At 42.1% G+C, this 144,179-nt stretch overlaps 9 protein-coding genes and 1 long non-coding RNA gene across 15 annotated transcripts in view; 4 read left to right on the plus strand and 6 right to left on the minus strand.

The window, feature by feature from the left end:
- Positions 1 to 6,783: 6,783 nt before the first annotated feature.
- LOC307242349 (adenosine kinase-like) lies at positions 6,784 to 25,651 on the minus strand. Its single transcript, XM_080016778.1, has 11 exons — positions 25,508 to 25,651; positions 23,367 to 23,441; positions 21,858 to 21,911; positions 18,862 to 18,940; positions 17,753 to 17,925; positions 12,569 to 12,677; positions 10,865 to 11,035; positions 10,722 to 10,757; positions 10,504 to 10,618; positions 10,309 to 10,395; positions 6,784 to 10,195 (listed from the first exon to the last, which is right to left on the minus strand). The coding sequence occupies exons 1-11, from the start codon at positions 25,597 to 25,599 to the stop codon at positions 10,071 to 10,073; spliced, it is 1,116 nt and encodes a 371-aa protein (XP_079872904.1). The 5' UTR covers positions 25,600 to 25,651; the 3' UTR covers positions 6,784 to 10,070.
- A 1,406-nt stretch (positions 25,652 to 27,057) lies between these two features.
- ap3m1 (adaptor related protein complex 3 subunit mu 1) lies at positions 27,058 to 33,040 on the plus strand. The gene is made up of 9 exons (XM_080016653.1): positions 27,058 to 27,079; positions 27,484 to 27,774; positions 28,176 to 28,347; positions 28,905 to 29,042; positions 29,177 to 29,262; positions 29,355 to 29,488; positions 30,649 to 30,856; positions 31,609 to 31,753; positions 31,987 to 33,040. The coding sequence occupies exons 2-9, from the start codon at positions 27,502 to 27,504 to the stop codon at positions 32,085 to 32,087; spliced, it is 1,257 nt and encodes a 418-aa protein (XP_079872779.1). The 5' UTR covers positions 27,058 to 27,079; positions 27,484 to 27,501; the 3' UTR covers positions 32,088 to 33,040.
- A 145-nt stretch (positions 33,041 to 33,185) lies between these two features.
- LOC307242266 (vinculin-like) lies at positions 33,186 to 65,781 on the minus strand. Its single transcript, XM_080016652.1, has 22 exons — positions 65,475 to 65,781; positions 59,769 to 59,839; positions 57,300 to 57,450; positions 55,262 to 55,370; positions 54,620 to 54,742; positions 53,405 to 53,565; positions 49,795 to 49,885; positions 49,559 to 49,706; positions 48,423 to 48,576; positions 47,834 to 48,009; positions 46,339 to 46,529; positions 44,961 to 45,160; positions 43,985 to 44,113; positions 43,557 to 43,706; positions 42,819 to 42,927; positions 41,982 to 42,284; positions 41,216 to 41,340; positions 39,786 to 39,971; positions 38,795 to 38,962; positions 35,656 to 35,859; positions 35,457 to 35,561; positions 33,186 to 35,133 (listed from the first exon to the last, which is right to left on the minus strand). Exons 1-22 carry the CDS (start codon positions 65,640 to 65,642, stop codon positions 34,987 to 34,989), a joined length of 3,369 nt encoding a protein of 1,122 aa, XP_079872778.1. The 5' UTR covers positions 65,643 to 65,781; the 3' UTR covers positions 33,186 to 34,986.
- A 12,088-nt stretch (positions 65,782 to 77,869) lies between these two features.
- LOC307242468 (urokinase-type plasminogen activator-like) lies at positions 77,870 to 81,238 on the minus strand (the record flags this gene model as incomplete). Its single annotated transcript, XM_080016963.1, has 7 exons — positions 77,870 to 78,064; positions 78,582 to 78,730; positions 79,527 to 79,667; positions 80,133 to 80,284; positions 80,385 to 80,565; positions 80,687 to 80,728; positions 81,058 to 81,238. The coding sequence occupies 7 exons, from the start codon at positions 81,236 to 81,238 to the stop codon at positions 77,870 to 77,872; spliced, it is 1,041 nt and encodes a 346-aa protein (XP_079873089.1).
- Positions 81,239 to 81,339: 101 nt separating this feature from the next.
- Positions 81,340 to 82,420, minus strand: LOC307241830. Its single transcript, XR_013844571.1, has 3 exons — positions 82,315 to 82,420; positions 81,490 to 81,594; positions 81,340 to 81,397 (listed from the first exon to the last, which is right to left on the minus strand). It is a non-coding gene; the product is annotated as an uncharacterized lncRNA (long non-coding RNA).
- A 4,908-nt stretch (positions 82,421 to 87,328) lies between these two features.
- On the plus strand, positions 87,329 to 96,754 carry LOC307242377 (inhibitor of nuclear factor kappa-B kinase subunit alpha-like). 2 transcript variants are annotated; one of them, XM_080016827.1, is made up of 22 exons: positions 87,329 to 87,453; positions 87,822 to 87,947; positions 88,257 to 88,351; positions 88,440 to 88,557; positions 88,708 to 88,777; positions 88,861 to 88,949; positions 89,137 to 89,226; positions 89,321 to 89,445; positions 90,031 to 90,138; positions 90,312 to 90,447; positions 91,337 to 91,537; positions 91,656 to 91,758; positions 91,988 to 92,111; positions 92,230 to 92,381; positions 92,494 to 92,555; positions 92,676 to 92,785; positions 92,870 to 92,919; positions 93,052 to 93,160; positions 93,910 to 94,057; positions 94,173 to 94,225; positions 94,306 to 94,405; positions 95,384 to 96,754. In XM_080016827.1, exons 2-22 carry the CDS (start codon positions 87,843 to 87,845, stop codon positions 95,438 to 95,440), a joined length of 2,205 nt encoding a protein of 734 aa, XP_079872953.1. In that variant the 5' UTR covers positions 87,329 to 87,453; positions 87,822 to 87,842; the 3' UTR covers positions 95,441 to 96,754. The 2 variants fall into 2 exon arrangements, with proteins under 2 accessions (XP_079872953.1, XP_079872952.1); XM_080016826.1 differs by lacking the exon at positions 95,384 to 96,754 and adding an exon at positions 95,141 to 95,324.
- Positions 96,755 to 97,484: 730 nt separating this feature from the next.
- On the plus strand, positions 97,485 to 119,801 carry erlin1 (ER lipid raft associated 1). Of its 5 annotated transcripts, none has more exons than XM_080017076.1 (12): positions 97,485 to 97,545; positions 98,678 to 98,811; positions 98,909 to 98,990; positions 100,617 to 100,663; positions 100,752 to 100,813; positions 107,974 to 108,099; positions 109,873 to 109,946; positions 113,944 to 114,002; positions 114,111 to 114,202; positions 115,894 to 115,983; positions 116,860 to 116,939; positions 117,019 to 119,801. In XM_080017076.1, exons 2-12 carry the CDS (start codon positions 98,699 to 98,701, stop codon positions 117,181 to 117,183), a joined length of 990 nt encoding a protein of 329 aa, XP_079873202.1. In that variant the 5' UTR covers positions 97,485 to 97,545; positions 98,678 to 98,698; the 3' UTR covers positions 117,184 to 119,801. The 5 variants fall into 5 exon arrangements, with proteins under 5 accessions (XP_079873202.1, XP_079873203.1, XP_079873205.1 ...); XM_080017077.1 differs by having other exon boundaries at positions 97,492 to 97,545; positions 98,683 to 98,811; XM_080017079.1 differs by having other exon boundaries at positions 97,530 to 97,631.
- Positions 119,802 to 123,774: 3,973 nt separating this feature from the next.
- Positions 123,775 to 130,437, minus strand: spef1 (sperm flagellar 1; the record flags this gene model as incomplete). Its single annotated transcript, XM_080016964.1, has 7 exons — positions 123,775 to 123,897; positions 125,466 to 125,571; positions 125,649 to 125,736; positions 127,570 to 127,615; positions 127,889 to 128,036; positions 130,085 to 130,196; positions 130,329 to 130,437. The coding sequence occupies 7 exons, from the start codon at positions 130,435 to 130,437 to the stop codon at positions 123,775 to 123,777; spliced, it is 732 nt and encodes a 243-aa protein (XP_079873090.1).
- Positions 130,438 to 135,073: 4,636 nt separating this feature from the next.
- Positions 135,074 to 144,034, minus strand: adam8a (ADAM metallopeptidase domain 8a; the record flags this gene model as incomplete). Its single annotated transcript, XM_080016966.1, has 17 exons — positions 135,074 to 135,186; positions 135,346 to 135,430; positions 135,508 to 135,588; positions 135,689 to 135,869; positions 135,968 to 136,046; positions 136,487 to 136,682; positions 136,997 to 137,086; positions 137,289 to 137,466; positions 137,558 to 137,700; positions 137,816 to 137,897; positions 137,998 to 138,167; positions 138,572 to 138,640; positions 138,764 to 138,841; positions 139,630 to 139,855; positions 140,962 to 141,038; positions 142,443 to 142,516; positions 143,956 to 144,034. The coding sequence occupies 17 exons, from the start codon at positions 144,032 to 144,034 to the stop codon at positions 135,074 to 135,076; spliced, it is 2,001 nt and encodes a 666-aa protein (XP_079873092.1).
- Positions 144,035 to 144,163: 129 nt separating this feature from the next.
- znf511 (zinc finger protein 511) overlaps positions 144,164 to 144,179 on the plus strand; it is a 4,456-nt gene continuing 4,440 nt past the window's right edge. The window contains exon 1 of the mRNA XM_080017098.1: positions 144,164 to 144,179. This exon is cut by the window's right edge and continues 115 nt beyond it. The gene's annotated coding sequence lies outside the window, so the exon portion shown is untranslated.

Here is a 144,179-nt window from a genome sequence, read left to right on the forward strand (position 1 = left end):
TGTTTTGAGATGGAGTTTGGAAAGTTAACACAAAACAACATTTAAAACATTTAGAAGGCTTCAGGTTCTGGTTGCTGACGGAGGGATTTGCAAGCGGTGTCTGTAAGCAGACACCAATATCACAGGGATGGCGGTGTCCAGCATGGCGGCAGCAGCAGCAGCAAGGGAACAGCGATGATGCACAACTGCAATGTGAATGGATCCGAGAACGTTTATGTGAGGATAGTGATGAAAGTATGGGAGTGGGAAGTGAGGGTGAAAGTGGAAGATCTCTATGAGAATGTTGGAATGGAATAAGGAGCAAGCAAGGAGAAAAAAAGGAAAGGAGTAGTTGGGGAGGATCTGGTGGGCAGGATCTGGAAAATATTAAATGTATTGTAAGGTTTGGTGATCAGTTTGGGGTGAGCAGGGTTAATCCACTAAAGCTGACAAAAATGCTAAATAAAACCATTGGAAATATTGATTTTGCTAAGGTGCTACCTGATGGAAACTTGTTAGTTGGCTGCAACAAAGAGGAGCAGGCAAGTAAAGCTCTCAAGCTTAAAGAGATGAGTGGGATTAAAGTTGTCAGCACGAGCAGAGTAAGAGGACTCGGTAGAAGAGGTGTCATTTCTGGTGTACCCCTTAATATAAGCATGGAGGAGATTAAAAGTAACCTGAGAGGGGGAATGACATTTAATGCTCAAAGGATCAAGTCGAAGATCACCAAGATCAAGTCCTGTCACCTTGGGCTGACAGGACTTGGGAAGAGGTCAGAGATGAGTTCCAGGCAAGACCCAGTCAGGGAGCGTGTGGTTAATAGTTTTTATGGTAGTGATACTCCAGTGGAATGCACATCTCTCATAGGGCAGGAGTTCAAGCATTTTATTAAAGGTCTAGTGATAAAGCCAGATGTGATTTGCATGCAAGAGACATGGTTGAACCATAACTTGGGTTTTATAATGCAAGGCTATGTCATCATACGACAAGACGGGGAGGAAGGGAATGGTGGTGGATGTGTTACATTTGTCAAACAAGGTATACCTTACAGAGAACTGGGAAAAGATGGAGGTCAGGAATATGTTGGGGTGGAGGTGTGGTGCAGAGAAAGGGAGATGGTGATCATATATTATAATCCATGTACAATAGACAGGTTGCTGGAGGTACAAGGTCAAGATAGACTTAATAATAGTAATAATGGTGTGGGTACATTAATGCCCACAATACACTTTGGGGTGGGAGGCACCTAGATGTTAATGGCCGAGTAGTAGAGGATCTTTTAGAGGAAAAAGAGTTGGTATGTCTGAATGGTGGGAGAGGCACCAGGGTAGATGTACACACAGGACCTGACACTGGTGTTTATTACTTTGGTGAGAAAATTGTAACGGGTGTGGTTAGGACCCAATTGCAGCACAAAGACAGGCAGGGATATTTGGTAATGTCTTTTATTTGTAGAGCGGACGGAAGACAGGCAGGGGCAGGCAGGATACATCGTCGGGGACAGGCAGGTTCGATAACGAGGAGTGCAGACAGAAGACAGGTGGAGTGGCAGGCAGGATATGTGGTCGGAGCGAGGCAGAGTCGGTAGCGGGGAATCAGTCCGGAGAACTGGAGAGTCTGGTGCAAGCATCGAAGACAATCTGGCAATGGGTGACTGGTGAGAGAGGCATATATAGGGGTTAGATTGCAGATCTGGAACAGCTGTGTGCGCAGGTGAATAGAGTTGTGCTAATGGGACAGGTAAGGAGAGGGAGGGGAAAGTAGAAGAAGGCATGTCAAAAATGTGATTGGGAGGTATGGGAGGAGACTTGTATTGGGAGTGATCACTATCCAATTATTACAACAGTGGATATAGGGGCAGAAAGGGTATCAGCACAAAGAGGGGGGAGATGGGTGTTTCGGAAGGTGGATTGGGATTAGTTTGAGGAAATCAGTGAAGAAAGAGTAGCAGGAGTTGATAAAAGTAAGGATGTTCATAATTTAAATGAGTCTTTGTGCAATAATCATCGGGGTAACACTAGAGTCAATTCCGAAAAAGTATAGGGAAAATGATAAAGAAAGCAGTTCCCTGATGGACAGATACAGTATGTGCAGCAGGGCTGTGAGCGATTTTAGGCTTTAAAAAGGACACATAATTATAATTATTTAGTTGCATACAAGAGAGCCAAGGCAAGCAAAGAGAGGAAGTTGGCCAAGATTTTGTAGTGAGATTGGAAGATCAACTCCAATAGGAGATGTGTGGAGTATGATTAAGAGAACAGGGGATAATAGAAAGGAATGGGAATATCCAGTATTGGAGTCTAAAGGAGAAGTAGCAGTTACATCCAGGGACAAATCAGAAATCAAGTTAAAAGCATTTTTGAAATACACGGTTCAGGAAATTTGGCCGAAGAAGAGAAATGACACAACAGTCAGGAAAGGAGTAAGGATATAGAGGACCAACCAATCAACTGTCCATTTACTTTAAATGAAATGAAAATAGCTATTTGTTAATCAGACAATACATCTCCAGGGAAGGACCAAACATGTTGCATAATGCTGAGTCATCTTGGTAATGGGGCTTTAAAGAAACTTTTGATTCTTTATAATAGAGTATGCGGGGAAGGAAGGCTGCCGAAGACTTGGAAAGAGGCTATAATAATTCCTATAAGGAAACCTGGGAGGATCCATCTAAGCCCTCTGATTATAGGCCAACAGCCCTTACATCAAATGTTTGAAAAATCAGGGAGAGAACGGTTACTGAACGGTTGACATATGTTATCGAAAAGAGAGGACTATTAACACATTATCAAAGTGGGTTTAGGAAAGAAAGGAATTCTGGATCCTTTTATTTGTTTAGAAAAGCACAGATAAATAAAGAGTTAGTTATAGCAGTATTTTTGATGATGAGAAAGCCTACGATATGATGTGGAAAGAGGGAGTTAAAGTTAAAGTTGATGGGTATAGGAGGAAGGATATTAAATTTGATAAAGTACTTCATGGTAGGTAACTATTCAGGTAAGGACAGGAAATTAATTATCAAATCCATTTGTGGTAGAAAATGGGACCCCACAAGAGAGTATAATAAGTCCATTATTTTTTTCGATAATGATCAATGATGTTTTTGGGAACAAGTCAGAAGACAAAGATCAAGCTTCTGGTGGGCTGGCAAAGAATATGCAGAGGATATGGGTTTAATAATATGAAGATAAGCCCAACAGTGTTATAATACGTGCAATTTGGGACCAAAGGATACAGAACACAGACTCGAAAGCTATGGTTTTTAACAGGTTTATTGCGGACGATCAGGGTTGGACGATCAGGGTTAGTACACTTAAGTCCAGAACAATGAAGAGCATTAGTGGCAGAGTGAGCAGGCGTGGCAGACATTCCTCAGGAGACTGAGGCTGGCACTGGGCTGACCGGCCGGAAAACCACATTGTAGACTGTACAATCAGGCAAGGAAGACGTGAAGGTTAAGTTGTGCTGCTAGATTGGAGTGGATGAGGCCCAGCTGTGTGGGTGAGCCGACAGCGAAGGATCCAGGACCACGCCCACCTCCATACGCACAGACAGGACACACACAAGAGAGGAGGGGAACACAAGGGGAGAGACAACAAACTCTGACAAACAGTAATTCCTGAGATTGAGCCATGGACACACACAACACCGATGACAGACTTGTACCTGCTGGAGCTCAAAAAGGCAGAAGGAGGGAAAGTAGACTTGTTAACAGCATTTTCAGTCATTATTAGAGTGCACTACTCCCAGTACACACAAGTATATACAGATGGGTCAAAAGATCCAGACCAAATGATCTGGAAGTCAACTTGGTGGAGATGCTGACAGTTCCATTGGCTCTGCAATGGGTAGAGGAGAATAAACCAGGAAACACTTTCATCTGCTCCGATTCTGTTTCAGTTCTCAAGAGTGACAACAACAAGAAATATAGGAAATAAGAAATATAGGTAGGTCAAGGAAAGAAGAGGTCATCTGCAACAGAATAAGGCTAGGTCATTCTTACTTAGTATAATAATTACTCAGTATAATAGAAAAGCACCCAACCGATTTTTGTGAGCACTGTCAGGCTGAGGAGACTATAACACATACAATCATAGATTGTACTAAGTATGATCAAGAAAGACAGTATATAAAGGAAGACCTTAGGAAGACTGGAGTCCAGGAGATCAGTATCAGATTAAAGCTTTAATGAACCTACCAAGTGGGTAGAGCAGTAGACTTTTCTATGAGTTCATTAGGTTGACAGGATTAATAGGTAGGATTTAATCTCTAGTCCACACTCCAGAGCAGAAAGTGTCAGTAATGCAACTAATATGAGGTGCTGACCGCCGTTAAAAAATAAAAAGAAGGCTTTCTGTTGCAACTTGCCGAATGCGAAAATGAGCAGATGTGTGGAATTTATCTGAATTTTGGAATTTATCGAAATGATTGCTTTATCTGTCCACCGGGGAGGAGCAGACGTTCAAAGCTTAAAGCAATTTGAGTACACGGTATAATCTTGCGTTTGTTGAATGAAAAATATACATGTTTTGGAACGGAACATATTTACTGTTAGGGCTGCACAATAAATCGTATATTAATCGCAATGTCGATATTGGCCTTCACAATTTATTGATTCATTGATTTTTTCCTTTCCAATTTGTCCTCTGTCTGTGCCGTCTCAGCATCCGATTCACGAAAGATATTGCGCTTATGACATGACAGCGCAACAACAGCCATAAAGTTTTGCTGCTGAGTGAAATTTGTACTTGTTTTGCATCTGATCGCAATTATCCATGTGGCAAAGCAAATAATCTGTTAGTCAGTCACGGCTGCAGGCTCCGTGGAACGCATGCACACACAGGCGTCTTTTATTTTTTCAGGAGTCCCTCTTTCCAATTTGAAAAAAAAAATGTAAATAATTAAAAACACATTGTTTTTATTTGTTTTCTTTTCCGAAATGTGAAATGAGCACACGCAGCAGAGCAGAGATGTGTATCGGTGTCTCCATTTACACATTGACGCCCCAGACACACCAAAAATGCAAGAGCACAGACGTTTATTGCGTGTGGAGATTTAAGCAGATCCGAACACACCAGACGCGCAAAGAGCAGAACAGAACAGAAAATAAAATGGTTGTTTGTGCATCATCTAGGTGGGATGATGTGCAAAGTTTTGAGAAAACGTGTAATATAGACAATATAAATAAATGTTCATAATAGGCAAACATTTTTACAATAGTTATAATAATTATGACAATCACATGGTGAAATTATGTATACATTATTGTTGCATTTATTATTTTTCTGGCTAAAACTGTCTGGAACAGAACAACCACTGGAGTTACGGACACCGTTGAGGTGTCCATAGATCGGTAGATGGTTGTTAGAACCGGGACGTCGCAGACATCTTGTGGTTCAAGTTTTATTCAACTCGATCCACATACGGAGCGGTGAAAAACCAACTAAATTTGACCAGACGTAGCCAAACGTTCGTGCGTGATGCCCGAACATAGTGGGCGATGCATGAACTCCCTCCTGGTCTGGGCATGAAGCAAGATGAGTTTGTGGAGTAACAGGCTTTGTGACATCATCCAATTTTCTAAAAATGTGCAAGTTGTGACTACAAATATCCACTCGCACCGTGTCCATCGCTCTGAAGTGGTTAAAGGTTACAAACTAGATGTGTGTGTTTGTGTTTATGTACCGTCTTACCTGGTTGATGTGCTGTATGGGGGATGGTAGCTCAGGCGGTAGAGCTAGTAATCTAAAAGTTGCTGGTTTGTTCCCCGGCTCCTCCTGCTAGCATGCTGTAGTGTCCTTGAGCAAGACACTTAACCCCTGATGGCTGTGTCCATTGGTGTTTGAATAATTGTAAGTCGCTTTGGATAAAAGCGTCTGCTAAATGTAATCTGTCTGTGTATTACCTAGTTGATGTCTGCGGAAATGTTCGAAGAATTTTTTATCTCTTTGGTCTTGATCTGCCAAGATCATTGTCTTACTGATGGTGTCAGAGGGAGGGCAACATATTCCCCCTCAAATCCACCTATTGGCGATCACTGTTAATGGATACTGTTGTACCCTAAATTCTGCCTACAATGAATACTTACTTCCCATAAACACTTATAACACATAGTAAAAATATAAAAACCCTAAACTTAAATTATATACAAGAAATTATTATGTTTGACAGATGGCTGAACATGGCTTATTGTGCAACACTAGCCCAGGTCCTCCACCAGGGACCAGGGTCAACAATGCTGGAGCACTGCTCTAGCATGGCAGCGACACTGACACCTATTGGTGGTGACCTACTGGCAATGGCTGGCTAAAAAGACAGCCATTGCCCGTAATTCTTGACTACAAAGAGCTTTCTTCAAATTCAAGTTCCCATAAACACTTATAACACATTGGAAAATGAACTCTCTAAACTGACATTACATCCAAGAAACCTTATTACCGATGACCTGTAAATGGCTTATTGTGCCACACCTTCCCCCTCAATTTTAAATATTTCTGGACATTTAGTTACCAGGGAGTGCTTCCACTTCACATACTGATAGTATTATTACTCTCAAGTGGCACTTGCCTGTTTAAGAACAAGCATGTTTATTTGTACATTGTGCGGGATCCTGCGCTCAATGGGACTTTTCCTGTCTAAATAAGGGAAAAAAATATATTTTGTCTATGAATGAAGGAGTTTGTGAAAATTAACATATAACAATTATATACATCTTAATTGGTAACGTTTATAACCATTACTAGTGTGATTTTATTTTGCCAAATAGCAATTAAAATGTGGACTTAAATGAAAACTGACAAAAACTTAATTTGATTGTTATTTTATTATTAATAATTTGTCTTCAGTTGCAGTCAAAAACAATCTTTTTAGTGCCCCTCGGATTTTGGATTATTGTGATTCCAGGTCTGTGCGGGACAAGAGAAGTCAGGTCTTGATCTTGATTCAGTCATGTTATGGCAGTAATAGCATAGCATAAAAAAGGCAAAGTAGCAGGAGGTCGACAAGCTGCCTCACCTTCTGCACCACCTGGTTTTGGAGAAATAACGTAATAATATCTCCCCTGTAACACTGGAGTTTCAGAAATGCCCACTCAGACTGCACCAGGTCAAAACATTTCAAATGAGTTTGCCAGCTAAAGCCACTGAACAGGGCATATCAAAATCAAACATAGTTAGTACACTAAAGTAAAATAATATACAAATTACTGATGTATTGGAGTGATGGATGCTGTAGTTTGTATTCATTCCAAATTAAAGCATTATTTTCATAGCCTAAAGAGACATTCATTTTCATTCGACTTTAAAAAGACTAAAATTCAATACCTGCCTCCTCTTAGAGGTTGACGTCCATGGGGAGAAATGGCATGTATATCTGAAGGTCACAAAAACAAAAAGAAAAGCTTGCCCGGCAGTGTTAAGGGGGCGGCGGTTCACTGTGGGGGAGCCATGATGCCCCCAGACACCGACTGGTCTGACTGGAGAATGAGCTGCTGGTGGTCGTGGCCTCGGTATCCAGACAACATGGTGGACCACCACGTACAGTGGGGCAAAAAAGTATTTAGTCAGCCACCAATTGTGCAAGTTCTCCCACTTAAAAAGATGAGAGAGGCCTGTAATTTTCATCATAGGTACACTTCGACTATGAGAGACAGAATGGGGGGAAAGATCCAGGAAATCACATTGTAGGATTTTTAATGAATAAATTGGTAAATTCCTCGGTAAAATAAGTATTTGGTCACCTACAAACAAGCAAGATTTCTGGCTTTCACAGACCTGTAACTTTTTCTTTAAGAGGCTCCTCTGTCTTCCACTCGTTACCTGTATTAATGGCACCTGTTTGAACTTGTTATCAGTATAAAAGACACCTGTCCACAACCTCAAACAGTCACACTCCAAACTCCACTATGGCCAAGGCCAAAGAGCTGCCAAAGGACACCAGAAACAAAATTGTAGACCTGCACCAGGCTGGGAAGACTGAATCTGCAATAGGTAAGCAGCTTGTTGTGAAGAAATCAACTGTGGGAGCAATTATTAGAAAATGGAAGACATACAAGACCACTGATAATCTCCCTCAATCTGGGGCTCCACGCAAGATCTCACCCCGTGGGGTCAAAATGATCACAAGAACCATGAGCAAACATCCCAGAACCACACGGGGGGACCTAGTGAATGACCTGCAGAGAGCTGGGACCAAAGTAACAAAGGCTACCATCAGTAACACACTACGCCGCCAGGGACTCAAATCCTGCAGTGCCAGACGTGTCCCCCTGCTTAAGCCAGTACATGTCCAGGCCCGTCTGAAGTTTGCTAGAGAGCATTTGGATGATCCAGAAGAGGATTGGGAGAATGTCATATGGTCAGATGAAACCAAAATAGAACTTTTTGGTAAAAACTCAACTTGTCGTGTTTGGAGGAGAAAGAAAGCTGAGTTGCATTTAAAGAACACCATACCTACTGTGAAGCATGGGGGTGGAAACATCATGCTTTGGGGCTGTTTTTCTGCAAAGGGCCCAGGACGACTGATCCATGTAAAGGAAAGAATGAATGGGGCCATGTATCGTGAGATTTTGAGTGAAAACCTCCTTCCATCAGCAAGGGCATTGAAGATGAAACGTGTCTGGGTCTTTCAGCATGACAATGATCCCAAACACACCGCCCGGGCAACGAAGGAGTGGCTTCGTAAGAAGCATTTCAAGGTCATGGAGTGGCCTAGCCAGTCTCCAGATCTCAACCCCATAGAAAATCTTTGGAGTTGAAAGTCCGTGTTGCCCAGCGACAGCCCCAAAACATCACTGCTCTAGAGGAGATCTGCATGGAGGAATGGGCCAAAATACCAGCAACAGTGTGTGAAAACCTTGTGAAGACTTACAGAAAACGTTTGACCTCTGTCATTGCAAACAAAGGGTATGTAACAAAGTATTGAGATGAACTTTTGTTATTGACCAAATACTTATTTTCCACCATAATTTGCAAATAAATTCTTTAAAAATCAGACAATGTGATTCTCTGGATTCTTTTTTTTTTTCTCATTTTGTCTCTCATAGTTGAGGTGTACCTATGATGAAAATAACAGGCCTCTCTCATCTTTTTAAGTGGGAGAACTTGCACAATTGGTGGCTGACTAAATACTTTTTTGCCCCACTGTACATGATGGAGGCGATAAGAGATGGCATTGGGGCGACTGGGAAGAACTTTACACACTAGGTGCTTACACACAAGGAAATGGTCTATGATGCCCATTTTCGTTCCCGATACCTCATTTCTGTCAGGTTGGGTCTGAATCAGACGGATTATGGCATTATGGGGGAGCTAACCTCTAAGAGCCGCTAGCTGCCGATCACTGGTCCAGACACCCGGTTTCACACATTCAAGGCAAGATATTCACACTGAAACCTTCTTTGCCACTGCACATATTGTCTGTACAACAAAGCATTTTTGGGGCAAAAAGGGCAGACATTACTTCTGGTCAGCTTTCTTTGAAACAGTTTTGCACAAAGTCCAGGAAGGGAAATCAACTGAAACCTATTGATAACGCTGTAGAGTTGGCACTAAAGGATATTAGCCTGTCCAAGCCTCTGCACTGTGTACAGAGGCTTGGACACATTGACAAACTGTTTAGTTTTAAAAAGGCCTGTTAAATCAATTCGATAATCGAGTAAAAAAACTTTTTTTAAATGTATATCTGCAAATGATTGTACAATTTAACCATTAAGGCCATTGTCTCGATAGATCATCTGTCCTTTGAGCATCTCACTGCTGCTGCTCTTTCAGAGGAATCAGCGTGACATGATGATGCTTCTTACTCAGATTGTTTAAGTAAAGCAATGTTTTTTTGTGGCGTCTGCATTGGTTTGCGTTTTGGTTTAGTTTAGGCCTTTGAGTGACCCATTGATATTACAGCGTCCCCCAGTGGAAGACACAGGAATAGGCACTGAAGTCAGGATGGGTCCCCAGCTACTAACGTATGGTGACACATGGGTCAGAAAAATAAACAAAACGAACACTGATTTTGAGAAAGTGTGAAAAGCTATGGACGGCAACAGGAGGAGATGATCTGTGCGTTTTAGAGTGAACACACAGATCCCAGGTCCCTCACTGGAAGTCTGGTTTGTCAGGGAAGGAGCAGCCGGCGTGTCGGATGATGACATTGGCGGCGTAGTGCGCCGCTCGGATGCACTGATCCAGCGTCTTCTCCTGAACCAGCTCCGAGAGGAACCCTGTGGTACACACGCAAATAGGTCACATAGGGACACACACACACACACACCACTGAGCTGTGGTTCTAGAGTGTGCATTTAAAACAAGCACTAGGACCACAGAAATCCCTTACCCCCTACGAAGGCATCGCCAGCACCAGTTGTGTCGACAATGTCCTTTGGGTCAATCACTAGCACAGGGTACATCTCCACTTTGTCGCCTGGAAGACAACATAAAGAAACAGTTTTGGGGTTAAATGGAAGACAACAGGACACGAGACAGGAGGTAGGTAAAAAAAAAATAATAATAAAGTGGGTGGAAATCATACTTTGGGCCAGAATCGTAGAATCCTTCCCTTGAGTGATGACTACTATTCTCGGTCTCTTCTTGTTGATTTTAGGCATCGCCTGGGCCTTTTTGGCAATTTCCTCAATGTCCTTGGTCTGTAAGAAAACACCGGTAGACACACCACAGAACCAACTAATTGAAATGGTGCTACTGTGCATGTGAGTGTCTGCAAGTGTCTGCTAGTACCAACTCCCTCACCTCAAAGCCTTGCTCTTTGCCAAATGCTGCCGCCTCCTAATGAAATTAAGTCAGAATAACTTGTTGATAACGATAGTCAGACGCAAATTTGTGGTTAGAACGACAAATGGCTGTGCAGAACGAGCTCTCTCCCTCTCTCTTACTGTTTCATTCCCGAACAGGATATCCACGTAGGGCATCACCTCCATCAGGTTGTCTTTGAAGAACTGGCAGATGAAGGGCGCGGAGATGTTCATGCTGAACAGCTTGTTGTTTTCAGACGCATGCTTGGCCACTTTCAGGATGGACTCCAGAGAGACGGTCAGGAAGAAACCCTGCACGGACACCCGGCAGAGGGTTGGTCGGCTTTTAGGCAAACGGTAGTTTATACATTTAAAAAACGATAAAAAACCACCAAAAGAAAAAAAACCAGCAACAATTGCACAACCATCAGAATGTGAATTTGTTAATACAGAAGTGAATGTTTACTGTGGAATCTTTTGGTTTATTGCTAACAGTCTGTTTATTATTGGGGTTTATTAAATTTAATGTCAGGTGTTTTGTCCATCACCATTTCGATCTTAATTTCATTTTTCTGCTGCACTGTTTATTCCATCAGTTATTGTATAGGAACATGTACTTAATTTTCTGGACCTAACCTTTTAATTTTTTTTGGTCTTTTTCATTGTTTTTTTGTTATTTTTATGTTATATCTGTTGTTTATCATTAGGTTTAGTGTATATTGCCATTGCCTTTTTATTGTATTGCTTTATTATTCTTTTTTTGCTACTGTTTTGATGTGAGCTGTTAAAATAATTGAAATTTCCCTTTGGGGATGAATAAACTATCAATCAATCAATCCATCTATCCATCTATCTATCCAAATGTCAATCAGCTTCACTTCAGAGTTCTGCTCTCAGGGGCTATACCAATATTTGTGCAGGGGGGTGACTTGATGGTTTTTGATATGAAAAACACCTCATGCATTAGCCTCACATCGCCCGAACAATTCGAAAATGCGTCTTAGTCTGGCACCTCTCAGTTCCTTTTCAATTTCAAAGGGGCGTTATCACTGGGCGCAGACCAAAATGTCTCTGCACGCAATTGGATAGACCAACAACCAATCAGAGTACTGAATAGACCAACAACCAATCAGAGTACTGAATAGACCTACAACCAATCAGAGTACTGAATAGACCTACAACCAATCAGAGCATTGGATAGACCTACAACCAATCAGAGAAATGAAATGTGTGACGTAACGCTGAGCGACAGAAAAATGACAACCAGCGGGGCCAGTTGGCAAATTAAACCTTTACCAAATCCTGTCAGAAGTACAGCAAACACATCTTTGTTATCAACAAAACCTTTTAGTGCAGCTGTTTGTTCTTTCTTTTAGAGAAAATATACTGTCCAGTTGGTTTAATACTGTCGCAATATCGGATTCAACCAACTGTTCCACATCAGCTGCAGCCATCTTGGTAAGGTGCCTCAACAGCAATCCTCTGTATTGTCATCGTATCGACCCCAACCCGCCCCATACAAGATAAATGGTTGTGATTGGCCCAACCCTGGGGAGGTCCGGTGGAAATCTGTGTGAACGGGAGGGTGGCTAGACGTATCCAGCAGAGCAAATGAAACATGAGCTGCAGATTCGTCTGGTTCCCTGTCTACCTGTGGAATGCTTTACCTTCCCTCTATTAATCACCTCTGTGTGCATCTGCTTGAATTAAATGTGTTTAAATCTCTCTACAGCTCAATCAGTGCTGTGCGAGCCCGAGATTTGATCAAACTACGCTCCCCTGGGAGAGTGAGAAGTGAACTGTACAGTCACCTCCCTTCTCCCAGTAGCAACACTCGCTACTCACAGCAATGTAGTAGACTTTAGCTTTCTCCACCAATGCCCAGTTCTCCTCCACGTCGAGGTGTTTGTCTTTCTTATAACAGTTAGCAGCGGCCAGATTAGCTACCAGAGACCTGAGAGAAAGGGGGGGAACAAAAAAACATAAGCACAATATTTGCAGATACAGAGACTAGACAGGTATCAGCAAATTCTATTTAATTTATTAAAGCACATTCTACCTCATTGCACATGCCCCGTCCGTGCACACTTTTAATATTTCTTCATTTTTTATGTACAGTTTTATGTTAATAAAACTGTACATAAGAGTCCTGTGAGGGAAAAATGATTACGATCAACTATTTTGAATGAGGACAAAGGCCTCTACCTCTACCTACCTTTTGTCTTCTTGTAGCAGGCAGAATAAACTCACCGATCATTGCGGAAGAACTTCCTTCACAGTCCGGAGTCAAATTCCTTGTACTGTATGTGTATGCGCCCCTGGCCAATAAAGCCTAATTCTGATTAGAGACCTTATTAAGTTCACTTTGTAAGTTAACCTTTTAAAGGGGACCTAATACCTATTATGTAAAACTCACTTTTTCAGTGCTTGTGCACATACATTTGGGTCTCTGATGGGCCGAGTAACACACAAACTGTGAAATAAGACAACTCAGTCAGATTTTTGTGAGCTGTCTGTTTCAGAAAACATGTCCCAAAACGAGCAGTTCAGCTTTGCTGCCCTGATCGAGGTCACCAAGGGAGTCATTCTAATTAGAACTGCCCCCCATCTGAGTAATGGGGGAATCTCTGCCCACAGGTAAGAGTTTAGGGAGGGTAACGGAGTCTTTCTGGCCGTGGTGCGCCAACATGGCGAGAGCTTTTAGTATCACCGTGAACAATAAGGTATGCTGGCCACAAGTATCAATCACAATTGATAACGATGAATATTATTATAATAATAATGATGATGATGATGATGATGATGATGATGATGATAATCCTTTAGGGCGGAGGAGGCACGCATTGGCACGCAGCTGGGCTGCTGACAAGCCTGTGTGCTGACCCCCTCTGCAAGACAGACAAACATTAAGAAATCTCCCTGCCTCAAGTGGGACCAATCAGCGCCAATTCCAGACAGCTTGGCGGCCTCGGGAAAGGACCTCTCTGCAGCCAGTGCTTGACCACGCCCCTTTGTCCGCAACACTCAACAAACAAATCTTTTAAAAGAAAGAGGAAATAATACTGTCTGCGAAGAAACTGCATACGATGGAAATTTAAGGATTTCAAAAAAATTCTGCTGTGTATTTCTTTCTAAAAATAAATTACATTTAAAAAAATAAGTATGCGGTAGATAGACTGTAGGCTGCGGCGCACTATCCGCACGTTTTCCCAAACAAAACCAATAAAAAAAGTGAGTATTTTATTTTCCAACGTTTACATGAAACAAATAATCCCCACGCGGTGTCCATGTCTCCCACAAGCCTGGAGCATGACCAAAGTTCGAGCAAAATTAAGCCTTGTAGAGCTAATATGAGTTAAGATTCAGGAACTTGATTGCTTATTTCTCGCCTCAAATTTATTAAGAAACAGATTTTCCTGGACTGACAAAGTGAAATCAGTGAAAGTTAGAGTAAATACAAAGCAACTCGGAAGCCACGCTTGAACCCCGTTGCCTCACAGAACTCGAAGCCTTATAGATAGCTTGTTATAGAAAAGGAGGGTAATAGAGGTGCGTTAGAATGGCTAGAATGCACAATCTGAGTGGTATTTTCAGCAAAAAAATAATTAAAAGAAGATCTCTTAAAACTTGTTTTGGGGACCTCAGAGGCTTATATCATCTGTGTAGAAAGGAGCATAATAGGCCCCCTTAAAGACTTTAAGCTCAGTATAAGGCCAATTTTATGCTCCTGCTGTAGCAAAAGTCGACCAAATTCTAGTTAGTTCTGAGGCTAAAAAATATTGAAACATTGTATATTTTTTGCCCTTTTCCCAAAAAACTGATGTAACCCAAGTGTCTTTACAAAGTCAGAAGGAAGAAGTATTAGATTCAATTTAGCCCAAGTTAGTGCCTTTATTGCATTAGAAAGTCACAGAAAAATAATGTGCATGGATAAATTAATAGAATAGGGTCACTGAGGATGTTTACCGTCTCAAATATCATTAAAAATCTCCCTTAAGTCACTAACTTTGAGATGGCTTATCGTCCCTATTCTGAATTTATTCATGCATATATATTTTTGTGATTCAAGAAGGGAGTCGGGAAGGAGTGACGGGGAGACTGGAGTGCACAGAGCAGCAGCCAGAAACACACAACATAGCTATTTACTTTTCTTCTCAAGGGTTTTAATATATTTCTTATTTAAATTATGCTTTTATTTAGTTTTTTCACAGTGATCAAGAATACAAAAATAAATTATCCTGTTCCGCACATGGTATTGCGTCATTTCCGGTGTCACTTCTCGCATTTGTTTGTAACAAAACGTAGTTTGGAGACCAAACAGACTCGTTGGGGATTCCTCCTGGTGAAAGATCTTGTAATGCAGGGGTGTCCAAACTTTTTGCAAAGAGGGCCAGATTTGGTGAGGTGAAAATCTATGGGGGCCGACCATTCAGCCTGACATTCTTTGAACCATTACCATTGTAAATTAACATGTAAATATGTAACTGTATCCCTTTGTACAGTTTGTTGTATACGTGTTTATTTGTATTTGCTTTTATTTTGCTTTGTTTTACTCTGCTGTCTGCAGCTAGATTGACATTGCAAATGAGAATCTGTTGTCAATTGCCTTATCAGGATAGATAAAGGTTAAAATAATAATAAATTAAATGCAAATGAACTATTTTAGGAAATCTGACTCCGAAATTTTGTATTTATTGATTTTGTTTTAACAAATCACATCAAAGTGCATTTTGACAAAGGATAGTATTAAATGACTGAAATTTGACAAAACTGTGGTTTTGATCATCACAAAAAATTAATTCACCGAGACCTTAGTATTTATTCTCCTCAGAAGAATGAAAAAAAAAAATGACCTACATTAATGTGAAGGGTGATACTGAGATCTCGACTGCAGTAAACAGGGAAGATCTGGCTCAAAAACAGTGGTTTTGATGCGCAAGATGTCATGCAGGTGAGAGTCACTTAGTCTTGTCCTCACGCGGTTCTTGTTAATGTTCATAACCGAGAACGTCTTCTCGCACAAGTATGCAGAGCCCAACTAGCTCAGCATTTTCTTAGCAAATGTTCGAATCTCTTGGAACCTGTCTTTGTCCAGCCGGCGGTAAAAGTTTACAAGAGGGAGTTGCAGGTGTTGACTGTGACACTCCGCGTCACACTGCAGCTCAATGAGCTCCAGCTGCAGGTGGGCTGGAGCGTCATGAGGATCCACGGAAAAAAGAGAGAAAAAAAGTGTGATCTCCTTTTCAATAGCTGCATAATCCCTGAAACGCTGTTGATAATCCCCAGCCATAGATGAGATGTTTGCTGCATACCTCCTCATTTGCGCAGTGATATTGTTTGCTGGTAAACTGGTCATCATTTCCTGCAGCGATGGGAAATGTGAGGTATTGGGCTGCGTTTGTGACAGGTGCCTTTGGAAAAGTAGCAGCTTTGTCCCAAAAGCTTTGACGTGTGAATACCACTGGCTTACCACTGCATTTTTCCCCTGAAGGCTCATGTTCAGCGCGTTCAGATGTCGTGTTATGTCAACTAGAAATCCAAAATCAGCCAGCCAAACAGGAACGGAGAGATCTGGGATCGGTTGTCTTTTTTGTGCCAAGAAATGTCCGATTTCCTTTCTGGGAGAGTAGAATCGCTGCAGTGCAGACCCCCGACTGAGCCATCTTATGTCATTATGATACACAACATCTCCATATTCAGCGTGGATGTGGATCAGAAACTGTTGAAACTGGCGGTGACACAGGGCTCTGGAGCAAATATAATTAATAGCCTTCATCACTGGTTTCATAACGTGATCATATTTCAGATGTTTGGCACATAGAACTTGTTGGTGAATAATACAATGGAGTTTTATAGCTTTGCCTCCTTCTTCGCTGACTTTTACAGACTAGGGTCGATAGCCCACTTTGCTCACCAACCATGGCAGGTGCGCCGTCCGTAATAATCCCAGTGATTTTAGTCCACTAAAGTTTCATGTCATCTACGGCAGAACAAAAAGAATCGAAGAAAGAAGTCGTTTGGTCCTTAAGGCTCTAGAGGTTAAGTAGCTCTTCACTCACGTTCATGTCATTGTCCACTCCTCTCAAAAAAATCAGTAACTGAGTGGTGTCATATGCATCCGTGCTTTCGTCGCAGGCTTACGAAAAAAAGTCAAACTCCACTCCTTTTGCCTCTAACTGTCTCTTGATATCAGATGAAATTTCTTCAATCCTCCGGGCCACAGTGCTACGAGCCAGGCAAACATTGGCAAACTCTTGTTTTTTCAGGAGAAATTTTCTCCAGCATTTTCATCACGCAGTCTTTAATAAACTCACCCTCAGTAAACGGTTTGCAGTGCTTGGCAACCAGCATTGCCACCTCGTTGCTTGCCTTTGTAGAATTTTCATTTGAGTCAGGGGCTCTTTTGAAAAAGCGCTGCTGTGCCATTAAACAGCTTCAAGTTGCTTAATTTTTTCGGTGCGTTCGTTTGCCGTTAGCTTATCGTAGTTAGCATGTTTCTTCTGATAGTGCCACTTAATATTGAATTCCATGAAAACAGCCAGTCTCTTGACAAATTAAGTACATGCAGTTGTTTCGCATGTCAGTGAAAAAATACTCCGATTTCCACTTGTCCTGGAAACAGCGGCCCCTTGTTGTCAACTTTCCTTTTTTTAGTTGCAGTTTCCATTTTAGAAATGGGCTAAAAATATACCACAGTGGTAAAAGTTCACACAGGGGTCACTCGGCGAGAGTGCGGCCACAAGTCTACTGCCATCCTCTGGTTAAATATAAAACTGATTTTTTTGTATGTGCGTATTCTTTACTGTGACCATATATTTTTGATTTTATGACAGAAATCTTCGGGCCGGTGGAAATTTAGACACGGGCCGGATTTGTCCCGGGGGCCGGACTTTGGGCATGCCTTTTGTAATGTGTGACCTCCTGTCGCCGATCAGTCATGTAGTGTGCATGCACAAGAGTGCAAGATAGTGTGAACAGTACAGTGATCTGACGACTTTAAAAAGTTGTGTAGTGTGCCCATGGCATTACCGGTAATCTCCGGTGATGCAGGCAGCACACGTCCCGGTGGGCTCCTTGTCCTGCTCGTAGTAGTGTGCGTCCACGTTGGCCTCTGCCGTCTTCCGCTTCAGAATCTCGCCGAACTTGTCGTTGCCGATGCAACCAAAGAACGTGCCGACCTGATGGGGCTCCTGGATCATCCACTGGAAACGACACCAGCGCAAGTACGGAAATTCATCTTCCTCATCGCCCTCAACGCAACCACTCATTTAATGCATTACAATACTGGTACGTAAGACATGCTACAGGTAGCGGGAACCATGACGGGGCGGCATTATGGACCACTCCAGCTGTGGATCCACATCTCTACCTGCAGCTCCCATGCGGTCTGGTTAAACATAGCCTATTGTATGGCATATAACCTAAATCTTGTTATATGATGCTAATAACATTGCTCACTCTCTTCCCTGTGAACCGTTCTCATGGTTTATTCCATTAAATCTTTACCCTGGTGAGTTTCAGTGAGTTTTTCCTTGCCAGGGTGGAAATTAAGACTAGTAGGTGATTTCTTGAGTCTGTATTATACTCTTATAAAATGATTGATAACAAAATTACGAGTATAATGTTTCTTTAATTACTATGTTATTATCCTTATAACATACATGAGATATCTTTCGTATATGAGTATGTTTCTCTCTGTTGAGCCATTTGAAGCATTGTGACATGCCAGGACTTCTACTCTGTGAGGTGATTACTGGAGATAAGTTAAGGTAAGTTTAATTTAGGGGGATTTAAATGTATATTTAATACAAAACAGGCAATTAATACTATTATATAATTAAAGAACCCAGAATCGCAATTGTGGCACCGCCCCTTATTGCCGCCTGTGCGAGTGCCTTGTGTTGATTACGCACATTTTAGTATTTTTTGTATTTTTAGGGCTTATAGAGCTTATTGTGCATAATCACCGGGTGTCATGCCATTTCACTGCATACAGTATATGTATGACTGTATGTATATGTATGTATGTGACAAGCAACTTTTTGAATCTTGAATATCATATAAATAAACTATTTGTGAGTGTGTGTGTGTGTGTGTGTGTGTGTGTGTGTGTGTGTGTGTGTGTGTGTGTGTTTCACCTGAGCGATCTTGATGGAGTTCTGCGTCGCCCCTCCTGCATGGTACTCAACCTTGAACTTCTTGACCATCTCTTCAAAGCTGGAAAACACACACAGTCAGGGTGAGAATCCAGTAGATGGAGAAAACACCTTTGTTCTCTGCATTTGAACCCATCCTCGTATCAGACGTATATAGGAGAGGTGGGCTGCCACATAACACTGCCCAGGTAGAGGTTAGGGGGTTAAGTGTCTTGCTCAAGGAGGAGCCGGGGATCGAACCGCCAACCTTCCAATTAGTTGATGAAGTGAGCTACTGCCCCTATTTAAAAACATTTGTTTATTTTTGCAAGTAAACAGGTGGTAGCTTTTCTCAAGTCACCTCTTGGCATAGGTGTGATAGGAAAAAGACCACGATCACAACATTTTAGTTGACGATTGTCAAATAAATAATAGCAATTGTGGATTTTTGTTCATTTTATGTCACTATCATAGTATAATATAGGCCTTTGTTTGGGTTTAACGTCACACTCTGAAATTTGGAGGGAAACTTATGATTGTGGAATATTCATGATTGAACAAAATGGCTTCCATTTGCACAAATAATTGTGATTGGGAGATTATGTTATAATTGTGAGAGCTTTAGACGTCGCATCACAGAAATGAAATGAGGCGCAATGCAGGCAGCCCGGTCTCCTCAGGTCGTCATCAAAATGAGAGGCAAAATCACACACAAAGTGTTTACATCAACATTTAGACCAGTGGATATTTTTTAACGCAGATATAATGACGATTACCTTGGACAACTCAATCTCTAGGGAGCATATGAGAGCATGGGAAATAACCAGATTTACTCCAAAAAGGAAGAGATATGTTGTTCCTCCAGAAGAGAGGGACAAGGGGGTGTTCACTCTACCTCCAGAGGGAATCTCTAATGGAATTTAGTCTTTACAGTAATTATTTTATACGCCACAATACAATGTGAAATGTCCATTATTTGAGCACCCCCCAGACATGTGTGGATTAATGAGACCACATTGGATGTGGATTGTGACTGTGCAACCCAGCAGAGAGCAGCACTGTATTCTCTTACGCTAAAAACAAAGCAAACAAACAAACTGAAATGTCACACTGCCCCACAGCGCACATGTAACAATATACACAAAATCATACAAGTGTAAAAGCAAACAGCCACACCAATGTCTGCAGACCACACTTGTGCACATCTGCTTACATGCAAACGTAGAAGCACAATCTAGCTTTAAGACCGCTCCGACGACCCCCGAGGCCAAAAGCATTACCAACAGACATTATGCAACCTGAATAACGTGTCATCAGCCTTCCCAGGGATAAGTGTAGAGTGTGTGTGTGTGTGTGTGTGTGTGTGTGTGTGTGTGTGTGTGTGTGTGTGTGTGTGTGTGTGTGTGTGTGTGTGTGTCCTGTGGGTAAAGAGACAGCAAGATAAGAAACCACTGGAAGCAGACAGCCCTACGACTGTTAGGGTCCTGAGACTGAAGCAGAGGTTGCTGGGAAGGAGACATCTGGGAGGAGGTGGAAAGTAATTTTAAAAGCAATATGGCGACAAGTTTTGTAGAACACACTTGATTATGTCCATTTACGGACACTCACTTCTAGCAGCAGCTTTTAGCACCAGTCTCAAGAACATACTTCTATAGAGCGGATCAAGATCCCATTGCAGATATTTTAAAAGGGCTGCATAATGCATAGGGCTGCATAGTTTTTTTAAAAAGGGCTGCTTAGTGCATAGGGCTGCATATGTATTTAAAAGGGCTGCACAGTGCTTCATAGTGGTTTGGAGTGGAATCAATTATCAATAAAGCGAGAATTTGATTCTGACAAGTAGCTTCTAACTATCCATCTTGCTTTTTCTACAGTAAACAGCACAGCTTGACTTAAACCAATAGGATAGTTTTCAGTAGAGAATGTGAAGTTCGACGTTGCTATGGGTTGCTATGGACTCTGGTCACCATTTTTGGAGGATTGCATCCACTAAATTGTGTAGAGAAATAACTACGAAATGTACAAAAAGGAAGAAAAAGAAGGGTCATGGTTTCACACAAGATGATTTCATGATTTTCTGTGGCAGGTTTTCACCCAACAAGACTTCCAAGCCATGTCTTAACTCTAAAATGCCGACCGGCATTCACAGTCAATGCGAGTTATCCTCCAAATATGGCGGGTTGCTCCAGCAATGTGAACGTCTGCTTCACATTCCCTGTAGGATCAGCCTGGACCAATTCAATCTTTTTTTTTTTTTGTCACATGGATAATATTAACCAAAAGGTGGATTCTGTTTCTCAGCTTTTTTCATGCAAATAAAAAATAAAATACATTTGCACAAATTGCACAACTTCCATAATGTGAATTTGTTGACACAGTGGTATATGTGTACTGCTATTTTTTGAGGTTTATATTTCAATTCTGTTAACTGTTTCATGAATAAAGTATCTAAACACTTCAACTTGTGTTACTAAAGATTTAATAATATTTTTATAATAAAGCTTTAATCAAGTTTCCTGCCAGTTTGAATCATTTCATTGCCAGTAAAATAAATACAAATTGATCAAGAAAACCTGACCTTTGGGATCAATAATCAAAGGGTACACTAAATTGCGCGCGCGCACACGCACACGCACACACACACACACACACACACACACACACACACACACTCTTTCTTATCTCCTGGTAAATGTTTGCTTTCTGCCTCAAACTGAACTGGCTGGGGGGAGGGGGCTGGGAGGCGAGTCGTCCTGCTCTGCCATTGGCCAACGCCGCCTCTCAGACCCGGGACTCCTGCTCCCCGATTGGCTGATTGAGATTAGTTCTGGAGTTTGCCTGTTTTGTCTGGTGGACTCAAGCACAGAGGAGTTCAGAGGCACCGGGTTTCCCCCCACAGGGACTATGGATCTTGGGCGTATTTTAAAATAAATAAATAAATAAAATAAAATAAAAGGTATCAAGTGGTAACAACACGAAAGGTTTTAGAATATACCAACAGTGCTTTGTGTTTGTCTTCTGCCAGGATCTGGTCGTTGGGCTTCAGGCCGTACCTGCAAAGAAGAAAAAGCAAGATTAGTGCCTCAAATGAATGTGACATTTATGATAATTTAAAAATATCCAATATGCAATGATGCCACCTCTAATGTTTATCTTCTGCACGACATTTCTGCACAGAACCTTGTTATTGAGCAGTAATCACACAAATGGGATGTAGCCTTTGCATAAACAGCCTGATCTGTGTTTGAGGATAATTTGCCTAATTTACAAATACAAATGTGTCCCAAGCGTAGAGAAAGGCTGTGAGAAACTAAGCAGGGGTGCCTTTCTAACCCAAATCAACATGCAGCGGCTCACTATCACCCAATGCATTCTGGTTTCTCAGAAAGATAAAAGGGTGGTTTTAAGATTAAGTCTCCATTTAAGACCTGCTTTATTCCCATGTGAGATTGAATTACAACAGAGGGTGGTTACGCACTAATCCAGGTGTTTACGCAAGTGGTTTCAGAGTGGACTCTGAGCTGGTATCTAGAGTAGCCCTTTGCTCCGGTCAATTCTCATGCAAACTCCCCAAAGAAGCAAAGAATTTTTTTTTCTTTTTCCACACTTAATTTGTTTGTTTGTTTGTTTGTTTATTATTCATTCATTATTTTGGGAGCAGGAATGAATAATAAACAAACAAACAAATAAATTAAGTGTGAAAAAAATAAAATTCTTTGTATTCAAAGCCTAAGTTGTTAGCTTCAACCTTTTAATTTTATATTAAGAGAAACAAAACCATCCAATTGACCACCCCACAATCACAGAAATAGGGTTCTGGGTTCTATGACGTTGCCACCACCGCTTAGAGACATATAACCATGAAGGGGAAATGCGGAGAGTTGGAGGAAACACAAAAGGATACTACTGGCATGGGGAATGAACCGCAAAAAATAAAATAAAATTAACATTGCATCGTACATTTTTGATGTACATAATACCCAGCCCTGCTGCACATAATGTGCCGCTGTGAATCATAAGTAACAGAGTAACCCATGAACGAGATAAAGCAGTCCTCTCTGGGATGAATGTCTGGATGGAGGATTCAGGCGCAAGTCGTAGTCACAAAGAGATTTTGTTTTTGTGGAAATACTAAATACAGCTGTGGAACCTCCACCAACTGTCAACACCCATCCACTAACTACCGAGTGAAACTGAGTGTAACAAAAAGGGCTCAAAATAGGTCATCGCTAGCTCTGCTTATTAGTTTGCTCACAAGTTTGACTTCATATCCTTGTAAATCCACCTAGGAGTTTGGGATTCATACAGTGGGCAGCTTCCTTATATTTTATCATACATATTGGGACACTCTTCCAGAATCGGACTCTCTTACACATGCCCAGATATTTTAAAAACTTCTCTTCCGAGCTACTTCTCGTTATTTATTGGATTCGTAGCATTCAAAGTACGTAACCATTTCTTCCTCTTGTGTATGGGAAATCTTTTAGAACCCTGGTGCTGTGTCTTACTTGTCCAAAAAGTCCTTGTCGACCACGGCTGAGATGTCCAGCAAAGGGTTTCCCATCCCGAAGAGTGAATTAGGGCTGAAAAACACAAAAGGACATGTGTTAAAACATAACCAACGACAGAAGAAATGCAATAAGCTGGTCAATTTAGCCTTAGGAAAGAAGCTGCCACGTATTCCATCCCAGTTAATCAGACATACATGGGACAAACTGTTTATCTTTTTATTCCCACGTGATGGCCACCTTGTGACCGAGCGAGCACGTGCAAAGTAGATGTGAAAATACGCAGGATTCAGCAGAAAACAGAACAAGGACACAGATGCACACAAGGGCTGTTCAGTCAGGCGTGCGACAGAAGCTCTGTGGGTTGGAAACCCTTGCATCTACGTGCAAGTGTGCATTAGTCCACAGGCAAATCTGAACACAGTTTTGAATTTGTAAGCTACCAATGCAAGAAAAACAAAAAAAATAAACCATAAAAACAACACTGTGAGAACCATGACGACTGCATTTTCAGCTTTGAGGATCCACAGAATCCACAGGAGACCATATATTCTGCCTAGGGCTGGAATATCAACAAATTTAGAAATGTTCACATATCTACTGTATATGCAAGCACATTTTTGGCTCCTGCATCTACTTCTTTGTATCACTGTTGTCTCCTGGACAAAATGTCTCTGGAGGACAAACACGAAACCAAACATGAACCTCAGTCCTTAAGTTATCTTTCCACATACACACGCGAACACACACACGCACAGGATAATCAAATTAACCATGACCAATAAAACCAGCAAGCAGCTTATCTCTGCCAAAAATGACCACTATCCAGTTGATGCCACACCCTTACTATCAATGCATACATCACATTCTCCTAACCGTCCATTCAATGTGTAGCTGGATAATCACCACTGTGCGACTTTTAACCAGACCATAATGCACATTAAACCATCAGCGTGTGTCCATCCCTGAGTGAAGATACCCTTACCTCGCAGCCGGCATGGTGAGTCTACTACAGAGTGACAGGGACAGACCTGTTGATCTGCCAAAAATTCACACAAGAAGATCTAATTCAGAAACTCCAAATTTCAGCTAGGCGTGCTGCTGATTGGACCGTCTCCTGCACCGCCCTGCCCCTCCTCCTCCTCCTCCTCCTCCCTCCTCAGATTCAGCCAAATAGGTTGCATCCAAAGAGGATGGACCGCGTGTCTGGGTTTTCCTCTCCCTTTTCTGCTCAGATCGAATCGTTCTGAGACGGCACCGACTACAGGGGATCAGGGTTAAGCCACAGGGGGAAGCAAACGCCAGCCAATACTCTGACCGGGAAGTCGGTTCTGTCCAAGCAAACCCAAACCCAGATACCAGATGGATGGACGGATGGATGGATGGATGGACAGACGCACAACAGGTGATGGAGGGAAGGTCAAGTGAGAGGGAAGGAGCAGGATACATAAAATGGAAACTTTTTTCATTCCCGGATGAAAATTGCGGTGCAGCAGCACACATCAAAACAACAGGTAATAATAATAATAATAATAAAGTGATAAGGGAAAATAAATACAAGAAAAATGCAGGAAACGTAATAATGCACTATACAATAAGCCCCCAAAATTGACAACAACAATAATACAAAATTTGCCAATATACAGTCAACGTAAAAATCACTTAAAAAAAATAGAAAAGCCCTACAAATTAATAAATCCGAATAGAAAACTGGCCATATACACAATTTACCTAGAAACAATACACATAAGCAGTATATGATAAGCCCAAAAACAATAGAATCAACTACATGACTGATTAAGGCAAATACCGTCCGCCCACCTCAGCAGAACACACGGGTCAACGTGAAGGTAACCACGGTGTCCGGGGGTTAAATATAAAAGCGCCGTCCGATGGAGCCGCCGCCGCTCCGACCGACCGGCGCGTCCTTTCAACCACTCGCACAAAGACGCACATGGCTGCCGGTCAGAGGCCGGCACCTTAACGGTCCGTTCCGCACGGAACCGCTGAATGGGACGGTTAAAAAAAATCGAATACAACCAACAACTCCGCTGAGGTACTGGACGTGGAGTGTAATAACCGGACAGACGGACGGACGGACGGACAGCCCGACGGGGGAGCAGCGTGGCGCGGCGTGTCACCTTAGTTCGGTCGGCTCCGCTTCGGCCGGGGAGCCCGGTTCCGTTTCTTCTGAGAGTTTTGCTTTCTTTGCCCTCGGTCCCTCGGACGCCATGGTTCGTGGCGCTACGCTTCAAACTCCTTAACGGAACGAACCGCACGACTAACACGATCTTAAGACTCGCGAACGATTCGTTCAAAACGAACGAAAATCTTTGAAAATGAGTCGAGAGTTACTCCGCCGGCGAGCGGCTGGCCACCTTTCCTGTCAAAAGATATCCTTTTAAGAGGGTTATTAGCGACTGGACGTTTGATACAGACAGTTGATCGGGTTGGCGATTTCCAGTCCAACCACGGTGTAAGGCAGGCGGCGAAAGACAGTGACTGAGAAAGTGTCCCCGACACCCATGGTGCTTCTTTTGTTTCGTTCAATAAGGAAACAAAGTTAAAATAAAAAATACAATCCATCTAAAATAAAAACTGTTTTTATTATTTTTTTGGAAGAACGGGGCACAGTTGTTTCACAAACCAGCCCAAATGTTATGTACCCGCCCAGTGCTATTTTTTCCAGCCCGATGTGATCCAAAGTCGCCCCTACTGATACACCCAGAGCCCTGCGATCCGCAAATGAGTTGTGAACAGTTCCGCACCTCGGGCACCCTTGTCCCGAAGTCAACCGGTTTTTTTAATGGGTTTTTGGTTGGATGCCTGAAATAAGGTCTGCGGTTAACACACGCTTCAGAGATTTTCACGTTATGTTTACTACGAGATAAAACGTCTGTAAATCAGTCATCGCGCCGAACACAAGAGTCCTGGACTCACTACTGCGCCTTCACAGCCTCTGGTTGTGTTTATTGCAAACTTTTTCAACTCAAACTCTCCAGGTTTTTGGAGAACAGATCAGAGGGTAAAATCAAATGACAAGTCAGAAGCTTCGTGGTGGTGACGTTGGTGTCGTTCCTTCCCTCACGTCACCTTTTTACTTCTGGTGATTGCATTTTCGCTTCAAAAAACCCTAAAAGTGGTGATCATTTGTGAAGGTTAACTTGCTGAAAAAAAACGTGTATCATAAACCTTTGCGCATTTCTGCTTATTTTCTGCAATAATCCAAAATCTAATGGAGAAATCCCATTGGCTTTTTGTCGATGGAACCAGGGCAATGCTGACTTCTGGGTTGGCCTCCGAAAACACCTCACCCCTGCAGCACTCAGACGATGCTTGCTTCTTTCTGGAATCTTTTTTTTTTTTTTTTACTGAGTCAGACGCCGAGAACCGAGTCCCTAAAAGAGAACATTTTCACAGGCGGACAAGGGCGCAGAGCGTGTAGCTGTCCGTAAATGCTGCCTGGTCTAAAACGTAAAGGCCCCCCTCCAGCCGGCAAAGGCTCGTCCGTTTGTCAGTCAAAAAGAGACGCGATTTTTTTTTCAACTGACTCGAAAAAATGTAAAAGTCGCCGCTTCCGTTTCGTTAACACGGTTTACATTTTATTTACGTGTGCATAATAATTCAGGCTTCTGTTCGGCAGCTATCACCGGTGCTGACGCTGCCAAATTGCCACAAGTAAGATTCATGCCACAGAAGCTGGAGTGTGACAGGTAAAACTTTGTGTCTGTCATAAAAAAACAAAAACAAAGTGGAGAGATGGTGGGTTCGGGTCATAGATATTGTTAGACTGTAGGAGGAAAGCTCAACCCAATTTATTTATTCTTTTTAGCCATGAAAGTACAAGCCTCGCAGATGTTGCTGTTTTTCTGAACTTGCCGAACACAGCTGGGCTGCCCTGGATCTGATCGAGATTTGGGTGTGGATTGTTATCAGCTGCTGCTCCAAAGCTACCTGTTTACATAGACCCTGCATTCAGATTTGCACTGTTGTTGTTTGCACCTGTATGATGATTGGTAAGGACCTTTTAAAAAAAAAAAAAAAAAAAAAATAACAGTTACCTTATCAGTCTCTCTCTCCCTCACTGACAACTCCCCAAAACCCCACTGACAACAAGGCCATTGTTGCTGCTGAGATGATCCACAGCCTGTTCCTAATCAACCATTCGGGAGACATCTTCCTGGAGAAACACTGGAAGAGTGTCGTCAGCCGTAGCGTGTGCGACTACTTCTTCGAGGCCAGGGAGAACGCCGGCTCCCCGGAGAATGTGCCCCCTGTGCTGCAGACCCCACACCACTACCTTATCAGCATCTACAGGGACAGGCTGTTCTTCCTGTCCGCCGTCCAGACCGAAGTCCCCCCACTCTTTGTGATCGAGTTCCTTCACCGAGTGGCCGAGATGTTCCAGGTATGTTATGGTCGCGGGTGAGGGGGGGGCATGTCTTTTTGGAACAGGCGGCTGTTTGATCTGTAGTACAGCTGCGTGTTCCACAAATAGCTCGGAGGTGGACTAGAAGAGATTTAGCAAGTGTAAAAAAACAAAACAAAAAAAAACATGTGCTCTTATTCTCAGAATTTTGAGTTGAATGGTTGACAACTAAATTGTTGTTTTCCATCCCCATGTAGCCTAAAGGCAAATGATAACAAGGGCTTTGCTGTGTCATCTTCACACTAGCGGTCCCATATCTTAACCCTACATCCTGGTTATGTTAGTTATGAATACTACTTGACTTGTGATTTGAGTATAACAGCACATGTAAATATGGTGTTCAAATGTACACTAGCCACCTGACACGACTTTGTCAACAGGATTATTTCGGAGAATGCTCAGAGGTGGTGATTAAGGACAATGTGGTGATAGTGTACGAGCTGCTGGAGGAGATGCTGGACAATGGTTTCCCGTTGGCAACCGAGTCCAACGTGCTGAAGGAGATGATCAGACCTCCTACCATCTTGCGATCAGTCGTAAATACACTCACAGGTAAACAGTGTTTTTACAAGAGATGTTTACACAATAGCTTTGGGTCATTGAAAGCCAGGAAATGTATTGCGTCATTTTAGCAACAATATAGGCCTTAAATTCCATTTAACGATTTTAGGGCAATTACGTTGTTAGTTTCTAATAACAAAAATCTAGATTCAGAAACAGGGACATTTTCAAGTCCACTTAATTAAAGAATCACAAAAAAACAACTGGCATAGATCGAATATAAATATGTGAGTAATAAGGATAAAACTCAAAACAATACATCAAGACAACGCACCATGATACAGCAGATCAGTGCATTTCAAAGACCAAAGAGAAGATGGCTTTTCATTCAAGATGTGGGGGAAAAAGACAGAAAATATACAAACTAATCTTCTGTTGCTGTAAAAGTAAAACTGTTTTCTAAAAGTCTCTTCAAATGTCTGACATGGGACAGACCGTCTACCTCTATCCTCTGCTATTTTATCTAAAGCATCATTGATTTCCGCTAAACATTTGCATGTAATAGATTTGTATACGGCTCTTCCATATTTGTTTTGCCTGATTTCCAGGAGGTAGTTATATTGGAGAAACACTACCAATGGGTCAGTTGTCAACAATCCCGTGGAGGCGGTCAGGAGTGAAATACACCAATAATGAGGCTTATTTTGATGTGATAGAGGAAATCGATGCCATTCTGGACAAATCAGGTAAAACCGTCACATTCTGATCTCTATGTTTAACCAGAGTAGAATCCAGTTTTAGGCGTATTTAAGCGCAATTTTATATTATTGGATTTGGCCAGTCCTAGGGTGTTATTTCATTTTGGTTTGATCTGGTTCAGGTACAACGGTGTTTGCTGAAATACAAGGTGTGATCGAAGCCTGCATCAAGCTTTCTGGGATGCCTGATCTGACCCTGTCCTTTATGGTGGGTTGAGGGTCCCTCCCTTTCTCTCATGTATACATTGTCTTCTTCAATGTCTTCACTTTGGTCTGATCTTTACTTGTTTTAAATTGTAGAATCCTCGCCTTCTCGACGATGTGAGTTTCCACCCATGTGTGCGGTTCAAGCGCTGGGAGTCTGAGCGTGTCCTTTCTTTCATTCCCCCGGATGGAAACTTCACACTAATGACTTACCACGTCAGCACTCAGAAGTAAGTACATAAGTATCTGTAAAGCAAAACCGACTGTTCCGACTTTGTCACATTACGGAAAAAAATATTATTAACCAGAGCCAAATTTGAATGATTAAAAGAATCACCAAGTATATAAAATTAGGTTTCAAAATTGTCAAAAATAGGCAGTACCTTCTACACTGAAACGCTGCGGGCATGTCTGCTGAAGGTACTGAAACCTGACACTCTCAGAGCCCCTGTAGCAACAGACTCTCGATCAGTGAGCACAAAGTACACGCCCCGGAGAACGAGTTGCTTGCACCACCCAGCTGGTGCGGGGGGGCTCATGAGTCGGTTCGCGAGTGGCGGGTTAACAAACTGGGTTACTTAAAACAGAGGTTCCCAAAAGATCACTCTGATCGGAGCTGCAGATCTCCGCAGCGGCTTTGTATAGTGTTAGGTGTAGGGCCATGCCAAGTATGACCACTCGATGTCATCAAGTCATGATTTTGGCCCGCCCAAAAAATCTGTAACACAAAAATGTTGAGAAACTGTTTAACGGTCTTACTCCACAATTCAGTTCAGTACTACATCATTCAATCTTTTCACATGTTTTCAGCAATGTTTTTCTATCATGTATAATGTGTTTAGAAACAAATTACTGAATTCACTTTACAGGGACTTAAATGCATTTTACAGTACCTGTGTCCTGGTATAGAGAGTGACATTTGAAGGCCATGTTACTCCGGACAAAACTGTTCCAGTATCTAGTCAGCCATTTTGACCCATTGTTTCGATTAAAGCCCTGAAAATACTTTTTGATGCTTTATGCATTAATCCTGGAACCCCACAACAAAATGTGGTCATTACTCTTCAAAAACTATCTTCAAAGTTCTAATAGTCTTAATACATTGTTTTGGCAGCTTTTGAGGGGTAGAGATGGACCAGGAGACGGGTAGAACAAAAAACAGCCTCAACTATCACAGTAGCATAATATTAAAATAGGTAATCAGAGGTTTAATCATTCCCCTCTAAGTACCAACGGTCTGGTCATTTTTGTTAATTCCATTTGTAATGGTTGAACGCCATTGCTTAGACCTGCAGTTCCCCTTGGAAAAATAACATTATTATATCCTGTAATAATATATGAGAAAGTGGCGAACACAGGTTTTTTGTTTTTTTTTCCTCCCCTGGCTCAGTCTTGTGGCCATCCCGGTGTACGTGAAGCAGAGCATCGGTTTCTTTGAGAGCGGCTCCTGTGGTCGCCTGGACCTCACAGTGGGACCCAAGCAGACAATGGGGAAGACAGTGGAGGGAATGATGATCACCATCCACATGCCCACAGCTGTGCTCAGCGCGAACCTCACGGCCACGCAGGGAAGTCACACGTACAACCCCATTACCAAGGTAACCACCCTCTTGTTTAACCCTTTGCAGTCGCAGTTGGCACCGGGGATGAGACAGCTTTATTTATTTATTTTCCCCAGCAAAAGCTTCTCGCTAATATCTCATAGAAACAAGCTGAGGAAATTTGTATTGCTATAAATCCATGAAACTGAAATTTAGTTTATACATTTATTTTTTATACCTTTACATTTATTCATTTAACAAGGTTTGGTTTTTTTTGTCCAAAGCGATGAGGCTAGAAACAATGCATACAGTACATCGAGCATTGGAGCAACCTCAAATTTAAGTGCCTGAGCACCTGTTACTAAATTCAACCAGATAGAAGTGCAAGATAGCTGTAAGGAATCAGAATTTTAAAAACAAAGTTTTTATTTTTTCAATCGATATGTTAGTGCAATAATGACTCTCGTATAGCTCTTTCAATAAGCCTTGTGTATGAAATGTGCTGTACAAATACACTTTACGTACCTACCAATTCCTTTTTGGCTATACTTAGCATAGGAATTTGGATCCAGACTGTTTAAGAAAGCAATGGGAGTGGGTGGAAGAATTGTTTTATCTAATCATTCTACCCACGGTGACCCTGGCAATGACTGGTAAATGTACATGGACTTCTATGACGATAAGGAAAACATTGAGTCAAATGTTCTACAAGTCTTGATGTCTCTTTTAACACCGATATTTCTGGAAAGTGAGGACAACACCATAAACATGGCTGCTGTTGATACTCATGGTTGATGGGTAATTGGCAGGTGTTGGTGTGGGACGTGGGAAAGCTGAACCCACAGAAGCTTCCCAACCTGCGGGGCAGTCTGAGTCTGCAGTCAGGAGCCCCCAAACCTGAGGAGAACCCATCTCTCAACATCAACCTAAAAATCCAGCAGCTGGCTATATCAGGTACTCCAAGACTCTCTCCCTGACCCCTGCCTTGGTGTGTCATCCATTACACCCAGAAAATGTTCACCATGAATCGGTCAAACAGTGCACATTTAATGATTTAATCTGGACACTTTTTGCTTTAGATTCAATTTTTATTATTGTTTTTGCTTTAGATTCAATTTTTATTATTGTTTTTATTTTTTCCTCACTTCTTATTTAAACTTTTTTTTTTTTTTTTAAATTCTCCCCAGGAATAAAGGTGAATCGCCTGGACATGTATGGAGAGAAGTACAAGCCTTTTAAAGGGGTGAAATACGTCACGAAAGCAGGAAGGTTCCAAGTACGGACATGAATGCTGACTGATGAGCCCAAGGTCACCGGTCAACAACCCCACGTGCCAAATTTAGGGCAGCTGTCCCTCACTGTCAACTCATCAAGAAGGTTTTTGTATTCTCCAGCTCACTGTTATCACCGAAAAACTTGTAGAGGTTATTTATTGTCATGTTGAAAGCATTATCCAGCATCTGATGGTCCTCCTAACCTGTAAAGGGAAGCCTTAATGATAATTAATTTGAACAAATTCAAGTGCTTTTAGTTTATATACTGTTCTAACATGTTGTATTGTACAAATCATTCTTCTCTTTGTTTGACTACTTTGCTTTTTTCCTTTTTATTTTTTTGTCAAAACATGGGAGTGATTCGGTAGTGGAAATTCCAAATATTAAGGCCTAAAAAGGGACACTTGGGGCTCGTAGGCCACACCTTCACAGATTACCAACACTATCTCGCTCTTCAGCACCAACACACGTCTGAAACCTTAACCTGAGTGTTCAATAACGGGCCATACTTACAATTTTGCAGACATGTTTACATATTGCACCAAGGCATGAAAACAGAGCACAGTTTTATATGCTTGACGTTTATTCTTTTGTAGGATATGATGCATTTTTATACAGTCTAGCTGCAGCCTATTCATGAATTTGAACGCTTCAGTGCAGGTGTTGAACACATTTTCCAGACGTTGCCTTTAGGTTTCTTGGTGTGATGGTGCCGAGTGCAGCACAAAGCTCGTCACGTCACAAACCGTGGAGGCCGCATATACTGTACACGGTACTATATATTTGACCTGGCCTTATCGCTCTGAGCACACCCTTATGTCTTGAAGACAGTTTCAGATTGGTGAACAGTACAAAGATGTTCAAGGAGCCTTTGGAAAAATTTGTTGGTTTCCGGTTCGCGGTTTCCTAATACTGTGTCTTAACTAATACCAAGAACCTCACAATCTAAAGTGCAGACTTACTCAACACCGTGTTGCACAATGTTGTATAAACACACAAGTATATTGGTATATAAATGTCCTTATAAAGCGTAATGTGTTTGTGGTTATTTACCACAACACTTGTGTACGTACAGTAATGTCATGAGACTGTGAGAGACAGTCAAGCCCAGATTCGTCATGGTTGTCCTTTATTATTTCAAGGCACGCCAGATGTGTGGACAGAACTACAATATATCACTGTACCATTTAATTTCATAAATATAATTTAATGAGCTTAAATGCTTTGTGCTGCGATTTCTAGCTCTGTCCCAAGTAATCGCTTTGACAACCCACGACAATCAAGTTCGAGTGAAGTTTTAAAGCACACACATACAATTCCCCATTTAATAGTTGTGCTAAAACTGGCCTTGTAAACAAAAAAAAGTAACTGTATTGGCATGTGGTGAAAGAAAACATGATTTCTCTGCTTGCATTATTGTCTGAACTGCTGTGGGTTTGCATCTTAAAAGGGACAGTTACTCACCATGACTACTCTTTATGCTGGCAGTCAAGTAACAATATCACACATTTACATCATCAACAAACCACTGGGGTCATCTAGGAAAAACTCAAATCTGAGGAGGAGATCGAGCTCACACACAAAGGAGGCTCTAGATTAGAGAATGAGCTGACAGAACGTAACAGCATCACATCTTTCATTTTGATCGGTTACGAAAAACATCTCAAAGTAACAGTTCAACTGCTTCAGTGATTGTGCTGAAGTTTAGCACCACAACCCATTAAGACAGCGGAAATTCAAAATTATTATTTTTTATTTATTTTTTATTTTTTTTGCTAGAAAAGGACAGGCCTTGGACAGCCCTCCAGGGTCTAAAACAAAAGTAGTTTCTGCCTGAACATGTTAGTTTTGCATGTGCTTTGGCTACAAACAACTGTTAAGAACTAAATGCACAAAAAAAAAAAATCGTTATTCTCCTAGACAAACAAAAATATTGCTGCTGTCGAGTTAGCACCTCTTTTATAAATATCAACATTTCAGCATTTGTGGGGAAAAAAAAAAAGTCGCCGTACATTTCCATCGATGGTTTTGGATTTTCTAAGTTGTGTAACTTACAACATAATATGTAATTTGATCTTTCGAAAGGGTTAAACCCACAAATCCTAAAAACCTTCAGACGGTGATTGTTTTAAGTAAAAAAAACAAAACAACAAACATGGCAACGGTGATGCACAGTTTGAACACGCCACATTCCACATCTGGGACGGATCTTCCATTAAGAACAGTGTTGTCACTTAAAGTAAACATGACGAGAAGACAGTATCAACCAGGAAACGAAAGCTACGCATACTCAAGCCCATGGCTGAGAGTCCTCGACGCGAATAAACACATATTTACAACAGACGAAACCGAACAAAACGTAAACATTCTTTCGCATCAGTTAATATTTCAATGCCGTAAGTCTCCTTTTAAAAATAGAAAAAACTTTCCATGCAAAAAATATATACCTGGGATTTGGATAAACTCTTGTAACCCAATATACCAAAAATATATATTAAAAACTGTCAGCTATTAAACCTGTGGGACATCAGAGCTATAGGAAGAGGGAGCAAAGCTGGATTGTGGGAAACCAGGACGTGAGAGTTCCTCCACCCCACACGCGCAAAACCAGAGACAAGGATGGAGAGAAACTGGGAAAATGTATGATTCCTCACCATGTACCTGTGTGTGCTACTGTTACTGAGCGCGTGTACTTTTGGAGTCCAGAGTGAGGAGCGTCCTGGCCGGGTGGGTTTACTGCTTCCAGGGACTCTATTGGTACCAAGGACTTTATTGGTACCAGGGACTTTACTGGTACCAGGGACCTAATTGGTACCTGGGACTTTACTGGTACCAGGGACTTAATTGGGACCTGGGACTTTACTGTTACCAGGGAATCTATTGGGACCAAGGACTTGACTGGTACCACTGACTTTACTGGTACCAGGGAGTCTTGCGGACCCAGCGCAATGTGAATCCTGCGTCCGTCCGGATCTTGATGGAAGCTGCCTCCGCCTCCCTCACGGTCTCCTTCACTGACTGCATCAAGTTCTGAGCGTTGTGGACCAACATATCTGTGGCCTGGACGGTGGGGATGGTGTGGAAGAGAAGGTGAAGGATAAAAATGGTTAAAAAGAAAGACAGAAAGGTTGAGATAGAAAGATTGAGGGAATTGTGAGGTTCCAGCAGCTCACATCAAAAAATAGACAAAAGTAATAAAGTGATAAGAATAAAAATTGAAAAAAGAAAATGGCAACATGCAATAAACCTCAAAATTAACTAAGATAGAAAAATTGAAAATATACAATTAACAAAAATTAACAATAAGAAACAAAATAAACCGAACAATGAACACAAAAATTTGGCAATGTACAATAAACAAATGTCTAAATAAATGAGCGCACCTGTTCAGATTCCTCCTCGCTGATATTGGTGCGCCCCAGCATTGTGGCTTTGACGGTGGATAGGATCTTCAGCTGAGTGCTGATGGTGGGGATTCGTTCACACACCTTGGGGGGGAAAAACAAACACAACAAAATGTTTGTTTTTTCCTTCATTCTCTATTTCAGACATTAAATATCAAGGCGCTTCCTTGTGTATGACCTGCAGCAGGTTGGTCCTGATGCGTCGGTCGGTGCACTGCTTGGCCACCTCCTTGGCCAGCCTCGTCACCTCGTCCGAGGCCTTGGCGATGTCCTTCGCACACTGGATCAGTGCTCGCTTGTTCCCGCTGCCACCGCGAACCAGACGGGACATTTCTGCCATGAGCAGAGCCATGCGCTTAGCCGCTGCTATGATGTCATTACCCTGGGGTGGATGGATGGATAGACAGACACAGACAGACAGACAGATAGATAGATAGATAAGAGAGATAGATATAGAGACAGACAGACAGATAGATAAATAGATAAGAGAAATAAGAGAGATATAGATATATAGATAGATAGATAGATAAAGAGAGGAGATGGAGGAAGAGTAGGACAAGTGAGCAGGGGAGGGATACTGCTGTTGCCGTATATCACCCAATAATAACAGATTAGAACCTTTGATTCGAATGTTAACACATTTAAACATTTTAAAAGACTGATATCCAACAGAATAGAAATTCGCCTTATTCTCAGCTTTGTAGAAATGAATAATAATGCAAAACGGTCTGTGAATAAGAAGCATTATCAATGTTCTCCAGCCACATGCAGTGTGAAAACAAGCTCCCACTCCTCACGCCTGGATTATGCTTCTGTGAAGAGACGCATAAATGTCTCTGCGGAGCGACGCAGCGCAGGGGGTTATGGGTAATTGTGTCATCTGACTTCCTGCCGGGAGCCAGGTTCGAAACGAAGAAGAATACCTAGAAGCGCGACCTGCGACGAGGTTCGAACGCGGATTTCTATTTGCTTTGGTGTATTTTTGAGATCATACGTTTTCAAATAAAGTTTGGAATAAAAATAGCAAAAACTGATTTCTTCAACATTTTCTGTACATTATAGCTCGCTAAATGTGACACCGCCCCCCAGTGGACACGCAAGGTTATACACACAATCCAACAAGTATAACCACGTTCGCTGAGCTGCAGACAGAGAAGCATGATCCAGCCTTCACGCCACATGAGAGAACATACTTCCTGTCATGGGACCTTCCGTGAGATTCATATCCCATTATACTCTGAGGGGGGGAAAACAGCGAGAGCGAAACAGTTAAGTCTCTCTAAAGTGATGGAGTGCATGAGGAAAAGAAAAGAAAAACACCGGCAGGTATTTGACCTCAGCCGAAGCAGCGGACAGAACACCAATGCAATCAGGAAAACCACAAGTCGCTGGGAAAACGGGAACCTGGGCTCCCAACCGCCTTTGAACCACCGGCGCACGCCGCTCTACACCCTGCTATCCAGGAAAACACCAAAGCAGTCAGCAGAATGAGCCACAGTGGGTCAGAGGTTTCCATAGCAACGGCGAATGCAGAGCTGCTGCTGGTGCAGTGAGTGTTCCACTGAGCATTCCTGTGGATCGGCCCTGCAGGTGAACTTCCTGGAAGAAACATCAGTGTGTGTGTGTGTGTGTGTGTGTGTGTGTGCATGCGTGCTAGGGATGCAACGGTACAGTGGGCTCACGGTACTGTATGTATCACGGCTTTGGGACCATGGAAACGGTACGGTTTTGGTATCTTTATATTTAAGATTTTTTTTGTAGTAGTAGTCTCTCATAAATATCTAGTGTAATGCTCTATGTGTATGACTGTGGGGGAGTGGGGAGATGGGGGTTCAAGGTCATCGGTGGTCATATGATTGGAGGGGAGGTGTCAAGGATAGTGGATAATTAAAGTATTAATTTTGTCATGATCTCCGCCTTCTTCTACTTCCCCTCCCTTTCATTACCTGTCCCATTAGTCCAACTCCATTTACCTGCGCACACAGCTGTTCCCGATCTGTAATCTAACCCCTATATAAGCCTCTCTCACCAGTCACCCATTGCCAGATTGTCTTCGATGCTTGCACCAGGCTCTCCAGCGTGCTCTGGACTGATTCCCTGCTACCGACTCTGCCTCGCTCCGACCACGTATCCTGCCTGCCCCCCCGCCTGTCTTCTGTCTGCACTCCTCGTTATCGAACCTGCCTGTCCCCGACGATGTATCCTGCCTGCCCCCTGCCTGTCTTCCGTCTGCTCAACAAATAAAAGACATTACCAAATATCCCTGCCTGTCTTTGTGCTGCAATTGGGTCCTAACCACACCCGTTACAAATTTCTGTGATTTATTTCTTTATTTAATATTTTGAAAATGTTTACAATAAAAAATAAAATAAAACCAGTACTCTAGTTATTCATTTGTGTAGAACAGGTATAAACAGTATTTTTCACACATAAATAATAGTAAAATAACTTATTGAAATAAAACCTCACAGTCAGACCAGTGCTTGCGTGCCTTCACTTTGTGAACCTCATGTGACAGTGGGTGTGCTTCTTTTCAGCCAGGGCACCTCCCATCGAGGGAGGAGCATAGGCTATCTCTTACATAGAGGGGGAAACATTTGCCGCTGGCAGGAGAGGGCAACTTAAACAAACATCACATAAAACTGTAAAACTTGACAAAAAAGAGGAACAGCTCATCACCCAGTGAGACTCCGTTCCCTTCTTTTCTACAAAAGAATCGTTCACAAGTTCGTAATAAAAAGGGACACGGCCATCCCAGGGGGTTATTTGCCGACTGGACACCTTGATTGATTGCAATCTTCACAAAAACATTTTTATGTAGTTTTATCTTGTGTTTCTATTTAAAAGGCTGTGTAGCTGCGCGCGTTTGAAAAATAAAATTGACCTCTAGTGCAAAATTAGAGAAATGCTGCGCCGCTAATGTGGCCAGTGGAGCTGCAGTAGTGGATTCTATACTTGCCGCGCCCGCATGCTGCCCCAACACGTCCAGTGGACTTCTACAGTGATACTGTAATGCGTGCATATTGAACCTTAGGGGGCATATCTAATGGTTTGATAACATACCATGTACTGTTGCATCCCTTGTGCGTGCGTGCATGTGGACGTGCATGTGTGCGGTTTTAGTGTGTGTGTGCATTGGGAGCGTTTGGTGTGTGAATGGGTGTGTTTGGTCAAAAAGTATGACACAAGGCTCCAAGCAGGTAGAAAATAAACACAGAGGATTATTTCCTCATACGATTTGACCAAAGTGTGTGTGTGTGTGTGTGTTGGTGTATACACGCACAGGAGCATGTACGTGTATGTGCACGTGTGCAGACCTTGCTGGACCACTTGCGCGCCTCCTGGTGCAGAGACTGGGCAGCGGCCAGAATGGGTTGATTGACTGGCTGGTTGGACGGCATCATCAGGAGTTCTGGCTCATAGTCATCCTCACCGTCAGTAAAGTCATCCTCTTCATCTACCTCTACTGCCTCCTCATCGTTGGACTGGGAGTGGGCCCGGGGGGTAGGTTTCGGGAGGCAGGGCAGAGGGCGGAGAGGAAGAAAACAAGGTAGGAAGGAAGGAAGGAAGGAAGGAAAGAGGAGGTGAAAGGGGGAAGGAGGAAGCCAGGGAGGGCGGGAGGGGAGGAAGCACGGGGGGGAGATAAGGACTTTAGTACTGGATGCAAACACAGAGGACAGCAGAGAAGGGAGGAGGGAAGGAGGGAGGGATGGAGGAATGGATGGTAATCTTGAAGGCAGGAGTGCACAGCGGGGAGGAGGGAAGGAGGGAGGGATGGAGGAATGGAAAAAACTGACAAACCAAACCCTCCAGAGACTGACTACTGTAACCAGAGTGACAGCTCTGTTCTGTTTCGCTTTCCAGTTTTTTCCTCATAGAAACCAGAAGATAAATAAGGTAAATAGGTACTGGGGGTGGAGAAGGACTGCTTGAGGGAAGGAAAAGTGGTTACCGCTTTTACAAAGTCACCAAAAAAAAAGAAGCAGAATAACCAGTATCCTTTGCTTTGAATAACTAGAGCCGCGTAGCTCCATACAGAAGTTCATCCCAGCACATTCACCAAACACACAGACCAACGGGGATGAACTAGACCCGAGAGGACCACCAAGCAGGGACAGCATAGTGGCTTGGATGTCATCACACCATGAGCTGAATAACTTTGGAGACATGATTGTGCTTATTTAGAGAAACACATCCAAAATTATCTTATAGTTTGTGCCCCCCACCCCCAGAGGGTTTGGACCCCCCCAGGCAGGAGGCTGACTGCTGCTCAGACCTGATGGAGGGCCCCCTGGTGCCAGTACTGACCTTGCTAGACCACTTGCGCGCCTCGTCGTGCAGCTGTCGCGCCGCCACCATCATGGGCTCACTCAGCACCTCCCCCACCCTCTGCTCAGGGAACTCCTCGTCCCTCTCCTCCGGGGGAGGCGGGCGTGGCGGGGGCACCTCCCCCTCCGGAAGTGGGGGCTTGGGCGGGGCCTGTTCGTCACTGACCTGGGAAAAGCCAAGGACGCACACAAAAATACGCATGAACGCACACACACACACACACACACACACACACACACACACACACACACACACACACACACACACACACACACACACACACACACACACACACACGTTTGTGTGTTAGCTATAGATGGCTGACAGAACGAAAGAGTAATGGTGGGAAAAGTCATATCCTGTACTAATGTGTGTGTTTATTTGGCAAGGTAGATTTTCATATGCAAGGAATTTGTCTTGGTAAATATAAGTGCATTGCTGTACAGACAATAACCATAAAATCTTATATAATCTTATGCTTAAAAGAAAAAAATGAATCAAATATAACAGAATATAGAGAATGTGGTTCTATTCACAGGATAAATCAAAATGAAAGGTTATGGCAGAGGCTAAAAAACACTATGGTTGCTGGTATGGGTCTAATAAATATAAATATAATCCATATTTATAGGATGAAAATATTGATGAGTGTTGGTATTAGTATAAAAATAGTGTTAGAAATAGCACTCTGGAAAAGAGTGTCATTCAACACTGTACTGAAGTAAAAGTAGTTCATACTGCATACGAATAGCATGAAGTAAAAAGTAGTTTTAGTGGAAAAGGCTGTGTTTATATAATGTGTTCAGGTCCTGTGCCTCATTTGGTTAAAGTAAGTGTTGACGTGGTAAAATAGTTCACCAAAGAGGGGCATTGGTGGCCGTTTTGTGGAACAAAAAGCTGTGGTCTGGTCATCCTACAGGTCGTCTACAGGACAGAGTTATTGCAGCAGTTCTTGATGATTTAAGAATTAATAAAGAGCTGCATTGCAGGTTGAGAACTTGAACTCCATTTGCAGACTAACTCTGTCCTGGATGCAATGGCACAAATACTCTGTGTTGTATGCCCAGCATGCTGATAGCACAGGTTAAATAACTAACTAACTAACAAACAAACAAACAAACAAACAAACAAACAAACAAACAAACAAAGAAACAAATAAATAAATAGATAAATAAATAAATAATAAAATAAAATAAAGTAAGTGTTGGACGATGAAGTTGATGAAGTTTGTAAATTGATTTATGTTGTTCATAAATGTGACAGAATTAAGCTGATGTAACGCCTATATCAACAGTAGTGTGCGACCTTCAACAGTTGCCTGTGCACTACAATGAATGCATTACAGTTGTGTGTGTGTGTGTGTGTTTGTGTGTGTGTGTGTGTGTGTGTCTGTGTTTGTGTGTACACACATGAAGCTGGTCCAGGTCGGGAGGCGGGGGAGGGAACTCCGGCTCCTGAGGCTGGAAGGCTTCTCTCACCTTCCCGACTGCTGCCAGGATCCTCAGGCAGGAGTCCAGGTAGGCCTTCTGGAGGGCTGACGCAGGGAAGGAGGAAGATGGAGGAAGAGGAAGATGAATGCCGAATGAGGGGAACACAATTCCAAACCTGAAAAGAAACCCTAAGGGAAGGTGAGGGTGAGGAGAGACATTGGGGTATTTCTATTTCTATGTTATAAATCAAAACCGGGGACTGGATTTATCCAATCGCTGATTGAGGATCTTTCATCGATGGTCATTCAATAGATCAACATCCTTGTAAATTACAGTGACACCACCTCTACAACTATTTTATTGTCAATTATAATCAGGATCTGAATGAGCACTCATCTGCCAAAAAAAAGGTCCAGTTGGTAGTTTATGCTGACCCTGTTATACAGGACACTGGCTATGACGAGTACTTTTACTTTTAATACTTAAAGTACATTTAAAAGCCAGTGTGAGGATACATGTACATGGAGAACAGTGATAAACGTACAATGGTCTGGTCTTTCTGAATGAGAGGGTCAAACAGGGAAGGTTCTTCACTGTTCGATACTGTGCCGTTTAACATTCCACCCCTTCCCAGAGCTTATTGTTGAGTGTGAGGCCAGAGCGGTCGTTCTGTAGTTTCCGTCATCCGACTTACGGCCACAAATTAACGAAACAACAAGACTAGGGAGCCTCTTTGTGCGCCTACCTTTATCCTGGATGCTCCCGGCAACGGCCTTGGCCTCCATCACCATGGGGGAGATGGTGTGCGAGAGCATGTCGGAGGCATGCTTCACAGTGTCCCTGAACCGCGGGTCCTCTGAGTTCTCCACTTCCCTCTTGGCCACCAGCAGCACCCGGTTGGCTCGCCTAGCGATGCTTGTTGCCCCGGCAACGAGCATCTGGGGCTGGACGTTGGCCATGGCCACGCGGCACTTGTCGATGTCCTTCTTTATGGCTTCCTCGGAGGCGTCTAGCAGAGACTTGGTGTCGATCGCCTCGTCCACTAGACCTGGGATCACGCACACACGCACGCACAAAAATACACCTTTTAGAGCTAATGACCCCTCCATCAAGTCTGGTTTACACTTCTGTGCAGATACATATAAACGTCTCTATGGAGCTATGCGGAAAATGACGGACGATTGGTTGAATTGCCCGACTACCTGTCGGAAGATGAGGTTCAAAACCTGATTTCTATTTGCATATCCATCATTTTTGGGGTCTAAAGTTTTCAAATAAAGTTTTGGAAAAAAAACAGATTTCTTCTTTGTTTTCTGTACATTGTGGTTCACTAAATGCATTCATAACGTTATACACACAATCCATACAAGTATAAAAAGCAAACAGCCACCGTGCACATTAGCAGACGTGCAGAGGTAGAAGCAGAATCCAAGCTTCAACATGTTTCCTACTGGTGGTAATATGCAAAGTCCTCAAAATTCCCAGCAGAAATATATTGCACACACAGTACAAGCAGTGCCTGTACTCCGAGACCAAACGCATGAAAGCAACCAGTTTTTTTTCCAATCAGTGTTTCACTCACCAGTGAGTCTTTCCACGTTGTCAATCCACTGATTCTTCATGGTGTCGAAGTGCTCGTATGCGGCTTGGCTGCCAGGATTCTTCAGCAGGATCCGAGCTGCGGAGGTCACCTGCGTGTTGGAGAAACCTGCCGTCAACACCAGATTTACTCCACTCCAGAATAACACGCATCCTTTATCATCTGATTTAATGAGACAATGGCTAATTCACCAATCACGGAATGTGTCTCCCTTCCAGTGGCGTTTGTGCAAGTGTTTAAAGCACCAAGGAGCCCTGAACCATCTCAAATATGATAAAAAAATGTACAACAAAGAATATAAATGAAATAAAAGACCATAAAAAACATTGTGGAGCGACACAATGCAACTCCAACTGAGAGAAATAGAATTTGGGTGACTATTGATCTAAAAATAAATAGATTATTCAGGACATAAAAGGGCGATTTACAATCAACCAAGTGCTTTATAGAAAACACACCTGGAACATCTGAACAGTGCCATCCTGATGCAAATATACAGATTTTTTTTTTCACATTTAGAGAGATGTCAGAACATGCTGGAACAACAATACAATTCCTATTAGAACATTTGGATGGTCTTTCATTACACATTCAAATATCATATTAAGTTTCCCCTCTTGGGAGATGAAACATTTCCCAACCATAACCTAAACTCTCATTACAACAGTTCACTGCAGAGCGACTACTCCTCATTAATCTCTGGGATTCTATGTTTCCCACCTGTGGCGTGAGCTCCCGGGCGTGTTTCACCAAATTGTGGAGCCCCTCCACCGTGCTCTTATTGGCTGTTCCCACTGCAGCTGCCTTCTCTGCCGTGGCTCCCAAACGACTTGAGTGCGCTTCAAAGTTCCCGGCTCGCTCGTCAAAGACCTGACACACACACACACACACACACACACACACACACACACACACACACACACACACACACACACACACACACACACACACACACACACACACACACACACACACACAAACACACACACACACACACACACACACAGTAAATCTGTTATTGCTGAACAGGGCAATAGGCTGAGGCTGCAAAGGGACTTTACATTTGAAAGACAGAACGAATAAATGGATGGATGGATAATTTAATCTCTTCAGTTATATCAGGATGTTACAGTTTGTGTGTGACCGACCTCGGCCCGGTTGGGAGCTTCGGGGGGAGCCGTGGCGGCCACAGCCAGCAGCTTGATGGGGGTGGTGGTGTCGCTAAAAACATCAGACACTTCCTGGGTCATCACCTCCTGCATACGCCCCCTCAGGTCCTGGTGGAAAAACATGCGCAAGACGGTTGGAAAGCAACCCAAAACACAGCAGCACTAATGCTCTTCCAATGGGATTACATTTTACCATGTCCGTCCACTAGATAGAGCCCTTTACCAACTATGACCGTGACAATAGTACTAATAGTAGTTCAGAATCAGAATGATTTTATTTTGCCAGGTGCATTTACATGAACAAGGAATTTGTCATGGTGAATATTGGTGCGTATCCACAGACAATTAGCATTTTAAAAAGCTTTACAGTCTGAGAAAATAAATAAATAAATAAATAAATAGATAGATAGATAGATAGATAGATAGATAGATAGATAGATAGATAGATAGATAGATAGATAGATAGATAGATAGATAGATAGATAGATAGATAGATAGATAGATAGATAGATAGATGGATAGAAAATTTGACATATATCAAAAGGAGTAAATTCCCTGATGTTAAAGATCTATTCTCTCATGAAAACAATCTGTGTGAGATTGCAGAAAATAACATTAATTAACATTAACATTTAACATTAACATTAATAACACAATATATGTTTTAGTATTTTAGCAAGATCCCTGGAGTCCCCCTTTAAAAACTAAGTTAATCATTTTGCACTGAAAATGTAAGGCATGTGACAAGTTCACTGTCTTTGTCTGTTTCCCCATTAAAGTCAAACAAATCCTTCTATCTTTAGAGCTGTACAGAGGTTACAGGCAGGTTTCCTGTGTGTGTGTGTGTGTGTGTGTGTGTGTGTGTGTGTGTGTGTGTGTGTGTGTGTGTGTGTGTGTGTGTGTGTGTGTGTGTGTGTGTGTGTGTGTGTGTGTGTGTGTGTGTGTGTGATGCCACCTTGAGGCTGTCCAGGAGCTGGGCGGCGGCAGCTTGCGCGTGCGGCGCCTCGGACTCTCCGCGCCCGGCCATGTCTGCCAGGGACACCATCAGCCCTTCTGTGCGGTCGCAGCGTCCGAGCAGGTCCTGCCGGTATGGACCCACCAGGGCGCCTGCCAGACGCTTCCCCTCCCCCACCATCCCCCGGATGGCCGCCTGACCTGGGGAGGGACAAGGGAGGCAATTCACACCGATCACGCTCTGGGGCAAAGAGCCTGTTTCCTCGTGCTGAGCATTACACACACTTGATGTTTTAATGTGTTTTTCTTGATGGTCTCGATGGTCACAGAAACAATGAAGATAGTTCATGGGAGTATTTTCCAAAAGGTGTCTAATGGAGCGCATGCTTTGAATACTTGACTGATGATGATTGAAACGGTGAAAGCTGCAGCATGCAGGTACCTGTGTTGGACTGTAGTCTCTCACACTCTGCTCCCAAAGGGAAGCATGGGAGACGGACAGAGAATACAGTCAAAGGGACAAAAACAGACAAATGTCAATTGGGCAGAAAACATTCTGGATGTCTCCTAGGGTGAGTGAGCCACTCGGTAATTCCCCGAGGGTGTTTTTGGGAAACAGCAACATTCGCCATCACCGCTAAGCACAGCAGGCCAGTCCGGGTCTCAGCGCAGGGTTTCAGGGCCACTTCAGGGCCGAGGCCCTGAAGTGGCCCTCGATTCACAAAATGTCCCCCCAGTATCCGCCATCCCCTCACATCTTTCATGGTGTTACATCCGCTACGAAGTCCACAAAAGGGTTGTTCTCATGAAACCTCCATAACAAATGTCCCAAATGAAATGACACACATATTCACAGAGAATGTGAAATAATTCCTTTAAATATTAAAGCACTACTATATGGGCCACTTGGTTAATTTGAACAATTTTATTATTTTTGTGCTTTTTCTGTGTTTTTATATCAAAAAGTGAATTACCGTGACGTAAACATTAAAATTAATATTTCTTTCAAAAATATGAAACACTTGTGAGGGCGTATACATTTTTGTACTGTCATCGTGTGTGTTGCCATTTTATGTTAAGCTTAGCTGAAATCCAGTCATTACTGTAACAGCCATCTTTAATTGCCCAGTAATTTTTTTATAAGAAAAGCACAGAATAAAACACTAAATAATATCACAGTTAAAAATAACTACAGTAAGTGGTCCATATAGTAGGGGTTCTGTCCTTTAATGTAACATGTTTTATGGTGATTTCATGAGAATGACCCACAAAGGGTCCCCAGTGCGACTGTTTCCACTGGATCCAACAGTTTCGGGAGGCCAGAGCCTTCATTTTGTAACCAAAAAGACCACCTCATCGCACCACTCTGCTCCACTCACCCACTCCTCTGTCGTCCATTCCGGGGTTGTTGACCCAGCGCAGTGCCTGCTCCATCTTTCCCTCCAGGGTGACCGCAGGTTTGGTCGGCCGCATGTTGGCCACCGCCCGATTTGTTTTGGACTGGAGGGTGAGCAGCGCCGCCCCAATCTGTTTGGCCAACGCCCTTGCCTCCGGAGTGTCTCCCTTACCCCTAGAGCGGCCGGAGGGAGACCGTCACAGAAGGCAAGAGGAAGCAGCAATGATCATACTATATGTAACGTCTCCGCCAGCACCCTGTTACTGTTCCACCTTATTCTAACACCACTTCCACCATTTTGTGCTTGTATGTGATTCCTACACCCTGACACTTTTCAGTCTCATTTCAGTTAATTGACATTTCGTATTCAGTTAAATACTTTTGACTCCAAATGTCTTCCCGTACTGAACTGAAATGTATTGTGTGATTCGTTCTACGGCCCCTACACACAACATTAGGCTTTCCCGGAAGCACAAATTTAACATTTTAAAATGTTATTAGAGCCGCTGTTCGGCCAGGCTCTGCTTTGCCTCTGCAGAGCATTAGAGATGAAGGCGTGGCGCTCTCCTTCCCTGTGCCCAGTGACAGTGCTGAGGGTTTGAAATGTCCTTTGGGTGTAGGAATCACACTTTTAAAAGATTTTTTTTACCCTGAACCATTTTATGCCATTTGGTAGAAGCCTTCGTCCAATAAGTGTAAAATATTCAAGCGTTGGCAGCCCCAGCAGTAGTGAAGCCCTTTCCGCTACCCTCCACAACCACATGACACCATATCTACACCGCAAGAGCCTTCATTTGAAAAACAAGAGAAGATATTGAGCTTAAGTTGTTGATGTGAAGTGGAAAAATATTGTTGATTGGTATACTGTATATTAAGTAGAACCTAATTGACTTAATTGTTAAGCGATAATTAGATTTGCGGGTGTAATACTCATTAAATCATGAGGTTATTTCCCCCTTAGAAAGATCAGAATTGGGTGTGGAGAGAGCGCATGGAGCAACACAGTTTTCAACCATTTTGTTTGGTCAAATCAATTGTTCTGGAACATGGATGTACCCTGGATTGCCAAAAGAAACTTTTCAATCCGAGTGCTTGTTTTACAGATTACAGATATGTTTTCTTTTGCTTCTTCGCACAGGATCTCAACATATGGAAGACCAAAAGGAGCACCACAACACACAGTGCCACAGAGCACCCCCACACCCACCACCACCACCGGCTCTCCAATTACAGCTCAAAACCTTAATGTGCAGCCGACGCCGAAAGTGGACAGGCAACAACACAACATCCAGGAGGGAAATAGACGCCACGAATTGGCAGCTTGACTCTGGAGTTTGAGCCTGGAAACAGAAGGTCTATGAATTACGGGAAATATTCATAATGCTTCTTCTTCACAGTCAAGTGAAGTGTCCATGTGCCCTGGTGCAGTTAAATGGACAAATGAAGCACAATGAACATCACGGGAGCGGAACACATACTGTTTGCGTAGCTCCACGAGTCGGGCGGTGAGGCCTGCGATCTCGCTGACGGAGTGCAGGATGTCATCCCTCTCTTTGGGGTCGTCGCAGAGGTCAGCGACACGTTTAGCCTCCACCAGTAGCGCTCGGATGTTCTCCTCCTCCTCGGGGCCTCCGTGGGGATCGGCCAGCCAGGCCTTTACATGGAGGATAGAAGGATGGATGGAGGGACGGACGAAAGGAGGCACAGATAGATAGCATATCAGTCCATATCTTTATACAGCTCTCATCTCGTGTTGATTGATTAACATATTAATGTCAAATATTGTTCAGTATATATTAACTAGAGCCTAATTTGAGTTCATTGTTAGAGATCATTTGATTTGCTGGTGTACATGTGCAGATGCACAGTTATTACCGCTAAAAATAAGTTATAAACATATCAAGAATATACATTGTAATTATTTTCAATGGAATGCAAAATAAGAGTAGTATATACATATTAGGCTGAGCAATGTGCCATGCAGCATATGGTCATGTCTAATAACAAGTCTGATTTGCATGCGAGAACCTGGCTCTGTGCTGCTTGCTCTGTGCTGCTGGCTCTGACCTGCGCGGCGTCCAGCCTCCTGGCGATGCCCTGCTTGGCATTTATTAGGGCCTCCAGTCTGCGAGCAGCGCTGTCCACCTTGCTGAAAAGCAGGTCCAGGCCCTGGGAACACTGACCTGCACGCTGCACGCAGCCCGGGAACGGACCCTGGCCTCTGCAAGAGAGCGCACACAGATTTAAACGTAATATATGTATCACACAGTATATAGACAGATAGATGGATGGATAGACACTGACAGACAGACACTTTAATCATCCCGGGAGGGAAATTGCAGTGTCAAAGAAGCTCACATCAAAAACAGGCAATAATAGTAAAGTGATGAGAATAAAAATAGAAGAAAGAAAATGGTGATATGCAATAAACCTAACAATAGGGTGAATAGAACAAAAAAATAGAACAAAAATAGAACAAATAGAACAAAAAAATGAACTTCAAGATAGAAATATTTGTACTTCCAGCATATAACCCAGACTTTAAACCTCCAATCCAAGATCATAGAGATAAGCAATGGACTATTATGGAATTACCGCATCCTGTAAATTTGTAACTGGCGACGAGATGGACTTTCTCTGTATCTGGGGAATGTCCCCAATGATATGAACAATAGTGATTCAAACTTGCCGAAAGTACTAAATGTTGGCTGCAGAAAGAACCTCCCAGTGTGCGTCTTTTCACTGGTATTGTTATGTGTAATGTATATGTAATGTAATGCATATGTTGGTACTAACGTCTAATCTGTAATCTGTCTAAACCTCATATTGTCTGTTGTTGATTTCCAAAAATAAAGTAAAAAAAAAAAGATAGAACAATTTGGAAATATATACAATAATCCTAAAAATCTACAATAAACAATTAAATTAAACTTAACAATAAACAATAAACTAGAAAAAAATAACAAAAAAATAAGGAAACAGGAATAAAATAAGACAAAAAAAATACACAATAACCAATATTTTTCCCCCAATATATAATAAACCTAAAAAATTACCAATTAAAAAATTACCAAACAATACACCTCTGTATCAACAATTCATACTCTGACAGCTGTGCAATTGTGTGCAGTTTTAGGCATTTTTGCAAGAATATATCATACAATATTGCATGGAAACGGTTTTTCTCTTTCGTGACTCTGTACCGTGCACGGAGATCCGAGACCTGGTCAGTCATCTGTCCCAGCACCTTGGTGGTTCCCAGGACGTCTTTCCTCTCCTTCCCAGCGCACAGCTCCCCCACCTTTGCAGCCTCATCCAGGATGACACGCACTGCCACCTCCCCGGGGTCTCCTGAGGACAGGGACACACCCAGGGATGAGACGTAGCCGTAAGAAGGCAGTTTTTTTTTGGGGGGGGGGGGGGGGGGGGACCAAGTTACCTGGCTGTCTGTGAGGGTCTTTGAGCCAGAGCTTGGCATGCACTATCTTAGACTCAATCAGAGCCAGAGAGCGTTTCATGGCCTCCATGTCCTGAAGTGAAGAGAAAACAGGGAATCAGCTTTTAATAATAAACATTTTAATAGAAAAGAAAAAGTATTGAAAGTGGATGAATTTGACGAAACCATTCCCCTTATTTCGAATTAACCGAGGCCTCGTTCACACCTATACAGATTTTTCTTAAAACGCAAAAGAAATTAGAAAACCTTGTCCACGCAAGAACGCAAAAGCGATTTAAAAAGCTCGCATAAGCAGACCAGGCTAGTAGGAGGCAACAGTATCTCATAAAACCTGATGTCAAACACCACATCAGAACATGAGGAGAACGCAGTGCATTGAGCTTCTTCATTATATTCAGACACAACCCTGTGTGGACGCCGTTCCTAAACTTGGAGAGGCTTTTAAATTTTTAGTGGAGACACAGCGCACCACCCTGGAAGGCCCTTTCTGAAAGCTTTGTTTTCAGTTTCTGAAACGGCGTTTTGGTGCAGACAGGAGGCCAAAATGCAGAGAAAAGACTATGTTTTCAGAAATATCCGAGGCTCAGGCTGAGCAGCTGATAAAGCAGGACGGTTGCATTAAAGGAAAGCGCGATGTGAGTAATCAAAGCTGATGGCTGTCGTGGATAAGCTCTGTGCCGCTTTACACCACTCTGAACACACACTTTAAAGAAGCTTTTTTCTGGTTGGGCAGACAAGAAACCTCTCAAATGGAGTGGTTCGATACTCCCCATCTATTATGAATGTGTCTCGCCTTTCAAACTGCGCAATTCTATAATTCATGAGCTGACGCTGCCGTCATGCCGTGGCAAAGTTTCTCAAGCGTACAGACAATAATGTAAATGTCATTATCACAGATTTGACCACACACACGCACGCTCGCACGCACACACACAGAAACACGCACACACACGTGGGTGCGTGCACACAGACAGACACACACACGTGGGCACACATGCGCGCACACACACAAACACACACACACACACACACACACACACACACACACACACACACACACGCACACACACACGCTTATTTGAACTAGTACTTTGCAGATGAACATGCAGGGTTACAGTTTGGACTTGTGAAACAAATCCAGACCTCACTAAACCTCACTATACTATATCACAGCAGTTGCTTTAGAATTAGAATGAAGTCACGAACCATCCAAAATAATGTGCAAATAACTTATTCGCTGATCGATCACAAAGCAAACCATTCCTGTTGTTGGAGGAGGAAATATTTAAAAAGAAATAGTCCGAGCAAGATGGCAGAAGTAGATCAGGTGGATATTGGAGACAAATATGATTCATAAAAATATATCTGTCATGTTTTTCTGGATATTACATTCATATTAATAATAATAATACACAGAGACAAACGGACAAAGTCATAGGAACAGCGATGAGCGTCATATTAAATGTCCAGTGTGACATCACATGAGCTACAGGAAGCGCATGAGACACGTGGAACACACAGACGGATACAAACCCGTGGTCACACACACCCACATGCTGCAGCGAGGCAGAGGGGCAGGGAGGCAGCTTACCTTCTACAGGGAGGAGGGAGGAGGACAGAAAAAGAAAAACCAGGAGTTATAGTACCAGGCAAAAAGAAAAGTGGAGACAGGAAGTAAAAAAATAAAAATAAAAGAAGACCGAAATTTCAAGAATTGCTCGGCAGGCTCGAATGTTCCGGAGTCGTCTTTAAGGACTAACGTGGAGCAATGGTTGATTCAGTCTCCTTCAGGACTAGTACTAACCCCTAGTGCTGACCCCTAGTGCTAAACACTAGTGCTAAACACTAGTGCAAACCTGTAGTGCTGACCCCTAGTGCTGACCCCTAGTGCTAAACACTAGTGCGAACCCCTAGTGCTGACCCCTAGTGCAAACCCCTAATGCTAACCATTAGTGCTGACCCCTAGTGCAAACCACTAGTGTTGACCCCTAGTGCTAACCCCTAGTGCAAACCACTAGTGCTGACCCCTAGTGATAAAAACTCGAGCTAAACACTAGTGCCAACCCATAGAGCCAACCCCTAGTGCGAAACACTAGTACTACCCCACAGGTGCTAACCACTGGTGCCAACACCTGGTGCCAACCCCTAGTGCCAACCCCTGGTGCCAACCCCTAGTGCTAACCCCTAGTGTTAACCCCTAGTGCCAAGCCCTAGTGTTAACCCATAGTGTTAACCCATAGCGCCCCCCTAGTACCAAGCCCGAGTGTTAACACCTTGTACCAACCCCTAGTGTTGACCCCTAGTGCCAGAATTTACCCTAGTACCAAGTGAAACACTAGTACTACCCCACAGGTGCTAACCACTGGTGCCAACCCCTAGTGCCAACCCCTAGTGCCAACTCCTAGTGCCAACCCCGAGTGCCAACCCCTAGTGCCAACCCCTAGTGCCAACTCCTAGTGCCAACCCCGAGTGCCTACCCCTAGTGTTAACCCCTAGTGCCAAGTGTTGACCCCTAGTGCCAACCCCTTGTACCAACCCCTAGTGTTAACCCCTAGTTTAAACCCCATGTGTTAACCCCCTAGGGCCTACCCCTGGTGTTAACGCCCAGTGCCAAGTGTTAACCCCTAGTGCCAACCCCTAGTGTTAACCCCTAGTGCCAACCCCTAGTCTTAACCCCTGGTGCCTACCCCTGGTGTTAACCCCTTGCACCAAGTGTTTACCCCTAGTGCCAACCCCTAGTGCCAACCCCTTGTAACAACCCCTAGTGATAACCCCTAGTGATAACCCCTAGTGATAACCCCTTGTACCAACCCCTAGTGTTAACCCCTTGTACCAACGCCTAGTGTTAACCCCTTGTACCAACGCCTAGTGTTAACCCCTTGTGCTAACCTCTAGTGTTAACCCTTGGTGCCTACCCCTAGTATTAACCCTTAGTGCCAACCCCTTGTACCAACCCCTAGTGCCAACCCCTGCATGGCTGCTCATCCCGTGGTAGCATTCGTTGCAGAAATTTGACTTCAGATGGAAAAGGTTTCCTGAACAAAATTTTCCAGTCTGATCCTTAAACATCTCTCTGCTCGCTCAGAAAAACCCATTGCTGAAAAGGGAACAGATATCTTGATTTTAGATGATGATGTGAGATTTGATACTTTATTAAAAATATTTTAAGATAATGTTTTTTACTTGGGTAGCAAGATTCAGTAATGGTTGATAACCAGGTCTAATCTGGAGTCAAAGTGCTGCAGCCTTTGCAACCACAACATTTTCTTAAAGTTCCTAACGGTGCACTAAGTGCTCATCCTGAATGGGGCTGTGAGTGAGTGAGTAAGTGAGTGAGTGAGTGAGTGAGTGAGTGAGTGAGTGAGTGAGTGAGTGAGTGAGTGAGTGAGTGAGTGAGTGAGTGAGTGAGTGAGTGAGTGAGAGGCTGACCAGTTTGGTTGAAACTAAAGGAACTCAGTGAATTTTTTACTCCAGTTTGACAGCCAACTTTGGAATATTATGCTCCGTTAGTGATGAATGAGTGAATGTGAGTGTGTGTTTTTGGGCACTGCAGCGGGACGGGGATGGGGAGCGCGGAGGGGGCGCATCCTACCTTGTTGGCCCAGGCATCTTCGTCCCATGTGGTGAGCTGCAGGACCCGTAGGATTTCGTGGATCTCGCCACTCATCTTTTCGAAGGTGAAGCGCCGGTTCCTCTCCGCCTCCTCCACGCCGACGCCGCGGCTGCTCCTGGTCGCTACGAAGATCTTTATGGCTGCCGACAAACAGACAGGCAGGCAGGCAGGCAGGCAGGCAGGCAGGCAGACAGACAGACAGACAGGACGGCTTAGGACTGGGTTCAAACTCAACAAAACCTTCTGAGTCCGAAAATTGGCTGAATACCGTTCTATAGTGTTCGATTTTCACATTTTCATATTAAAAACATTGAAGCCACAGTTTGAGAAGCACGACAGTAGTATGTTTAATTCTGTGGGCAGCGTGGGAGACACACACTAGATGGTGTTTTTGTGTATGTACCTTATGTGTTAATGTGTTTTTGTGAGTATGTGTGTTATTGTGTGTAATTGTATGTGTACTTGTGTGTGTGGGTGTGATAGTGCGGGTGTTATTGTATGTTATTATGGGTGTGCTTGTGTGTTAATGCATGTGTTGTTGTGTGTTATTGTGTGTGTGTTATTATGTGTGTTATGTATATCATTGTGTGTGTTGTTGTGTGTGTTATTGTGTCTGTTATTGTCTGTGTGCGTTGTGTATGTTATTATGTGTGCTATTGCATGTGTTTGTGTAATAGTGTATGTTTGTGTTTTTGTACAGTATGTGTATTATGTGAGTGTTTTTGTGTGCCAGTGTTATTGTGTGTGTGTGTGTGTGTGAGTGTGTTATGTGTTTGTTATTGTTTGTGTATGTTATTGTGTGCGTGTGTGTGTGTGTGTGTGTTATTGTGTGTGTGTGTGTTTGTAGTCATTGTGACAGTCAGTCCAGCAACAGATGACTGTAATTATTAGCGTTGCCATAACAACTGTTTCCACCTTCCTCTTCTTCTCTGGAATACTGTCGTAATTTTGCTCATGCCCACACACACACACACACACACACACACACACACACACACACACACACACACACACACACACACACACACACACACACACACACACACACACACACACACACACACACACACACACACGTCACCTTGGGAATCTCCAATGAAAGTGGGATGTGTTGTTTCAAGAAACGGCAGTGTCTGTACATGTTTTGGGCTGAAGCTGAGATCACCTGCCCCTCCCCCAAGCACCGCGTCACACCTGAGATAAGAACAGGAAGCAGCTCTTTCACCGTGGTCATGGAGTTGACCAGCCTCTGCCGGTGCTCCTGGTGCGTCAGCTCCTGCTGCCGCTCCTCAATCATCTTGGACATCTTGGTCATTCCTGAGAGAAAACACAGTATACAGGGAAACATCAGCAGCCTGCAAAGAACCAATAAAACTGTGACTATAATGAAACAACAACAACAACAACAAAAACAACAACATTACTAACCTCATGTTAAACATGTTTGTGTGGTCAAGGTCAAAGGTTATCTGCGTAATTTCACGATTACTTCTTACACAGATAAACTTTCTAAGACAGCTACAGTGACTTTTTTCACATATAATTTTGCTATATTTTGTGTTTGTAAATAGGATGATTGTTTTGAAGCTGTTTTTTTATGTCTGCGCTTCCAGTTAGAATTTTTGCACAAAGTAGGCGTGGCAGCTCAATTCCACCTTAATTTTGAGTAATAAAACAAAACCAGAAAATTTAAATGAAGTTATTTTTTATATTTCTATTTTATTTCAGTAAGTTTGAGGGGCAACATTGCTTAGATCTTTGTCAAATTTTTGTATTAAATCTTTTCTATTACAGTTCATGTTTTGTTTTGAATAGTTTTAGTTGAGATTAGTTGACCTGGACCCAGGTTCTTGGTGTAGGTGATGAGGTCCTCCATGGTCTCCACCACCTCAGCCACCGCCAGGTACTCCAGGATGCCTTTACACACACGTATGATCTTACGCACCTGGAGCCCAAAAAAAGGAGATAGTCAAATGGTTTACAGTCAAATAACGTACAAATATACACACACACACACACACACACACACACACACACACACACACACACACACACACACACACACACACACACACACACACACACACACACACACACACACACACACACACACACACCCACACATACACACACAACGTTTTGGAGTTTTGTTTTATAACCCTTTGCTGTGAAAGTTGGAGGTGTGCCCTTTTTGCCACTTTCGGTGCTTGTTCTCCTTTGAAATATGAAATACTGTTAAATGATAAATGTTCATTTATATCGAAAAATAGGATTAATAAACCTTCACTGTTCATTGCTTATCTTTTAGTCAATTTTTCTGGTTTATTGGAAGGTTTATTTTATTGTTAACTTCTTTTAAGTTTATTGCACGTGGGAAATGTATCCATCCAATTAATCCAATCCGTTTATTTTTTGGTCATTTTTACGGTTTTGTTACTTTGATGCTTATATGCATTGTTTATAAACTGGTTTATTGTATATTGAATATTATTATTTTATTTTACTGTCGATTCTTAGGTTTATTCTGTTTTTTTCACATTTTTCCATCTCCGTGTTAACTTTGAGGCCATTTTCTTTTCTTTATTTGTTTATACCTTATCTATCTTGTCTATTTATCTGTCTTATTGTCCAAGGTATGGTACAAGAAATTCGTCTCTGGTTTCCAGTGACTTTTAGTACGTACAGAACCAACATACCAACAGCAAAAACATTAAAAAAAAGTTTAAAAAGTAAAATTAAAGATATATCTGCATACACTAGGTGGGATCTTAATAAACAGCAATAAAAACATAAGATAATAAATATGAATATAGAATAAAAAATTAAAAAGTAAGTCCACAAAACAGATAAAAAAGTTGCTGAAAGTTTAGTTGTATCGATTAGTTCAGCTGCACATCACCCGTATCCCTCCACATTGTAAGGGCTCCTAAACAAATAAAGCTCTCAGGGGTCCTTGAAGTGTCCTGAGCGTCTCTTTGGTTTCTTTGTGTTCTGCCATCTTGTGATGTGCGTCTTGTGACTGTGAGAAGTCGATCCCCAAAAAACACCCCCAGTGATTTGAGAGCGTGTGCTTCAACTGATTCAACTCACAGTGCTGCCCGTGCAAAAGACACACACACACACACACACACACACACACACACACACACACACACACACACACACACACACACACACACACACACACACACACACACACACACACACACACACACACACACACACACACACCACCCCCGGTGCAGCTGCAGGAACGCTCCACAGGTGCAGAGCCAGTTCGATGGTAATTTGACCGTAGTGATTCGATCTGAGTGCATTTAAGTTTGCATTACGGAGTCGCTGCTGCTTCCTTCCTTCCTCTACACGTCGACATGGAGCAGGAGAGGGTTTTATCTCATCATACAAGCGCGCACGCACGGGCACGCGCGCACACACACACACACACACACACACACACACACACACACACACACACACACACACACACACACACACACACACACACACACACACACACACACACACACACACACACACACATCTTCATACTGTATATAAGCAACTACATTTATGGCAGGTTATTATGAGATACAATAATGCTGCTTGTCTCAAAAATGTTTAGGCTAAGATAATTAAAGATCTGATGATATATCCCCACGCTGAAAAAGACAGGGATGAGAAGAATAGAAAATAAATTAAAATAAATAAATATTACATGTATACGCATAAACTTATGTGTTTTTTTTCACAAGAGGATTTTAAGACACTGTAGAACACTATGACACTTCTGAAAATGATGAAAATAGCTGTGAACATACAGACACACGCACAAACACACACACACACAACAGTGTACACACACAAACACACGTACCTCGGCCTCGTCAAAGGTGAGCAGAAGGTCGGAGGTTCCGGACAGGATCCCCCTGGAGCCGTCAATGAGGTAATCTCGAGCGGGGACGGAGTACGGATCCGCCTTCAGCATCTCAGCCGCCTGGATCAGCTTGGAACTGGAGTTCTCAACCCTGCAAACACACAGCACACAGATGTCCCCTGAGCAAAACCACAAAAAGGCATCCATGCATGTAGGTGAATAATTGTCAAAGTATTTGTCCTGAAAATCCACAGCAAGTTACTGGGATTCAAACCCCCAGAGTTAGACATAAAGGGATGGTTTTGCAAACGGCGTTTAATCTTAATCAGGACTAAGATGATCCTACTTAAATTAATCTAGAATTTAAAAATGCCTTTCTGAGACGTTGCTTAATTTAAGATGAATTAGTTCTAGACTAGGAAGCCCTGGACTAAGGTAGTTAGGGACTTGTCATCGCCTTCTGTCTGGTCTTGGTGCCGAGTCTTAGTGCAATCACATCCATTAATCCAAAAATTTAATTTAAGATTCACTTAGACCTAGATTAACTCTAATCTTCCTTCTGGAAATTCGATTTTTTTTTTACCAAATCTAGAGCAAGTCTGAGACTATTTTAAACCATGACTGAGACTGAGAAAGGCTATTTCAGTTAGTTCCGATTAAAAGTGAAAAGATTAGGAAAAATCTGTCTTCACCAAACCGCCGCAAAGGGTTTGGATTCCTGTAGCTTATTTTCAAACCCATGATCCAGCTTGCGTTCAGGGTTCATCCTTGGGTGGTTTATTGTTATTTTGGGGTTTCATCCGCGGGCTTTAACCAACGGATCTGGAATCTTTTCGATGGTAGTTCATGTGAGTCCCAGAAAGTTTAGTCCAAGTGCAAAAAAACAAAATGTTGCTGTGGAGCCCGATGTGGTTCCAATGACACCAATGAAACCAACTATTTCCCACCTTTCCTCACCTTCGACCGCTTGGTCGAAGGTGAGGTTTGGGGTGACAAGGTCTCTGGCACTTAATGCAACATTTCCTTTTGCCGTACAAATGATGCAGTACATCCTGGAATAAAGTGTTATGTAGTATGTACTATGTAGTGTACATACTACACTACATACTAAATATGACATACTAACATATTTGGAACCAGTTCTCAAGCACTATCGCTGCTTCTTTAGTCCTTCTTTAAATTAAGAAAATACTAAATGTTAAATAAATGAATAAATATTGAATAAAATATAACTAATATTTATACTGTATATATATATATATATATATATATATATATATATATATATATATATATATATATATATATATTACTAGGCACCGGATATACATTTTTATTCTCTTCCACAGAAAGTCTATTTCTGTGAGATATGATTTTTCATTGCACCATAGTGTATTCTCACCCTATAGTGTGAAGTCCTGCCACTAAAATATTTCACTTTTCCTTATGGTTGTTTCCCACCCCCCTCAAATGCAGATGAAATAGAAGATGAAAAATCACAAAACTATACATACACACACACGTATGTAATCAATTGTCTAAGTGAACTATCCTGAAAATGCACAGCAAGTTTCTGGATGTTGAACCCTTTGCAGTTACACATAGGAATGAATTCACAGGGAATCGAAGGGACTCTCTGAGGGCTCATTGATAGGATTAGCCTGAGGAGGGGGATGCATTTTAGGAGCTCGAATAAAGTGGCGTCCCTCCCCTTTCTGACCCCTGCTGCACAGGGTATCGATGGCTGCCGCTCCAGCTATATTTAGTCGGGTTCACATTTCCACATGCCCCCTCCTAAGCTCTCAGTGAGATTTACAGCACGGGGTTGCCCTGTGTTTGTGGGCGTATGTGTGTGGAAAAAAAGAGAAATGGAATTAGAAAGAAGATAGAAGCGGGGAAATGCGACGTAAATCACATCCCTCTCATGGCACTGTTTTAGCTCCTAGCACTGCAGGCATGTATGCACACACACACACACACACACACACACACACACACACACACACACACACACACACACACACACACACACACACACACACACACACACACACACACACACACACACACACACACACACACACGTCCCAAGATTGATTGACTCTTTGGATCCAACAAAGTAATGTCCTCTTAGTGATCTGGGAGCGCAGAGCTGAGAGTAGAGTCTGTGAGGCCCCCGATTGAACAGCGCAGGGGCTGGAACCCTTAGAGGGGAAAGAACACTTGCTGTGACCTCCTCACATTAAGTAGCATATGGAGTGGATTGTTTACTCTATTTACATAGCATGTAGCTGGGTGAGTTAAGGCACATTTTTCACTTGTGAGAATATTTGAAAAAGACAATAGAGACAGAAGACTGTTCAGCTTTAGCACATGATAATTTGGAAGGGGGCCCATTTACATTATGTCAGTGATCAGACGCTTTTGTCCAAAGCGAGTTATTCATACGCAGTTGGAGGAAAGACTTACTTGATGAAAGCAGGAGGCATATCCCTCTTCATCAGCTGGTCCTCGGTGGTCTGAACGGTCTCTTTCCCCACCTGCAACACACACCAGTGAGCGCTGTGACACGGTGCCCGATTGAGCCATTGAAGCCACTGTCAGTCTGTGCAACAGAATGGGGAAACGCAACCAAACACAATCCCCATGAGCTGCGATAATGGCCTGACGACAGGTTTCAGACCACCCAGCGCCCGTTTCTAGCCACCACACCTGTAGGTGAAGCAGCTTGACCCTGGCTGTACTCCGTCTGGACTCTGCTGCTCCTCTCATCCTGCCCGGCCTTGAGGCATGGGACAGGGGGGCCTGGCCTAGCACCACAGAGGGGGAGCTCGTCCTCTGCAGCTCTTACAGCATGATGCTTTAAAATAAGGCTGGGCGATGGGCGATATTGACAAAAATAAAACACATTTTTTCTAGCAATACCTGAATTATTTGATATTTTTCTGGGGGATGACTACTGTTGCTTAATGCTTTCATAAGATATTAACACACCAATCGTTACTGATGTGGACAGTATAACCAAGCAGGTAGAGGCGTTGGTTTGAACAGTCTATAAAGTTCAGAAAGTTGCATTACTTCCCTGTAATGCAGCCTAAAAGACAATATGTAACTATGTAAATTTTGAATTATTACGGTAACCAAAAGTAACCAAAAGTATCAAGATATCAAGATTTTGATAACATATCAATATATCATCCAGCCCTACTTTCAAACCTCTTCACTCACTCGGAGAATCTGCTCAAGACCAAACAATCGCCACAGGAACTGGCTCCTGGATTTCTTGTGTCAGCTATTCTTTGATCCAGCATTTATATTTTTCATGCATTTTATTTCATCTTACTTGACAGTGTCTACCGTTGTAATAGCTGCAGCAGAATAAAAAGTTGGCCAGTGGGAATAGAAGAAAGGACGTTAAAAAGAAACATAACCCGAAAGGAGAATGAAGGATAAATGTTGATTCTATCATATAAATAACTCCCTATCCTGTGTTGGAAATTGGAAATGTGCCTTCGATTTCCACATTCCACAGCCGGGGTGTTTATTATGACGTTGTTACCATTGAGAATTGTTTCGTTTTGGTCCAAATTCTAACTTTCTTTTGGTTAAAATGAACTCACACAAGCTCCATATAGTATTCCGCGTTTCATCTTATTGGTTGGAAAGAAAACGATCAAATTGATTCACTTATCAACAAATGCAAATCAAAAGTCTAAGAGATATCCATCTCTTTCTTAAAATTTAGTGTTTTATATTCAAATTGCAAATAAACAAAAATAAATGAATTATATCTTGCATGAACAGAAAACAAACACACACACACACACAGAGACACACACTGGCCATAGCAATCCATACAGCATGTACAGTAACTTCTCCCTACACACACACACACACACAGGCCATAGCAATCCATACAGTGTGTACAGTAACTCCCCCCCCCGCCCACACACACACACACACACACACACACACACACACACACACACACACACACACACACACACACACACACACACACACACACACACACACACACACACACACACACACACACACACACACACACACAATGCAATTACAGAGAGATGCAGCGTCTGTCTCCCTCTGCGGGAAACACATAATAGACTTTCTGGCTCCAGAGACCCATGAGGCGGGTATCATGTGAATTATTCTACCATCGATCAATCTCCTCTAGAAATACGGTTTATTTTTCGAAAGGAGGGTTCATGTTGGAGGTTTAACCATCAAAGCTGAAAGAGCCTTGTTGAAATGACAAGAGAACAGCGTCACGCAAGCTTTAATCTCGAATGAAAAAATAATTCACTTACATTATCATTACAGGCCTTCATGTTTCCTGCAGTTATTAACCTATCAATAGTAAACTACACAATGATATTAATGCTGACGTATACACAGGTGCGAGTTATATTCCATTTTAAAACAAAATGATGTGATTTCCTCTTGCTTTTCTGTCTATTTCTGTGGGATTTGTCATTGCAACATGGTGTATTCTTATTCCAAGTCCTGCTACTAGAATATTTATATGTTTCAAACTGTCAGGGTGATTTTCCCTGTTGTTCTTCTTTTTTTCTCAAATGCAGTAAAATTCCCTTTGTAGCAAACTCCATGAGAAAGGAAATGGAATGCAGCACTACGAGCCGAGCCAAGGGAGGCGAAAGTCCGGTCACGTCAGGTGAGCGATCAAAGCACTTCCTGTAAACACAATGCTCGCCACTGATTATTCACTACATAATTAATGAACCGCGAAGTGGTTCCTCGGAACCTGTCACACAATCTCAGATCAGACAAAAGAGCGTCAAAAGCTCCAACAACGTCAGATCACCACAAGGCTTTTATATATATATGTATATATTTTCTCCCCTTTCCTATCGCGCTTCTCTCCATTTCACTTCTACTGCTTTTCGGGAGCCCAGTGTCTGAGGAAGTCCGCGCCGGGATCTAATTGCTAAAGCCAGGAATAAATATGAGAGATAAACAGGTGGCCGGTAAAACAAGACAGCCACGGATCGTGGAAATAAAGAGAGATAAGACTCAAGCCTGGGCCACGCTGCACATCTTTCAAATCTTCTGAATTTGAGATTTTGATGAGGTGGGGTCTCTCACCCAGAGACCCCACACAAAACGACATATCATGATAAATTAAACATTTTTTCTTCCTATACTGTGTGCAGAGCAACGATTTGCCCAAACAGCACACCACACAAAAATGATTTGACACAGGGGCGCGGCTATGCGAGATCACCATAGTCTCGACTCTTAAAACTTGTGCTTTCAAACCTGACTTTTGACCAAACAACCACGCCAGAGGACAGGTTATTTGATGCGCTGTTGTTTTATGGAAAATCCAAAAGGAAAAGAGAAAAAACTATGGATGACAGGGACTGTACATGGTGCAGCGTGGGCTTCATGCTTCACAACGTTCCCATTGGCTCTCGGTCGCTCCCACATGACAAGCCACAGCCTGCGTCCTCGGGCCCCTGTGGAGTGGGCCCCGCCCCGCTCTACAGGACATGGGATCGTAAATATTGAACATGTTTAATGTGTGGAGCTAAAACTACCAGAGGAAGTCAGGCGTGAAGGCACTGGGTCACCCCCCCAGGGTTCCTGCTGAAGTGGCTGTATGGGCACTTGGTTGTGGCGGCATGGCGCTCAAGACAATGACAGCAAACCAACGGCGGGGAATGCCGCAAAAGGCTGCAAATGTAAAGAGCGTAAAAAATGACTTTGATTTAGGGGGTGATGTACCTGAAGACAACAGGGAATAAACTCCACGATACCCACAAGCCTCTTTTGTCCCCTCTGTCGACGCCTTGTTGTTTGACCTCTTTTACATCTCACATCTCATCTCACTCTCCATGCCTTCTCTTCACCTTCACCTTTTTTTTATCCTCCTCCCCTTTCACTGCCACATGGTGAACCCTTCCTGTGGGCCCAGCGTCCACTGCCTTAATGTCCTGGCCTCACTCCAACAATAAATAAATGTGATCACAACACTCTGATCCGTCCAAGGGAGTCCATGTCAAAAAGCAGTCCGAGTATTTGACATTAATAGAGAGAGGGCCCCGCATGTTCAGTACCTCGTGAACTAAAAAGTGCACAGTGGGGTCATTTCCCCAATACCACAATTTTTGGGTTGAATACTCACATTTTTTGTCTGAGACAATAACATAATCATATATCAAAATGATCAAACACAAGTGTTTTACAGTAGAGTGGAAAACAGCTAATGAAAAGTGTAAAAACAAAGTTCATAGACTTTCTACTTTTTCTCCTGTTAGAAGAATGTAAATAGGCAAAATATTTACTCCTATGACCCCAAAGTAATGGTCTACACCATGAAACACTATTACTGGTGTTGGGTTGCACTCTATTTGCACATGTCTTAATGCACACGTAAGCTGTACCGATATACTTTCTTTGCTGGGGAAAGACGGCTCTTTTCTTTATCCCAGTCTGTTTATTAAAAAAAATGTAGGAGGCTGAAATATTTTATAAAAGTAATGATGTGAACTCATATTTTATTCCTTGGAAGACCTTGAATATATTTTCCCAACAGAGATTCACATAAAAGAGCCACATAAGTATCTAGGCAAGCATAAATGTTGCAAAAAAAAATCAATCCCCAATAAAACTCAATAGGAAGCAAAAAATCCTCAAAAGTGTCGGAATCCACAGCTCCTTGGTATGTTTTGTGAAAAGCCTTCATCACCGTATAATATGCATATAATATGTGCTGCAGAAATAGGCTCGGCCTCCATAACATGTATTATTTTACATCCACTATGCGAGCTTGTGCAAAAAATATCACAAGTGTGTTTCAGGAGAAAGAAAGAAAATTGATAATAATAATAATCAGCATAAATGGCCATGAACTCTTCAATGTGTTGAAAACTGAACAAAAGCCCACTTTGGTGTAACCCAGTCCGAGTTACGAGGGAAAGTGAGAGCAGGAGCGGCAAAGCCTTGAAATGTGAAGACTCCTACACCTCTTCTCCTCTGCTTCCCAAGCAGTGATGATGATGGAGGGGGGGGGGGCTGAGTGAGTGAGTGGCACACATTTGGTTAATCAAATTACCAATCAATTAGGAGTCGCTTATTCCGCCCCACAAAGCCCATCCGGTTGAGCGCCCATACCATGATGAGTCAGGACAGAATTGTTGTCATTGTTCATGCATGGTCCCGTCCACTCTGCACTGCCTTCAGAGCGGAATCACATCAAATCACATCCATGTTGCCTGGGGGGGTCTGCAGGTGTTGGACTGCTAAATATAATCGTTTTTAGGACCCTTTACAAGACACATTTTCAATGATATTCAAGGCTGAGCAAAGCCTCTCTCTCTTATTCAACAAAGTATTCCAGGTAAGTATGAAGGTAAATACTACCTATTTGGTACAGGGTTGGAGATTTGAGTATTGGTACTAGAAATAGGGTCGATTTATGAACTACATGACTCGATTAAATGTTATTTTAACAGTTTATTTTAGGTGAGATATTGGAATTAGTTTAACCATAAATTTTTCTTCCCACAGAGCTTCAGACAGGTGAGTCAGGTTCATCTAGAACAGCAGGTGAGTGGGAGGTCAATATGAAGCTAAGTTGGTTCGGGGGCCAGAAATGGTGATTCTGATGCAGGACAACTTGACTGATTTCGACAAAAGAAACCCAGCATCAATCGGATAAAAGTGTTCATGTTGGAATTAGGACCTCCATCAATTCAAATGTAAGGATATTCCATGACTTATAAGGCCTAACTGAACTTTTGGACATTTTGAGACTTTTGAAGGACACCCAGAAAGCTCTGTGCAGACTTTCTGGGTCCAATAACCACATTTACACAAATAATACGTCTTCCTAATTTTCTATTGTTGCTGGAGAATGACAGAAGAACCAAACGGTGAAAAGCGCACAATGATATCGACTCATTTTCCTGGGGAAGGGCACCCAGGGTCCCCTATACGCACGGAAACACACACGCGCACACACACACACACACACACACACGCACACACACGCACACACACACACACGCACACACACACACACGCACACACGCACACACACACACGCACACACACACACACACACACACACACTCTTCTCATTGGACGCGTGGGGCTTCTGAAGGAGAAGATGAGGAGCACGAGACTCACCCGCACGAGGTTGCTCACCGCCGCCCGCACCGCCGCCACCGGAGCCGTTAGATCCGGGATGGCTTTACCGTCCACCTCGCCCTCCTCGTGCATGATGACCAGGTGCGAGATCTGCTGCGCCACTGGCTCGAGGATACTCTCGATGGTCTTGGTGTGGAACACCGGCATCGCGAAAGACTTTGTGACCGCGCACCCACGGGAACGAAAATGCGGCGGCCGCTCCGCTCCGGCGCCCGCTGCTCCCGTTCGCCCACCGACACGAAGCGACGGACAGTCGCAGTCAAGTGCGTCCGGTCGCTGCACGGTGCCGTCGCTGCTGCCGCTGCTGCAGCCGCTGCTGCTGACTATGCGGAGGCTGCGCTATCCCGCAGCCGAGCTCTGTCCTGCCCCCCCCCCCAACCCCCGGTGAGAGAGACCGGAGTCGGGATCGTGACGGAGGAATCGCCGCCTCCAGCCAATCACAGCGCGGTTGAGCAGGCGGGCGCGCGGATTGGTGGGGACGGACGCCCTGCCTGCTCATCATTAGGGCATGTCACATTTATTTGATATATTTCGTATTGATTATGGTGAAGTTGTTTACACACATGTAAATATATCTCAAAATATATCCCTTTTATACTCATTTCATTATTATCATTATTATCATTACACTAGGCCCCAACTAGCCCACACTAGTGCTCCCAACTAGCCCACACTAGTGCTCCCAACTAGGCCACACTAGTGCTCCCAACTAGCCCACACTAGTGCTCCCAACTAGGCCACACTAGTGCTCCCAACTAGGCCACACTAGTGCTCCCAACTAGCCCACACTAGTGCTCCCAACTAGCCCACACTAGTGCTCCCAACTAGCCCACACTAGTGCTCCCAACTAGGCCACACTAGTGCTCCCAACTAGCCCACACTAGTGCTCCCAACTAGCCCATACTAGTGCTCCCAACTAGCCCACACTAGTGCTCCCAACTAGCCCACACTAGTGCTCCCAACTAGCCCACACTAGTGCTCCCAACTAGCCCACACTAGTGCTCCCAACTAGCCCACACTAGTGCTCCCAACTAGCCCACACTAGTGCTCCCAACTAGCCCACACTAGTGCTCCCAACTAGGCCACACTAGTGCCACCAAGTAGCCCACACTAGTGCCACCAACTAGCCTACACTAGTGCCCCTAACTGGCCCACACTAGCCCTCCTTGTTCATCTGTCAATCTATTTACATTCTTAACAGGTATATAATGTTTTGCTTCCTATTGTTCATAAACCTCATCATACCGCCCCTGTCGAGGGTCGCATCCGGAAGGCGCAGCGAGTAACCGAGTCTGCGTGTCCCTGGGAAACACCCACATTTACCTTTTCTTGGGTGGCCTCTATTACTGTATTCATATTTTGACTTATCGAAATGTCCTTGGATGTAAAGCACATGCCAGGATATCATTGTTTTTTTTTTTTTTTTATTAATATTGTTATTGTTATTATTATTATTATTATTATTATTATTATTATTATTATTATTGTTATCATCATTATTATTATAACCGTTCAGATTTTTATTACTCTCTGAATTTTTGGCTAAGATTGTCCAGAACAGGACGATCACCAAAGATACAGACATGATTGAGGTGTCGTTAGAACTGGTATGTCACAGACGTGGTGGTTCAAAATTTATCAATCGTTGTGCATACAGGGCAGAAAATTGTGAAAAACTATGACATTTCACCCAAAGTAGCCGAAAGTTTGTGCTTCACCGACACGCCAACGTTCTAAAATTATCCAAGGTACTATAAATGTGCAGGTTATGATTCTGAACGTCCATTCGCACTGTGTGTGGTGCATGGTGAAGACTCTGTCGCTCTGTAGTGGTTAGAGATTACAAACAAGGGATCTGTGTATATGGTTATGTACCTTCTTACCTGGTAGATGTCTGTGGATCTGTTTGATTGATATTTTATCTCTTTGGTCCCCATTACTTTGTCGGATTCGTGAAAAAGTACGAAAAACATTAATCCACAAAAACTTGTGACCACATCGAGTGGAGTCCACTCGACTGTACGAGTGACTGATACGTTCAAGCACCTTTGAGGTGTCGGAAAAATAAAAGCCGTGATATGGTAATTACTCACAGAAATACCACAACTTTTCGTATTTCATGTAAACGTAACTTATTGAAATTGTAATCCAAGGAAATAATTCACCACTAAAATTACGTAAGTTTGACTACCATTGTAAATACGTAAACCTGCGTAAATACTGAAAGCTGCATAAATACGTCATAATTGCACAGGCAGGGTCACCTGCCGTCACTGAGACTGCACATGTACTTACACACAAAACATAAACGGTTGTTTTGAAGAAAAGTCACATATAAACAGTTTCCTACAGCTAAACTTAGCAAACATAGGTGAAAAGGCGGAAAGTGTTCAATATTGACAAGTATTCTTAGAATAATTCTCATGCCAAATGAATGTTAAAGTTGCATAAATGTTGTCTGCATTCCAATATAGACAAGTAATGTATTTAACTGAATTTTATTATTATTTATTATTAACAGCAAAAATACAATGAAATACAAATTAAAGCTAACATGTATTTATTATGTTTATGAAATAACATGTTTTTATTATTATTGTTGGGCAAAGTTATTACAAAGTTTGTTTTTGTTATTGTTTCAGATGCTGAAAAATAGCCAAAATCGAAGACAATATAGAAGCAATTGTCCAATCCAGTCCTCGATGGTCAGTCACAATATTTAAAAAAAAGTACTTAAGAAGAATACTGTGAAAAAAACACAAATGAGAAAACTTTCAATAAAAGTGTTAATTCGCCATAGGTGTCAGTATTAAGAGGCTCATTTCATCAGAATAATTTACAGTTTGAAGACTCCAAACTGTAAATCGGTAACAGAGAGTCTCTTGGTCCGCTCCAAATGTCTCCACATTTAATCACAGAGCGCAGATTGGGGAACCTCGGAACCTCCGAAATCTGTTATATGTACCTAACATGACTAAACTGGATTATTAGACTATTATTATTATCATTATACATTTTATTTTTATAACCACATTCACACATAAAATGCCGCTCAAAGTGCTTCACAAAAAAGGGATAAAAGGGAACATATGAAAACAATTATATCCAGAGTGGATAAAAGCAATCTTAAAAGTGCCTCAAATTGAATTTAGATGGTAGTGCACAAAATTCAAAACACTAACAAAGCTCAAAAAGAAGCAAGATAAAGAATCAAATAAAAGAATAAATGAATTATTAAAAAGTAAATATACAGTATATATATATATATATATATATATATATATATATATATATATATATATATATATATAATATCTAGCCACTGGGGTATCATCAGTGACCCGGGTTAACAACGACCGCCACTAGTGCCGTTAGCCAACAGGAAGTAAAGGAGAGCATAGAGCAGAACAGGTTGGCGAAGAAGAAATGGGATAGTCAGAGAGATGAAGAAAGTAGACAGGAGTACAAGCTGATGCTGTGCAAGGCGAAGAGAGAAGTGGCAAAGGCAAAGGAAAAGGCATACGACGAGTTGTATGAGAGGTTGGACAGGAAGGAAGGAGAAAAGGACTTGTACCGATTGGCAAGACAAAGGGACCAAATTGGGAAGGATGTACAGCAGAGTGTGTTAAGGAGGTGGAAGGAGTACTTTGAGGAGTTGATGAATGAATAACATGAGAGGGAAAGAAGAGTGAATGATGTGGGGATAGTGGATCAAGAAGTGCAGAAAATTAGAAAGGATGATGTGAGAACAGCATTTAAGAAGATGAAGAGTGGAAAGGCAGTTGGCCCAGATGACATACCTGGGGAAGCATGGAAATGTTTAGGTGAGATGGCAGTGGGGTTTGTGATGAGACTGCTTAACACCATCCTGGAAAGGGAGAGGATGCCGGAGGAGTGGAGAAGAAGTGTACTGGTACCCATCTTTAAGAATAAGGGAGACGTACAGAGCTGTAGTAACTACAGGGGAATAAAGTTGATCAGCCACAGCATGAAACTATGGGAAAGGGTAGTGGAGGCTAGGTTAAGAGGAGGGGTGGGGATCAGTGAGCAGCAGTATGGTTTCATGCCAGGAAAGAGTACTACAGGCAGTCAAGAAATGTGCAATACACTTAATACTCTGGTTCCTATTTATGGTGATTTTTTATTTTATGTTTTCTATATATTTTATATTGTTTATAGTGTGTACCTTGATATGCTCTCTATTTTCTGCCGTCCCCTTTTTGCTGCTGGAACAATGTAAATTTCCCTGGTGTGGGACTAATAAAGGTTTATCTTATCTTATCTTATCTTACAGATGCAATGTTTGCTTTAGGAATGCTGATGGAAAAGTACAGGGAAGGCCAGAGGGTGTTGCACTGCGTCTTTGTGGATTTAGAGAAAGCATATGATAGGGTGGCGAGAGAGGAAGTGTGGTATGGCCTGAGGAAGTTGGTTGTGGCAGAGAAGTACGTAAGAGTGGTACAGGATATGTATGAGGACAGTCAGACAGTAGTAAGGTGTGCAGTAGGCGTGATGAAGGCATTCAGAGTGGAGGTGAGATTGCATCAAGGATCTGCTCTGAGCCCTTTCTTGTTTGCAATGGTGATGGACAGGAGTAGGGAGCAGGTTGAGGAGAGCCTGGAGGAGTGGAGGCATGCATTAGAGAGGAGAGGAATGAAAGTAAGGCGGAAAGCTGAGAATGTAAGGAGTGGAGGTGGAGATCAAGTATTTGGGGTCGACCATCCAAAGCAGCGGAGAGTGTGGGAAAGAGGTGGAAAAGAGAGTACAGGACGGGTGGAGTGGGGGGAGAAGAGTGTCCGGAGTGATCTGTGACAGAAGGGTTCCAGCAAGAGTGAAGGGGAAGGTCTACAGGACGGTAGTGAGACCAGCTATGTTGTACGGTTCAGAGATGGTGGCACTGACAAAAAGGCAGGTGGCTGAACTGGAGGTGGCAGAGTTGAGGATGTTGAGATTTTCATTGGGAGTGACAAAGATGGACAGGATTAACAATGAGTACATTAGAGGGACAGCTCAGGTTGGACAGTTTGGTGAAAAAGTGAGAGAGGCAAGATTTAGATGGTTTGGACACTTGTGTAGGAGAGATGGGAGTTACATTGGGAGAAGGATGCTGAGGATGGAGCTGCCAGGCAAGAGGAAAAAAGGAAGGCCAAAGAGAAGGTTTATGGATGTGGTGAGGGAGGACATGCAGGCGGTTGGTGTAAGGGAGGACAGTTGAACAGAAGGTATTGGAGGCAGATGATCCGCTGTGGCGACACCTAACGGGAGCAGCCGAAAGGAGAAGAATAAAATATATATACAGTGGTACCTTGAGTTACGACAAACGTACGAGTTTTCTGAGTTACAAGCCGTCGTTCCGTCGATTTTTTTTGTATTGAGCAAAAATGTGAGATATGAGGAGCGAGCTTCAGGTGCCGCTGCTAGTTGGCGTGGCGAGTGAATCCGGCCAGCATCCCGCGTCTCACTCCTTCACTTCACGTGGTTACCTGAGTGTGGAAGCATCTCTTTTGTGTTTTGTGCTTTTTGTGCAGTTATTTTGCCTATTTTTTTTTCGAACCATGGGTCCGAAAAAAAAGTATTTGTAAAAAAGTAAGTGTCCATTGACTTAAAGCGCAAAATAATAGCAAAACATTAGCGAGGTGTGCGTGTGCTGGAATTGGCGAGGCAGTACGAGTGTAGTACTTCTACAATATGTACCATACTAAAGCAGAAGGAGACGATAAATTGTATTACGCCAGCCAAGGGCGTTAAAATAATTTCTAAGCTGCGGACCGCTGACCATGAAAAGATGGAGAATCTGCTGTTGGTGTGGTTGACGGAGAAGCAGCTCGCAGGAGATAGCGTGACGGAGAGTATCATCTGCGAGAAGGCAAAAATGATGTGTTTTAGTATGTTTTTATACAATATTTGTTCTTTATAAATACATTTTTCTTATTTAAAAACACGTAACAGAAAAAAATAGGGGTGGTTTTTGGGGGCTGGAACAGATTAATGGCATTTCAATTAATTTCAATGGGGAAAATTGATTTGCTATACGAGCAGATTGAATTACAAGCTCTGTCACGGAACGAATTAAACTCATAAGTCAAAGTACTACTGTATATTCTACTACCAAAAAGGCAATAAAACGGTTCCAATTGCTGTTCTGTTTGTGCGTTATGTATTTTGATTCGAGTAAGAGATAAAAAACAAAACACGCACACACCCACACACACACACTGCACACTTTTACATACATAGACACACAGTTTACTCTAGGTTCAAATTCAAGAGGTTATTTGTCACATACATATACATACAGTAATACATATATGCACTGAAATGTCATGACACCCAATGATTACGCACAATAAGCTCTATAAGCTCTTCTTAAAAATACTAAAATGTGCGTAATCAACACGAGGTGTTCGCGCAGGCAGCCGCATTGAACTTTAAGTGTGAACGCTTCCCTAATTACGTCATTCCTTCCACGGGCCTAAAAGGGAAAGTGCAAGTGTTAATGAGAACGAATTGAGAGTCCAAAACATTGAAAATGTTTATAGGAATAAGTGAGTAGGAGCCACTCCTGTGGGCGAGGTGGTCTCATGGTCGAAGACCCACTCTGTGGGACCGCTGCTCTGCCAAGCACCACTTGTAAAGGCACACTCCAAGCGGGCAGATATGGGGGGCTGCTGCAGTGATTTAAAAAGCTTGAGATCTGGCGGTGTGTATTTTATAAAGCAGCGAACCTGCCTCTGTCATATGATCTGCGTTCATTACAGTAAAAGGTGGGTCAGGAGTTCGTGTCTCCGGGCCTCAATGTCCAGGTCTAAATATAGACCCAGGATACTGCAAGCTGCAGCTCAAAGGGGCAAGTCTTCTGTAACGCTCCGACAGGGACAGATACACCCGCCCGTATACTTTCTTCACTTGCTGAATGCGATGGCCAAGATCTGATCAAGCACAATAAAAATGCTGCTGCGCTGGTTTCAAACCAATGCGGCCAGTCCCACGGGGCATTACAAGGTGCCAATGAATGTAAAATAACAGTTCAAATATGAACGTCAGGCTTTGCTTCAGCCTCTCCGTGTAAGTGTGTGTTTATGTGTCTTTTACGAATAGTTATAGTGTGTGTGTGTGTGTGTGTGTGTGTGTGTGTGTGTGTGTGTGTGTGTGTGTGTGTGTGTGTGTGTGTGTGTGTGTGTGTGTCTGTGTGTGTGTGTGTGTGTGTGTGTGTTTGTGTCTTTGCCACAGTTTGAGCATGGAATGCCACCTCAAACCAGAGGGACCCGACTCGCGGCCTCTCTTGATAAACGGGGACCTAAGAGGAATGAAAAGAAAAAAGGTTCCAAACCCTACCCACCTGAACATAAACACCTTAATAAACAATTAATTGATGCTATCAAGTGGCAATTCCTCCATTGGCCTCCTCTCCTCCTCTCTTCTCATAATCCCATACTCTCTTCCATTCATATTAAATATTCAATCTCTGCTGAAAATAATGTAGGCCTATATAGTCACAAGTTTGAAAAAAAAAAGGGACCAAAAGCTAATTGGACATTGGATGGTGTTCTCTACGATGCCTTTCTCTCGCTCTCTCCCCCGTCCGTCTTTATTGATCGATATATCGCTCTGAGATGAACAGCACTCGTGCTTGTGCATCAAAAGTTGTCCATAAAGAGGAGTGCGGCTGCAGCCTCCCTCCGCTTCAGGCCCTTATAAGGCCGAGACGAATGCCCGGGTGGAGAAGCGGTGAAGGAAAGAATGGAGCGGCTCGGCTACGCAGGAGTCTGAGGGCTGTGACTGAGTTCCAGTACCTCCACTGGGAACCATCTGTGTATGTGGATCTGTCCAAACACATTCTGATGGAGGCCACGGCAGCGCTGTGTTTACAGTAGTTTTAGAAGTATACCTGTCAATGGTGAACGGGAGATCCTTTACGCGTGCACGTTGAACATGAACGCCCATGCGGCAGAGTCCAGGGAAGCCTCTCATTAAAGTTCAATGGAAGAGTGTGCTTTGGCTCTCTGTTCCGGTGTGTTTTGTGACTGCAGAAGTTCATTCAGCCTGGTTACAATTAAATTCTATGATCAGGCAGTGTTTGTAGCTGTGGGTGGGTTTCCTATGCCGCAACTAACAGTGGTTATCATTCTGAAGTAGGGCTGCATGATTATAGCTAAAATGATGATCACGATAATTTTAGTCAATATTGTAATAATGATTATTTATCAGGAACAGAATTATTTTATGGCACTTTGTAAATCAACAGAAAACTGCCTTCACAATAATAATGTATTTTATAAACCTATGAATAAATAAACTAAGGTAAGTGGTTTAGCTGACTTCAATTGTAGAGGATATTTAATTAAATAAACTGTGTGTCGTGGGCTACACCAAAAAAAAAAAAAAAAGAATGAAAATACTTAAAAAAAACATTACACAATAAATATATGTTCCTTGGTTATTGTTACCAGTAATTATAATTCCTGAAGACTGTATACATTGATATATATGAAATGTCTATAAATTCGGAGAGTGATGTTATTGGGTTTTTATTTTGTAGAATTTACTCTGGTGTGTGTAAGTTGTCCTCAGAAGCGTATATATTTATGACGTTAAACAGCTGTGCTTTGTTTAATCCAATTGTCTTCTGGTAATACTTGAACTAAAATGTTCAAACATAATAAAAGTTAATTGTAATAAAATAATACCCGTCACTTTGTAACTTCGTATGGTTAAGAGTTTGTATCTTATATTCGATCTGGATGAAGCTCGAATGACGCCATGTTGGAACTGCCCCGAATACAAATGTTATTCAGATTGTCTCTGGCTTCGTCAGATCCATGAGATCCATGAAAGTCTGACATCAATTGCATCTGCACGTGCCTGCATCTTGGTGAGGTCCTGATTGTTGACCAATCACTGGACTGACTAGATGTGACCTGTGCACGCCGGCATTTGTGCATGCTGAAGCATTGCGGCGATGATAAAAAAATACTGTTATTTTTCTAAATTATTCCCCAATAATGGATCGATCTGGATCAAACTTGGACAACAGCATGTCCGGATCCTTCGTGAAGCAACCACTACAGACCGATGGAGTTTTCAACGCCCCATGCGAAAGCCCCACCAGAGCCACAATCTGCACATAGCAAATTGCTCCCCGCTCCACAAACTCATCCAACTCCACCAACCTACCGGAAGTAGCAGAACGTTGGCGTATAAGCGACACGCCAACATTCTGCTACTTCCTGTAGTTTTGCAATGATTTTTTTTCACAAATTCCTGCTCCAAATATAGATCGATGTGGATTAAACTTGGAACACAAGATTTTTGAAATGTCCCGGATTCAATGACGCTCATTCATGTCTGTGGGTTCGGCGGTTCAGCCAGAAAAATGCCAAAAAGAAAAATGATAATTAAAGTCTGAACAAAAACCAATCTAATAAAACCTAATGTAAAAAATGCGATGACTGGATGGATAAAGTCTTTGATCCGCCCTTGCCTTCCTGTGGTTCGTGGCTTGGATGGGATTTGTGTTTATTGATTGTTGGGGACATATGTGGTATTGGACAAAGAGGTGTAAGTTAGTAGACAAATGAAGTCATAAACACCTTCTGTTTCTTCACAGTGGCTTTGGTTGGAATTCTAAATCTATCCCCCCATCCACACACACACACACACACACACAGACACACACATACACACACACACACGCACACATACACACACACACACACACACACACACACACACACACACACACACACACACACACACACACAAACACACACACACACACACTTTATCCCTAAAGCCCAGCTGAAAAGATGTGGGACCTACTACAGTACAACCACATTTAGTTTAAAGGTGCAGTGTGTAGAATTTATGGAACTGACTTGGCAGAAATGGAATATAATACAGTATTCATAAATTTGTTTTAATTAGTGTATAATCCCATGAAAATAAGAATCGTATTTTCGTTATCGTAGAATGAGCCGTTTTTATCTACATTGGCGCGGGTACGCGTCACGGAGCCTGCCATGTTGCAGCGCCATGTTTCTTCTACAGTAGCCCAGAACAGACAACCCAAACACTGGCTCTAGAGTGTACCTATGGCGTTTTTCACGAGTTCCGCGGCCGCCGTCTCTTCCACGGAGGCCGCCATCTTGTCCCGCCAATTCAGTCAGTTGCGATCTGCAACTTCACCACTAGATGCCACTAGAGTCTACATACTGTACTGCACCTTTAACAGGCCATGAAACCCGCTGCCACGAAAAAATTAGTTAATCTGAGAACTGCTGTTTAACTGCCCAGCTTGGACACACAAATATACTGAATACACACACACACACACACACACACACACACGCACGCAATAGACACAACATCATCCAGAACCAGATATGTCTTCAGTCACAGTTCATGGCCACGTCATCTACGTGTTCCTCCACCACACCTCTCTCCAACTCCTGCGCACAAGGACTCTACATCTCACGTCCTCACTAATTGGAATGTCAAATTTGGGTTGGTCACCGGGTTCCTGAGCATATTAAGGGATGGGTCCGCCATTTTTCCACCTGTACCTTATTAAAAAGTCGGGCCCCATCATGTAGAGCTGTTCGTCGCACAACCTCGCTGAAAGTTTCACTGTTGAGAAACGCGTCATTTTGCTGCAGCTGCTCACTGTGCTTCAATACGGTCCAGTTGAGCAATGTATGGAACTGAAATTTTAATGAAAATTTTAATGAAGAAATAGTGAAACTAACCTTTAAATGGAGGTCAGCTTTGACCCCCTTTGACCATGTCTACAAGAGGTCATGGACAGAATTGTTTACTTATGACCCAGTCATTAGCAGCTATTTAATATATATATGTATACCATATACACATATATATATATATATATATAAGAGTCAAGCACAAGTTGCTGATGTTGGGCTCTGGCAACCCACAACTCATTTGAATGCAGATGGATAAATGACTATGACAAGTTTTGGGGCAAAATCATTTTTCCATCTGCATTCAAAATGCAAACATAAAATCACGGTCATAGCTGACAAGTATGACCTTGATTTTATGTTTTAATTTTTACTCGTCATAAAGATAAAAATGTTGCGCTTATATAATTCACCTTGTGAGACGCTGGAAGGTGTATTTCCCTATTTTCACAGGAGCTAGGCTAGGTTATTTCCTCTAAAGCCATGCATTGAGCTAACACACTTAGCATGCAGTCGTTGGGGTTTTGGGTGAAATTGGTGTTGACTTTCTTGTCCGAATCTGGGTAGATGAATAAAAAGCATGTCCCAAAAATATTGAAGCATTCAAAGTTCGATGTTTTTATGTCTCGTGTGTCACAGATTATTGGATTGTCTCAAATACAAAAGCATATACAGAGAGAAAGAGGGAGACATTTCCGCATGTACGTTAAAGGATGGCCTCTGTCCCACAGGGTCTTTGGAATCAAGCTCTGTAGTAGAGCCAAGTAGAGGAGCAGTCCGCTCACATTTACACATAGCATAATACATAAATAATATATTTGAATGTTTGGACACTGAGCTCGTCATATTTATTTAAAAGTACGGTGCAGTAGTTATGGAGTGCAGGGTGCACAGTAGATACTGGCATCTCTGTTGGAGCCTAACAGCGAAGGACCTTCCTACAGCGCCCTCTGGCGTTTAGTAGAAGCGTTGCTCATAATTGCACTGGAGCAGCTCTGTGATTTTACTGTATGTCGCTCTAGTCAATGACCTTGAGTGAAATCTTGAACACAGAAAGCAAGGCAAGAACCTCCAGGTTTTGCTACTTCTTCGACACACGTTCCCGTGATATTTCATTGTTGTGGGACAAATGAAAAATGAAGGTGGAATCAAAGCATAGGATTTAAGAGCAGCAAGAATTTCAATAAATGATTTTGTTGTTTTGTATTTTGTATGTCTGTTCTTTGAGGATGAAAGAAACAGAGGACAAATAAATTAAGGTATGGATGATGCAGAGATGACAGTGGTATTGTGGGGCATGTTACGATAATTTAAAATATTTATTTAAAAAATATATAAAGCAGTGGGGGCCAGCCTCCTATAAGATAAAATGTAAAAAATATATAGTCATAAATAAACTTCTTAAGGGTAAATTAAGTATAATATATATAAATACATTCAAAACAATAAAGCTTGTAAATGTTACATATACATTTGTTATAGTAATATTGACAAATTTTACATTGCAAAAAATGCACACCCTGCAACTTCAGTCATAATCATAATATTATATTTTAACTTAGCCAACTAAGCCATAATGTTTACTGGAGCCAAATTGTGAGCAATCTGACTGTACACACGTAGCTTAATTAAAAATTAGCTGCCAAACTCTTTCCCCCCTGATTTCCTGTCTCAGCATCACTTTGTGGGGTACATAACTCCGGCTGTGAAGGCAGGAAGTTCTGTTTTCTCTGCGATCCAGTTGTTGAAGTTTGTTACACGTGTGTAAACACCCGGTTTGTATTTCCTGGCGCAACCATCGCCCCAGCTCACCACGCCGAACATGAACATACGGCCCGAAACGTTGCACACCAGGGGGCCACCGGAGTCACCCTGCAAAGAGTAGACAGAACTGTCAGCAATAAGTTCAATACAATACTAGATATATACTGTATACTATACTAGATATACTATACTAGATATATACAATACTAGATTTACTATACTAGATATATACAATACTAGATATACTATACCAGATATATACTATACTAGATATATACAATACTATATACTTTACTAGATATATACCATACTAGATATACTGTACTAGATATATACAATACTAGATATATACTGTATTAGAATCGATACAATACTATATATATACTATACCAGATACATGCTATATAATATATTAGATACATACTATACTAGATATGTACTAAACTAGATACATACTATAATGGATATGTACTATAACAGGTATATACCATACTACAGTAGATATGTAATATATTAGATAAATACTATACTAGATATATTCTAAACTATATATATACTATACTAGATATATACTAAACAAGATATATTTTATACTACAGACACACAAACACCTTTATAACCTCACTTGGCATGCATCAGAGCTCCAGTCCGGACTGGCAGCGCAGAACATATTCTGATTGACAAGGTTTCCGTAGTACGGTTTGCTTTTACACGTTCTCTGGGAAAGAAGCTTGACCTGAGCCTGACGCAGGTATTGTGAGTAATGCCAAGCTCCTGCAGGAAACACAGAAACACATTTATTTGGCGATGGGTCACAATCTGTCGCTCGATGGTGGAGGGGAAGATTGATGGGATTCAGAAGGGGTGTGAGGGATTACCATGTGAAAGTGGCAATCCGTAAGATTTTTAGCTGGCTCTTTATAAGAAACAGTCATTTAATGTATTGTGCATTATTTAGTTGTTGTTTTTTGGGACTATTCTTATTCACACTGTAATCACGTCAAGGTGACTAATAGGAACAAACATAAATGTTCTCTGTCAAAAGTAAGATTTTCACATAAATCCAACCTTCAATAGAGGTTTAAAGTGAAATCCATAAGACAATTCTGCCTTGTAAAAAAAATCCCATATTTAATACTATTTAATAATACTAATACTCTGCATGTGCTCCTCTATTTGCTGTTTCCATTGTTGGTGGTGAGGTCCGCCACACGCACAAGAAGTGGAAGGCAGTCGTGGTAAATTTGATAAATCAGCATCGCTAGTTGTGTTCAGTAAACTGTCGATACGGATGAACAATCACAAAAAAAAGAAACAAAAATATCCCCAACCAAATGACCAAGAATAACAAAGCCAAATCAATCGATCAGAAAAAGGAAAACCTCCGAGGAATGTGACCGTAGAATAAAGACGACGGTGGACCTGGATGTTAGGGGACAGTGGTTTTTTTTACAGTTTGGCATAGAACTCTGGGGCTTGTGGTGGAATCCACCCAGCACAGACAACATCACAGATGACCACTTTAACATAAAGCACTTAAAGCATTAACAAGAATTTAGGATTGACGTACTTTCTCTCTCGTTGCCGTATCCAGCGACAATGCATTCCATTCCGGGCGGCAGCATGGTGTGAGCTGGGGGGAGACACACTGTCCGGGCAGACGCCGTCCTCAGTGCACACTCACCGCCTGGGCTCCTGATCTTCAACAGCGCTGAAATAAGAGCAATAATAAGTTTTGAGTTTTGAATCCTGCTCTATTGTTCTCTGCAATTACATCTGTAGTTACAAATAACTGACGAGTAGATAATCTCCCTAATTTTAGAAAGCGTCGATACAATGATACAATAAATCATCAGAACAACCAAAACTATTTAATGCATCAAGGATGGAGTGTGTCATCACACCAAAAAATATGTATTTTTTACAATTTCTGTTAATTAGTCTATTTTTATTGAATTGTATTTATTTATTTAAATTAATTGGATTTTATTTCATTCGTATCTATTTATTTATTTATTTCATTTTAAGCACCAATCCTCACCGTGACAAATTCCTCTTGAATGAAAATATACTTGGCAGAATACTGTAAACTTTTACTTTTTGTGTTTGAGTCCATTTAACAGTAAAACTTTCCTACTTCTGGTTTGAATGGAATGAAGCTCTTTCATATGGATACCTATGTCATTGTTGTATTTCACATTTGATTCCATGTATTTTGGGTGGATGACCAGTTGCTCCACGGTGAACCTTTGCTCTCGGTCGACGTCGGTTTCATTGATCGCGCTCTTACCCAGATACACGGACAGATGCCGGGTAGTGGTGCTGTTCCTAAGAGAGCAGACAGAGGAACAAGCACGTATTTAACAAACACCCAACTCAAACATAAAAATGCAGTATTGTCCATCGCGTCTGTTAGTGTGTGTCTCACCCGTCCTGGAAGCAGTGTGCGGCCGTGAGGACCCAACAGGGTGCGATGAGGGAGCCGCCGCACAAAAAGCCACTGCGCTTCTGGAAGATGGCCGCCATCCACGGCTGAGATTCTATGGGAGCAACCATACCACCCACCACCCTGTACTGCTGGTGTTGTGTCGTCTCGCCACACGTCAGCTCTACAAAGACGCAAAAACAAAAAACATGTTAACGAAATATGGATTATGTGATTTGGACTGTGTGTGGAACAGGATGAGAGAAAGCACTTCTCCTGGGATAGAACTATAATGAAGCACATACCTGTATCCCCTGGGGCCTGGGGTGCTACTGTAGAAACAGGGCCTGTGTTGAAATAAAGAAATTACAAATAAGGAGACGCACAAATGGTTTAACATGAAAGGAAGTCTATCTCTATGTTAGGGCAAAGTGATCTTACCAGTTTCACATTTAGGAACATCACAGAACTCTCTTGAGATCCTGCCTTCTCTTTTTACACGGCACCACGGCATTAAACTCTGGTCAGGATTCCTTGGACAAGATAAGAGAAGATACCACTTTATTAATGTGGCTTATAGTCAAGGTATTTTTTGATGTAACGATAGTAGGTGCTGCATATGCACTAATGTGTAAGCAGATGTTGGCTTCAGAGGTGTGTTTTTTTTCCAGTATACCTGCAGTTATTGTGAGGGCCCAGTCCGTTTGAGCGCCACTGCCTGTCTTCGAATTTGCGCCAGTACAGACATTTCCACCCCCGTGCTGAGACGGAGACAGAGCCTCTGTAGCTGCTCCCGTCCCCGGACAGGCAGTTCTCAGAGGAGCGCACTGCAAAGAAACGGTCCTATTCAGTAACATCTCACCTACTGTGTGTACAGCGCATGCACTGTGAAGCAAAACAATCACAGCGGCTCATCATTTGGGGGGGATTGGTAAGTAATTATAAGATTCCTTGCCTTTAAGGGCGTCCGCGGGTGTCATAAGGTTTCTTCTCCTGGGCGATCTCCTCGAATGAGCCTGAGAAGATTTAAAAAAGATGTGTGATGAAATGGGCTGTGGAACATTCCTAATGTCAGCATTCACTGTAATTTCCTCTTATTATTCCTTACCGCATCAATAATGATAATCGCTATCATCACTAATGTGACAAATAGACTGATATTCATTTCTGCTTCCTCTTCTCCTTGTGGGGTATTTTTCTGGCTGTCGATGCACTGCAAGAGGCAAAACAGTTCACAAAAGTAGGAAATGACAATTAGAAACATGCTCTTTGCTTGCACAGTGTTTAGTCACACATATGCTTATGAACCCAGGTTCTGGGGGGAGTCTGCCTTCACTTTGTTAAAGTTGATCACATCAACATATCCCTTTAAGTTGCTTTTAAAGTTAATAAACACATGAAAGGTGTGAATGCATGTATGAGAGACACACCCAAGCCATGCTTCTATCTTATTCTTCAGCTACACCCACCTTTAAGTGACCATTTGTGCATTTAAACTCTTGAATACAAAGATAAAACATGAAATATCTCATGTTTGTATCGCTGGACCCAAATGTAAGATTCACTCCATGCTCACTTTGTGCAAACTGTCCTCAAAACAAACCCTGCAATCACTATCTGCACACTGAGTTCAGGAGCGAAGTCAGATTACTCCCTTCTATCATTTACATGCAGTGTGTTTCGTATGTTCTCAGCACACAGTTATATATGGTCTTAGAAAATATAACAGTAGTTTTTAAAACTATTAACTTTGGACAGTATTTTGAGAAATGCAGGTTTTATAATGTATGAAATTCCTCACTAATTTACTTTTTAGTCATTAAAGTAAGGCTTCAGTATTTAATCAGATTCTCATCTTTGCTTCTGTGCATCTATTAATAAATACATAAAAAAAAAACAGAAAAACACACTTTAATATTACATCTCGATTTACCTGCAGGCAAAGGTGAAATCCCTCCTGTTCTGTATTTGGTATTTGGCTCAGGCTGGTTATCCTCTGGAATCTGGATCTGGTGTTCCCCTCCTGTCCCAGCTGTGAGCTCTCCTCACTTTGCAGAGTCGATTCCCTTTATCTGGCCGTCAGCTGTGGCCTTCCATATAAAACACACGGCTGCATGTGGGAGGGATTTAGGACAGAAATTATTTGGAGTCACTTTGATCATTGCATCAAATCACTGACCAACAAATCCTAGACCAAAGAACACGTCATGTCTTGTGACACATGCAGACATTCATCAGACTTCCGCTCACATTTGCAAATGTAACACTGCGTGTTTACAAAATACAAAATACATTGCAATTGTGTAGAACGTCATCAGATTCACAAGAATAAGTCATCATGTAAAAATCATTTCACGTTTAATTTTCCAATTCTAGAAAAAAGATTTTAAGATGATTGCAAAAAAGGCAAACAATGAACCTTCACACCTACTGATAAAAGCAAAAAGAAAATCCCCAAAAAACAGAGAGAGTAACAAGTTACGGAATCACATACAGTGACATCAAATACCCACTAAACAGAGTCTAAATACTGTGATAAAATCTTTCCCATCAATCCTCTGAATTCTTATCCCAGAAGCCAAGACCACAGTGTTCAAGGGATATTGATTCCCTTGGCTATCCGTGTCACAGTTTGATTGTTCTTAAATACATGGAGATTATTACATCATATTATATTATATCATATCCTCTTTTTCTGTCTGTATCAGTTTCTTTGTTTTCCTCTGTGCAACATCATTATTGTATAAAACACATCTGAAATATTGTCCATTTCATTAGCATTAACATTCTAAGTTAGTGTTGAAATATTATTCACCCAAATATGATACAATTCGTAGATACACATACATTACTATGCAGTGATTTTGTTTAAAATTTAGGACACAATTTGACGTTCTAGGATTAACTCAGCAACATTTCAAAAACTTCCTCCAAACAATAAGCATTTTGGTAAAGTTCTTTGTCACATGACGGGGATTTCTAGAATGAAATGATTACCAATTTTATGATGTCACCCTTCACATCTTGGGAAACATGAGTTAGTAACACTTCCTCTACAGGGGGATAACCAAACTTCCTCTGCGCATGGCCCTGAGGGCTTGGAAACTTAAAATAAAAACACAAACTTCATGATCTTTGTCTAGTCACAGTGTGTTGCACAAATCAATGGTTGAATGAATCATTTTTGATGTCACCCTGCAAGCGCACACACCGGTAAGCTTCCATGATTGCCTCAAGAAGAACACACTGGAACAGCCTCATAGCAATGAACAGAAACTGATAACTTGAAAGTTTGGATGGATAAGTGGATAAAACAGCAAACCCATATTTCTATTTCCAACCGCATTGTCTTCCCTTTTCATCCATGTATTCAGTTCAAGCTTCTCTTGATCGTAAAGGTACTTCATGGTCTAACCCCTTTTACCTATCTGACATTCTCCCGCCTATACTCCCACCAGCACTCTTAGGTCCTCAGTTTGACGCTGGACCTCTCTGCATCCTGCATCTGCAGACTCCTTGCTGCCCTCCATGGAGGGCTTGTCACTAAGTGCTGCAGCCCCTACACTATGGAACTCACTGCCACAACATACCAGTGAAAGCATCAACCTCTCCTTCAAAACACAACCAAGACACTTCTCTTCAGACTTCAGACAAACATCAACCCAAGCTAGCCCACACTTGTCCCCAGCTAGTGCACAATAGAATCCAGCTAGCCCACACTAGTCCCAAGCTAGCCTATGGTAGTCTCCAGACAGCCTACAGTAGTCCCCAACTAACCCACAGCGAACCCACGCTAGCCCTCCTTTTTTCATCTGTCAATTTATTTATGTATGTTTGTAACGGGGGTGGTTAGGACCCAATTGCAGCACAAAGACAGGCAGGGATATTTGGTAATGTCTTTTATTTGTAAAGCGGACGGAAGACAGGCAGCGGGCAGGCAGGATACATCGTCGGGGACAGGCAGGTTCGATAATGAAAAAGAAGACAGTCTTTATTTGTCACACAACACACATGCTTTGGTTGGTGGCCGGTGAACTGGTTCCTCTGCATTTAACCCATCCCGGCCTGTCCTTCCTCTGGGGGCAGCCAGGAGCAGTATACGTGGACGCGCCCGGGGACCAGGTGATAAGTGTCCATCGCTGGTCAGACGATGATGTGTGCATGTTTTTGAGGGGGGTCCTTACTGATGTGAGGTGGAGGAAACCCCATGTGAGCACGGGGAGAACATGCAAACTCCACACAGAAAGGCGCCTATTTGGGAGATAACCCACCGGAGCACGGTGCCAACAGCGCCCCAGGCGGGAATCAAATCAAATCAGGACCTTCTTCAAAGGACGCACGGTGGAGGAGTGCAGACAGAAGACAGGCGGAGCGAGGCAGAGTCGGTAGCGGGGAATCAGTGCGGAGAACGCTGGAGAGTCTGGTGCAAGCATCGAAAACTATCTGGCAATGGGTGACTGGTGAGAGAGACATATATAGGGGTTAGATTGCAGATCTGGAACAGCTGTGTGCGCAGGTGAATAGAGTTGGGCTAATGGGACAGGTAAGGAGAGGGAGGGGAAAGTAGAAGAAGGCGAAGATCATGACAATGTTTGCCAGTGTCATTGGATGAGAAGCCATTATTATAAGAGTTCATTATTATTATTATTATTATTGTTAATAATTATAATAATTATAATAATAATTAATAATAACAATAATATTCTTATTCTTATTCTTATTCTTATTCTTATTATTAGGGTCCACCCTCTAATGTAATTGTTCTGATTATTATTATTTTAATTCTCCTTGGCACTTTTCGGGGTACCAGGACGTCGCAGACATCTCGTGGTTCAAGTTTGCTGCTATATTTATTATTAGGTGGTAGTAGTAGTAGTAGTAGTAGTAGTAGTAGTAGTAGTAGTAGTAGTAGTAAGAGTGGTAGTAGTAGTGGTACTTAGTATTTGTACCTTTCCTTTTCATTGGTTTTACTTTTTAACTACTGTATGTGTCGATATGATAACCGGTATCTTTTTCAGAAACTCTTCTACTGTAATAAATGCCATTCGCAGTAATTTCAGTGTTACATACAAGGAAAATATATGAAATTACTAAGTAGTGTGTAATAATTATTAATGGCCCAGTCATACACCAGCAACAGTAGGTATTTTTATATTTTTTGCTGAATTAGGCATTATAATCTTTAGCTTCCTGCTAAAATTCCCTTTTCCCCCTCATTTACTATCACTTTACAACACGTAACTATCAATTTGATCATCATAATGTTACACTGATTTTTTTCAGCGATAAATGCGATACATATGCAATATATTTGCAATATACAATATATGAATTTGTGCTATAACGTGTCTTAGAAAGAGCAAGAATTAAAAACCTGAAATATTAAGACAGACCGACCATCTCAGCAATATGAAAACTCCTAATTTGCTCATCCAGCTGAAATGATCCAAACATGATTGTTTAGGGAGCAGCAACTTGATTATGTTTGGCTGTTTGGCTTAAGTAGCAGCTTTGAGTCAGTAAGAAATACCACAAATGGACATAAATATACAAACGGGCTTTCCAAGTGTGTGGATGCCGCTTGAACAGGCCGGTGTGAGTGTGACACATCGGCTTACAAAAAGGCGGGCTGAGTTATAAACCGATTCTGCAATCCAAAAAACAGTAGGAGCTCTGCATGTAGAAAACGCTGACAATATTTAAAAAAAAGGGGGAAGGAAGTGAGACAGACACCACCGTTGAATGTCATGACTCATGTGCTATTTAGAATTTAATCTAAAATAGAATCGGTCTCATAGATGTCTTAATGTTTCAGATCTGCTGTTTTTTTAGTTTTTCCCTGCAATCCGCCACTGTTTAAAAATTAGCCGCTGATAATCGTTATCGAGACACCAATTTTCAAATCCCTTTGCTTAATTGATCCACGCAATTTGACTTAATTTCGTCAGATTATGAAGCAGGATAAAATAGAATATAGAAAAGGTTGTTTTATGATCACTTGTCAATTTTCAACAGACATGTTGTAAGGCCATTCACCCACTTATTTTAGAAGAGGTGTTTTGAAGCGTAGAGTTTGGCTTCACACCCGTCGCTATCTTAGCCGGACGCAGCAGTGGAGTGCTGCAGGAATTAGTCCTAAAACCCCGAAATTAGTTTGTGTTTTCGTCAGCTTTTTACTTCTGGGGATTGCATTCATGCTTCAAAACCCATACAAGCGCTGTTCATTTGTGAAGGTTATATTGCTGGACAAAACGTGTGAGCGTCATGAACTTCTGTTTTCCACAGAACTTATTTTCGACAACAATGCAAAATCCAACGGGAAAATCCCATTGGCTTTTTGTCGAGGGAACCGGGGTGTTGCTTGACTTGCGTGTCAGCCTCCGGAAATACATCACCCCTGCAGCACTCTTTAGCTTTACGGGGTGTATTACAGTGCGCCACCATGTGAACTGCAGCCCAAATGCCCCCACGCCATCAAATAATGATGTAAATAACCTACACTGTGTTTCGAGACATGACATTTCACTGCATACATGTATATGTATGTATATGTGTGTGATAAATAAACATCTTGAATGTTGAATCTCGAGTGGGACAATCATTTTTACATTGGCAGCATCTAGCGGCTATGAGCTGAACTGCAGTTTAAAGCACTTCCGCAACAGCAGGCGGTAACGTTATGCATATAGCGCCATCTAGTGAATAAATCAACATCCTGTTTTTAAATCCGGATAACTGGTTTGATACAATACTCCGACTTGACCAACTAAATATGCAATCAGCTGTCGTTTTGTTTTGTGTGCATCCTGGGGGAGAAGGGTTTCGCGGCTCAACTCCCGCTGCTTTCTATACATCGTGGATGGCATCAGCGAGTGGACTGCCTATCCTGCACATATACCGGGCGTGCGGCAGCCACGCATGCGCAGAGGCCTCCTGCCCCCAAGTAGTAAAAAGTAGTTTCACTTTTGTGGGAGACTTCGGGGGGTTTGCAAGGTCGGGCAGGATTCCCACACGACGACGAGGCCATGAAGAACGCAGGGGTGTCCGTCTGACGGGTCGGGGAGTTTGAAAGGTTGGAAAGCAAACGATTTTAGCTGAGATTCTGATGGAACGAGGGGAACAAATGTCCCTTAAAAGTGCGCTGATTAACTACGGCTGATCTGCGTAATAATGACCGCGTTCACTGTTGGATAATGACACGGATTTATGCAGAGACTATACCGTCAGATGACTTATATATTACCAGAAAATACGTTTTTGAGTCACTTCCTCCTCTCCGAGTACGACTGTGAAGATTGTAACTGTCCCTGTGCCGGAGCCCCGCGTCCTGACGCAGGACTACGATGAGGTCATCTACCGGATGACGTCACCAGGGTCCTGCGTCAGGGGCCCGCCTGAGAGTGGGGTGGAACCCTGAAAGTATTACCTGTGTGCCGCCAGGTGACCCGCGGGAACCGCAGGATGGAAAGAGCCCCGCTCAGGCAGCCACAGCTGTGTGGCTCATGGGAGATGAAGGAGAGGCTGGGGACGGGAGGCTTCGGCCATGTTTACCTTTACCAACACCTGGCGAGTTCAGCCACTTTCACTTTCATATTGTGCTGCGCCCATATCATTTGATGACGTTTCTGGGATTTTGTGACCAAGCATGTATAGGCATTGACTAGTGAAAACTGCATTGATACAGCCCTTAAGACAGCATTTAACTGTCACATTATCACGATCATTATATCAGAGTCTTGGATCATATATATAGTCTCATATCATGATATCAGTATAATAAGGATGTATTATCACAGTCCTGGCATTAACTCAAAATGTCAGACCTGCAGCTTCTGACTTATTCATATTTTTTCACTTGTCGAATGTTCGGAGCAGGAGACGGGAGACAAGATCGCGTTGAAACTCTGTCGTCTAGAGCTGAACCAAAAGAACAAAGATCGCTGGAGCAGAGAGATACAAATCATGAAAAAGTATGTTACATCCAACCTTCGTGGGTAGATTTGCTGCCAAAAGTCAGTCTATGAAGTGGAAAAACAAACAACCTTTTTCCTGTCGCAGGCTGAGCCACATGAATGTAGTTCAAGCCAGAGACGTGCCAGAGGAGCTGAGCTGCATCGCTCTGAATGACCTCCCATTGTTGGCCATGGAATACTGCTCCAAAGGAGACCTGCGGAAGGTTGTGCATGACCAGTTGATTACACTTGGACATTGTAGGAATACCCTGACGTTATCACAAAGTTTAGTGCAATTATTTTAATGAATAAATTCCTATCTTTTCACAGATTGCAATGTCTCATCTTTTTTTCTTTCATTTACCATTATTTAGATGCTAAATAAGCCAGAAAATTGTTGTGGGCTAAAGGAGAGTGAGGTCCTCCTGCTGCTGAGTGATATTGGTACATCTTATTTTTTTGCTACATGCATGTACATATATACAGATTTTGGGATGATGATGAAGTTGGACTTTGCTTTCTTTCAGGGTCTGGTATCCAGTATCTCCATGAAAATAAAATCATCCACAGAGACTTGAAGCCAGAGAACATAGTGCTGCAGGAAATTGGCGGCAAGGTGAACATATTTACATCTTCATACAATCCAGTATTCATCACCTGTAACGTGCAAGTGTGTGTGCTGGCGTGTATGTGTGACATGCATGTGTATGTATGCACAGACCAACTGGTGACGCTCCGTCCGTTTATTTTTACAGTTCATATTCAGTCCATGTCTATATTTCACACCTGCTTCTCTCATTCAGCTGGTCCACAAAGTCATTGACCTGGGTTACGCCAAAGACCTGGACCAGGGCAGCCTCTGCACGTCCTTTGTGGGAACGCTACAGTATCTAGTAAGCTAGTATTATCGTTCTAGGGATTGAAGGCTTTTTGCCGTACAATGCAGATTATTGTAATTTGTTTTCAAAATATTCTCCTGTTTTCCAGGCTCCGGAACTTTTTGAGAGTAAACCCTACACTGTAACCGTGGATTACTGGAGTTTTGGGACTATGATCTTTGAATGTGCTTGTGGCTTTCGTCCCTTTCTACACCACCTGCAGCCTGTTCAGTGGTGAGTCTAAAGTCTGACAGCATCTGTTGACCTCTTGATTCTGATGATGCAGAGGGTTGGCTGGAGATAAATTAAGAAATGTAAATGCAGTTGAAAAAAGTAATTACAATTGGAGCTGTCACAATTATCACATAATTGCCTGATTGCCATCATTTGAACTGACTGAGATCAGTTAATAAAAGCAAGTCCACAATTATATGTTTACATTCAAATTTAAGGGGGATTTTAGGCACATATTAGAAATAGAATAGAATGTGGTTATGCTCGGTTCCATTTTAAACAGTTCTGGCAAATTAACTGTCCATTAAAATGTTTGTGTTTCAAGGTCAATAGATTGACATATTATTGCACTATTACACTATTAATCCTAATTAAAATACTGTATATACATACTACTCTCCATAAACAAGTAAACACCTTTTTGCAGGTGGAGACCACATTGTACATGCACTGGGCTTCCTGCTTAAATTTTAAATGCAGTTTTTCAAAATGTTGTTTTCAAAATGTGTCTTTTTTTTTTAAACCACAATTGATGCATCCAATGTTTGAAATGAATGGTAATTCGTGGTAATAAATGTATTTTAGGACTAGCAAAGTCAAGAACAAAGGCTGTAAGGACATAATGGCTGTCGAGGACATGAACGGAGAAGTCAGATTCTCTGCTCATCTTCCCTATCCCAACAATCTCAGCAGGTTTGCTGCCCACACATACAAGTACTCTTCTAGCTCCCTTTGAAACGTTTGTAAGAACGTCAAACACGTGTGTGTGTGTGTGTGTGTGTGTGTGTGTGTGTGTGTGTGTGTGTGTGTGTGTGTGTGTGTGTGTGTGTGTGTGTGTGTGTGTGTGTGTGTGTGTGTGTGTGTAGGCCCCTGTTGGAGCCCGTTGAGTCTCTTCTGCAGATGTTACTAGTGTGGGACCCGACCACCCGCGGTAGAGCCCTGGACCCTGACAAAAAACAACCGCACTTTTATACCACTTTAGAGAATATCATCAACATGAAGGTAAAGTTTCTGGGCCTTTCCTGTACTGCTGATGTACTGAGATTAAATGGACATAGTGGGCATGTGCATCCACTTTGTCAAAGCAATGCGATGGAAAAGTCACTCAGTCGGTTTCCTACATTTACATTTACATTTAGTCATTTAGCAGACGCTTTTATCCAAAGCGACTTACAAGGGAGAATAACATTCAAGCTACATTGCGACAGATTAGTGTAACAACAACAGTAGTGTAACAATAAATACTGCTAGGTAGTGCTAAGTAATTGTAGGTTAGGACAGGAGGTACTCACTGAAGAGCTGGGTCTTCAAGTGCTTCTTAAAGACAGAGAGGGAGGTCCCTGCTCTGGTCATTTTTGGCAGCTCGTTCCACCACTGTGAAACTACAAATGAGAATAGCCTGGATTGCCGTGGCTGTATGGCCGGCAGAGCCAGGCAACGCTCATTTGACGAGCACAGCATAAAAAAATGCGCAGCATCCGGGGGGCAACATGCTCTCTTACAAGAGCATTTAAGTAGGCGGGAGCATTCCCAGCAATCACTCTGTAGGCCAGCATAAGAGACTTCCTCTTATTTTGTATGCATTTTATTGTTGTCTAGACTCTCGATAAAAGTCTAGTCTAGATAAAACAAACGAGTTGCTGTTGTTGAAATGGCTTTTTCATTTAATTGTGGATTTAGCACTCATTGCATGTTTTGTTTCGTGTGTTTAACATGCACCAAGCATTGAGGATTACTGCAGTACTCATTTTCTGAAACAGAAATGGTTGAAATGTTAAATTATATTTGGGTCGTGACAAAGAACAAATCTGGATCCTGAAGCGAACGCATTTGAGACCCACTGATGTGGACAAAATTCCTCCTCTCTCTCATTCCGGGTGTCTCCTTCCAGGTGATTCACGTGTTGGACATGACGTCGGCCCAGCTCCACTCCTTGGTGTTGGCCCCCGAGGAGAGCTTGCACTCCCTGCAACAGCGTCTGGAGACACACACTCACACTCAGATCCCCCCGCTCAGCCAGGAGCTGCTGCTGGAGAGCGGGATCTCCCTCGACCCACGTCGCCCCCCTGCGCACTGTCTACCGGAGGGATTGGTATGTACGGTGTCATGTCCGGCAGACCCCAGGTCAGTCTGTCCACATGCAGGGTCTACAAGATCTACGAGATGCCACCTGACTCACGCTGCATGTTTGGTGCTTTCCTTTGCTTCAGCGTGGCTGGGACAGATCTATAGTCTACCTCTTCAATAAGAGCCTGACCAAGTACTCTGGCCCACTGACTGCGAGAGCTCTGCCAGACAGCGTCAACTTCATAGGTATGCTATGAGGCTGTGAAGTAGGGCTGAGTGGCCCTACTGCCCTACAAAGACCAACCAGGGCTAAAGAGAAATTCAGTGTTGATTAACCGTCATCAAGGTAAAGGTATGAAATTATCATGATACTTAATTATTTGAGGGCACATCAGCTCTACAGTATTCTGAACAACTGTTACTGAATTGTCTCTCTCTGATGCTTTTCTGTGTCATGTATGTTGTGGCAACACAGTGAGGGAAACTAAGACACAGCTCCCACTGGCGACTCTGAAGAAGGTTTGGGGGGAAGCAGTCAGCTACATCTGTGGACTGAAAGAGGACTACATACACCTGTACCAGGGGCAGAGGGCTGCCATGTAAGTACACAAACAGACACACATACACAATAATATATCAAAGCTGATTTAATGTGTTCCTTCCTGTATTGCTGTACAGATCTATGTTTATGTAAGTCTATGTTTTGTGCATATGTAGGCTGAGTCTGCTGCATTACAACACAAATTTAACCCGGTATAAGAACCTGCTGTTCTCACAGTCTCAGCAGCTCCGTGCTAAACTGGCTTTCTTTAAGGCCAGCATTCAGCACGACCTTGAACACTACACAGAGCAGAGAGACACGGGCATCTGTGAGTAGACTGGAGAACCGGGGTTACCAAACCCTTTTACACAAGTCAATGCATTGACCTCATTTAGACATTTCTGCTTTGTCATTTCCCGCTTTTGGCACCACCTCTGTAGCATCAGAGAAGATGCTGAGTACTTGGCAGGAAAATGAGGAGAAGGCTGCCAGCTTTGCACAGGTGGGGCGTTGTGGTGATTTGTTTTTCTGCACAACTGAAATGACTGTCCCTCCCACAGGTTGACTGCACCGTGTTTATTTTTGTTGCGCAAATGCCATCTCGCTGTGTTTTCTGCTCTAGGTAGCTGATGTTGGTTATCTGGATGAAGAGATTGTGTCTCTCCATTCTGAGATTGTTGAGTTGCAGAGAAGTCCATTCGCTAGGAGACAAGGAGACATTATGGAGCAGCTGTCAGTATCTTTAATACTGTGTGGAAATTGTTTATGTTTTTAAATTGTTTCTTAGGTAAAAATAGTTGTTTTTTTCCTTTTCAGGGAGGAGAAGGCCATTGAACTCTACAAGCAGCTGAAAGCTAAATGCAAAAGTTAGTATGGAATCTCATAGACGGGGTAAGGTACAACTGCACGTGTGCGTGTGCGTGCATGCGTGCGTGCATGCTTGCGTGCGTGCGCATGGTTCAGTGAAACATTCTGTGATTACATCTCAATATGCCCAGGTCCTGACCCTCCACATGGCTACAGTGATAGCTTAGAGATGGTGAAGACAATACTCCAAACAGTGCAGAACCAGGACAGGGTGCTGAAAGACTTGTACATTCATCTAAGGTACTTTTAAACAGCAATTATTTATGTAAATACATGCAAACAACTCGCACGTGTAACACACAACAGGACTTTTGTGATCAGATGCATTAAGGGTCTCCCCAGACGCACTGGGGGTCTCCCCAAGACCCGTTGGCAGACCCCGATGGGGGTCTGATGGCAAAATCCTCGTCGTGTGTTATGCGTGCCCTGTTGGGGGTCCGTGCATAACCCTTCCCCGCCAGACCACTTCCATTATTTTCAAATCCCAAATTTAAACTTTACAGGTATATATGCTCTGATCGTGCAGGGAGCGGATCCACACTGCTGCCTTTATTTTTGTCAGCACAATTACCACCAGGTCTTTTACATTACATTTCACTGCATATACTGTATGTATGCTCGTATGTATCTGTGTGTGATAAACGAACGTCTTGAATCTTGAGGTCTCTAAAGACGGTAATAGCAGCACTGTCACTGTGTGTGGCTATTAGTGTCGGTTTTTGTGAATTGGATAGATATTTGCATAGAAAGGGGCCAATTTTGCACCAAATGTATGCATAAAACATAATACCTAATTTTACTATCGCAAATAGCACCGGGACACCAAGATGCTTTTTGCGTGGCAGTGCAGTTAGTAGTGCAGTTCATCCGGGTGCTTTCTGAATGACACGGTTGCTTTTTCTGTTATTTGCGTGGTGTTTAGCAGCCGCAAAAGCGCCGCAACCGTTTTGGGAATTCGCCCCTCAATGTTTTTCCCCCTCCTTCTGCAGTACAATTCTAGTGTGTAAACAGCGTATTGGAGATCTATTCCCAAAGTTGGAGAGGGCGGTGGAGAACATAAAAAATGCTGGGGTAGCAGTGATGCAGATGCAAAGGAAGAGACAGAGGGAGTTCTGGTTCTTGCTTAAGATTGCCTGTGTGAGTATTGCCAAAAAATATTCCCATTCAAATTCACTCAAATGTAATAGGTTTTGTTTAGGAAACAGTCAGTCCCAAGGGTATTCTAATTAACTAATGTATGTTTTGTCTTTAGGCCCAGACCAATCCCCAGTCACAACCATCTTTTCCGAGGCCGACTGATGCGAGGTAAGATCCACACAGGTCACTAGCAAACAGCTTCACTTAGTTCAACATGTGCATCTGATTGTTGATTGTTGGTTTTTCAGTGGGACAGTTGATCAGCTACTGGAAGAGAATCAACAGTATCTGAGCAAGCTGAGCTCTCTGCTTCAAAACACCACCCAGGAGTTAGAGTGCAGCATCATGGTACGTAGGGTTTGTGTCGCAGCGAGTGTCAGTGCCTTTTATTTGCAAATGCTGACAATCACATTTGTAAAGCTCCTTTCCCACATGGAATACCCTAATATTGCTGGATAAAAAATATCCGGCAAAGGCAGTAGGCAGTCATTCCCATATTGGCCTCCTTTACAGAAAGGTTCCGTATGGAGTCTGTTCCCACAGACTGTTGTGGATACATTATGTAATGCTCACACAAGAGGTGTCTAATATCACGCAAGACTAGGCAACGGAATCGGTTTTGTTTTTAGATCAGCGCCCCCCCCCCCCCCCCAACAGTCTTGGTTCCCTCCGCCGACAGAGCTCTTGTCCACGGACACAATAACCAACCCAATATTATTAAATCAGTGTGATCTTTTTCAACCTGACCTACTCCACCCGTTCTACCTCTCCCTGCTCGTTCCCTCTCCGGCTTTGTGCTCCGGTGCAGCCGGTGGGGAAGCGAAGCTCTTGTGCCAGATGTACTCACACTGCGCCGTTTACTCTAAAAGACACGTCTAGGGTCCTAGTGGCAGAAGAAAATTAATAAAATATAATAATATAGAGACCTGTCTCCGTAGAGACGGTATGTGTTTCAGTTTCTCATTTTTGCAGCCTAGTGCCACGGTTCGGATCTGACTCCCCATTTTCCGGATGTTTTTTCTTCCTGAAAACAAATAACTTTTGAAATATTTGTACGAAATAACCACTCACTTCAATTCACAGGCGTACCGGCATTTTCCCGTAAATGATACTACGTCGAGAGTGGGGAAATTTACGGAACGACTTTTACGGAACATCCAGACCGGCTCCTTTTCCCACATGACCCCAATACAGAACATTGCCGGTAGATTTTACGGCTTTCAGTGCAAGTGGGAAAGGGGCTGAAGATAGCACTTGCACCTTTTAAAAGCGAGATTGCGTTCACAATTTAACTGAAAGTTTATCACATTTTTGTTGATATTCTAGGATCAGGACTGGAGCTGGACACAATATGAATCTAAAGCCCAAAACCCCATTACATAGAGAATGGCCACACAGTGAAGAATATCTGGACCCGGATATGAAGAAATGCCGCTGCCTTGTGTTCCACTAAAGGCCTTGTCATGCACCCACTGTGATCACATGATAGTTTATTTAATAATCATAATCTATTGAGATATTCATGTTTACAATGCATATTATTTATAGGTTTCTATTAAAAAAGCTATTACTGGATGTATTTGTAAGATATTTCATTTCGGTAATTTTTTTGAATGAGACATTTTGTTCACAAACCTTGCAAAAACTTATCAAAGTTTGCTTGATAAAAGTTGTTTTTACAGATTTTCCAACCTCTTAAGCCTTTTAATATAGACCTGTTAATATGCCTGGTTGTCCTATATTGGGCGTTTTCGGACCGAACAGCTCTGGGGACCCCTTGAACTAGGAACTGGGGATGTCCCCTGAGAACTAGCATCAGCTTCTTTTCTGGTTGCATTCGCACCACCAGTAGGAATGCTGAAGAGACGTCAGCGTAGGGGGTTTGAGCTTCACTTAAGGGTTACGTTGAATTTACACCTGAAACTTATGCTAATTTAACCTTATCAGACCACCCAAATCTGTTTCTGAACAAATTTGAGGCGAGAAATAAGCAATCAAGTTGCTAAATCTTCCCTCATATTAGATCTACGAGACGGAATTTAAAAGTTTCCTCCGACTATCGTAAGGCACAGGGTCGCATCGGGAGACTGCACAGTGATTTTGTGTTTCATTCAAATAACATAGGAAAATAAAGTTAATAAAATAAATACATCTCCAATAAAAATGCTGTCACTATATAAATAAATACTAAAGATAAAAAAATAAAAACCAATAAAAATACAATTTTTATTGTTTTTTATTTTTGTTGTTTATTATTTGTCCACTGTCCTCAGTGCACCAGGGCCGAGGGACCGTGGACGTCTGGACCAATCACTGTGCACTTACGTCAATGAATGTTCCTCTTGTGCCTTCCCTAGTCCCTACCCTGGAGTAGGAACTAAAAAAGTTCCTCAAAACAGCGTTCTAAGAACTATGTTCCTAGTTCCTGTAGTGCGGACACAAAAAATAGGGGCGGTTCCTCCAAAAGTTCTCTGAACTATGAAAAAGTTACTGCCACGCGAAAACGCCTATTAAGTATAGTATGGGACTTTATTTATGCGAAAAGCTTAAAAGGGAAAAACGTTTATCATTCACATGCCAAAGGGGGAAGGGGGATTGTGGTGTGGCATGTGGTATAGTTCAAGCAGCCACACCTGTGTCGGGTCTAGGTAATTGGGCCCGGGATCCGGGTGGCTGTACACCTGTTGCTTGTCAAAGCAATCAACGAGCAGCAGGTAAATCACCCATCCCCACACACACGGGAGAGCCTCTGTCACGACATGCGTTTATCTGCTCCCGGCTTGTTCCACCTTGCAACTCTCCAATAAACCGGTGTGTTTGCACCATCTCTGCCTGTGTCTCTCTATCTTTTAATATATTTACAATAAGGAATGAATGACAGTAGATGTGATTGCATATCAAACATGTAAAGACGGGAAGAACAATTCTGAGAAAATAGAACCAGAATATCAAGATTCAAGATTCAAGAGGTTTATTCATCACATACATGTACATACTTTCATACATATATGCAGTGAAATGTAACGCATGTAACAGTAGTCTGATACTAAATGCTGAACCATGTTGGGCCTGTTGTCGGTTTCAGGTTTAAAATACTATGCTCATCTAAAAACATCCTGTTTACTAGTTATTGGTAAATTTGTCAACCTGTCTTTGTATTTTATAACTGTAAAAGACAGATGCATGGGTATAGTTCTCAACCCTTGATTTTTGTTATTTTAAATTGTAATTGTATTCTGATTAGAATTCCCAGTTCGTTTGATGGCTCACTTTGGACGGACCCAATTTGTTGCTGTCAGAGGACCCCGCCGGCGGTCAAGGGACCAGGCGTTGGGAAACGCCGCGCAAGGGCACTACGAGCGGCAGCAGAGAGGGGCGCTCCGTGAAACCAAGTGGGCGGCGGCGGCGGCGGCGGCGGAGGAGGAGGAGGAGGGGTCGCACGGTCAAGCGGATGGTACGGAGTGAAGAGGAGACGGCACAGAGCAGCGGTAAATCACACGCAACACTCGCACTTCCCTTTTCGACTGATAAACGCTTCCCCGGCTGTATTCTCGCTAATGTGACAACATCTACGGTGAGTGGAGCTAGCACCTAGCACGGGGCTGGATCTGGCACTCAACGAGGCGCTAGCCGCAATTAACTGGCTAGGGTAACGTGCGGTGCTACCGCTTGCGAGGTAGGCTTGCGCGTTTTCGACTCGCCGAATGAAGGAACGTCGCGGAGTAAGCGGCTCGGTGCAAATTAATCGGTGCTTTAGCCGATGCGCTGACTATTCGGGTGAACGCTTTATTCAACAATGTCCGAGCTCGTGACGCCGTGCTGCGAGCCCGTCTGGAGAGAAGTGACGTCACACTTGACGCTCGCTATCTGCGATGCTAACCCGTGCTAACCAGTGCGAATTCACACTCGTTTGGTGAGTCTTGAATGTTCACGTTTTTTGGTCTTCTATGTATTTGTAGGTTTTTGTTTGTGTTGAACGATTTATGTTGTTTGACTGCTAATGATGTCTGTTATGTTCTTTGTATTGACTTCTATATTCTGTAATTTAAAACAAAATGCTAACTCGTGCTAACTACAATGCTAGTTCTGCTTTTCGTAACGCTCGACTGTCAAGTAAAGAAGGAACTTTGATATTTTGATATTTATTTCGATGACTATACTTTCTGGTACAACTTCGAAGAACTCATAACACGTCGTAAATTACAGATACGTGATCGTAAGTGTATGTTAGAATAAATTAACTAATTATACACAAAAAAAACAACATGACGATATATACAGTGCAGGTATTTTCAATTAAATGTAAAATATAATATAAGTATGTATATATTCATCAAGAAATATTGTATCCCGATACTTACTGTTTTGCAATTTCGTCTGTCTGTCATTTGTCTCTGTCTGTCATGTCTCTCTGTCTGTCGTGTCTTTCTGTCTGTCATGTCTGTGTCTCTGTCACGTCTCTGTCTGTCTGTCTGTCTGTCTATCTGTCATGTCTGTCTCTTCTATGACTGGGTTGCATGGTCAGCACCGTATGGTCCATCCATTGTCCTGGAATTGTCCGTGTATGTTTATAAACATATGTGTTGTGTTTCAACATGTGTTGTTTTTAAATGTGTCCAGTGCAGGTTGGTGCAGGTGAGCATGACCATGGCGCAGGTCGGGGCAGTCGTTGCTTCCATCGCAGGGTTGATTTCCATCCTCCTGCATTCCTCCATTCACAGGATAGAGGAGGGACACCTCGCTGTGTACTACAGGTACCTCCAAGCACACCTTTTTAAATGTCTCCTTCAGCTGAATTTTTTTGTTTTTTTTTGTCGTGTAAACTAATGAGTGTTTCTTTGTTTGTGGAAGGGGAGGGGCGTTGTTGACAAGTCCCAATGGTCCAGGCTATCACATCATGCTCCCCTTCATCACCACCTTCAGATCAGTACAGGTATCATTTGTCTTTTTTTTTTTTTTTAATACTAGAAATAGATATTAACTAATTCATGGTGGAAGAGAACTGGGGCAAGCTTTATTCTGCTTCAAAAATGCATAAGAAGAATTCGTATTTAGTATAATTTACAGTGTACCTAGACTTATCAATATGTGGCTTAAACTCGTTTTTGCTTCCATGGCATTGTGTGATTTGGATTGACTCATTTTGATCATTTTGATAAGTGTCTTTCCAGCAAATCAAGTCTAACAGTTGTGCAGTTTTATCCTAACTGGAGGATTTCTGCAGGAGATTCTAAGTCATCACAATTGAATTTTGCCTTTACAATTGACGTGCGTGTGTGTGTGTGTGCGTTAGAATTTCTGTTAAATGCTTTTCTTTCATAAAGAAGCCGTTATATGCCATGATTAGGGTTGAGTATGTTGTTTTTTTTGTTTTTGTTTTTTTTTCTTCTCCCTAATACTGGTGCAAAACCAATACTTCGAAACTGGCACCGATGCCTAAATGGTGGCTAAACTGATACTTTAAAAACAAACAAAAAAAAAAACGCTCAAAACAACAGTCGACAACATTAAATATGGCAATGACAGTATGACTTGTGATAAAGAAAACAAATATTGAAGAGTGTATATTAGCTATACAGTTCCAGCTTCCTGTCTTTATGCTTTAACAGGTACACTGCTAACATAGATCCCAAACATTGAATAACCTACTGAATTAAAGAATGAAATTATTTCAAACATGTTTTTATTGAACAAATTGCACATAAATACCCAATAAATTATACAGAACACTAATTTAAATAGGACATAACTATAAGAAATTATAAATAGATTTATATGCAGATATAAATCTGCAATCTAAAGAGAAACGTTCATACAAAACTTAACAGCATTTTGCGTACTTTTTAAAAAATGTTCTTTATAAATATCAAAGAAGAATAGGGGGAAAATCTGAAGATAGTATGCTAAACATTATTTTAATATAATTAATATTGCACAGCACTCGTAATGTAAGGTAGGAAGTGAACAAGATGTAACAAGTGCAGCTGTTTTCATTAACATTGGAATTAAAATGTAGATAAAATCAAAAACAAAGTAAATTTGAAGTCAGCCTAAATCAAAATAAATAATAAAGCTTGTGGTGTTGCCCGTCTTTGTCGGTATGTCTTGTTGACATATTTTACACAATGGATATTTACCGTCTGCTTTGGGCCAGAACATAAATATCACAAACGCTAAACTATCGATGTATGTGGCTCTTATTTGTCAACGATCTCTCAAGATCATCTTTGTCCTTCTACAAGTTGCTCATTTTTAAGGGGGCGGGGTTCTTTCGATATTGACAAATGTCATTGGCTAGAGGTGAAAGGATCAGCTTTAGATCGTCCAAATTGATTGTTTTTTTTGTCGCCACTTGCCTAATGCTTCTATAAATTAACAAATCTGCGGACAACATTATCAAAATGATCAAGCTTATTTTATTTTGACATTGAGAGAAAAAATTATTCCGATAATTCTCATTATTGTTTTATCACCCAGGACTGCAATTGAACACATACAGGTCAGTCGAAAAGCAGTACCTGAACATTCTGAACATTCTCTTTAAATCATTGTGTTCCAGACAACACTCCAAACAGATGAGATCAAGAACGTGCCCTGTGGAACCAGGTGAGAATTCAAGCTCATGCGTTGCATTCTGAGCTGGTGAGACCGTAGCAAAAGATAACAATGCTTGCCTGTTTCCTTCTGTCCACAGCGGTGGCGTGATGATCTACTTTGACAGGATAGAGGTTGTCAACATGCTGGTCCCCTCAGCAGGTACAGAGCCAATTAACCGTTTTATTCCAATATATGAATTCTTACATCTCAACAATACTAGATCACTGTTCCAACCAAATTTAACTGAGTTTTACCAACAATCAAAACATCCATGTTTACATTGGATCTTAAAGGGGACCTATTAGGCTCCTTTTCAACAAGTTAATATACAGACGTGGACAAATATGTTGGTACGCTTACAGCTCGTTGAAACAATGCTTCATTCCTCCTGAAAAGTGATGAAATTAGAAGCAATTTTCTCATGTATACCTACATGCCTTTGTTATGTCATACAGTAAAGCAAACAAACTGAAAAGGGGTAAATTATTGCTAAAGAGATCAATTATATTCTAAAATGGCCTGGCCAAATTTGTTGGTACCCTTAACCTAATATTTTGTTGCACAACCTTTAGAGGCAATCACTGCAATCAAGCGATTTCTGGAGCTCTCAATGAGACTACTGCATCTATCAACAGGTAGTTTGGCTCACTCTTCCTGAGCAAACTGCTCCAGATGTCTCAGGTTTGAAGGGGCCTTCTCCAAACTGCATGTTTCAACTCTTTCCAAAGATAATTGATAAGATTCAGATCAGGGCTCATATCAGGCCACTTCAGAATAGTCCAATGTTTTGTTCTTATCCATTCCAGGGTGCTTTTAGCTGTGTGTTTTGGGTCATAATCCTGTTGGAAGACCCATGGCCTGCGACTGAGACGGAGTTTTCTGACACTGGGCAGTACGTTTCGCTCCAGAATGCCTTGATAGTCTTGAGATTTCATTGTGCCCTGCACAGATTCAAGACACCCCGTGCCAGATGCAGCAAAGCAGCCCCAAAACATAACTGAGCCTCCTCATGTTTCACAGTAGTTATGGTGCTTCATTTTTTCATCTGTGAACATAGAGCTGATGTAACTTGCCAAAAAACTACAGTTTTGACTCATCTTTCTAAAGGACATTCTCCAAGAAGTATTGTGGCTTGTCAGTATGCATTTTAGCAAATTCCGGTTTGGCTTTTTTATGTTTTTCAAGTCCTCCTGGGTCTGCTTCCATGGAGCCCACTGTCACTCAAAAAGCGACGGATGGTGCGATCAGACACTGATGTACCTTGACCTTGGAGTCCAACCTGTACCTTTTTGGAAGTTGTCCTTGGCTCTTTTTCTACCATTCGCACTATCCTTCTGTTCAATATGGGGTTGATTTTCCTCTTGCGCCCGCGTCCAGGGAGTTTGGCTACAGTCCCATGGACCTTAAACTTCTTAATCATATTTGCAACTGTAGTCACAGGAACATCAAGCTCCTTAGAGATGGTCTTATAGCCTTTACCTTTAACATGCTTGTCTATAATTTTCTTTCTGATCTCCTCAGACAACTCTCTCCTTTGCTTTCTCTGGTCCATGTTCAGTGTGGTGCACGCAATGGTACCAAACAGCAGAGTGACTCCTTTTCTATGTTTAAATTGGCTGAATGACTGATTATAAGATTAAAGACGTGTGATACCAATTAAAGAAAACAGTTACAGTGGTACTTTGACTTGCGAGTTTAATTCGTTCCGTGACAGAGCTCGTAATGCAATCTGCCCGTATAGCAAATCAATTTTCCCCATTGAAATTAATTGAAATGCCATTAATCCGTTCCAGCCCCCAAAAAAACACCCCAGTTTTTAAAATAAGAAAAATGTATTTATAAATAACAAATATATATTGTATAATATTGTATAAAATATTGTATGAAAACTTAATAAAAGAGAAAGTGTAGATCATTTTTGTCTTCTCGCAGATGATACCCTCCGTCATGCTATCTCCTGCGAGCTGCTTCTCCGTCAACCACACCAACAGCAGATTTCCATCTTTTCATGGACAGTGGTCCGCAGCTTAGACATTATTTTAACGCCCTTGGCTGGGGTAATACCCTATCGTCTCCTTCTGCTTCAGTATGGTACATATCGTAGAAGTACTACGCTCGTACTGCCTCGCCAATTCCATCACACGCACACCTCGCTCATGTTTTTCTATTATTTTGCGCTTTAGGTCCGCTTCTTCTTCTCAGCACTTACTTTAAAATTGGCAAAGTAACTGCACAAAAAGCTCAAATCGTGAGCACAAAACACAAAAGAGATGCTTCCACGCTCAGGTAACTACGTGAAGGGAAGGATTGAGACGCGGTATGCTGGCCGCATTCACTAGCCACGCCCACCAGCGGCAGTGCACCTGAAGCTTGCTCCTCATAACTCAAATTTTTGCTCGCAAACAATACAAAAAATCGCCGGAACGACGGCTCGTAACTCAGAAAACTCGTATGTTAATATGCTCATAACTCAAGGTACCACTGTATTTTGAAATATCAAGATAATCCAATTAGTTACATTTTCTAAGGGGTACCAACAAATCCGTCCAAGCCATTTTAGAATATAATTGATCTCTTTAGCAATAATTTAGCTCTTTTCACAGTTTCTTTGCTTTACTCAAGATAACTCAAGAATAGGTTCATTTGTCACATTCATATACTTATGTTCATACATACAGTGGGGCAAAAAAGTATTTAGTCAGCCACCAATTGTGCAAGTTCTCCCACTTAAAAAGATGAGAGAGGCCTGTTATTTTCATCATAGGTATACCTCAACTATGAGAGACAAAATGAGAGAAAAAAATCCAGAAAATCACATTGTCTGATTTTTAAAGAATTTATTTGCAAATTATGGTGGAAAATAAGTATTTGGTTAATAACAAAAGTTCATCTCAATACTTTGTTATATACCCTTTGTTTGCAATGACAGAGGTCAAATGTTTTCTGTAAGTCTTCACAAGGTTTTCACACACTGTTGCTGGTATTTTGGCCCATTCCTCCATGCAGATCTCCTCTAGAGCAGTGATGTTTTGGGGCTGTCGCTGGGCAACACGGACTTTCAACTCCCTCCAAAGATTTTCTATGGGGTTGAGATCTGGAGACTGGCTAGGCCACTCCAGGACCTTGAAATGCTTCTTACGAACCACTCCTTCGTTGCCCGGGCGGTGTGTTTGGGATCATTGTCATGCTGAAAGACCCAGACACGTTTCATCTTCAATGCCCTTGCTGATGGAAGGAGGTTTTCACTCAAAATCTCACGATACATGGCCCCATTCATTCTTTCCTTTACACGGATCAGTCGTCCTGGTCCCTTTGCAGAAAAACAGCCCCAAAGCATGATGTTTCCACCCGCATTCTTCACAGTAGGTATGGTGTTCTTTGGATGCAACTCAGCTTTCTTTCTCCTCCAAACACGACAAGTTGAGTTTTTACCAAAAAGTTCTATTTTGGTTTCATCTGACCATATGACATTCTCCCAATCCTCTTCTGGATCATCCAAATGCTCTCTAGCAAACTTCAGACGGGCCTGGACATGTACTGGCTTAAGCAGGGGGACACGTCTGGCACTGCAGGATTTGAGTCCCTGGCGGCGTAGTGTGTTACTGATGGTAGCCTTTGTTACTTTGGTCCCAGCTCTCTGCAGGTCATTCACCAGGTCCCCCCATGTGGTTCTGGGATGTTTGCTCACTGTTGTTGTGATCATTTTGACCCCACGGGGTGAGATCTTGCGTGGAGCCCCAGATCGAGGGAGATTATCAGTGGTCTTGTATGTCTTCCATTTTCTAATAATTGCTCCCACAGTTGATTTCTTCACAACAAGCTGCTTACCTATTGCAGATTCAGTCTTCCCAGCCTGGTGCAGGTCTACAATTTTGTTTCTGGTGTCCTTTGACAGCTCTTTGGTCTTGGCCATAGTGGAGTTTGGAGTGTGACTGTTTGAGGTTGTGGACAGGTGTCTTTTATACTGATAACAAGTTCAAACAGGTGCCATTAATACAGGTAACGAGTGGAAGACAGAGGAGCCTCTTAAAGAAAAAGTTACAGGTCTGTGAAAGCCAGAAATCTTGCTTGTTTGTAGGTGACCAAATACTTATTTTACCGAGGAATTTACCAATTAATTCATTAAAAATCCTACAATGTGATTTCCTGGATTCTTTCCCCCCATTCTGTCTCTCATAGTCGAAGTGTAGCTATGATGAAAATTACAGGCCTCTCTCATCTTTTTAAGTGGGAGAACTTGCACAATTGGTGGCTGACTAAATACTTTTTTGCCCCACTGTATATGCAGTGAAATGTCTTTTCAACGCATCCGGAGATTATGCACAACAGTTTCTAAACCGAATATAATAGCTAACCTAATTTCGACCAAGCTAACTAACTGAAACTAAATGATTCCTAAAATGTAATGCAGTTAGTGAATAGAATAATATAAATACAAAAAAATAAAAAAATAAATAATAATAATAATAATAATAATAGAAAATTAATAAATAAAATAACTCAAAGGTAATACAGACTGGGGGTACAAAATAGAAGTTACGGGAATATATATATATATATATATATATATATATATATATATATATATATATATATATATATATATATATATAATAGGCTATTTGTATATACAGATATGCGCAGTAAAGTGCATGTGAATAAAGTGAGTATGGAGATATACAGTACGGTATACAACGGTACGACACAGCAATACAGCACAGTATGCAGGAACCCAGAACAGTGATATAATACTGTACACTAAGGCAGTGGTGCCTATGTGAGTGACTCAGTGAGGACCCCTGATGAGTTCAGCATTGACAGTCCTTATGGCTTGCGGGAAGAAACTCTGTCTCAGTCTCTCTGTACCTGCTGTGTTGCTACGGAGGCACTTGCCTGACCGCAGCAGCTGGAACAGTCCGTTGTTGGGGTGATGAGGATCCTTCATGATCCTGCGGGCTCTGCTACTACACCTCCTGGTGTATAAGTTCTGCAGGGAGGGAAGCGTAGTTCCAGTGGTATGTTGGGCTGAACGCACCACCCTCTGCAGGGACCGCCTGTCCTGAGCAGTACAGTTCCCAAACCAGGCAGTGACAGTCTGGATGCTGAGTAGAAGGACTTGAGGATCCTCACCGAGACCCTGAATGTCTTCAGCTGCCTGAGGTGGTAAAGACGCTGCCTTGCCTTTCTCACCAGTGTCTGTGTGTGAAGTCCATGTTAAATCCTCCGTGATGTGGACTCCCAGGCACTTGAAGCTGCTCACCCTGTTGACAGCAGCCCCATTAATCACCAACGGCGCGTGCGTCCTCGGTTGTAATCCCCTCCTAAAGTCCACAATCAGCTCCTTAGTTTTGTTGACGTTTAGGAGGAGGCTGTTGTCCTGGCACCAGAGTGACAGGTCAGCCACCTCCTTGCGGTAGGCCTTCTCATCGTCGTCATTGATCAGGCCCACCATGACGGTGTCATCAGCAAACTTTAAGATGGTGTTGGAGCTGGACCTGGCCAAACAGTCATGTGTGTACAGGGAGTACAGGGGGATCCTGTGTTCAGGGTGAGGGAGCTGGACATGTGCCTCCCCACCCTAACCACCTGGGGCCGGGTTGAGAGGAAGTCCAGGATCCAGGCACACAGTGGAGTGCTCAGTCCTAGCTCCCGCAGCTTGATAGCCAGTCTGGTGTGCTCATTGAAAGCTGAACTATAGTCGATGAACAGCAATCTCACATAAGCCCCCTTTTGGCCATCAAGGTGTGTGAGCATGGTGTGCAGTACCTGGGAGACCGTGTTATCAATGGATCTGTTCGGTGGTACGCGAACTGCAACGTGTCCAAGGTGCTGGGGAGGTAGGCGCAGATGTAATCCTTAAATCAGCCTCTTGAAGCATTTCATGACCACCGAAATGAGGGCCCCCTTATTCAGGCAGGCTGGAGAGGCGATCTTTGGGACAGGAATGACGGTTGACCTCTCGAAGCAGGATGGGACCACCGACTTGGCCAGGGAGGCGTTGAATATCCTAGTGAACACTGGGGCTAGCTGGTTAGCACAAGTCTTCAGTACTTGCCCAGATATGCCATCTGGGCCCACAGCTTTCCTTGTGTTCACATGCATCAGAGCCCTCCTGATGTCATGCTCGGACATTGAGAGTGAGCGCTCATCCCCAGCGGTATAATTCCAGTTAGCTGGCGAGCTAGCTGTATTGTTGCCAGACTCAAACCGTGCAAAAAAGGAGTTCAGTTCGTCGTACTCTGACATACCAAAAGCATGCAGGTATACATAAGAAAATTGCTTTTAATTGCATCGCTTTTCAGGAGGAATGAAGCATTGTTTCAATGTGCTGTAAGGGTGGGTCTCTGAGTTCCCCAAAACATGTTTTTGGAGATTTTTGTTCAAAATAGCGCTCAGATTATGCATTCGGGCCATTCCCTACCTCTATAGCATAATGTTCCTAAACGAGCTGTTTTCTGTGTTTGTATCTTTAATTTTAAATGAGCAGCCAAGCCCCTAGTTCTGAGCCAATGGGGTTTAAGAACAAGTTCCGGGTTGTGTGAGCCAATGGGGTTTGAGCTTTACTCCGGCTCAGTTTATTTTCCTCCGTAAACGTTCAATGATTTCACCTTATCAGTCCACTAAAATCTGTTTCTGAACAAATTTGAGGCGAGAAATAAGCAATCCAGTTGCTGAATCTTCATTCATATGAGATCTACACAGCCTAATTTAAAAGTTTGTTCCAACTTTCACTGCGGTGTCCGGAGCAGCTTGGAGCAGTGCAGGATACGGTGGGTCTTGGGGCTTTTTTGTTCCATGCATTTACAGAAATGTTGGATAATGAAATAAATACATCTGCGCTTTTGTTAAGAGAAATGTGGAGCAAATCGCATGCCGCAGCCTACAGTACAGTCAACCTAACGTGGACACAGACACAGAGGGGGAAAAAACACATAAAATACTTACTTTTCCCTCGTCTGCAGTTTTGACACAGACAGTTGGTATTAATTCCTCTTCCTTTTAAAAGATTTGTGGTTTCTTCAGCCAACAACAGTGCACTTCCCATGCTTAGCTCTTAGCTTCGATGCTAGCGGTTTCGTGGCTGGAGTTACTCAGATGGGGGGCGGTTCTAATTAGAATAATGCCCTTAGTGATGTGTAGGAGGGCAGCAAAGCTGAACGGCTCGTTTCACCATGTTTTCTGAAACAGACAGCTCACAAATAACTGACTGAGTTGTCTTATTTCAGTTTGTTAGTAGGCCCATCGAGACCCACATGCACTGACAAAGCGAGTTTTGTATAATAGCTGTTTACCTCTGCTTTCTCTTTTCAACTCTACAGTGGTGGATATTGTGAAGAACTACACTGCTGATTACGATAAAACTCTCATCTTCAACAAAATCCACCATGAACTCAACCAGTTCTGCAGTGTTCACACCCTACAGGAGGTTTATATTGATTTGTTTGGTGAGTAGACATGTATACAATACCATTACAAATACTAACATTTTTTTGTTTTTGTCATCATAACTCAGTTCAAACACAATGCTGCATCTTTTGATACTGCTCTCAAAAAGTGTGTGTGTGTGTGTGTGTGTGTGTGTGTGTGTGTGTGTGTGTGTGTGTGTGTGTGTGTGTGTGTGTGTGTGTGTGTGTGTGTGTGTGTGTGTGTGTGTGTGTGTGTGTGTGGTATGTACACACACTCTCTCACTGGCCACTTTATTGGGTACACCTGTTAAATTACTTGTTACACAAATAGCTAATCAGCCAATCACATGGCAGCAACTCATTGCATTTAGGCATGTAGACATGGTGAGGATGACTTGCTGAAGTTCACACCGAGCATCAGAATTGTTTAAGAAAGGGGATTTAAGTGACTTTGAACGTGGCATGGTTGTTGGTGCCAGACGGGCTGGGCTGAGTATTTCAGAAACTGTTGACCTGGGATTTTCATGCACAACCATCTCTAGGGTTTACAGAGAATGGTCCAAAAAAAAAAGAGAAAATATCCAGTGAGCAGCAGTTGTGTGGACGAAAACGCCTTGTTGATGTCAGAGGAGAATGGGCAGACTGGTTCGAGACGATAGAAAGGCAACAGTAACTCAAATAACCACTCGTTACAACCAAGGTATGCAGGATACCATCTCTGAACGCACATGTCGAACCTTGAAGCAGATGGGCTACAGCAGCAGAAGACCACATCGGGGGCCACTCCTGTCAGCTAAGAACAGGAAAATAAGTCTACAATTTGCACAGGCTCTCCAAAAATGGACAATAGATGATTGGAAAAACATTGCCTGATCTGATGAGTCTCTATTTCAGCTGCGAATTCAGATGGTAGGGTCAGAATTTGGCGTAAACAACCTGAAAGCATGGATCCATCCTGCCTTGTATCAACGGTTCAGGCTGGTGGTGGTGTAATGGTGTGGGGCATATTTTCTTGGCACACTTTGGGCCCCTTAGTACCAATTGAGCATGGTTTAAACGCCACAGCATACCTGAGTATTGTTGCTGACCATGTCCATCCCTTTATGACCACAGTGTACTCATGTTCTGATGGCTACTTCCAGCAGGATAATGCACCATGTCACAAAGCTCAAATCATCTCAAACTGGTTTCTTGAAAATGACAATAAGTTCAGTACTCCAATGGCCTCCACAGTCACCAGATCTTAATCCAATAGTGCACCTTTGGGATGTGGTGGAACGGGAGATTGGCATCATGGATGTGCAGCCGACAAATCTGCAGCAACTGCGTGATGCTATCATGTCAATATGAACCAAAATCTCTGAGGAATGTTTCCAACACCACAAAGAATTAAGGCAGTTCTGAAGGCAAAAGGGGGTCCAACCCAGTACTAGCAAGGTGTGCCTACTAAAGTGGCCGGTGCGTGTATATATACACACACACATACTCACACTCACTGAGCACTTTATTAGGAACAGGATACTAATACTGATACTGGGTAGGACCTCCCTTTGCTCCCAAAACAGCCTTCTTCTTGGGGTTGATTCCAGGAGATGTTGAAATATTCCTTTAAGATTCTCGTCCATGTTGACATGATTGCATTAAGCAATTCCTGCAGATTTATCAGCTGCACATTCATGCTGCGAATGTTCTCTTGGATTCAGGATGCCCATTTTTCCTGATTCAACACATCAACTTCAAGAACTGGCTGTTCACTTGCTGTCAGTTTTTTTTTTATGTTTTGGCCGATTATGTATATCTTTATCATTGCAGACATCATTGATGAAAATCTGAAGATAGCTTTGCAGAAGGACCTCAATGCCATGGCACCTGGACTGACAATTCAGGTATTTGCAGCCAAACATTATTATTACTATTGGGTAGACAGATACTTTATTCATCCCTTGAGGGAATTTACAGCGTCAGAACAGCTCACATCAAATAGGCAATAATAACAGTGCAATAGAATGAAAAAGAAAATGATAATGTATGGAAAATGTTGAAAATATACAATAAAACCTAACTGTTAACCGTTCACAATAAAAATATGGCAATGTACACTAAACCTAATGATAGCAGGAAAAACAATAAGTTAAATAAAAATAAAATGGTCATATACAAAAACAAATTAAACAAACCTGATAGTAAATAAACATAATGATGAGCATTACATATAAGCCAAAAAAAAGAAAAATAAGCCTCCAAATTTAAACAGAATGTTGGTAATAAACCTCAACAATTATTAGTAAATGGTCACCTGTTACCCATTTTTCCACCAAGGCATTTTGAGCACTGGTTTGGAGCCAGTGCCTTATCTGGAACCAGTTCTTTGCTTTTTGATAACAAAAGAACTGGCTCTGGAACTGCAAAACTGTTCCAGAGCGGCATTGCTTCGAAGCTGGAAAATAAACAAGAACCGCCTATGTGAGGGGCTGGGGGCGGGGACAAGCAAGGCCGAGCAAAACATTGACCGCCATTTTCTTTACCACTTCAGCATTACAGAATTCATGGATGTAAAATCTACTCTGTGGAGCTCTCGAGTGGACATATTGAGTCATATTTCATTGAGTCAGAGTGCACGTTTTCTTTAAATTATTAAAATGCACAAGCTGCAGGCTCCTGTGCATTTCATTTCCTAACTTTTGCATATTTCTGTTGCACTCTCGAGTGAACTGCAGTGAGCATTTTACAGTCCATAAAAGTTGGACTTAACTGCCAGGACCTGATACTGAGGCGACCCATTTTAGCGTTCTTTTTTCTTTTTATTATCAGTCCAAGAGAACAAAGCCACCTGTGATCTTTTAACTAGTGGACTCCTTTTCCTGTATTATGAAGATGCGGACATGGCTGTCTGGAGCCCAGATAGATCACGCATCCTTTCAGAGAAGTCTAACATGCTTATTTTTCTACGGAAGAATTGTGACTTTGCATTGGAGACATCCACTCTCTTTGACATTGTTGCTGCTTCCAACTGTCAAATGTTGTTATATTAAAAAATATCTATTTTTTTACATTATTTGAATACTTTTAAGATTAATTGTTTTTGTTGACCATTCCTTATAACAGGGGTCTCAAACTCAACTTACCTGGGGGCCGCTGGAGGTAGAGTCTGGGCAGAATATTCTGTCTGGACAGAATATATTTTCCTTCCACGTAGTGTCACTCCGGAATCACGTTTCAACCAAGTGACTAACGCGTTGGCTAATTTGTCAACAAACGCCACCGGAAGCTGTCACGAGCCTGAGCTATGATAGCCCATAAGTGATTAAAAAAAATATAAAACACCCAGGGCAACGACTCGGCAAAAAGGTCCAAACTTTCTGCTCAGTGATCTCTCTGAGTGATCCTGTGCGTTCCCGATCCCCATTTGTCCAAACAAAACCAATAATAACAGTGTTTTTCACAGCAGATTCCATAAGCAGAATCTGAATTGATAAAATTGAAACTACCATCCCTCACTGATACTGACATTCGCTCCGTTGCGCATGTAGCTGTACTAGTAAAAAGGCTCCAATACTAAAAACCCAATGCCAACGTAATGGGACCTAGCTGCATTGAGTTCCGAGTCTAAACAAGAAAACAAACACCCACACAAAAGAGAAAGAAAGGAAAATTCATAGTCTGAGTGAGTTCCAGTATATATTTTACTTGGTAATAGTTTCTTGTAGGGCTGGACGATCTGGCCAAAAATACGATACAATTGTTTTTTTACATTGATTGATTATATATATTATATTATATTATATAATAATAATAATAATGCTCAATTTACCATTTTAAGTGTATTCTCATGGCTTTGCCTTAAATACTGAATAAATAAAATAAAAAATATGTAAACTAAAAAGATAAATAAATAATATATAAATATATCATGGATGCAGATATTCCTCTATTATCCCATTTGTATGCTTTTTATTTTCAATATTTGAACGTATTCAAATTTCTAATGCTCATATATAGTAGGGAAGGGGGTGGGGGCTTACACATGGTTTGGCAGCTCTGATCAGAGCAATCTTTTCTCCAAACAAAGCAACTAAAAACTCTAGATGTATTTAATTTACTCAGTTTCTAGCTGCGGAGCAGATGGCGGATCGCTCCTGAAAAAATCACGCCTGTGTTCTCGAGGCCCGCTGTCAAATGCCCTGCCGCCCGATGCGGTCAGTGAGCTGGTGGTTGGGAACCTCTGCAGTAAAGGATGGTTCCGTTGGGTTGGGTTTATTGGGTTTGTGGAATTGCTGGATATTCTGGTCAAAGACGCACTTTCCCTTGTACACACAGTGAAACGCTTACTTACCGGATTCTCTCTCTAATGTGCGTTCACTGTGCAACATACTGGATGAACTTATATTGAACTTTATTTCTAATCACATGTGGATTGATTCGCTAATGTAAGTCATTTTATATTTATAATCAGTTATTTATTTATAAAAAATACACAATCGAATGGCAATTTCAGCATTCTAATAGTTAATTTTTTAAATATTCTAATTCTATTCAAATTTTGTTACTGTAGCCCTTAAACATATATTATAAACGTCATTGTTGTCTGAGAACTGTCACACTAGACGTCACTGAAAATCGCTGATTCTTTCTTTAATCGCTCTCCTATTGCGGGAGCCGTGCCGGACTCTGGTTGGGCGGGAGGTGAGTTCAAGTTGTTGTTTGAGGAAGACCCAGCGCATCAGCTTCTGGGGGCTTCATCCCCACTGCGTGCTGCCGAACGGAGGGTACTGTGGGCCAGGGAGAGAGCGGAGGAAGCCCCGGCGCTCCTGCTGTACGATTGGCTGTTCGTGTCAAGTGGTTGTTTCTCTGCTCTGTACGATTCTCTGCTCTGTACGGTTGGCGTACGTGTTATGTCTTTGTAGGTAAAGGAAAACAGATTCTGTATTGAAAATAAATCTCATGAATTTATCATTATTATCGTGCAAGATTTGTTCTTGAAAATTATCTTATCGTTTTATCGCACAGCCTTAGTTTCTTGTTCTATTTTTGGGACTCGTTGGCGGTTTCAGATATAACTAAAAAGTGAATAAACCAATTCATGACGAACAGGGTCCAAGTAAAAAAACAATACTTTAAACATTATTGTAATTGGAAATTTCAGAATGCTGGTTGGTACTCTGCACTGATGGCAACTCAGACGGCAACAGTTAGTACTCAGTTGGAGAGAAACAATAAATTGATTAATCCACTGACAGAAAAATAATCACTTATATTAGTCAAATAATTGGTTTTGTGATGTATCATAAAAAAATAATACACTGTTTAGAGCTTTGTTTGAATGCTAATGCCTGTCGTTGTTCAATATCATAAAATGAAAACCTAAGTATTCGACTGCTGCTGTTATCATTTTGACCCTTATTGCCTCATTTTACTGTTAAGTTATTGTTTGACTTAATCTAATGAGTTATCAATTTATCAAAGAAGTAACTGGCAGAAGTAATGATTATATAGTATAAAGTATTGTAAAAATTGTGCATCACAATCAGTAACCACACCGATTAATCATAAAATAGGAATAATCATGTCTAGAGTTGCCTCTGCAGTTTGATCCAGGGGCTGAGGGTCACGGTCATCTTCTGCCTTTTTTTCCCATTTCTGGTTTTGATTTCATAGTTTGCAAAACAGTGATTATGATAGAGACCAGCAATCTGTGCTGAGCAAACTGTCGACAATGCACATATTTAGTCGATATTTCCTCTGACACCAGGGTGAAATTAACAACGTTTGATAACTCACAATACACGTTATCCTCAGCGTCTGGATGGCTGTCGGGATTCTACAGTAATAAATGACGAATGATTTGCCTCAACTTTGCAAATGATGAAATGTTTTGACTTTCAGGCAGTTCGAGTTACCAAGCCCAAGATCCCAGAGACCATCAGGAGGAACTTTGAGCTGATGTGAGTTTGTGCACTTTCTATCACCTTCCTCGGTGGCACTCAGTCGATGTGGGTGGGGTCGGGCGGAAACAGATCTGTCCGTCCATAAGTCCTTCTCGTTGTACGCAGGGAGGCAGAGAAGACGCGTCTGCTAATCACAGCTCAGACCCAGAAGGTGGTGGAGAAGGAGGCAGAAACTGAAAGGAAGAAAGCCATCATTGGTGGGTACAACACAGCGGGCACTGTGTTAAAGCAAGGCCCCTGTTCTGCTCTTCTACTGTTTCAATAACATTTTTAAAGACATTTCTAGATGCCAGGATTTTAAACAAACTCTTTATCTCCTTACCTTTTTGATGTCCTAATTGTAGCTGGTTCAGGTGTCTGCTTCTGTTGAGGCCTTGTTTCAAACAAAAATGTTGTGCATACAACATCTTAAAGTGTTTACTTCTTGAGCCCTAGCAGTAAAGGTGCAGGTAAACTTACAAAGATGCGAGAACAAAAGACGTTAGAACCATCAGAGGAAAATGTACCAGAACACCGTCGGCAGGATACTCAATAAGAACTCTGCAGTGAAAGAAGCATGAACGGGACAGCGGAGGAGTTGACAGTGGCTTTGTCTTACATAAAGCTGAAAAAATGAAAAAATAGTGAAATTAAACTAAATGTCTTTTATTGACAGCACTGGAGGAGGAAAGAACACACAAACTCAGATTCATATTCCTTGTTTAATGGTTTTATTTGATTACCAGTTTATATTTGAGGAGATACTGTATATATAAAACCTGCTTCAAATGTTACAGCTCCGAGAAAAAACAAGCTTGTTGACCCGGGAAAAGGTGGAGGTTGAATGACTTGTAAAGGGAGGTCTCAGAACGAGAGAGACTAAGTTTGCCTCGGCCTTGCACAGAGAACACAGCAAGAACCCAGATCACCGCGTCAATTTGTTCTTGTCTTTTTCTGAAGGTGTTTTTATGACTAAAAACATCTTATTTTTAAGTGTACTTCCACCTTAGAGGTGGAGATACACTAGAGAGATACACAAAAGACGTGAGAACCATCGGAGACCGTGTCCAAGAGCAGTCTCCAGGATACTCAATAAGAACTTTGCGGTGAAAGAAGCACAAACTCGACAACCAGAGGAGGTGGGAGCGGCTTAAAAAAAAGATGATGAAAAAAAATAAATTTTGAAATAGAACTCAATGTATTTTATTGACCGTACCCATATTGCCTCAAATAGTGACTGGGGCTTTTATTTACCTTAACTGCCTTCTGGGTGCCATGCTCCTCAAAGTAAATACATCTAAAATAAACATTGCATTTTTTTCTTTTGTTCGGAGACACAGGACGCACAGTGGACCAGAGGTCACTCTCTCTCCACTGTCCTGATCCAAGGCTGAACGTCCCTTGGTTTAAAATGATTACATCCTACAAGTAGAAACGAACAAACGATAGATCTAAAATAAAAAAAACACAGGAAAAACAGCACAGGAACTGCCCGGGATGCGTGGTGTGCGACGCAGTGTGGGAGGAGAAAAAACACTGACTCAGATTCAGCCTTGTTTACCCATTTATATTTGAGGAGATACGGTAAATACAAAACATGCTTTGAATGCTGTGGCTCCAGAAGTAGGTTGAATGACCCGAAAAGGGTGGTTGAAGTCTGTCCCCTGCCAACGGCATTTGGACCAATCGCGACAAGGGGAGCTCTCAGAACGAGAGAAAGACGAAAGACAAAGTTAACCTCTGTGGCTTGCACTGAGATCACCACAGCGTCACTTTGTTCTTATCTTGTTCTGAGGGTGTCTTTTTGGTCAAATACTTTACTCTACTTCTTTTAAAGTGTAACTCCACCTTAACACTGCAAGTAGAGCATTAATAAAAAAAAGTCCTGCCCCTCTGCCTCCCCTCACAGAGGCTCAGAAGATGGCCCAAGTTGCAGAGATCCATTTCCAACAGAAGGTGATGGAGAAGGAGACTGAGAAGAAGATCTCTCAAATAGAGGGTAAGTCTCAGCAGGGCTTGGGCCCAATGTCTAGCAGGGTTCCCATACATCACGGACCCCTGGAAGGCAGGGGCTTGACAGGAATGTCAGGCTTTCCTTGGTTCCCTAAAAAGTCTTAAAGTATAAATCCAATAATCTAAATTTTAAGCCTTACAATATCTGAAATAAGATTTTGACAGGTCTTAAAAATTGATTGGATTATGAAGTTCAGGGATTCAAACAACTCGCTTTTCAGAAAATATTGCTTTTTTTCCATGTGATTTTGGGTGACTTGTGTGAATCGTCAAGATCAATATTTATTTTTATTTATTTTTTTTATCTGTCCGAGAGAACCACGCCATCCACAATCGATTAACTAGTGGACTCATTCTCTGGTATTACGTTAGGTAGACGCGGACATGGCTCTCCGGTTGAAAGTGCTCCAAAGCAAGATGATGATGCAACTGATGCTGCGTTGAACTCGCTAAACTGTAATTCGTGTCGGTGATGCTGCAGTCACGGGAACTAGGGACCCCCTCCCCTGTGCCACCTGTGGGATGATTTTCCTTCATATCCTTCATACTTTCTAACAAAGGTCTTAAATTTAATTCGTAATTGTCTTAAGTCTTACATTTAACTTGTTGAAACCTGCAGAATTTAGGAGGTTTAATATGACCAAAGTTTTTCAGTCGTTGACACGGCAACTGAATTTTATCTCAATGTTGACTAAAAGATAATGATAACTTGTTGGTTGAAATGATCATTTGGAATTTGGTCTTGGAGTTGGAATTCTGCTTTATCTTTGATTTAGTGGGTCCGCCTTATCTGTTAATGTAGTCGCTGATGTGTCATGTGGCTGTCTGGCTCTGTTCCGCTAACACTGGCTTTTTGTTCCAGATGCTGCCTTCTTGGCTCGGGAAAAGGCCAGGGCTGATGCGGAGTATTACACCGCCGCTAAGTCCGCTGAGGCCAACAGGGTAAGTGATGTGGTGTTGGTGCAATTACATTCCACGTCTAACCCTCACACACTCACTTTGTCTTCCCCTCTCTTTTCAGGTCAAGTTAACTCCTCAGTACCTTGAGCTGATGAAATACCAGGCCATAGCGTCTAACAGTAAGATCTACTTTGGCCAGGACATACCTAATATGTTTGTTGAAGGAATGAACAGCCAACCCAAGGCTGGACGCTCTCCCAGTTCGTCCACTGCAGACTCACTCTAAAGGCCAGGTGAGGGGGCAGTGAAGGCCTGCAGCTCTGCCTCTCTGCGTGGGGCAAGGAAACCTGCACTGAACATGTCTCATCCATGAGGGATTGTGGGTGTGATAACTTTTCAGCTCAGTGGGTGCAGAACTCGCTTGTCTTGATTTGAAATTGCTCAAAATAAATGCATGGAAGATTGATAAAGGAAATAAATATATTAAGCGATATGTAGAAAGCGAAAGATGAGAGGCAGCGGTAATTTGTGGTTCCTGTTGTTTTTGGGGGTTTTTTTGGGCGTGGGGCTTGCATAATGTTTAAACGCTGAGATTGGCGGCAAAATTGAAAGAAAGCGAAGGGGAAAGTAAAGTTTAAAGGGGATGAATCTACCTAAATGAACCTCTCCTGCTAATCTGAACCCTCCTGCTTGAAATGTGCTTGCATTACTTGCAGCGTCTTACTTTGCTTTGGAGCTGAATGCATTTATTTTTGTGATTTTGACTTCAGAATTAGCTTAACTGGAATCTAAGCTGTAACACTATTTCCAATGAGAACGATTTGCAAATATGAATGTGATGTTGGTGGGTCATTTCTGTGCCATCTTTAAACACCAAGTCACCAAGTGAGTCTCCCCTTCACTCAACAAGCGAAGGAGGTAATGCACTCATTCTGGGCGTCAGGTGAAAGTCAAATTGTGCAAAATGGCAATGAAACTGATAGTTTTTTGAAGTGTTGTGGCTTGCCTGTACTTATTGTGAGTCAAATCTCAAGGGGTTTGGAAGACATGGGAATGAAGGGCGGTACTTAAGCAATAGCCACTCAATTTGTTGAGAGGGAGTGACGATATGTAAGCAACTTTTCCAAATACAGCTGGCTTAAAACATTGCAGTGGTCATTTTGAAGGTAAATTAGGTTTTTGACTACTACAAATTGCAGCTGAAAATATCGACACTTATTGTTTCTCTGAAATTGCAGTCTGTCTATATTGACACACAAGCGGCAGTTTGAATCAGGAAAGGCATGAACAAGATCCTACCGGCAACTCTTTTTGTTGTTTGGGGGTGCTGCCAGAGCAAGGTCTTGGTATAGATAGGTGTTGTTTGAATGTGTACTGCTGTTTATTATGTTCTATCAAGTTAGATTCCTAAATAATGGTGTCCCTGAAAATCAAGGCTTAAACACTGATCTACTTAATCTACTGTGAAATCAACCTGCAAGAGAGGTTTTGCGGCTGTTCAAAAGTAAATTTAAATGTCTTCTAAATCAATTGTTCAAGTTAAGTTGATGCATGAAGATCACATATCGATGACATTTGCTGCTGGATAAACATCTTGTTTCCATAATTAGTTTCACACTAAAATGATTTAAATGCAGATTATGTGCATAGGATACATCTGTTCACTCATTCATTGGATTTGAATTAAAAGGTTCTTCAGACACTTTTTGTATTGAGAGATGGTAGTAAACAAATTAATTAAAGGTGCCTATTAACTATTTGCCACTTGCCAAGATCACTGCCAGAGTTTGGGTTTATCCAGTTGCCTTGTAGAAAGTAATGGTACGTGATAGCATTTTGATTCTCAGGAAAGAGGCAGCTTGCAATTTAACCTGAAATCCACAAAAACAGCCTTCCTATTTGAGGAGTTAAATTTCAAGATCGACTTGAGGCGGCTGGAGCACTGTTAAAAAGTTTCCTAGGTCATGAATGGTGATTTTATTTGTTGGGATTGTTGAGGCAAAATTAGTTATCCACTATGTTTTGTGTGCGTGTTTCATTTAAAGGGCATTTCCACAAAAAAAATCACACATCCAAGTGGTTTTACAAAAGAAGAAATCAAGGGAATGGTCGACATAATTAGGTTGTTTTTTTTAGGATTTCAAAGACAAGGTTAAACACACATGGCTACTAATTACTCCAAAAACTTGCACTCTGAGAGGGGAGTTCTAAAATAGGTTCACTTGTTTATTCGTGAGACTGATGGATCCTAGTCCAAGAGTCAAACCCTTGAATAAGCTCAAGTACTAATTGTTTACATTGCTTCTGCCAATTAGTGTAATTAAAAACAAAAAAATTTGTGTGTGTATGTGTGTATATGTATATGTATGTATGTATGTATGTATATATATATATATATATATATATATATATATATATATATATATATATATATAAAATTATTATTTTGTTTTTTGGTAACAAACGGCCTCCAATAGTTAGAATTAAAGCCTTACAAACTTGGAAGGCTCAATCTAAAAAGATTTAATCACCTGCTTTGTGAGGGCCTGCGCAGTTGCACAAATTGTGAGATGTGGCTTCTGAGACATCTGAAGAACTGTGGAAACACTGGTCCTGTACTCTGAGGAAGGCAGATGCTGAACGCTAACGCTGCGTGAGAGATGATTTTTACTTGACCTTTACAAATACACTTTCGGACTTTCTCCTCCTTGTGCTTTGGTGTTTGGTTAAAATTGAAACGGAAAATAGGGGTTATGTAATCAAGAACATATATATATTTTTTGTGAACGGTTCTTTTGTACAATCTGCAAAACTGAAACATTGACTTTAAAAGGGTTTATATGCAAGATGTTTTGATTAAATTTAACAATGTTCTCATGTACAATAAAACCTATTTTGATACCACTTCTGTGCGGACATGAATTGTTGTCAACACCATGTAGTGCACACAGAGGCCACCAGGGGGAAACCTGACTATTTAAATGTCTCAACCCAAGGACCCCCCCCCCCGGATATTTAAAACCTCTTGTGATGGAGAAAGTTTTTTTTTTTTGTTTGTTTTTTTTTTGTTGTTTTTTGGTTTGACCAAATTACCACAGAAAACGTAAAGGCAGTATATGTTTGAACATTAACGTGTCGAACCGTCCTTACCAGTGCAGGCGTTGGACTGGTGGTGTGCGAGTATGAGTCAGCCAATAAAACAATGAATATACACAGTGAACACAGACCCACATTTCCTGCTGGAATGAAGACTGCACACAAACTTATGTTTGTGATTTCTGTGACTGCGTTTGTATTAAATATCCCATGAGAGGCTGTATCCCAAATTCTAAGCCCTGGCTGGTCTGCTACAACAGAAGGGGGTGTGTGTGAATGTTGCTTGAGTGAGTAGATGAGTGATCATCTCCCGGCCTTATAAATAAAGAGCTCCTCTGGCCTCATTCCACATCCAAACCATCACTCCAGCCCTGTGAGATAATTAGCTTTGACAACGGCAAAATTAATTGCCGTATAAAGGACTTGAGGCCCCACCCCACCCTCCCAAAAAGTAAGAATAAAACATGTCATGCAAACTAACGTAGTTTATAGTTAACCAGGTCGAGCGGTCACGTTTATCTGTGGTTTTTATTTCCTATTCACACAGGCTACAGAACAGGCAGAAAAGTGCACAACTAATGAAAATAAATAATGAACATAAATAACATGAACAAATCATATTATTTTCAATTAACTAATGAAAAGAACAACCCCCTTTCTATCCCCTGTCCGGAAATGTAATTTGTCACGTCAAATCAAAAGATATGTGCTTGAAATATAAATTAAAGGCCTACTTTATTTTTTGTTTGATTGACTCCCCCTCCCCCCTTTTTCTTTAATCCGCCTTCAATGGAATGCAGCCTTTCACATGTTCCACATGCGAAAGGACCATTACTTTTGTATATTTAAATCCCCCCACTAAGGCGAGTATCGGCACTTATTTCTTTCCACTTCAAGTACAGATTTTTCATGGATTTGTTAATTAAATACAGACATTATTATTATTTTTTTACCTCGTTACACTCTGTGTTCCCGTTTTAATGGAAAACCCTGAACAGCTCTAAACTTGTCAATGTGTTTCACGCCTCTCGGTGGGAAATGAGGGGAGCGAGGGCATGATGGTGTCTGACTCATCAACACTCGGTTCAGTTTATTACAACATTCCAACCCTGTGTGTGTTTGTGTGTGTGTGTGGTTATGTGCGGTCCAAATTACTTATCACACCGGTAACCATTCTCCAATCTGAGAAAGACCACACCTCCTTTGGTCCTGATCGGAACCTTCTTCCTGTCGACCTCCAACACACACTTACTCAACACATCTCCTTCTCTCAAAGTGACTTCAGGATACATTTAGGATTCATTCCCCATATCACAGTGTGTGTATCTATAGCTGATGGTATGGATATCAGCTGTTCTGTGCACTTCTCTGACTTCTGGCTTATCATTCCATGTCACTCAGCATGTAAGTTGTAGTGTAGTTGTTTTGCAGGTCTCCCTCTTACAAACAAGCATTTATCAACAAGTTGCTATTCCTTGTGTCGTGTCACAGTTCATTAAAAAAAACTACAAAATTGACAAACGTTATCCATTGACAAAATTTCAGTGCTGAGAAAATATATTGTTCCCAGTGCAGCCGACAGGGTGATAATAAAAAAAACTATTAAAAAAAATGTCTTTCCATGTGTCTATTGTGTGTCCTGGATGGTCAGTTAAACTGCCCAGATACTGGAGCTCAGAAAATTGCTCAGGATGTCATGATAAAATACATAAAAAATTTGAAACGTATTGTCCATTTATCATCAGAAATGAGGCACAAACTCAGTTTAGCGAATGGGAACCGAGATTCAAGAGAATAAGTTTAGTTTTAAATTAGAAGAGAATGGAAAGTCTCTGGTTTCTAAAGCTGAGACCTGAACACAAGGTATTACTCCCTTTATTCAGCACAACTGTGTGTACCATATACTTATTAAATGTTGTTTTCTGAGGCACAGTATTTGAAGAACAATCGCAGGCACACAAGGTAATAAACAATACAACGTCACTGAATTCTACAGAAAGAAGATTTGAGTCCGGCGTGAGGTCAAATCTTGTGTCAGGCCACCGTGTTGTAGATGGTGAAAAGGTTGTACCACTGACATTTTTCACAAATTAACAAATTATGTCAAAACTCTTGAAAACTAAGGAGAGAATTCACAAAAGGACTGTGGCGTCACAAAGAGAGAAAGAGCAAGAATCTAATTCACACCATTATGCACCACTATCTATCTGTCTGTCGATCTGTCTGTCCGTCCGTCCATCCATCAACTTTATCAACTTTTGGGACTAAAATAACACAGAAACGATTCAGACCTGCTGCTCTGGAGCTGCAAGCAAACTCCATGTGCAAGGACACAAACACAGAAAATGTTTTTGATTGACTTGGGGAAGAGTGAGGAATGTCAACATTTATATCAATATTTGCCATATTGGCATGGGGTATCGGTAGCCAACCCTAGTTACAACTGGCTCGATTGCTGCAAAATAAGGAGGGATACAACATATTTTTTTATATAAACTCACTCTGTTTGCATTTAACCCAGAGATGCGAACAGAGTACGTTCAAACCAAAAGATGGGTGTTGTGTCGTGTTATCTCAACCCAGTGCAGATACTGCCCTAAGCAACCATGACAGAGCAGTGGAGTATACAACCCGCACCTCGATGCAAATGCCTGCTTGATATCTCTGGAATGTCTATAAATTCTGCAATGATGTTATTGGGTTTTTGTTTTGTATAACTTACTCTGGTGCGTGTCAGTTGTCCTAAGAAGTGTATATTTTTATGATATTTAATACGCTGCGCTCTGTTTAATCCAATTCTCTTCAGGTAAAATAATACCTGTCACTTTGAAACTTCCTATGGGTAAGAGACTGTATTTTTAGTTAAAGTCCAATCATGATTAAATCTGTATTCAACAGTATCTTGGTAAGGTTTGGGTTACTGACTCACACGTGATCTGTGTACTCCGTCAATTTGTGCATTCACGCAAAAATTTCTTCGTTGTAGCATACCTCTATACGTGGTGCCATCTTGGTGCAGGAGTCAATGTTGATCACAAACTCCATCCACAAATACTGAACCTTTAATCTGGATGAAACTCTACCGACGCCATGTTGGAACTGCCCTGAATACAAATCTTATTCAGATTGTCTTTGGGTTCGTCAGATCTATAACATCCATGAAAGTCTGATGTCAGTCCCACTTGCACCTGCCGCGAGGACCAGGTTGTTGACCAATCACTAGACTGCAATGCTATCATGTGAACTTTGTCGGCCGTCATTTGCGCATGCATATGACAATGACACAAGTGATGATAAAAATTTCATTTTTTTTACCAAATCATTCCACAAAAATGGAACGATCTGGATCAAACTTGGATTACGGCATGTCGGGACTGCCCCAGATACACAATTTATTCATCTTGTCTGTGAGTGCAGCGGATCCATGAGATCCATAGACGACTGACGTCATAATAATAATATGTAATTCTTCAGTAATTACAGGACTATAGATGGGAGGATTATAATGTTCTAAAATTCTATAATTCTATCGATGCACTGCCCTCGTAAATACCTACATTTGATATATAATCAATTTAAATATCTATCTTCAGATTATAATGGAAATTATATAAAAGGAAAAAAAGACTGGTAAAAAGAGACTTTTGACAGAATACACAGTGTTTTTCATCTTTTACACCTTGTTATGAATAGATCTTTGTTCTTTTATTTCATTGCAACATTGTGAGAACATTGTTGAGTTTTGTTCATTGTGTTAATCGCAGATTAAAGTTATGATTGTTTATTGTGTGTTATTGGCTCTGGCTTTCCCCTTGTACATCTCCATGTGTCGAGTCAGGTCTTCGATGCGCATGTCCTTTAGGTGCAACAGGTGTTCCAGCCTGGTCACCTTCATCTGTAGGATCTAGAACACACCACACACACGCACGCACACACACACACACACACACACACACACACACACACACACACACACACACACACACACACCCTAATGGCCATGACGCTTACACATATAAGGAATTTGGAACAGCACTGCAAGTGGTAAAATAAGTACAAAAAAAGTTCAAGTTTAAGTTTACACAAAGTAACATCCAGTGCCGGAAATACTGTACTTAAGTACTTTTCAAATACCGAACTTACCTAAGTATATTCAGTTTCGGGAATTTTGAGACTTTTACTCCACTATATTTCAAATCAAATATGGAAACTTTTTTCTCTATTTCTCTTTTTTCTGATACGGTCACTTTACTTGAGTAAAGAAAATACTTTTTTCAAGCCGGAACTGAATCCATCAAACTGCTGAGTTAGGATTGCTCATCAGTGATCCATCAGGTTAATAGCTTTTTTAATATCTGCATCATCACTCATCTGCAGAAAGAGGTCACAGTATTTTTCACACTATTTTAAACTCTGTTGTATCAGGACAAAATACAAAATGAAAATGTAATGTCTAAATATAAAATGTCGGTGCAATCATAAGAACAGTCAGTGCAGAATAAACAGGTGTGACAGCATACAGAGCACCAGCTAGAACTCTTAGGTCCACAGGTAGTGGTGTTTTAACCATCCCTCGTATCAACTCTAAAGCATGGGAGGCTGCCTTCTGTATCTATGCCCCAAGTAAATGGAACACCCTGCCGAGGACCTGAGAGAGGCCCCCACACTCAATGCTTTTAAAAACAGATTAAAAACCTTGCTGTTCACTACAGTCCATGACTGACTTCTGTGTGTGTGCGTTCTCTATGTTGTGAGATTTGTGGTGGTTACTGGTGCATAACCATTAGCATTTAAAAAACCTTAACAGTCTGATAAAATAAAATAAAATTGAATGAAGGTAAAGTGAAAATAAACTAAAGTCAAAATAAAATAAAATAAAGTATAATAAAAATTGCCAAATATACACACACGCATATTTGAATACAATGTCATGAATAAAATAGTAATAAGAAAATAATGATTGCTAAGAGCGGAGTTGCTGAAACCAATTATGTAGAAGAATAGAATAGAAGTTTGTTACAAGTATCATGACATGGCAAGAGGAAAGAGTCACGTCCACATGACTCACTGACCACCGCTGACACCTCCGTGACACATGTTACACACACACACGCACGCACACACACACTTTTGCTCTTCTCTTTCTCTCTCATAGACATATGGACACACATGCACATACACACACAGATACACACACACACACACACACACACACACAACCACAGATGTGTCTTTCCTTGGTTGCATGGCACAAAACCCACAGGATGTCAAAGAGGAAGAGGAATATATTTGCGGATATGGAGAGTCAGCAGAATCTTTTCCCATCAGCAGTAGATTTTAACACTCATGTGTGAGTGTGCGTGTGCTTGTGCGTGTGTGTGTGTGTGTGTGTGTGTGTGTGTGTGTGTGTGTGTGTGTGTGCGTGCGTGCGTGCGTGCGTGCGTGCGTGTGTGGGTGTGTGTGTGTGTGTACCTCCACAGTTTCCTTTAATGCCATTAGGGCTTGTTCCTTCTCCTGCAAGGCTAGGCGGACTGCAGGTTCAATCTCTGGGGTGAACTGCTCTAAGGTCCGAGGGTGGCTGAAAAGTCAGAACCACGAGGAGCGTCAACAGAGAAATGCCTTGATTTTCATTTGTATTATTTTATTATAAAATACCTGTTATTCGCTTGAATTTTCTCATGTATTCTCCTCCCATCAACTGCTTTGAGCTGAGCCTGAACCCGAGTCTCCAACTGCCTCGTTCCTGAAGACAAAAGAGAATTTCCATGAGTCGTGTGTCAACGCTGTCTTAGCCGGATCCAAGGCTGCTAACCTCAAACATTCAGCTATTCTGATGTGACTAATTTTACTGGCATGATGCTTTTTCTTTTTACTTACTCTGCCAAATTACTTAAGATGTGCTGACTTCACTTATTGACGCAGTCTGAGCTAAAGATATGGATGAACAGCACGTTGGCCCATACACAAGTTTTTAATTCACCACTTGTAAAATAAATGTAAACCATCAAAATTTTCTAGAGGTTGAAGTGACAGAGTTATGGAGCATTTTAGATAAATAGATAAATAGAAAGATACAAAAAATCAATAAAAATGACCCAAAAAAATCTATAAAGGAGAACAATTTTGAATGTATATACACCTTAAGGCTGAAGTAGACGATGGATACATTTGCCATGTGCAACAGACCTAAAAGAAGTTAACAATAAAATGAAACAAACAACGAAACCAGGAAAAAAGGAAACCTAAAGATAAACAATGAACAGTACAGATTTGGTAACGAACAATAAACTTCATGATGAACATTAAATATAACACCCACAGCACTGGGGATCTGCAGAGGATCACCACATTAAGATTCATGAAAACAACCCGTGTGTGAAGGGAGGAATTGGAGGACAAGGATGAGAAGGAGGTGGAGGAGGTCAAGGGTGATAGGTGATAAGTCTCCACCAGACACAGCAGGGGGTGTCTGGGGTCGGTGGTGATAGGTGATAAAACTCCACCAGACACAGCGGGGGGGGGCAGAGAAGTGAGGTCGGAGACGGAGAAAGAAGTGAGTCTGTCTAGTGTTGCTGAGCTCAGGCCGCTGATAAGGACCATCTGGTTGATGGGGGACAGGGAGGGGCTGATGAGGGGTGGGAAACAGCAGAGGCTGGTCACTGGTTCCCTTCCTTCTTTGTGTGTGTGTGTGTGTGTGTGTGTGTGGGGGGGGGGGGGGGGGTTTGGTTCCAGGTAAGCATAGGTCGCAGAGAACTTCGGAAGGCGGATTCAAAGCGGAAAAGGAAACGCAGCAGATAGAAGAGCACCTTGCAGAAGAGGTTCGAAAGCGGATCTCTGTTTGATTAGACCTATCTCACATGCAGACGGAGAAGCATAATCCATCTTTTACATGTGAAAGCCATTGGACACAACCCACAGCTGATGATCAGGCAAAGAAGACAGCATTGAACTGGCCTTTTTTTGAAGGCAGCAAAGTGAAATCATCCTCTCAGGTGTGGAGAAGAGCAATTTTGTTGTTGTTTACTTCTGGGCTGTTATTCCTCTTTGTTACACTGTGTGCAGTGGAGAGGGACAGTAAATACTGGTGAAGGGGGGGGGGGGGGGGGGATGGATTCCAACCTGGGTTGCTGCAAAGCATGGCATGCACACTTCCCGGTTGAGTTCCAAGACACCCCAAGAGCAGTTAATTTCTCTCACCCAAAATATCCATCCAAGCAGCCATCCATCTTTTCACCCTTGGGACCGCGAGGCAATCAGAATCCGAGACGGGACTGTGGAGCTGTGAGGTGACAGCACCGCCCACTGCTCCACCGTATTAACCCCGCCAGGCACTGAGCGATACTGATTACACCAGGGGTCAGTTAGGGTCGGTCAGTGCAATTCGTTTCCATCTGAGTTTCCGATTAAAAGATTTATGGACCCACGGCTCCACTCTGGGAAAATCGCTCAGATTTCCCCAGTTTCATCACAGCATCACACTTCCAGGGTGTGTCTCACCACCACTAAAAAGAATACACCGGTGATGGAACGCTGGAATGATGCCATGGTAACAAAAAATAATTCTGCTTCGCTTTACCTGGAGGAAGTTTCTCTTTGTTCTTGATGTCGTAGTATCCAAAATCCTGATAAGAAAAGGCAGGTTAAAAATGCAGGTGTCCTGTCGTCATTTAAACACACCGGTCTCACATGCAGGTTAAGCTTTGGTGCAGAAATAAGCCATCATCACACATTTAGGAATATGTTGTGCAACTTGCATGTTAGTTTACAAACTGACAACAAGAATCGCTTTTATGTCCAAAAAATATACTGTATGAATAATATACTGTCAAACACACACACACACACACACACACACACACACACACACACACACACACACACACACACACACATACCAGTATATTTTCCCCGTTTTGATCCAGCTTCAAGTCCATCTTCTCCCTGAGGCTGAACAGAACGGGCTCTACACCCCCTGGGACACTGAATACAATCCTCTTCACGGCCTCCTCACTCACATGAAAGTTGAGCTTCGAAAACACCTTCCTAAACAGTGTGGAATACTAGAGTTGAAATGGAAAGCATGACAAATGTTACAAAAGAGATGCCAAAGTCCCAAAAGGATCGGATGATGGAGAAGTGAGAAGGGTTTAAAGCCAGGGGTCAGCAGGAGCCAGCGTTTATAGCTGCGGCAAACTGTGAAATCTGTCGGGCCGTGTTCAAAGTTGGTGGTCAGGGAAAGGATGAGTGGGAGTGTGGGAGTGGAACTCATAGACCCCTGGAGAGGCCTCTTCATAGCTTTTAGAGCGCTGTAGAATTTAATATAGCACACATTCACTATTTCCCACAATGTTTCTATACAGTATATACCTACTGTATATGTGTATATATGGACGATTCTACCAAATTGGTTCGAATTCAGGGTTGGAATTTTTTCTATTTATCCCAAATTATGACCTTGCATATACTACACCACATCTAAGACACACATTTCTAGTAAAAGTACAGTCGATTTTCATATTGTATTTCCATATTTTTCTTTCATTTTCTTTGTCTTTTACTCTCACATAATTTGTCAAAATGAATATATTCCCCCATTTATTTTTTCCATCCCCTATATAAAGAATATACGTATATGTTTTTAATGATCTAGAATGTTTCAAGTCAATAAAAATGAATATTTTAATAGATTTTAATGTTTACTTTATGAGATTAATTGAAATCGATATGCAATCATTCTTTGAAAAATATATCAAGTCGATCATATTGATTTTAGAGTTACAGCCACACCTGTCTTGGGTCTAGGTCCCGGGATCAGGCTGTGGGCCTGTTAGGAGATCAAACAGAGATCAATGAGCAACAGGCAAAACCTCCATCCCCACACACACTCAGGAGGAGCCTCTGTCATGACATGTTTTCCATCTGCTCCAGGCTTGTTCCACCTTGCCCACTCTCTCTCATAAACTGGTGTGATTCAACCCTATCCCCTGTGTCGGAGGGCCCTGAAAACACCACTTGTGTGGTGTGTGGCAGACGAAACTCATTCTATGAAGACGTGAACACAGGATGGGTTTGGGTTAGGGTAAGTGTTAGGGTAAGGGTTAAGGTCAGGGTAACCTTGTGGTACAGTTTTGGCCCTGTACCACAAGGTCCATCCTCGTTATTAAGTTTGATGTGTTTTCCAGAGTTTCCCCCGGTTGAGCTGCTCAAAAATACATCGCCCCCTTGGTCGAATACTCGCTCAAAAAACACGGCTCCCACAATGATGGTTATGGCGAACATTGATGTCCTCCTAAAGAGCATATTATAGACGGACTACAATCTGTAGTCCGGACTAAGGACAGGGGCCCTCTTGCACGGGGAAGGGACACAGAAGAGCCATCCAAAAACGCACTGGAGCTACCAGCAGGTCAACGGGCGGCCACAGAACCAACCCTTGCCCGACTGGCAGCAGCCACACCCAGGATGTCCAGCAGAGGACCAGGGGAGGAGCAGCCGCAGCAACCACCATGGGTGGCCTGCAGCTACCTGCTCCCCCCAGCAGCCACCGCCGGGAACATCCCAGCAGCCAGGCCTCCAAGCAGTCCCCACAACAGCCCAGCAACACCTCCAGCAGCCAGCACAGCAGCCTGAGGCCCCACGCTCCAGCTGGGAGGAGGGGAGTCTGTCTACGAGCAACAGGCAAAACCTCCATCCCCCCACACACACAGGAGGAGCCTCTGTCATGACATGTTTTCTCTCTGCTCCAGGCTTGCTCCTCATTGCCCACTCTCTACAATAAAACTGGTACTTTTAACCCCATCGGCTGTGTCTCTGTGTCAGAAGGCCATAAAAAACACCACTCAGGTGGCCTGTGGCAGGCGGAACTGCCACATGTACAGTATATATATATATATATATATATATATATATATATATACTGTACCTGTGGCAGTATATATACAATATATATATACAATATGTGTGTGTGTATATATATATATATACATATATATATATATATATATATATATATACACATACATATATATATATATGTGTGTGTGTGTGTGTGTGTGTGTGTGTGTGTGTACATGTATTGACATATGTCTTGCCTGTTCAGGATGCTCCAGTTACTAAGCTTCTGTTTGGTGGAGCTTGCAGGACTGTAATTGTGCAGCTCCACCAGCTTTGGGAAGAAATGCTTCACAACTTCGGCAGCCATCACTAAAAAAAGTGAAAACAAGTGGTCAGATCAGGCACAGATGACAAACAGTGACACATATAGAAACACAAGAGTGTGGTTTTAGCAGGTGATTACGCTAGGACTACTGACTGCTGACAACTGCAGGCTGCTACCTCCATCGCTGAAGTCCCTGGTGATGTGTTTTTTGGGCCTGGACAGGGGAATGTCATCTATCCAAGCGTAGAGATCCTGCAGAGCCTCTTCACTTAACTCTCTGTCCATGGCTGGAGAAGCCACATTGGTAACACTTGGAAATAGAGTTAGCTTTGCTCCAGCCAAACCCTCTGCTGCAGTTTGTTTTCATGCGTTGCTAGGGAACCAAACCAAACCTCTAGAAACACGGCTGCACTGGAAACAACCCACACCTGCCACTTGCACTACTTAAAAAAAAAAAATATTAAGCAGTTATGACGATCTTCATTAGAGAGTCTGCATGTATCAGAGAGTTTTATTTCATACTTTTAAAGATACATTGTATTGAACTTTAGGACAATTTTGGACAAATCCTCTTTTATTCATTAAGTATTACAGATACTATCTATTTTGTATAGGGCAGATTTAAGTATTATATAGAAACGGGGCAGGTTATAAACTCGATGATTCTATAAACTGTTATTATTACTGTCATTTATGTCATATATCAAGATAAGAGATGAGAAGCTGGAATAAATCGAACAATATTTTTTTTACACAGAACTTCATACAGGTTAAGTTCTTGGATTTTCTTGGATTTTTCTCGACCGGTAAGTATCAGGTTCACGTTATTTTTTAACATCATAAATGTTGCCTCTGATGCAGAAGGACATGGATTAGGAATAATAAAATCAAACATGTTTATATGTTTAAATTAAGACCTCTGTCATGAATCCTCCATGATCTCTCAGTATTTATATTTGTTTTCATATTTTATTTCCTCCGGTCATTTCCTTATGCCATGTCACTAACCTTCATGTTATTTCAGATCCGCCCACTCACTTTTGTTTTGCTGTCACTCCCTTCAATTCACCTGCTTCCCCCCACCTGAAGCTCATTTCCTCCTTGATCCACTTCCCTTTGCCCTCTGCCAGATTGACTTTTGCATTACGCTGAGCTTTCCAGCACTACTTCCTGTTTCCTGTACCTACTGTCCAAACCACCTGATTCCCCAGACTCTGATTCTCTGCCTGATTACCTGGACCTTGATTCTCTGCCTGATTCCGTGAACTTTGATTCTCTGCCTGATTCCCTGGACTCTGATTCTCTGCCTGTTTCCCTGGACTATGACTCTCTGCCTGACTCCCTGGGCTCTGGTTCTCTGTCTGCTTCCCTGGACTGATCTACTGGTTTCAACCCCTGCCTGGTATTTGGAATAAACCTTGCAGACTTTGACTTCTTACAGTACCTGATTGTTTATGTGTCATGCTTATGGGTTCGCATCCGTTCTGAATCAGTGAGTGTAAAATTTAATTGAAGACTATATAATTGCTTTTCAGGTCTAATATTTGCAAAACTGAATTCAAGACAATTCAAGACTTGGTCAATTTGTTTGCATTGTTCTAGTTAGTAATTACCTTTCCACGGCAGAAAATCCGGAAGACTCAATTCATATTGATAGCTAGTTTATGTCCTTGTTCAAATGGTAAAATCACACAATGATATTACAAAGAAATCCCATGAATCCGAACTTAGAACCACTCTTACATATATCAACATTAAATGTAACATAATAACATACAGGCTAGTCAAGAAAAACATAAAATTCTAAGCAGTATAAAATAATCTGAGCAAAACGATTGATTTTAAAGTGCTAATGTCATGTCTTGTTTTTTTTTTTTGTTTTTATTTTAACTCTTTAAATGGCTCTATTCCCTTAGAAAATAAGTACCCAAATATGTACCAAAAAAAGAAAGGAAATTGTATCAGTTAGTGAAACAGTCACACATAGCACAGTAAACATAATCAGTGCAAGTGCTTGATAGGTTTTCTTGTCCAAACGGACAAAAGGCAGACTTGTACCCTTACAGACAAAACACATTGATTCAATTCAGCAGCTGAGCCAGTTGTCATTCAAAAAAACAAACGTTAACATGTCCAGTCAGCCTTCACAGAAATACATAACTATCCAGAGTACATCAGTTTTTGGAGCCTCCATGACGTCCGAGGCTCCAATGTCATCTGTTGCAGATCGCAACGTCCCGCGTAGCATGCTGTTCCTTCAGTCATGTGGGCTTGACGGGGGGTTTCGGGACAGTTTTGATGACAGGCTATAAAACAAACAGACAAATAAAAAGACAAAACACAAGGCCAATCCTCCTTGCGTGTTTTAGCACATGGCTACCAGCTCAATTGTTCTGCCTTTTTTCTATCTGGTATCCTGCATGATCATAGTGCGTAAACTGTTCCGTGGCGGCAGTGAATGGGTCAATGGCCATCTACTCTATACTACCTTAGGCTGCTTGTTATTTTATGCTGCTAAATATAGAAAGAAAAGCTTTTCTTTTATCCAAATAATGCTGCAATAATGTTGCTTAAACCCCACTGTGTACTCTGCATCTCCATTATCAAGAACTAAATGTACCAAATAGAATATATTCACCCCAGATTCACTGATGCTGTTTATTTGTCTCTTTTGCTCTCATTTATATTCATTTTTTTCCAAATGTGAGTCTTGATGTTGACTAAAAATGTTAATTTTTTAAACTGATTGACTTCTGAAATGTGTTCCTTTTGTACCTTGGAATAAGTCTGAACTAAATGTTAAACCTTAACACTAAACTGATAAATAGGGACAGAGTGAAGCGACAGATGGAGCAATGAGACACCAGCCGCTTGTGGCAGGGGCTGTGGACTATTACGAACAACAACAGCAGCTCCTCCCCAGCCACGAGTGTGGACACCTCCCTAGCCAACAAACTGAACTAATTTTTTGCGCGGTTTGGCAACAACACTGCTGGCTTCCCAGCTAATTGAAGTTACACCGCTGGGGATGAGCGCGCACTCTCAGTGTCTGAGCGTGACGTCAGGAGGACTCTGATGCAGGTGAACACCAGGAAAGCTGCGGGCCCAGGCATATCTGGGCGAGTACTGTGCTAACCAGCTAGGCCTGGGGTTCACTAGGGTATTCAAAAGCCTCCCTGGCCGAGTCGGTGGTCCTGTCCGGCTTCAAGAGGTCCACCGTCATTCCTGTCCTGAAAATCGCCGCTCCAACCTGCTTAAATGACTACCGCCCGGTTGTATCACTGTTCTGGGTTACTGCATACTGCGCTGTACTGCTGTTCTGTTCGGTGTTACTGTGTTGCTGTGTCGTATTTTTGTATACTGTACTGTATATCTCAATACTCAATTTATTCACATGTACTTTACTACACATATCTGTATATACATTATATTATTATATATAATATACATACTATTATGTTCGGTTTAGTAACTATTGTGCATAATCTCCAGGTGCATTGCAAAGACATTTCACTGCATATATGTATGAAAGTATGTATATGTATGTGAAAAATAAACCTCTTGAATCTTGAATCTTGAAACCTACCCATTGATTATGTTTCCATGAGGGTGCACCGGAGGGTTTGGCTGGAGGAACCGGGGGCTTTGGCTTTGGTACCTTGAAAGAAACAGAAAATCAGCTCTTATAGCTCAGCTCTAATATATATGGCCGTTAGTTTCAATCAAATAGTTCTATGTTTGTGTGTGTGTGACATGATAAGTTCCCTTACTCCTTTTCTTTGAAGGGGTGGTAGAGGTCTGGATGGAGGGAGTGGCATGGGCTGATAAAGAAGTGCATGGATAAAATGGATGGAGCAATGAATTATGAGGAAAACTGAAAATATTTCCCCTGCAATGCTGCAAAATACTGTAAATTATTTTTTGGACACAATGGTGCAATCTTCAACAATGTTATGGACAAAAACAGAAAAGTGATATCGACATTGTGCAAGTCTTTTAAGGAGGATTTCAAGGATTCACCTGTGCAACAGCTGTGTGGTTCAGGACCACATGGGACGGCCTTACAACCTGAAAGAGAATATGGATATTAAACATTTCTGTAATGTTTTCATGAATGGTACCTGCACCTTATTTGGTGGCTGGAGATTTTAAATTTGATGTGGTCAGCCATTTGAAATAATTTTTCAAATCCACTTGAAGTAGAAGGAAGAGGTCAATGTCATATTATTCTACAATACTGTACAACTGTGAAACAGATGGAAAATTATTTTTTTATGTGATGAGATCTGTTTGCTGGTCCTAAATCTCGAGGGAGGTCAAACCACAGGGAGATACCAGAGCCACCAGAGCTCCTACGGACTGAATGGGGGCCGCAGATCTCCCTAATTCACTTTTTTTTTTTAACAGAAGACCTACAGTATATCCCACATATGAACTTGGAGTAAGTCTCACTTCCTGGGCCACTCTGCTGGGTACAAGTCTTCCAGTGGGCGGTGGGGAAGCAGTGAAGGACAGCGTTTTGCAGATTTGAGTCGCTGACAACGTCACAAATGTGGGCTGGCTGATCCGCCGAGGCCAGAGGCGAGGGCTGCCTGGAGCGTTGCCTGGCTGAAACAGGGGGTTGGACTGACCGGAGGAGGTTTGGCAGCATCTGTAGAGGAAAAACATTCACAAATACTGGAATCAGAGATGGGGCAAAAATATGAATATGAATAAAATAAAATAAAACTAAATCTATATACAGCAAACAATATAAACTTTATATCTATATATATATTTATATACAGTATATATATACTGTATATATATAGGGCGAGAGAGAGACATAGAGAGAGAAAGAGAACGAGAGATAGAGAGAGAGAAAAAGAAAAAAAGAAAGAAAGAAAGAAAGAAAGAAAGAATCACTTAGTATTTAAATACTTCACCTCTTTGTGGTGTTCCTCTTTCTCCTGTGACACAGTGAACCTGCAATGACCAGGACTAGCAGAAGGCTCGCCGCCAGTGACACACCGATAACAACAGCAATATCTGTCCCTAAACACACACCACACACACACACACACACACACACACACACACACACACACACACACACACACACACACACACACACACATGGAATAGCCTCTAAAAACTGTTACAAGTGCACGTAAACAGAAAAAAAGAACCCAGAGCAGGTGGCCTGCACTGTACCTTTGGGCACGCGGGAGAGCTCCACATCGCAGGAGGGTGGCGCCCAGCCGGGGTCACAGTGGCACTGCCTCTTGTGGTTACAGACCTGGTTACAGACATTTTTGGTTATCACGGCACCACAGTGGAGCTTGAAAGGAGTGAGAGGGTGAGCGCCTGTCTTACCCCGTGGTTGTTGCATTGCGCGGAGCAGTTGTTTGTCCCATAAACTCTCCTCATATCCTGACACAGTTGATCGTAGCAGACCTGTAAGATGGATGGACAGACGGACGGTCAGAGAGCTGATTCACGGGGGAACAGGGGGACAAGAGTGGCTCGTTTTGTCAACAACGTGCGGTTTTCCCACCATGCCGTCTCCGCACTTGGTTCCTGTCGGCACCAGCCCCAGGTCCGTCGGTTGGTTGCTTTTCGGGTCAACGGTCGCCTCGTTGCATTTCTCCCCATTGGCCAGTGTGACGATGGACATCTTGGACGTCACAGGGAACTCTGAGCCACCTGAGCAGAACAGCTTCCCACACGTCGCACGCCTGCAACCAGAGGATATACCCCCCGCCCCCACACGCAGACTTTAGATATCCCATGAAAATACATGATTAATATGGAAATTTGGTGATGGGGTACATACTGGTTGGTGCATCTCTGGCCGAACAGAGTCCTTTTGCAGCTCTTTTCGTTGTAGCAGGCGTCTGATGCTACTTTAGCGGCTAAAGGAGGACGTCAAATGAAACATAAGCTTGCTGTGATCTCAAGCATTATGCCGATTTACAATCAGTTATGTACGTATATATATATATATATATATATATATATATATATATGTATATATAGATACGAATAGATAAATCAAAAGTAAAGTACAATTTGGTTCTACTGTTTAAATCTCGAGTGATGAACATAGAAACTTTAACTTGATAAAAGGAAACAATTAAATGTATTTTCTGTTTTGTTTTTTTATCACACGGAATTCATATGGGTCACCTAAAGATCCTTTCAAATTATAGCAGAACAATAGAAACAATTGCATGGGTTTACTGAGGATTAAATAGGTGCAGTAAAAGTATTAAATAAAGAAACCTTCACGATAATAACACATTTGCATGCACTGGGTCAGCTCTGATCTCCCTCGTCCTGGTGGTCGTCTTACCTGGCCCCCAGAGCCTCTTGCAGTGCTGTTCCATGGAGGGACACTGGCCGTTGTAGCATAGCCCCCTCCCATAGTCACAGGACAGGCCGTTCTGGGCGTAGGCGTCAGCAGGACAGGAGGCGGAGAAGCCAGAGCAGTATTCTGCCAGGTCGCAGTCCCTGGCGCTGGGCCGGCACACACTGCTCGTCGCCCTCAGCTACAGAACGCAGGAGGGACAGACACCGACACACTTTTATGTCCAGATACAGTTTCAGCTCAACATGTGATGATGCCTCTTTTTCATCTGGCAAATGCAGAATTAAGCAAAACCTGTTAATCTTTGGCAACATGTCACTGAAAAAATCTGTCCATTTTCTAACAAATGACAGTCGATGTAATAGTAACTGGTAATTTACAGACTTTTTTCATTATAACTCATCCCACTTGCAAAGGGAATTCTGGGGAAGATCGAACACGCACAGTCAAACTTGTCTCATGGTTGTTATTTCACTGTCTGTGTGTGTTTATTACCTGACAATTATGACAACATTCTCCTTCGGCGCACATGGCTCCTGCGTTTAGTGTACAGGTGCTGGCGTTACAGCATGGATTCATGCATTCCTGGAAGACAGAGAGAGAGAGAGAGAGACAGAGAGAGAGAGAGAGAGAGAGAGGGAGAGAGAAGGAGACAGAGAGACAAGAGAGACAGAGAGAGAGAGAGACAGGGAGAGAGAGAAACAAAGAGAAGATGAGATTATGAGGAAAGTAAGTCCCTGTGTGTGTTGCTGTCTTAATTTTGCACCAAGCACATGATACCACACACCTCTACAGCCCCACAGTCACATTCTTCTCCAGGCTCGAGGAAGGCATTTCCGCACACAGGACCTCCCTGGATGCGATCGGTGGAAGGAGAGTCCAGCAGACAGGATGGGTTCATCTGCTCCAGGAAGCTGCTGAGCTGCTGCTGGCTGCAGCTGCTGAACACCTCTGGAAAATCTGTCCTGGAGAGCCGGAGGTGGAGGGGGGGGTTAAAAAGGCGGCGTTCCTTCCTGGATCGGGACAGTATGGCGTTAAATGAACTGAAGACCTCACCCAACACTGTCAGCCATGATACAGCCTTTGGACGATGCTGCAGAGCCACAGATGCACTTTTCGCTGTCATGGGACAAGCCCAGGTTGTGGCCCATCTCATGGGCTATGGTGGAAGCCACTCCGATCGGGTTGGAATTATGATCCTGGAGACAACAAGAGGTTTCAGCTCTTTTGATCAGGTTACCTTACCAGACCGTACATCAAAGCAGCAAAAAAACCCATAAAATATTATTTTTGAAATTCCACCATTCTTCCCACCTGGTTCACAGCTCCGGAGTTTGAGGAGCACATAGCGTTAGTCATGGCCAAGCCAATGGTTGAGCCCTGGAAATCCACCCCTCTAAAACAATCAAAAGGATATAATGTTTGATCATGCAAGGTCACTCACTGCAGGTATAGGATCCGACCCTTCGCCTGAGGAGCGAAGTGCAGTGTCTTACGTGACGAGCTGCGCGTTGTCGTGCTGGTTCCTCGGCAGGAGGCTCTTCTGGCGCCACACCATGAAGCGCTCGAGCGTGACCTTGGGGTTGGAGCTGACCTCGATCTGGTCTCTGTAGGCCCACATCTCCAGACCGACCAGCATCACACGGAGACCCACAGGACGATACAGCTGGAGGAGGAAAAAAGAGTTCAATGAAGAAGAGAGCTTGGCCATTCTGGAGAGTTTATAGAGTCTAAGCTCTTCTCGTTTTCTGGCTTAGGAGGAGCTTTGGCTCACGGATGAAATCGTTTGTCCAACATCAGTGGAGAAAAAACAGTGAACAGTGATCCGTTTGGGTGTGATCTGAAAACATAAGATTTCCGAGATTTTGGAAAATATAGAGTGTGAAATTTTGTTAATTTCAGGAGTTTATTTCTTCTTTATTGTGTTCAGGGTTCATCCTCAGCAGTGAATTATTATTTATTTTCACTACATTTAGTTTTTTGCAAGGAATCAATCGAGAGTATAAAGCTTCACGGCAATGTAAAGGTTAATGTTTCACTGCAGACTGAGCCCACATCACAGCGAGGTACCTTATCTACATGGTTCGCCACTTCAAGCATCCGTTTCTCCACAGTCTTCCAGCTGCCAAACTTTTTATACTAGAAACAAATGATAAAGTTACGTTAACAATAACATTAACATCCAAAAAACAAAAAGGTAATGATATCATTGAAAAATAAGAACACTGTTGGATTGAAAAGACTCCTGTGACAGATTCGTACCTCCGTGTTGTCGACCACCAGAACCATCTCCACCGTCCTGGATTTTCCAGCTTGGACTTTTTTAAGGCCGTTGTTTTTCTGAGTAGTAAAATAAATAAATGAAAAAAAGTTCAAGTGTGAGCATTGTGATGTTTATGATGTTCAAACTGTAGGTGTTTATGTTTTCATGCAAAATTTGGAATAATTTCCTTAAAAATTTCAGGTTTTATACTACTTAATTTTAAATGTTCCGGTTTATTTTCCATTATCCTGTCATATTTTATGATGTACAGTTCACTGAGAGGTTGATTGTATATCACGCTTTCCCGATTTATTGACCCTTTTCATTTTTATATTTCTATATTTTTTATTATATTGTTTGTTATTATTACTGCCTATTGTTGTTTGATTTGAGCTTCTGGGCCACTGACATCTATCTATCTATCTATCTATCTATCTATCTATCTATCTATCTATCTATCTATCTATCTATCTATCTATCTATCTATCTATCTATCTGGCTGTCTGTCTGTCTGTCTGTCTGTCTGTCTGTCTGTCTGCCTGCCTGCCTGCCTGCCTGCCTGCATACTGTCTGTCAGTCTATCTGTCTGTCTGTCTGTCTGTCTTTCTGTCTGTCTGTCTGTCTGTCTGTCTGTCTGTCTGTCTGTCTATCTATCTATCTATCTATCTATCTATCTATCTATCTATCTATCTATCTATCTATCTATCTATCTATCTATCTATCTATCCATCCATCTATCTATCTATCTATCTATCTATCTATCTATCTATCTATCTATCTATCTATCTATCTATCTATCTGTCTATCTATCTATCTATCTATCTATCTATCTATCTGTGTGTACGAGGGTGTTGATGTCCTTTACCAGGCCGTCTAGTTGGAACAGTCCAGAAGGGAGCGATCCATAATCATAGAAGGTGGTTGTGTTGCCACGGGAACAAGAGCTCCTCTTCCTCCGCAGGTGTCTGTAGTTGTAAACTGCGTGAAGCCCTGGCTCCTCACTGTTTGACCCACCTGTGCCCTTTGGATCTTGCCCCTTCGGAGCAAGAGGTTCTATGAGGTATAACTGGTCCTGCATGCGGACGAACCCCCTACAGTATAGTAGACAGTATACATCAGTGTACATACTGTACTGTCACTCAAAAATATTTGACAATGAGCAACTTTTGCTTCCTTTTGTCTGCTGTCAACATCAATAGAGATTCTGATTGTTGTTTTAATTGTATTTAAATTGTTTAATTTAATACTAATAGTAATAATAATGATAACAATAACAATAACAAACTAATAATAATAATAATAACAATAATAATAATAATAATAATAATAATAATAATAATAATAATAATAATTGTAATCAGAAAGTGGAGTGTAAATCTGTGCTTTTCACAGAAACCCGGCTTCATGGACGACCCTGGTCAGTCTGAAGAGATGATTAAGTTAGTCTGGACCAAACATGTATTTAATAGTGTTAATTATAGAAGTAATGCCTGTGGATCTTAAATGTATTTCGCTTGAAGGTCTTTGGACTGGAAACATCCGTTCATCAGTTTTCCCTATGGCCTCTATCATACAGAGGCCACTTTGTGCCCTTGAGCCTCTTAGCGGTTCTCCGTCATTTAGCTGCCTCACACATGTCGCCACAAGGTTGTTTAGGGAGTTGTTTTTTAATTGCAATAATTTTGAAATGGTTTTAGTGTCAAAGAGATGATTTAGGGGATTTGTGTTGGAATATTCATTCATCCGCTCGTCAATAAGAAATGCAAGATTGATGGTTATTAAAAAAAAAAAAGAATGGAGCATCAACCGCACCCCACCACTCCACCAAAGTTTCTCTGAACTGAAACATTCTGAAGTCATTCTTAAGACTGACACACACGTACGCACACCTGCGCACACACACACGCATGCACGCATGCACGCACGCACGCACACACACACGCACACGATTAAATAGTGGTTATTGCTGTTACACCGCTATACGGTGCAACTGTGACTCAAATTGAGACCCAAAATAGTGTACTGGGACCCAGCTTCGGTTACCACCTCAAACTGAACTTTACTGGGTGTGCATCAGCTCCTCCCTTTCAAAACGACATTATACGTCCATGTGTGGAACAGACTAAATTGCCGTAAAACCTGACGGCTCCAAGTGCGGATCACAAAGCAGACATCAGCGACGGGCTGCTTCACCCACCTGATTCCTGAGCAGAGGCCGACACTTGCAGACGACTCTTGCAGCTCCACAATGTGCCCGTGGTAGTAGCAGTGAGCCTTGCATCCGGAAACATTGGTGTCAATAACTCAATAAAAAAAACAAGATTTTTTAAAAGATGGAAAGATATTTTCCCTCTACACTTGCAAAAGAAAGATTATTCTCTACTATTCTATATTCTATATCTCTATTCTATTATTCTATATTCTCCACCCTCATTACATTATCCATGCATGGGAACAGTGAACGGCTGCCTATGCTATAGACTGTATGAGTCACTAGGAGTGCAGTTATAACTTCTTGGTTTATGGAATTATATGGAAGTATTTTGAAGATTGGATACTTAAATACTTTAAAGTATTGATCTTCATAGTGAGATGAGACTTTTTTTTAACTTTAAAATCAGGTTGTTACGCTCTGCTCTTTCAGAATTACCTGATCCTGTCTTAGCTATGACTAACTATACATCAAACAGGAGATCATGTATTTAAGGTTGATGTATGAATGTGAATGTAAATGCCTGTTAATAAGATCTATGAATCAGAATCTATGAATAAGATTTCAAGACAAGTGTTTAGTGGGAGGGTGACATACTGTAGGATATCCTGTGTCAAACCCAAGCGCTAACCTTTGCCGTTAAGCCTAAAAGAATAGGTTTCGCCATTTTTCATTTTCCAGGTCTTATTAAAATGTTGGTTCTGGTCATTTATATAATCCATCCCAGTTCACAGCACAACATCCCTGAACACTTTACTTTTGAGGATTAAACTACCACCATGTTGCAGCTTCTCACTGTGATTATATGCAGTCCAATGGGGCAAACACTGAAGTGAAAACAACATTTGAATCATTTTTGGAACCATATAAACCATATAAATGCCACCTAAATGCCAATAGGTACATTCACCAACTAGTTTACAGCAATATATCTAAGAAATTCTAACAATATGGACCACATTCACATGACTAAACTTGTATAGACTGCAATTCAATTAAAAAATAGACAGAAAGACAGACAGTCAGATAGACAGACAGACAGACAGACAGACAGACAGACAGACAGACAGATAGACAGATAGATAGATAGATAGATAGATAGATAGATAGATAGATAGATAGATAGATAGATAGATAGATAGATAGATAGATAGATAGATAGATAGATAGATAGATAGATATAACCATTAAAATGTATGTCTTGTTTAGTTTGGGACATTTCATTTGATAAAACTTTTGTTTTAATTACTAATGTTGAATGGGGAAGAGCGGTACACTCACCTCATGATCTGGTAAAGATGTTACTTCAGCTCCTTGCTGGGAATGGTGTGTGACAGAAAAATGTCTCCCGAGCAGATTTCTAGAATCAAAAGAAATGACACGTAAAGGTCTTGATGGAAGCATCACAACACAACAGACATTTAGCCTCTTGTAAAAACAAGCAGTTCTCTTTCGATGAAACTCACCTGTTCTTTTCCAGGTAGAGAGTCCAGTTCTGTCCAGCTATGGTCAGAGAATATGCGATTACATGAGGGTGTTTCTGGAGAATAGGAGCAAGACGGGAAGAAAAAGAAGATAAAGGTAAAACATTATGGGTAACATGTAAAATCATGTGCATATTAAACAAAGTCGATAGAAACGTGTGGACCTACTTTACCTGCTGTGCCGGATTGGGATTTTGAGATAAATCTTTTAGTTCCTGAGGTGTGACAGTTTCATATTCTATCACATGAGGTAGTGTCTTCTTCAGGCCATCCACAATTATCCCTGGAAATGTATACATTTAAGAGTGGCAAGAAAGAAAGAAAGAAAGAAAGAAAGAAAGAAAGGGAAAAGACAACACTCACCCCAAGAGGAGAAACAAGCACACATAAAATATCCCAAACATTTCATCTCTGTAACGGTCTAGATCCCTGGCAGAGAAAGACTGGATGTGTTGCTTGCTGGGAAACAGCAGGGGCCCAAACCCCGCCTCTGTCAATCTCCGCCCGTGTGATTTCCGGAACATTACAGTCTTAATGCCGAGCCTATGACTCGTTTGTGACAGTCAGTGTGATTAAAAAAGTTTACGTTTTTCATAATAGAACAACGTAAACGGCTATTTAGTTGCTATTTAGTAACGTGATAATAATAATAATAATAATAATAATAATAACAATAATAATAATAATAACAATAACAGCAACAACAACAACAATAACATATAAATGACTGTCACTGTCACTTTCCATGTTTCACTGTGATCACTACGTCATCACAGGCTGCCGAATTTATTCGAATAATCACTCAACATCCTTCACTCTGGCTGTAAAATAAATAATTAGTAAGTATTCCAGATGAGTGATCTGTATATTACGTCTATTAAGTAGTTGTGTAGCAGAATATTATTTTGTTTTCAAAAAGGGGGAAGTTCACTGAATGCCATGAAAGTTCGCTATTTTGGGTTATTATAAGGAATGTGTGCTTATTTAAAAAAAAAAATGCACAGTCCACTCCATTGATGGCGATAAATCCGTGACCCCTCATTGTTTTGACTCATTTAAGTTATTTGATAACTTCATTTCAACAGAGGCCTTTGTCGCCATCTTCTGGCCAAACGGTTGTTGGATTTGGTCAAGCGAATTGTTTAATTAATGTGTTTATTTTGGAATAACGATGTGTTTGGGGCTTCTCAAATGACTCCGTATTTGGACATAATGTAAGATGCATGTGGTCCAGTAAATGAGATACTACCGGCGGCTATTGAAAGCAGCCAAGGCAGCCAGGTATTATGATGCATTCCATCGACAAGGTACTCGGAAAAACCGAACACCGACTTGTAAAAGTGCCAATGAGCGGGCAAGGAGCCGTAATTTCAAAAATTGCTATTCTTGGGCTCATCGCTCGGGTCCGAATTTATAATATACACCGTATAACAGACCTAACGCCACGGCACCAGCGGCGGATAACAGCGAAGAAAATTTGTCTTTGCAAGCCTACCAAACAAACAGAAGTAGCGGAACCGAAAGGGTCCAGCTGCGGACCTTTCTCCGAGGGCCCCTCGGGTCATTACGTTCATCGTTCAACACATTTAGCTCGGAAGCGGGGACACTCTGGAATTGCGGATTTCCGTGGTCGCCGGAATGCCCCATGTGACGTATTTACTAAGCGCCATCTCCAACCACAACAGCCGCGGCAGCGGCGCTGGTGTCACCGGTTCTTGT

Source organism: Zeus faber, assembly GCF_960531495.2.
Source record: "Zeus faber genome assembly, chromosome: 16".
NCBI classification, from domain to species: Eukaryota; Metazoa; Chordata; class Actinopteri; order Zeiformes; family Zeidae; genus Zeus; species Zeus faber.

Coding starts and splice junctions, on each gene's coding strand:
- ap3m1 (XM_080016653.1), top strand. CDS start 27,502: ATGATCCACAGCCTGTTCCTAATCAACCATTCGGGAGACATCTTCCTG. Junction 28,348..28,904: donor AGTCGTAAATACACTCACAG/GTAAACAGTGTT, acceptor CCTGATTTCCAG/GAGGTAGTTATATTGGAGAA. Junction 30,857..31,608: donor CGTACAACCCCATTACCAAG/GTAACCACCCTC, acceptor GGTAATTGGCAG/GTGTTGGTGTGGGACGTGGG.
- LOC307242349 (XM_080016778.1), bottom strand. CDS start 25,599: ATGGCGTCCGAGGGACCGAGGGCAAAGAAAGCAAAACTCTCAGAAGAA. Junction 18,941..21,857: donor GAAGACAAACACAAAGCACT/GTTGGTATATTC, acceptor TGTGTTTTCCAG/CTTTGAAGAGATGGTCAAGA. Junction 12,678..17,752: donor TGCATCACCGGAGATTACCG/GTAATGCCATGG, acceptor CCTTTCTCTCAG/GTCTCTGGTAGCTAATCTGG.
- erlin1 (XM_080017075.1), top strand. CDS start 97,930: ATGCTAACCCGTGCTAACCAGTGCGAATTCACACTCGTTTG. Junction 98,991..100,616: donor CCACCTTCAGATCAGTACAG/GTATCATTTGTC, acceptor ATTGTGTTCCAG/ACAACACTCCAAACAGATGA. Junction 108,100..109,872: donor GGTTTATATTGATTTGTTTG/GTGAGTAGACAT, acceptor TTATCATTGCAG/ACATCATTGATGAAAATCTG.
- LOC307242266 (XM_080016652.1), bottom strand. CDS start 65,642: ATGCCGGTGTTCCACACCAAGACCATCGAGAGTATCCTCGAGCCAGTG. Junction 48,577..49,558: donor GTCTCGGATCTCCGTGCACG/GTACAGAGTCAC, acceptor GCTCTCTTGCAG/AGGCCAGGGTCCGTTCCCGG. Junction 44,114..44,960: donor AGCTCCTGGACAGCCTCAAG/GTGGCATCACAC, acceptor TTTTTCCACCAG/GACCTGAGGGGGCGTATGCA.
- LOC307242377 (XM_080016826.1), top strand. CDS start 87,843: ATGGAAAGAGCCCCGCTCAGGCAGCCACAGCTGTGTGGCTCATGGGAG. Junction 92,786..92,869: donor GGAGACATTATGGAGCAGCT/GTCAGTATCTTT, acceptor TTTCCTTTTCAG/GGAGGAGAAGGCCATTGAAC. Junction 94,226..94,305: donor CCGAGGCCGACTGATGCGAG/GTAAGATCCACA, acceptor TTGGTTTTTCAG/TGGGACAGTTGATCAGCTAC.